Genomic DNA, 144,179 nt, shown 5'->3' with positions numbered 1-144,179 from the left:
GCTAAATCTACTCTGCCTGTGTTCTATAAATGGAACAAACAAATCTCAATAACAGCGTATCTGTTTACACCATGGTTTATGAGCTATTTTAAGCCCACTGTTGACATCTACTGCTAAGAAAAAAATATTTTTTCTCAAAATATTACTGCTCATTGACAATGTATCTGGGCACTTGAGAACTCTGAAAGAAATATACAAGGTGATTTATTTTGTTTCCATGCTTGCTAACACAATATTTATTCTGCAGCCCGTGGATCAAGGAATCATTTCAACTTTCAAGTCTTATTAGTTAAGAAATACATTTTGTGTGGCTATGACTGCCATAGATAGTGATTCTTCTGATGGATTTGGACCTGAGCAAAGTACATCGTAAACCTTTTGAAAAGAATTTACCATTCCAGATGCCACTAAGAACATTGTGACTCATGGGAGCAGATCAAAATATCAACATTAACAGGAGTTTGAAAGACGCTGATTCCAACTCAAATGGATTACTTTGAGGGGTTCAAGATTTTTCATGGAGGAAGTAACTGCAGATATGGTAGAAATAGCAAGAGAACTAGAATTAAAGATCATAATTAAAGACATGCTGCAAGTGTGAAGTGAAATTGAAGACTGAAGATGTGACTGAATTGCTGCAATCTCATGATAAAACTTAAGTGGACGAGGAGTTGCTTCCTATAAATGAGCAAAGAAAGTGATCTCTTGAAATGAAATCTGCTCCTGGTGAAGATGCTGTGAACACTGTTGAAATGACACCTCAAGATTTTTACCTGCACTTAATTGATAAAGCAGCCACAGGGCTTGAAAGAATTGACTCCAATTTTGAAAGAAGATCTGCTGTGAGTAAAATGTTTTTAAACATCATCACATGCTACAGAGAAATTTTTCATGAAAGGAAGAGTCACTTGATGCAGCAAACTTCATTGTTGTCTTAATTTAAGCAACTGCCACAGCCACCCCAGCCTTCAGCAACCACCACCCTTATCAGTCAACAGCTATCAACATCAAGACAAGACACTCCATTAGCAAAAAGATTATGACTCTCCGAAATCTCAGATGATCATTAGCATGTTTTAGCAATAAAATATTTGGTAATTAACAAAAGCACATATTTTTTAGACATAATGCTATCCACACTTAATAGACTACAAAATAGTGTAAACATAATGTTTAAATGTACTAGGAAATGAAAACATTTATGTAACTCACTTTATTGTGACATTTGCTTTATTGTGGTGGTGTGAAATTGAACCTGCAATATACTTCAAGTACGTCTTTAATGAAGGACAAATTAAACTACATGAAAACTAAGAATATCTGTTCAACAAAGGAAATGTTCAAAAAGGCAATAAAACAATAGCTATAATAATTTTGCGATACAAATAACCATCAAAGGGTAACTGCTATAGACTATATACTGAATTCCTACAAATGAATAAGAAAAAAGGCAAAAAGAAAAAAAAAGTAGAAGAATGGGAAAGATCGGAATATTTATTCTAAAAGTAAATGCATAGAACCAATATTAGAAATTAAAGAAATTTAAATTTAAGCTTAATGATCTACCATTTAATCGTTAGTATTAATTATATATTATTAGTGTGAGTATAAATTGGTACAACCACTTTGAAAACACATGTGGCATTATCCTGTAAATTTTAATATTTGCATATTCTCAACCTAGCAGTGCCTGTCCTACTAGGTTTATACCTAGGGAGACATATGTGCACCAGAAGACTGCAAGGATATTTATATCACCATATTAGTAAAACATTAAAACCTGGAAATAACCCAGATATCCATCATTAGAGCGGATAAATAAATTTTAGTATGTTTAGAATTAAATTTTTTCAGAAGTAAAAATGAATGAACTACAGCTATATCCATACATCCATTACTGTAATATTACACACAATATATTATTTAAACCTCAAAAAAATGGAAGGTTTAAAATATTTTATCATATATATGATAAAAACACTTTCTAAAAACAAAATAAATAACATTCGAGGTAGCGATTATTACTCTCGGAGGGGCCCAGTGGCTAAGGCCTGTAATCCCACACTTTGGGAGGCCAAGGCAGGAGGATTGCTTGAGCCCAGGATTTCAAGACCAGCCTGGGCAACACAGTGAGACCTCATCTCTACAAAAACATGTAAAAATTAGCTGAGCCCATGTAGTTATAAATTAGTGGTAACATCCTAGTTCTTAAATTGAGTGATAGGCCCCCATATAGTCATTATAGAATCTTAAACTTGTTAAGTAAAAAATGGATTCCTACATGGACCAATGATTATAATGTACTGTAAACTGAGGATTTGCCTAAATTTTATAAAGTTATAAAAGGAGTAGTTTGTTTAGTTAAAAGTGTTCTCATAATTTTGAAATAAACATATGAAAGACTTCTTTCCCTATTATGAGAGATGCCAAAACATAAAAGATATTCATCGCTGTTACTTAGAACATGACCTTTGATGCCATTAAATTCTGTAGGGAGGAGGCAAGGGGTGGAGAAACAGTTAAAAGCTTGGGCTCAGAAATTGGGCTTTCCGCATTTCAATTTCTGATGTCTGTCTCTACATGCTGTATGACTTTGGACACGTTATTCAGTTCTCTGTGAAATAAGAATGACAGTGATCATGGGGTTGTGTTAGGGCTTAAAATGTGTAAAGTGCACCAAAAAATGTTAATCACCAATATTAGTAGTGAAAGTGACTTGGAAGGGCCTAGCTGCCTGGCCAACAGCTGAATGCTGTCACCTCCTCCTTGCCACTCTTGGACTGGGCAGTCAGGACCCCCCATCCTGCTTTCCTGGTATCCAAATTGAGCATGTTAGGGAGTGTCCTGACGTCATTTTTGGGGTTCCTAGATGAGGGTGGTGTCTGAGGCCTCTGATCTAAGACTTCTGGTTATTAAGGGGAACAAAATGGCCTCCACTTAAAAGGTAATCTCTTCTCCAAAACTGAAGTCTCTTCATCTGTGGAAGGCAGCTTGGACTACCACTCTTCTCTTTTCAATCGTTAGTGTCAAAACACAAAAGGCTAAGCATCAACAAATACCCACAAATTATCATAGCACTTTATCAATGTAGGAATAAAAATAACCTGTTTGGGGCAAGAGGTACCAGGATGCAATGGCAACACATGACAACTAGGTCATGCCTCAGTCAATCTGAGACTTGACTTGTTGGGGTTCCTAGATGAGGGTTGTGTCTGACAAGTTAAGTCTCGACTCTTCTGAGACTCAGTGCCTTTTGCTGCAAGAAATTCTCCAAGAAGTCAGAATTGTTTTTCCAAGGTCCTTCTGAGCTCCAGAATTTTGAGTCTTTACAAGCAGTAGAAAGTCTTCCCCAGTGGGTATATTTTCACCACATACATAATCAATTAGCCTTGCGCATTTGCCATTGTCCTCACCAAAGGCTCTGGAAGAGTAATAGCTGGTGACAGGAGAGAGGGAGTTGAGTGGGTTTCACAGCTAGCCAACTGGAGAATATCTTCATTGCACCAGACTATAGCTGGGTTACCCAACAAGATTAGCTGTCCAAGTGTCCAGATTAAATTATTTATTTTTCCATTAGTTATCTGAATACAACTTAAGTTTCTGTGGGTGAATAAAATCACATGACATTAGTGAAGATATGACATTTTAAAAGAAGCTTAGGTACTTCCTTAATAAGCACCCTAAAAATAAACAGAAGAACAGAATGAAGGAAGTCACCCTAATACATTTATAAATATGTGGTATTTCTCATAGTGAGAGTGAAGAGTAAATTCTGTATCTACTTTGCACACAGCCAAATGTGCTATGAAATATTACTGATGTACTTGACAAATTCCCAAGTATAGCATCAGCCTTGCTAAAATACTTGCTGGCACGACATTGCACTTCCAAATTTAGCATTATGGCTGACAGCATTTTTCTTGGTCTCTCAAAAATGACCAGCCAAAATTGTACTGCATACATTTTGAAAGGATCTGATACTTAATTCTCTCTTTTTAGAAACTAAATTTCCTGAGTGTGAAACAGGTAAACCTTCAGATACAACTGTTAACCTTTTCAGGTTTAGGAGAGGAAAAATATGGCTATGGGAGTATTATCAAGTAAGGTATTAAAATAATCATGCCACTTGGAGGGATTAAGCTGAGATGAAGTTTAACTTCAGAAAAATCAAATATGGATATCAAGACTGTAACAGCAAATGAGAAATTAAAATATTTTCTTGAATTTTATGTAATAACAGCTACCATCCTCTTATCTAATAAAAGGTTTTACAATCTCTCCTGTTCTTAAGTGTTTTATGAAGAGGAAGGATGACTGGAGATAAGTACTTGAACAGCATAAAATAAAAGCTACTTTCAAGGATAAAATCATTAGGAGGCAACTGAAATTATAATAAAAGCACTTGTTAATATTCACTGTGATAGAAATTAAATTGATATCGCTTAATGTGATAGCAACCCAGACTTTAAAGTAAATCTTAAAATGCAAATAAATAAATAAACAAGCACATGAAAGATGAGTTAGGGGAATCCATTGACATTTGAATGTCAACCTCTTGGTTCTTCCAGTTGAATCCAAACTTTGTTTTGGCTCTACGTTTCCATTTCATTATCTACACTGTCATGCTCATCTTTAAAAATAGTAACATACTGCTGTGCCAAGAAGCAAGGGCCGTGCCAAACCTAGAAAAATCTATAAAATCAGGTTTAGGAAAGAACTGAATTGCTTATAAATGTCAAAAGCTCTGTAAGGAGTAGTAATTTTAAAAATAATCACAACAAAATCTTCTACTGCTTTGCTCATAAGGCCCAAAATACACTGAAGACAGTGTGGCCAAGAAATGGAAGGTTTATATCTGAAAACAAAACTTCCATCTTCACTCATATTTACAAGCAAATACTGCTCTGTGGTTTGAGGTAGTATTTTTGACCTAAGAATGATACTCGTGCCCCTGGTGTTTAACCAAGATGATATAAGGTATCATAATCAAAGACCCATCAAAATCACTTGCTCTGTGGTAACCACTGACTGGTACTTTTTTCTCAAGAAGACACCTGGGACTATGTGGGAAACGTGCCCTTTGCCTGTCTCTGTGCCTGAGGCAAGTTACTAAGCTCTTTGAGAGCTTTGGTTATCACCAGAGAGAAAAACATTGACATTGAATTATAACCCCAGTGCAGCCCAGGAAAATTTCTACTTGAAAGTAAGAAGAATACAGAACACTTAATGTACCATAGAAGTCTGACAGATGTCCACTTGCTAATGAAGTTAGTTCAATTTTGATATTTACATTGGCATAATAGAAATGATAATTCATAATATTAATTTCCATTTACTGAGTGTATAATGTATGTCAGGCACTGAACACTTAATATAAAGTACTTTATTTCAATCCTTAACTAACCCATAAAGAAGATCTGGGGTTCAAAATGGTTAAGCTGCTTGCCCAAGTCCTTATAGCTAATGAGTGGCAGAACTGGGATTTCAGACTAATCTATCTGGCTCTAAAAAAATACTGTAAAGTGTCTCCTGTTTTATTTGCCTATGGCATAAAATGAGATGTTTTCTGCTAAGTTTCAATTGGCTTATTTTATTAATTCAGTTAATCTACACAATTATTAGCTAGTATTAGTAATTTAATTGGACAATATGAGTGCTCTGTGCATATGACTGATTAATAGTTACTAATCAATATTTATCATTTGCTTTGGGTTGAATTCTGTCCCCCCAAAACCCATGTTTTGAAGCTCTAACCTTCAATGAAACTATTTGGAAATAGGGCCTTTTAAAACTTTCATTCTGTTTTTGAGATGGGGTCTTGCTTATTGCCCAGGCCAGTCTCAAATTCCTAGGCTTAAGCAATTTTTCTGCCTCAGTCTCTGGGATTATAGGTGTGCACCACCACAGCCAGGTTAGAGATAAGACCTTTAAAGAGATCATTAAGAGTAAATTAAGTCATAAGAATGGGACTCCGATCCAATAGGATTGATGTCCTTCTAAGAAAAAGAAGAGACACCAGATATCTCTCTTTCAGAGACCACAGAGACAAGAAGGCAGCCATCTGCAAGTCAAGAAGAGAGAGCTTACAAGAACCCCATTGTACTGACACCTTCATCCTGGACTTTTAGCTTCCTAAACTTTGAGAAAGTAAATTTCTGTCATTAAAGCCACCCATTTTGGGTGGCTTTTATTTTGTTATGGCAACCCCAGCTGATTACTACATCCCATCAAGCTAATGGGGACTTGATGACTTCTGAGGACAATGATGTTACATATGCAAAACCAGGAAAAGAAAGCATTGTGTTCATAGGGCAGAGCTTAGAGCCCTCTCAGATGACCTACATCTACCATGCAAATCTCTGATACATGACTGGAAAAGGCTAGTTTCTCTTTGGGATCAATTCAGACCTATTTCTTTCTGGCTTATTTCTCATTTGCTTTGCCTGAGGCTGTCAATAAGATATTTGTGATAAGAAAATATTTCTGGTAGACTCGTTCTTAGAATGGGGAACTGAGTCATAGAAAAACCAGCTGCTGAAAGACTCTGGCCAACAGTATATGCTCATGTTTTGTGCTTCTAGCTGTATGTTGCCTTCCATCTTCAACTCTAGCTCTTTACTTCATTGAGGGCTTGAAAAACTAGGATCCTACGGCAGCAGGTGGGCTGAGAGGAATGCACTATGGGTGAATGTCACTGGCCAGAGCTGTCTTAGCAGGACTCGGAGGACTCAGGCACAGGATTAACTTGGCTTCTTCGAGTAACTGTTTTCACCAGTGGAGTTTTTATGAGAGTCTGAGTATGTTTCGCTGGGACTGTAGTTGTGCTTGTTTCTCTATTTGTACCCTACAGTAATGCGAAGGTTCTTAAAAAGAGATGAAGCTGGGTGATTTGCATTTTGAAATATCAGGAGGTTTTTGTTACCTTCTGCACTTCTAAAACATTTGGGATCTCTAAAGTGACCACGTTATTGTTTCCGATGCATCACAAAGTGTGAGAGAAACATTTCTCTTTCCCCATCTTCCATTTCTGGACATCCATCCCTTCAACATCTCTACTTTCTGAAACATTTTTTTCCCTCTCTCTGCCAACTGTAGAAGTCAAGGATAGTACAAAAACATTCAGATTGGGAAGCAGCCAGTGGATTCTGCTGCTAGGGATGTTCTGCCACTTGGGCTGTTTATGGAGTATCACTGTGCCCAGGAGCTGTCACCCCCTTCAGAGGGTGGGGAGAATATTTTGTTATTGTTCACCCGCATGATTCTAATTGCACAAACATAGGGTTCCAAGGTCAGGGACCTTTTTTTCCCTCTGTTCTAATAGCAACAATAAAAAAGAATTTGTATGTTAGCATCCTGATCCTTTGTAGGGGAAAAAAATTGTGCTCTGTTTTGTCACTGATGTTTATCTTTAAAATTAATTTTGTATGCTATGGACCACACCTAATAATCAACTGCTACAGGGCTAATTCAATTTATAGAAATCTTATAGAAATCTTAGATAGATCGATGAATTTACATAAATTCTTCCTCAAAAATCCCATGCTTTACAAAACAGTGTACACAACAATCTTTCTAAAAAGAAATTGGTTTTTAGAATCACATCATGTAAATCCAGGTATAGCATGCCCCTTTGACTCATTTATTAATGCATGTTAATAGAAGATATTCAATAAATATTTGTTGATTACTAGGATAATTTTGAATGAATCCTGTGGCAAGGAAATCCCAGTGAAGTGTGGATATTTCCCAAGACACTACCCATCTGGCTTCAGTTTGAAATAAGCAGTGGTTAGCTTTATTGAAGGGACTAGACAGAGGTCACTAGAGGAGTCAGCCAGAATTTGGAAGTGGAATACTGCTGGCTCCCAGCCCTGTTTCTAGTAACTACTCCACCCTACTGTTCCCAAGAGAGCAAATGTGCACTTGATAGCTGAGCAGGTGGCATGGACCGCACTAATAAACAGCTCCTTTCCTGTAAGGGAGCACTGGACTAGGTTTATGGATCCATGAACTTTCCTGTGGGGAAGCCATTATGTCTAGTTAAAATTGTAACTGAAAACATCCGTCTCTATCAACTTCTCAGTAATTCTAATCTCGTTTAGTCCAAAGCCCCTCAACACTGCTCCCCTCATAGATTCAGTTGAGGGTATGTACAACCTGCTCCCGGGCTCAAAGATAGCATGAGAGACAACTGGAAATTATTCAGTTCATCTGTTTGTCATGAGGAGCGGCTGTGGATTTAGTCCACCTGCAAATTAATGCTGGGAAAAGGAAGCCACTCGGGGTTCAACAGGTCTCTTTCCTTTTTTTTTTTTTTTTTAAATGTGTGTACTTCCTCTGCTTCTCTCACGAACTCCATAGCTTAGGAATTCCAAGCCATTAAATGAAATTAAGACACAGGCTTATTATTTATTTAGAGCCAAAAGGTTACAATCAACTCCCCTCCAACAATCAACCAATATCCTTTTGTTTACTGGAAATATAACAGGAAAACACTACCTTATATCTAAATGACTTGGGTGGGGAGGGTGGCATTTTCATAAACGCTTGTTGAATTTTCCTAATTAATCAGAAGCCTTTGGCACAAATCGTCAAACTGTTGAGGCTTGAGACCCAGGGCTGGCAGAAAACTTGTCAGCAGAAACTGTCTTTTGTGCAATCTATGTGCTACCTGGCACAAAAAGTACTTAGTAAATCTTGATTATGATTACATTACAATGGTTAATTAGCAGAGCTTTTCTTTGTCCTTACAAACTTCTTTAGACTCTTTGTCATTAATGAATTGAGGAATGAGAGTTTCCCTGGGTTTGTAGGCAAGGGAAAAAAAAAGTGAGAGAGTGAGTTTTTGTTATTTTCCAAAGGATATCCCTTGTGCTGACAGTATTCCATGGCGTGAGCCCCACAGTCCCAAAGCCAACCACCCAAGCTGGCCAAAGAAAACGCTGACCCTACTGGACTTGAGTAGGTCAAGGAGTTTTATGGTGAATGGAGAGTGACTGTAAAGTTAATCTCTTATTTATGTTACACCGTGATAATCCTGCCTAAGAGTAACAACAGCCACAAAAGTCAGGAAGTTAAAAAGAATTAACAGCACAAAAAGAGTCTTAGGCCATCTTTTTGTTTTGACAGTTATTGGTGTAAACTTGACGGGAGCTTCAGTTGTTAAAAAAGCATTTTTAAAGTCTAATTAAATGCCTATATCTTATAATAGCATATATTCTATTTAAAACAATATCAAATACTCTGAACTATAAAACTGTAAAAAGAAAAATAAATTTGTATATGCAAAATTTTTAAAATTAAAGATAAAATGGGCACCTTATTTGGAAAGCATTCAGAGTATCTCAGAAATGATTTAAGACTTTTTTTTTTCCAAGACTGGAGTTGGATTAAAGAAAGTGGGCAAGGAGTAATTTTTTAAAATGGGTTTCCAGTTTACAGTTATTTTATAGACATTTTCAGCAAGGACATAGTAAAAGGAAACATTTAAGCATATTGTGAAGTACTGAGGTTAGATGAAAAATAATTTCCTGAAGGGATTTAGTCATTGGAATAAGTCACCAAAAGTAAGCTCTGAAATCTTTTTCTCTAGAGGTCTTTAAAAGCATGATGCATTTCATCTCTCAAGGACAGAGTTGTATGTGAAGATGGATAATCACACTAAATAATTTCAATGAGAATATGAATTTTTCTGACTATAAGTAAAGACGTTATTTCTTCAAAAATGCTTAAAATGGAAAAAATTATTAATTAGTTTCCAATAGAGTGACTGGGAAAAGGCAGTTTTATAGGAGCTTCCATTGCTTCACTCAAAAGAAATATCTCTCAGCATATGTGTTGTTGTTGTGGCCCCTATAAAATCATTAACTTCAATTTTGGCTCTCTTTCTATGTGGATATAACAGTCCATGAATTCATATTTGGAATCCCAAGCAGTTACATAACTTATTATATCTTGCCAAGATCAGTAATGTTTCTTATTGAGTAGTTTGTTTATAAGAAATAGCAATTGTATATCATAGGTGAAAAGAACCCAGAAAATAAGATTAGATATTAAAACTGTCATGGGATCATTTTTAGAATAATTTCACCCATGAGAAGATTGTTCACTAGTGAATGAAGACTGATTTAATTCCAGTGGTGTAATGTTATACTAATCTTAGAGATGCAATACAGCCTTCTGAGGGATTTATGTACCAATAGCTATGCCACTGTTTCCCAGTAAAATAGATGAAAGCAACTCACAAATACATGGCTCATTCCTCTATACATCTCTGAAATGAATGGATAAGTGTGGCAAAGAAGCTATTGTCAGAAAAATAAAAGAAGGAGAAAGAAAAAGGCTAAAAGCACACATGAGTGTAAGGGAAGCGAAAATAAGGAAATGCCAGGTGAACAGACAAAGAGGAGTGGTCCCAGCCACATAGGAAGAGACAAAATATCATGGTGCCACATGGACCCAGTGAGGAAAAGTTTCAATAAAAACAGGGGTGCACACCTGACTCAAGGGCTAAAAGAAGCCAAAGAGATGAGGACTAAGTATGACCATTTGACCTGACAGGACATTATCAAAAACGTTTGATGGTTAGACACTAAAGTGGGTAGAAGAGGAGAAGGAGGGATGCCAAGTGAGGAAGTAAATATAGAAGTTATCTAAGTATTTTGCTGGATTATCTATAATTGATTATGGACAGTGGAAGCATTCACAAGGAAGAGCGAAACCAGATGAATCAAGGACGTTAATCCCAAAAAGAAAACTCCAGCACTGCACAGTAAAAGTGTGCAAAGGGGCTTAGAACAAGTCCTCTTCCGTTTACTCTACCTGAGCTCCAGAGGGCACCGCATCTTCATGTTCCTCCTCCTGAAAGTGTTTATGATGTGATTTTTAAATAAAATTGATTTGCATGGTATGATATTTATATTATTTATTATTTTTCTGAATTGAACACAAAAGTTTATAAATTTCCTTATTATGCAACTTTTGCTAGATTATGCTGAGGTAAGAAATAGCCAATGGCTTCTAACAACAATAAAAGCCAATGGCTTCTAACAACCATGGTTTATTTCTTGTCTACATTGCATGTGATCTCCATGTGTGTTGTTAATTCAGGGATCCACAGTCATGAATGACCCCTTTCTGGACACACTGAGCTCATAGCAGTTAGAAGAGAAGCAAGAACAGAGCCTCAGGGTGGTTCTTGAGCTTTTACTCAGACATGGCAGAAATCACTTCACTCACAGTTGAGCAAAACAAGTCACCTACCTGAGAGATAGAGTGCAAAAGTATAATTATGTGACATGGAGGGCAGAGAACACATGGTAACAATACAATCTATCACAACTGTTAAAATTTTAGAAGCCATACCATGCATAGAGAAAAAAATTAAAATTTTTTGCATCTTTCTAATTAGTTTACTGATGAGATCATAATATGAATTTTCTTTTGATCCTGCTTTTTAATTAATACTACATTGTACATTTTCCTCTATGTCATTTGGTGTTCTTTAAAATGTGATTTTAAAGGCTGTACTTTATTCCATTGTCTGGAGGTATATAGGTAATGTGTTTGTATATATACACATACATTATTCCATTATCTGGATATGTATATTTACTTTCCCTTGACTTTTCTGCTTTGCTGTTGTTGTTGTTGTTGTTGTTGTTGTTGTTGTTGTTGTTGTTGTTAATATATTGTCATCCAGAAGATTAGGACACATTTTCTAAACTATTTTCTAATGCAAGCTTTGAGGAATGTTAATAACCTGAAACAACTGTGATCACACCTTTAATAATGGCTGCCTTATCTCTCCTCCTGAAGCATTAATACTCTATTTACAAAATAAGGTTTTTAATTTCGATTGAACATTTGCCTGGAAAGTGAAAGCAATGCTCAGAAGTGCTAATATATTTTTGGTGTTTCACTCCCATGATTTGATTTATTGTGAAATTCTTTGAGTGACCAATGATGCTTTCTTTAAGTCCTAAAACTCCTTTCCAATCATATAGCAAGAAAGTTAGCAGTTCAGGTACTGTCCATCTCAAAATATGTATTAAGAATATACATGAGAAGTTTTAATTTTGAGATTATATGTGTTCCCTATAACAATCTGCTGTCTAAAGAAATAAATCAAATATTTTAATGATGTAGTTGACACTTGTTTGCCTACCCATTATCAATTCCTCCCTTTCTTTTCCTAATAGAATCTTCCCACAGTCATCTGCGTGCTTCCGTGGAGACTGACCACACTCCCTGCTCTAAGAGCAGGAATGACTGTTCTAAGAATGACCCCGACCTCATTGCCAATGACTGATTCAGGAGTGGGCAGTTTGCTCCATTCTGCCAATGAGACAAGAAGAATATCTGACTCCTGAGAAACATTCTTTCTCTGTTAGAAGAGAGTCATATTAAAAGTCATTCCTTTCCTTCCTCCTGACATTTTCATGTGCATAAGTGATACCTGGAACAGATACAGACAGCTTCCCGGCACTTTAGGAGAAGCTAAAAGTGAGGGTGTCAGACACAAGCAGTGGAAAGAACTTGGGTCTTTAATGACCTTGGGGAGCACTGAATCAACCTGGAAAGGTGCCTGGCCTTTTGAAGTCCTGTTATATAAAAGTTAGTGCATTTCCTTATTGTTTAGCCAATTTAAGTGGACTTCAGGATACTTGAGGAGAAAGCATTCTGGCTGATGCAAGAATTCTAGCTGATGCAAGGCAGAGATGTGAGAATATGCTCAAAACTATCAGTCAATAAATCAAAAGCAACACTGGATATCTAAAACATAATTCCATCTGATACACTGACACTGACATGTACACACAACACAAATCTATATATATATTTTGTCTCCGACTTAGTTACTGAAAGGTCTGTCATGTTCGCATGTACTGTGATGAATAAAATAGGAGACAAATTGTATATGTAATCTTAAAATGAAGGAAGATGGACAGGATGATTTAATTCCGAAAGTGTAAATTCATGTACTTTAAAACAAATAAAATAAATTCTAGCTCAAACTCTTGCAAATGATATCCCAGAGGTGCCCACGATGCATTCACCACAGATCATAGCTTAAGTAACAAGGATGGTGCAGAGAACTTTAATGTATTTCCCACAGAGCAATTAAATAGAGCTACACATAACAGCCATACAATCAGTTGATATGATATACCAATAATTCCGCTGTGGCTCACGCCTGCAATCCCAGCACTCTGGGGAGCTGAGGCGGGCAGATCACTTGAGATCGGGAGTTTGAGACCAGCTTGGCCAATATGGCAAAACCCCGTCTCTACTAAAAATACGAAAATTAGCTGGGCATGGTGGCACACGTCTGTAGTCCCAGCTACTTGGGAGGCTGAGGCAGGAGAATCGCTTGAACCTGGGAGGCGAAAGTTGCAGAGAGCACTCCAGCCTGGGCAACAGAGTGAGACTCTGTCTTAAAAAAAAAAAAAAAAAAAAGAAAGAAAGAAAGAAAGAAATACAAAGAATTCTACATTATTTGTGAAGAAAAAGATGTATGTTGGACTTGGATTGGTGAAAGACACAAGTAATATAAAATCAGATTTCCATCACTGGCTTTCAAGTCTTACCTTCCAAGTCTTTCACCCAAGTTTATGATGGCAAAACTTACTGAATCATATTCAGTTTCATGTTTTTGCTTTCCATTCTGTAAATCTCATGGAGGTACAAATAAAAAGAACTGGCTAAAGTTAAATAAACAGATGTCTATAATTTAGATAACCAAATCCTATAGAATTAAGCCCTGACTAGAAAGATTTATACGCAAATATGAGCTCCCTCAATCGGTTATACAAACAGCCAAAATTTTCTGACTTTCTAACTCATTCAAGCTTTCCTTTTGGGATATGAAACACAAAGAATGCAATCCAGAATCTCATTTGCATGCACATTTCAATTTAAAAATATAAAGGTTTTTATTGTTGTTTTTACCTCTGAACATTACAATGTGGAAATCAGGAGCAGGAATTGAAGAATAAAAAGTATTTTTCCCCAAATCATGTAACTGTGTATTATTTTTCCTTTAAATTAAAAAAGATAGCTGTATCTGCATATAAAAGTAAATTATTCAGAGAATTAGATCAATTTTCAGGGTTTTATTGCTCCTATGGCTTAAGAGGAAAACATCCTCAGTAAGGCCTTACAAAAGTCCGACAAGTTAAGATCAAGAAAAATATAAGTTCAAAATGTTATCACTCAACTGTGGAAGAAAAAAAAAGATGGTATCATAGAACTACAAAGTAAAATAGAGGATACCAGAGGCTGGGAAGGGAATGAGGTAGGGGGATAGGGCGAGATTTGTTAAAGTATACAAAATTATAGCTAGATAGAAGGAATGCATTCTGGTGTTCTATAGCACTATAGGATGACCATAGTAAGCAGTAATATACAGTTTTTAAAAGCATGAAGGAGGTTGTTGAATATTCTGAACATGAGGAAATGATGTTTGAGATGAGAGATATGCTAATTACCCTGATCTGATCACTATATATGTATTCCAATATCATTATGCCCTGTATACACCACATCTATAATTACTATGTGTCAATTAAAAAATTTTAAAAATAGTATTACCAAGCATAAGTAAGTCATAAGAGCAACAACCAGAAGACCCTTAAAGACTGCAGATATTAACATAGTCAGATACAAAATATATAATATCTATGTATTCATTTTTATTGCTGCTGTGACTAACTACCACAAACAGTGGTTTGAAACAACACAAATTTATTATCTTAGAGTTATTGGGGTCACATATCTTAAAATCAGGGCCATGTTCCTTTCTAGAACTTAAGGAATGGGTCTGTTACCTTGCCTTTTCCAGCTTCTTGAGGACACATGTTCCTTGGATCTGACGCCCTTTATTGGTCTTCAAATCTAGCAATGCTGTATCTCCCTGACATGCCTTTTTGTTTTTTGGTCATATCTCTTTCTCTAACCCACTTCTTCTGTCTCCCTTTCCCACTTTTAATGATTCTTGTGATCATATTGGGGCCCACATGGAAAATCCAGGATAATCTTCTTATCTGCTGATTAAAATCATAATTCCATCTGCAAGCCTAATTCCCCTTTGCCATGTATGCCAACATATGCACAAGTTCTGGGAATTAGGACAGAGATGCCTTTGTGGAGAGCATTATTCTGCCTACTACAAGCTGTATCCTAAATGCTTAAGAAAATAAAATACAGAACCACAAATATGAATAAGTAATACACAACCGTTGGTAATGATCAGAAAGACTTTAAAATTGGATGGAATTTCTTGAAATAAGATATACAACTTTTGAAATAAAAAGTGTCCATAAATGAAGTAGATTTTTAGATATAGTTGAAGAAATAATTAGTGAACTGAATATGCATCTGATGAAATTGTCCAGAATATAATGCAGAGGGACAAAAATAAATAAATAGAAAATATAGAACAGAAGTTAAAACATGTAGAAGATAATGAGTAGTTCTAGGATATGTGTAGTTGAAAGCCAAAAGGAGAAAATAGAGATAATGGAAGGAAGAAAATATGTGAAAAGATAGTGACTGAAAAGTTAAAAAAAAAAAAAACTTGAATTCACAGATCCAGGAAGCATAATGAATCTTATGCAGTATAATTTTTTTTAAAATAAAGTCCACACTTGGATGTGTTTTGGTAAAATTGGAGAACACCAAAATCAAAGAGAATATTAAAAGCACCAAAAAAAAAAAAAAAAAACAAACCCACAAAAAACTATCACCTGATAAAGGCTAAAAATAAGACCAATTGAAGAATTATCAACAGCAAGTGCTGGGCTGATATAACTAAAATTGAACTTTTTTTAACCTGGAAAAATTATTTTTCAAAAGTCAGAGTGAAATGGAGTCATTTTCAGATAAACAAAAATGGAGTTTGCCACCAACAATTCTTTACTTCAAGAACTTCTAAAAGATGTATTTCAACAAGGTGGAAAATAATCACAGAAGTATAAACTGAGATACAAAATATAGTGAAAAACAAAATGGTAAATGTACATTTTAATCTAAACTAATATGTCTGCATAAAAAATTGTCTATAGTTTTATTTTAAAAGGCAACTCTAAAATACTGCGCAAAATAGGATGTAAGTCAGAAAGAGAGTTCTGTATTCTAATATTTAGGATACAGATACCTTTAGACATTATAAAGTCCAGATTATGATATAATAACCACTGAATGAAAAGTAATATAGTATAAATGTTAACCTCATAGAAGGAAAAAATGAAATAAACACACAAACCAATTAAATAAAATGTCAAAAAAAGAGAAAAGGAGCATCAAAAATAGACCAATTTTTAAAATAAGATGGTAGAGATAAATCAAAATATAACAATAATTTCAATAAACCAATAAAGTCCCCAATTAATAGATTATTGGATTACATGCTTACCTTAAAATAAGATCTATCTCTATTTATTGCTGTGTAACAGATTATTTCAAAACTTTGTCTTAAAACAAACATGCATTATGTTTATGAATTGACATAATGTGAACTGAAAATTTCATTATCTGTGAATCGGGAATTAGGAAGAGGCTTAATTGAATGATTCTGACTCAGGGTCTCGCAAGAGATGCCCATGATCTCAAGGCTTGACTGAAGAATCTGTCTACAGGCTTGGTATCCTCAGAACATGGCATCTGGCTTTCCTCAAAGCCAAAAAGCCAAGTTGTCTTATTACCTGAGCCCAAACCCCCGTACTGCCATTTATGCAAAGTTCTATTGATTAGGCAGTCAGCCCTATTCATTGTGGAAGAGGACTATGTAAGGATATGATCACCAGAAGTTGGGGATCACTGCGGGCCATCTTGAAGACTGGCTATGACAAAATACACCAAGGTAATACTATCAAAAGAAAGTTGGGGTAGCTAGGTTAATACCAGGCAAAATTTATTTTAAGACAAAATAATTGTTAAAGATTAGAAAAAAAATCATTAAATAATGATAATAGCTTGAATTCATTAAAAAAACTAACAAATCTAAACTCGGATCTCTGTGGAAAAAATTAGTCTTAAAATATAACAACCAAAAGTATATTGAATACAAAAGGGAAGAATTGACAATCCATGATCCATGGGAGAAATTTAAACATATTTTACTCAATTACTGGCATGTCAAACAACAAAAATTAAAAAAGATAAAGAAGATTTGAACAAGAGGATTAGTAAGTTTGGTTTCCATGTGCAACCATTAGAGAATATACAATGTCTAATGGATACATGAAGCGTTTATAAGAATTAACCAAATGTTAGGCCAACATCAGGTCTCAGGTAGTATAAAAATCATTTTCTGAGACCATGTTCTCCAAGTACTGTGCTATTAAAATGCAATAACAAAAACAACAACAATACATTTTGTAATCTTAAAACACAGTTTTAAATAATTTATGGGTTAAAAAGACAATAATGAGAATTTAAAAATGCTTAGAACTGAATAATTATACAAATACTACAAATTAAATCCTGTGAATTGCTGTGAAAGCAGTACTTTGGAGTATATCTGTATATAGCTGAAAAAGTCATATTCAGAAGAAAATAAAATTAATGAGTTAATTATCTAACATAATAACAGAAGAACAACAGAATAAAACCAAAGAATGTAGAAGTTAGGAGGTAATTTTTTTTTAATGACAGAAATAATTTACCTACAGAGGATCAACCAAGCCAAAAGACAAACCTCTGAAGAGAGTAAAGAAGAGAAGGCACCGCCAGCTATCAAATCATAGACATTAAAGACAACACAAAAATATAACTATAATAAAAAGAAATTTTAAAAATAACAAGATCTTTATGTTATTCACAATATATATAAAATCAGCAAATTCTTAGAAAAATCAGCACTTACAAAACTGATCCAAAAGAGAAGACATACACTAAATATAAACTAATAAGGGAATTAGTAGTTAAAATGTGCATATAATAAACATTAGGCCAAACTAGTTTCATAGAGAAATTGGACAAAATTTTCAAAGTACCAATTGTTTTGGTCTTGTATACCTTTTAAAGATAGTTAAAAAGGAGAAAATACTCCCCAACTCTTTCTTTGAGGTTAAGAAATCCTCAATACTAGAAGCCGACAAGGATTATACAAAAAAAGGAAAATTATAGTCCTGTCTCAGTCCTGAATAAACGCAATAGGCCCCAAATGAAAACACCAGCGAATTAAAAGCAAAATTAATGAATGACCAAGGGTTTATCCCAGGAATGCAAGAGTAGTTTAACATTTAAACAACTGTAAATGTCATTCACCACATTAAAAGATTAAGTACATGCAAAACAAGAATTTGATAAAATTCAGCACTGTCAATGATAAAATTTTTTAGCAAACAAGTAATAAAAGGAAACTCTTTTAACCTGATAAGGTTTTCACCAAAATTCTAAAGAAAACATCATTGTTAATAATAAAATATTAGAAAAATTCATTTTTAAATCGTGAGCACATTGACACATCATATGACTACTCCATTAAACATGGTACTGGAAATCCTAGCCAGCATAGTAAAGCAAGAAGAAGACACAAAAGTCACATAAACTGAGAAGAAAAAAACAAAATTGTCATTAGTCTCAAATGATGTAATTTGTTTACACACACACACACACACAAAAACTCCCATACAAATTTGCAGACTATTATAAGAATTTAGTGTTGTGGCTAGTGATATGATTAGCAATAAAATACTCTTTATTTTCTCTATATTAATCTCAGATATCTAATTTTTTAAAAACAGATTTTTAAAATGTTACTATTTATAATAAAAACAAAATATATTGTTCCCTAAGACTTATTCTAGCAAACGTTGTGGAAATCTTTCATGGAGAAAATTATAAAACTTTCTTGAGAGGTTTTAAAGTTGATCTACACAAGTGCGGGAGATAAATTTTATTGTATGGGAACATGGTATCACAGTTTTAATTCTCACTTAAATTTATCTATCCATTTAATGTAATTCTCATCAAAGTCCCTAGAGCTTTTTGTAGACTATAGCAAGTGATTATATAATTTAAGTGAAAAGCAAATAGCCAAGAAAACAAAAAAACATTCCTGAAAGAAGAATAAGGTGGGAGGACCTGCCTTGTAACTATTCTGTTTTACTTAAAGCTCTAGTAAGTTGGAAGCTGTGGGGTGGCACAGTGATAGATAAATTGGTCAGTGAAACAATAGATGACCCAGAATCAGATCCATGATTATTTGGACATGTATTATATGGGATAAGGATACTATTTAATAACTGGAAAGGGAGGCTATTCAGTAAACAGGGACAGTTGAGTGTCCATGTGGAAAAAATAAAATTGGATCCCTATCTCACCACACATGTGAAAATCATTTCCTGATAGATTAAGAATTTGTGAAAATCAAACTTAAAACTTTTAGAGAGAAAAAAAGAAGGAAAACATGGTCGTGGGAAAATCCAGTCTTCTCAGAGTAGTGAAGAATTTCTCAAGAACACAAAAAACCTTACTACAAAAGTAAAGACTGATAATCCACACTATTTTAATACTTTGTATTCACTGAAAGACAGCATAAGTGAAGTGAAAAAACAAGCTGCAATCCGTAAGAATTTATTTACAACACACTACCAATAAACAGTATACAGAATATACGAGTAATTTATAAATGTACTGATTTTCTATAAATCAGTAAAATGCAGATAATGCCATAGAAAAAAAATAGGAAGAAAATAACTACAGGCATTTCCCCAAAGAGGAAACAAGAATAGTGAAAAGGTATCTAACATCATTAATAATCAGGAAAATGCAAATTAATAGCAGAATGATATTTTATTTTATTTCCCTAGACAGACAAAAATCAAGAAGTTTAATAATACCAAGTATTGGTGGAGATATAAAAGCAACAGATTTAGGAAAAAAAAGAGAAGACTTCCCACTAAAATTGAAAGTGTTCAGGCCGGGCACAGTGGCTCACGCCAGTAATCCAGTACTTTGGGAGGCCGAGGCGGGTGGATTACTTGAGGTCAGCAGTTCAAGACCAGCCTGGTCAACAAGCTGGGTGTGGTGGCACAGGCCCGTAGTCCCAGCTACTCAGGAGGCTGAGGCAGGAGAATCGCTTGAACCCTGGCGGCAGAGGCCAGTGCAGTGAGCCGAAACCGCGCCACTCCACTCCAGCCTGGGTGACAGAGCCAGACGCTGTCTCAAAAAAAAAAAAAAAAAAAAAAAAGTGTTGATAAACTATAACTCCACAATTCTTCCAGGGACTTACTTTAGAGACAGTTTTGTATATGTGCATCAGAAATAAAAGAATATTCACATAATCAGTTCAAGTATCAAAAACCTGGGTGATCTCAAATATCTACCAGTAGCAGAATGGATAAATAAATTATGGTATATGCATACAACAAATCATTGTAAGTCAGTTACATACAACAACGATGACTCTCAAAGATATGATGTTGAGTGAAAAAGTAAATTCCAGAAGGCTGTGTAACAACATTTTTAAAGAATGGAAGAATACACAATATGGTATTCAGGGCTGTACACACATGTAATACAACTAAAATTGGTAGGGACGATGTCAAACATTCAGAATAATGGCTATACCTAGAAGGTGGGGCAGGGAAAACGGATAGGAACAGAGTGTAGAGTATTGGATATGTGCTGGTTCGTTTTGTCAATATGCCTTGTAAATCAAATCTATTTCACATGTATTTTTTGGACTTACAAAATATTGTGAAAATAATGGAAAAGAAGAAGGCTGGGCATGGTAGGTAGCTCATGCGTGTAATCCCAGTACTTTGGGAGGCCTAGGCTGGAAGATTGCTTGAGACTAGGAGTTTGAGACCAGCCTGGGCAACATAGAGAGATCCCATTTCTCCATTAAAAAAATTTAAAAATTAGCCAGGTGTGATGGGGCACACCTGTAGTCCTAGCTACTCAGGAGGCTGAGGTGAGGGGATTGCTCAAGGCTACGGGTTTGAGCCTAGTGAGCTGTGATCACACCACTGCACTCCACCTTGGGAAACAGGGCAAGACCCTATCTCAAAAAAGAAAGAAAGAAAAAAGTTAAAAGACGAAAGTGGTAAGAGCTGATTAAATGGAGCCTAAAGAATAATTTTAAACTGAGGGAATAAAAATAATGTTGAGTCACTATTTCTCTTTTTTGGGTTTCAAGAATATTTTATGGAATGACAGGGAAGGCAAATCAGATGTCATTATTTCTCCACATTACAACCCAGAATTCCAAAGATTAGATACTTTAAAGTTAAGTTGCATAAAAATTGTATTTATTGTTCATACTGATAACCGTTTTTCTTTACTATATTTATTTATTTATAAATATTAGAGGAAGGCTTTTTTGTGAAAAAATGCAAATAAAGAGTACCTACAAATTAAAAATCTACAAATGTGCATACACACACACACAAATTATAAAATATTTATACAAAATATTTTAGAAAACTTACCTCTTAATATTATTTTTTTTAAAGAGCTTATGTTTTTAAAGGTGATTTTAGTGTGGAAGATTTGAGGTTTAATTCTTAGATAACTTAGTCTGGGAGTTGATTCTACAGCTGCAGAATCAGTGAATCTTGGTGATCGCTTGTGCGGAGCTCAGGGCCAATTGTCATACCACGCCTCTCCTTCATCAGAAAATTGTTTGGGTTTCCGGAGTCTGATAGCTGACTTCTTTCTGTAGATGGATACAAATACCACCAAATCCTTTCCTCATTCTTGCTTTCCTTATGACCCATCCACCCTTTTCCTATATATACACAAAACCACCCAGTGAAGATCCTGAGAAGTATTTGCAAGCAATTTGCAGGATTTTTGGTGTTTTGTTGTTGTTGTCCCTGTACGTTGTGACTCCTGTGAAAAAAATGTTTTTCCAGTTTTATTGAAGTATAGTTGACAAATAAAAATGTGTATTTCAAGTGTACAGGGCCAGGTGTGGTGGCTCACGCCTGTAATCCCAGCACTTTGGGAGGCCAAGGCAGTTGAATCACTTGAGGTCAGGAGTTCTAGACCAGCCTGGCCAACATGGTGAAATCTCATCTCCACAAAAAATACAAAAATTAGCCGAGTGTGGTGGTTCACACCTGTAATCCCAGCTACTCTGGAGGCTGAAGCAAGAAAATCACTTGAATCCAGGAGACAGAGGTTGCAGTGAGCCAAGATCATGCCACTGCACTCCAGCCTGGGAGACAGAGTGACACTCTGTCTCAAAAATGAATAAATAAATAAATGTGTACGATGTAATGATTTGATCTCCATGTACATATATATATAGAGAGAAATGATTACCACAATATGTTTTATCACATTCATCACCTCACAGTTACCTGTTGCGTGTGTGAGAATGCTTAAGATCTACTCTCTTAGAAATTTCAAATAGGATAGTAAGTGTAGTCACCATGCTGTAAATTAGATTCCCAGAACTTGTATTTCTTATAACTGAAAGCTTAAGACAACTGTGTCACCTGCCCAATACTTCCTAAAGTATTTGTTCTGAGGGTCTGGGGCAGGTGGTCATTGCAGGATGCTTGCAATATTGCCCCCCTAAATTCCATGATGAACAGTCATTTATTCTGAATTTTCAAGGATATGGTCTATAAATTTTCTGATACAAAATGATACTAAGGATGATACAATTTAAGTTACCAGCCAGCATTTTTTCCATGCCACTTAAGAACCAGCTCAGAGAATGAGGCCTTTTGGCTTGAGATAGATCTAGAGGATGGGGGCCAGATGGAAGGGACAAGTCTAGGAATGGCACCAAGGTCAAGTTTCACCTATGTGGCAATTCTGTGAAAGTTCTCAGTGTTTTTATTCCAAGCTGAATTATTTCATCTCCTATTGTTATAACTGGAAAACAGAAAGGAGTGTATTCAAAAACTACCTCCAAAAGTTAGATTTGTAGATTAGGATGAAAAGTATAAGGTTTCTGAAAAAAAAAGTTCCAAGAATTTCATAGGAGGGTCTAGGAGTCTTAGAGGGAAAAGTACTAGAATCAGAATAATAGTACCTTGTTGAGAACTTCCCAAATCAATTAATTGGTTCTAATTACTTCTAAAAATTAGGGAGAACTCCTGCACTACCTTATCTTAACTACTGTGAAGAAAAACAATATAAATGTTTTAAAGGGCACAGTTATTTAAAATGTTTTCTTTCTGGTAACAAAAAATAATTGTGATAAGAGACCTAAGTTGTAAACTCAGAGGTTAAGGCCATTTATTTTTTTAATGCGTCAATATTCATTATTTTTATTTGTATTTTCTAAATGAATTCCTAAATATATATCTAAGTATATTAGGTGATCACAATCAGACTAAGGTTTTTTTCTTTTTCACTTTTATCTCCAGGAAAAGTCAAATTGTAATTTGAAATAACCATTCAACAGCTTGCTTTTTTTTTTTTTTTCAACTTTCTAGCTACAGTACTTGTTTCCAAGTACTAGTTGGTAAAGAGAGGAAAAATTGAAAAAATAAATAAATCCAAACAAGGGGTCTATGTAAAATGTCCTCTCTCTATATTTTGTTCTGATTTTAATGAGGCAATCATGAATCTGGGAACTTGAGGGGAATGCTGGGAACTTGCTGTAACAAACCAAGGTTAAGAAAATTCTGAGTAGCCAAATCAACATTATGATATAGGCAATTAGAATTTCTCAGCATGAAGTCTTAAAATACAAGACATGAATATGAATCAGAGGAGCAATGCATATTTTCAGAAAAATAGCAACTCCTCTGAAGGGGTAAGGAAATTATGGTAATAGTAAGAGAAAATAAAATGACCATTCATTCATTCACACATTTAACAAATACTAATGAACACATGTTGTTCCAGGCAGGAGATATAAAAATGTCTAAGGCATGACACTTGATTTTGATCTCTAATCTAATATGTGTGAAAATAGGATCAGATAAAATATATGTGGAAATAGTAGAACTAACAAATTGTGGGTGAAACCTGTGTGCCTTGTGTATGAATCTAAGTCCTTATGTATTCATGAGCAGTAAATATCCTTGCAAAGAATGTTACCAAGACAGGATATTTTTTTCTTCATGCTGAAAGTGTAAAATGATCAAAATTGCACATTTTATATTTCATAAAGGACAATATTACTCAACCAGAAAATATAAGCGGATCCTCCTAACCAAAACAAAGGGAGATGTTTAGCCCAAGTCCATCCTTTGATGAAATAATTGGTAATTGGGAATGGGGCAGTGAGTGGTGGCATACATCCCAGCTCTGAGGATTTAGAAACAGCTAGATCTCATGCAAGCTTCCTGGATCTGCCCTTATTTTTGATCATAGGCCAATAAGGTAGAGAAAACCAACTGTGAAAAAATGGCCCTCATGTGATCCAGGAACAGGAAATGTCCCTCTTCCACTCTTCTTTCTCCTCACCGCAACCTCAACCTCAGTTGAAAATAAAACTTACAATTTGAAAACGTTATTTATTCATCTATTAAACAAATATTCATGAAGCACTTAGCAATGGACCAGGAATAATTGTAAGCATTAGAAATATCACCGTGAACAAAATGGTCACAACACTTGCCTTCATGAAGATTACAGTCCAGTGTTGAATGTAATTTATCAAATATTTATTTAATTCTCTTGTGTTGTTTGTTATTTGGAGGTTCTGAAAGAAGCATGACACTGTCTCTGTCTTCCAGGAGTTGACAGTTTGCAGAGACATATACATCAAATTTTAAAATGTAAGGCAAATTAAAAAATATAAGTGACTAAAGGCAAAACTAAATAAAATTAGGTGCCTGAATGTACAATTATATAACAACTGAGCGTTTCTCAGTGATGGCTACTCTACTCAGCATGACACTCAGAGCACCAGCCAGGTAATGTCTTTTGTCAGACAGGTGGTGTCTTCCTCTGCCATCTGTCCCTGGAGTGCATATAACAGAGAGTCAGGGACCCTGGAACTTCCAAAGAGAAAGAAAAATCACACTAGTGTGGATAATTGCAAGAGAATCAGAAATTTCCATCTAGAAGCCAAAAGTAGTTCAACTGGCATTCAATCGGTAAGGAAATAGAATAACTTGCTCCATTTAAAACATCAGCCAACCAAACATTAAATAAACAAAAAAGACAAAATAATCATATGAAAACTAATTTGAGGACAACAACGCAACTGATCAATTTTCTCTCCTATCTTAGTCCTGATCGGGGCTTATTCTGAACTCAAACGGAAAGTAGGAAATGTTTTCTTCAGACCGCCACTGTGTGTGAGTTGTTCTCTTTTCTTTTTATATTATAGTACAGTTTCCCTGGGTTAGGCTTGTTCAGAGACCCCAGCCCAGGCACTGTCTCTCTGTGGAGAGCCCTTTCTTGCACCTGTCAAAATTATGTTAACCTACCCGTGTTCAAATCCAGTACTGTGATTTTGCCTATTGCCAATTAATTTGGAGCTGTTGATTAAGGATATTCTTTACTATGTGACTGCATAAAATGACTGGATCCTTTTTCTAGATTTTGTTTTTTAAATTTTTTGCTACTATCAGTTGATTTCCTTGCTCATGAGAACAGCTCTCTCCTCGTGGAGCAGGAAACATGGTCTGGAGCTCACTTAAGTGGTAGCAATGACAACACCACAACAACAAAGCTTTTCAGAAATAAGCAGTTACTTATTTCTGCTGCTGTCTACTTCATCCCATTTCCCCCCATGTCTAAGAAGCTTCTACTTCCTTCTGTCATTCCAATCAAAACAGGTTGTATACTGCCAATTACTGAGAGCTGGTTATCCTAATCCTTCACACCTTGACCGTTAAATAATTCTAATCATGTGATGAGCCTGAAGGGTGAGGACGATCATCACACTTCCAAGCAGCTGTGCTAACTGTTCTCTCCCGACCTGGCACAGTTAATGTCTTCCTTTCTTGATATTTATGTCTTGGGATTTGTTTACCTTCTTTTATTTATTGATATGCTTATTTTCCCCCAACGTGCTCAAAATAATAACTCAGTTATGTTTTCAAAAATAAAAGACAAATAAGAAAGAAAAAAAGAAGCTTATGAACATAAAGTCTGAAAGATATTGCATTATAGTTCTAATAAATACACTTTGGACTTAAAAAAAATTAGTCGTTTCCATTAACTAATCATCACACATAAATTAGTAGCTTTTCATGAGTTATCATATTACAAGGCTCATATTCAAATTTTAGTTGCCCCTACTCTGTGCAGCCTCAAAGACTGTATGCTGGACAGAGCATGCAAATTCTTGAATAAGGCATAACATGCACAATAAGAAATTAATTTTTTTATTGATAAATCTTTAGACAATGCTATATATTGTTTAAGATGTACCTTGCTGATTTTTAACAAGAAACAAATCACAGAAAAATCTAATGTTGGGTTTTAAAAAAAAGAAAAAAAATAATATTTTGAAACAAAACAAAATAAAAATGACTTTATCTTCCAAAGCCAGAGTGCAGCGCTAGCGGCTGAGTGGCTGACCCTAGTTTTCAGTATATTCTCTGTTCTAAGGACATTGACAGGAAACGGTCAGCCTGGAGATACAATGAAAGGAAACCCAGCAGTGAAGGTTTCACTGATAACATGTGATTTGAAGTCAGTGAACAGACCTAGCGGTCATTCACTTGCTTAGGCCAAAGTGTATAATAATCCAAAGGCTCCATTAAGATCTTGTCACAAAAGCGCACGGAAGATGGTATTTGACTCAGGGGGCAGGGCAGAACATTTTCCTACTAATAAGTGTGTTGCAATAGCTGCTATCAATATGAAGGCATTATTTTACAGCACTGTGTTAATCTAACATATGCTTGACCTAAAAATGCATATGTTGTACAATAAAAGAGGCCTAATTTTTCAAGGGAGCTCCTTTAATAATAAAGCCTTGACTAACCAGAGCAAAACCCTCTTCTTATCTGCTATTACCTCTCTCCATCTATCCCTATTTTCCCCTTTACCTTGGGAAAATAAGCTACTCTTAGTAAACAAAATTACTGAATTTCAATATTTTATTTTCACCACTTTGGATAGAACTCTTCCTATGATATAATGTCACTGTCCTGTTTTGTTAAATGAAGTATGTCCTATGATCAATCACTTAACTCTTTCTGACATCAATGACTATTCTGGGCTACATTCAAAAGCCCGCTTGTTCCTGAACTATGCACACTATGCAGGCCCCGACAGCTTAGATTTGTTGTTCTATCTTTCCATAGTATTTGTATTATCTTGTTATCAAGGTCGCCATCTAATAAAATGTGAAGGATTAAGAGTCTGAATCCTCAGATAGAAGTGTGCAAGCTATTGGTCACCTTTCTCAACATTTCTCGTTTCTTTCTTTGACTTTAGAAAGTTAATAAATGAATGTGTTAAATTATGGGTAGAAATAAGAGAAAATGAATGCTGTGGAGACTTGAGGACTTCCATTGAGTAAGTTTTCTTACTCAGATTCTTGTAACAGATTGCTGTTACTCAAATATCTCTTTGGCAGCTTTCCCAGTTTTCAATAGGTGAATGTGGTGTAAAACAAATTGTAACAAGGTAGGGGTTTTTCCATCTGAGTTAGACCAAAGAGCTGCATTACCCAATGGAAATATAATGTGAGTCAAATATTAACTGTAAATTTTCTCCCAGAAACAATAAAAAGGTCAAAAGAAACAGGCAGAATTAATCTTAATGATATACTTTATTTAACTCAATAAATCCAAAATAGGGCCGGGCGTCATGGCTCACACCTGTAATCCCAGCACTTTGGGAGGCCGAGGCGGGTGGATCACGAGGTCAGGAGATTGAGACCATCCTGGCTAACACGGTGAAACCCCATCTCTACTAAAAATACAAAAAAATTAGCCTGGTGTGGTGGCAGGCGCCTGTAGTCCCAGCTACTTGGGAGGCTGAGGCAGGAGAATGGCGTGAACCCAGGAGGCAGAGCTTGCAGCGAGCCGAGATCGCACCAGTGCACTCCAGCCTGGGTGATAGAGCGAGACTCCATCTCAAAAACAAAAAATAAAAAATAAAATATAAATCCAAAATAGTGTTATTTAAACATATATATTTTAAAATAATGAGACATTATTCATTTTTTTCATAATAAGTCTTTGAAATCTGGTGTATATCTTATAAGTACAGCATATCTCAGTTTGGACTAACAACCTTTCAACTGCCCAGCAGTCACAGGTGCTAGTGGCTATTGCATTGGACTGCACAGGTACACAGGATTTTTTCTTTTAATTTTTATGTCCCTATGGATCAAACCAATGGCATTTTAAAAAGTTATATAATGAGGGATTTAATGGAAAGGTCTATTTAAACCGAACTTGTTTGCCGAGAATTTTAGGTGGAAAAATGTGTTCTGTTCACTTGGGGCAATAGAGTGTTTATTTTGCTGTTAAATTATGATCTCCTGAGTTTAGATTTTTCTGTGTGATAGTATCGCAAGTGGCTCTTTAAATTAGCACTTCATGATAATGTCAAAAGTATTCATGTAGAATGGCTGAACTCACTCTTTTTGGATATTAATTATAATTAAAGTGCATTTTCACATACAATTTATCTAACGAATCTTTGTCATTCATTTCCTTTGTGGCAGGCTGAGATGAAGAGTTGCAAAAACAGACAGTTTTTGCCCTCAGGGAGAATCCATTCAAATAAATGAGAGCGGTATGAATCAAACAATCAGGTAAATAGATGTAAAATCACAACGGTGAGAAGTACTGCAAAAAACTACACTGTCTCAGGAACATAAAAAGGAGGTTTGACCTAGTAGGCAAGGTCAGGGAAAACTTCCTTGAGGAAATGGTGCTTGAGCTGAGATCTAAGGGATGAATAAGCCTAACCAGGCAGAGAGGAACTGGGAAGGATACACTGTGAAGTTTGATATTAATCTTTAGTTTTGTTTCATGAAGAAACTATGGTCAGGAGAAAACTTTTCACTGTGCCCAAGAGAATAGTTCTCGCCCAGATTGAATTCTTGGCATTTCTTCCTGAGAGTCTCTCATGAGCCCAGCACTGTCTTTTCCTGTAACGTTGGTGCCAAGTTACCCTTGTCTCTGCTTAGACATTGAGTCCACTCCAGGACTGGATATGCCTTCGATTTCTCCTTTAAAATGTAATGCGTGGAATAAACATGAATAGGAATTTCAATATAATTAATTCATCAGCTGGTGTAAAAGCTTTTGAAACATATTAAAAATATTTGAAGATAAAGAACTCTTACAAATCAGGGGGTTTTTTTGCTGTTTTTTTTTTTTTTTTTTTTTTTTTGAGACTGAGTCTCACTCTGTCACCAGGCTGGAGTGCAGTGGCGTGATCTCGGCTCACTGCAACATCTGCCTCCCTGGTTCAAGCGATTCTCCTGCCTCAGCCTCCTGAGCAGCTGGGACTACAGGTGGGCATCACCACACCTAGCTAAGTTTTGTGTTTTTAGTAGAGACGGGATTTCACCACGCTGACCAGGATGGTCTCGATCTCTTGACCTCGTGATCCATCCGCCGTGGAGTCCCAAAGTGTCGGGATTACAGGCATGAACAAATCAGTTTTTAAAAAAGCAATTCAATAAATAAAATGGGCAAAAGACAAAAACAGGCAATTCACAGAAGACGCACAAATGACAAGAGCACATGAAGCAGTTATCAAAGAAATAAACAATAAAGCTTAAATATTTGTTTAGCTTGACTTACTGACAAAGACAATAAAGAACATTGCATGTCTCTAAGGAAACAGTAACTCTAAGACACTGCTGGTAGAATAATTTGCAGCAACTTTACTGGAGGGCAATTAGTCAATACACATTTAAAAACTTAGAGTTTTAAATGTGACCTAGAAATTCCACTCTTGGAATTTGTCCTGAGAGACTAATAAGAGAAGTGAGAAAAAAATGTATAAATTTAGAGCTATGATAGCTATAAAGTGGAACCCACCTAAATATCCAATAAGAAGGGAATGGTTAAAAATTATAATATGTTAATAACAGTAAATATATTGCAAAATGTGACATACATGTGCATTTATTCATAGTGAAGTATATTCACAGTATTCTTGTAAGTGAAAAGCACAACAGAATAGAAAGCAACATGAAGAATATGATTCCATCTTTTATACAGACTCACACAATTTATGAGTATCCTTACATTAGAAAAATTTGGAAAATATAGCAGATTTTTAACATGCAATGGTGTAATTAATTATGTATAATTCATTTTATTTTTACTTACCTAAAATTTCTACTTTTTGTAGAAATGTTTTCTTATACTTAAGAAATACATTGTTTTTATAACAATTCTTCCTCTTAAGAAAAATTTTGAATAGAAGACTTTTAAAAAAGAAAAAAATATATATTACCTATTATGTTACCATCCAATGACAACTGCATTAATGGGAAGGATTTCCCTTCAGTATTTTTAAGGATAACCAATTTTTTAAAACATACTTAACTGGGGTTCTGAGACCAGTATTAAGCCTTGCCTGAGGGACAAGCTTTTACAGAGAATTTTCTAGTATCCAATTACAGGGTTTTTCCATAATAGGAGAATAACAGTTTATAATTAGATTGACACTTTAAGCTCTGTCCAGATACCCTTGTGAAAGGAGACACCATCTCTCCTCATTCTTGGCGTGCTCAATTCAATCAGATGTGGTTTTTCTAAGTCAATGATTCTCCTTAGGAATTTTGGCTGAATTGGGTAAAGTGCCCTATTAATAATTACACAAGACAGTCCTGTAAATACCCAGAAGACTTATGGCATAGTTAGCAATAAGAATATAGTTATTAGTAGTCCTATTAAAGAATCACTGTACCAGTGGCTAAGACTCTGGAGCCAGATTGCTTGGGTTCAAACCCTAGCTCTGACACTTTCTAGCTACGTAATATAAGGTTTTTTTTTTTCTTTTAACTTTCTCTGCCTTAATTTCCTCTTCGGTAAAATTGGAAAAATAAAAACATTTACTTCATAAATTCTTGGGAGAATTAATTGAGTTAATATAGGTAAAACACTTATAGTGGTGCTTGGCACAAAACAGAAATACCCAAGAAGTGTTAGTTTCTATTATGATTCAGAAATCATACCTACTTGGAAATGATGTTGGATGCGCAGTGGTTGAAGGGTGAGGAAATGTGATTTGTGATCTCAACAGTACAATTCATTGAACAAATGTGTGCCCTCCATGAATATAAGATGTTCTGTACATATTATCACACTAATCTTTACAATCACACTCTAAAGTAAATGCTATTTCCAGCCGAAGGCAGTGGCTCACGCCTGAAATCCCAGCACTTTAGGAGGCCGAGGTGGGTGGATCACCTGAGGTCAGGAGTTTGAGACCAGCCTGGCCAACATGGAGAAACCCCGTCTCTACTAAAAATATAAAAATTAGCCAGGCATGGTGGCAGGTGCCTGTAGTTCCAGCTACTCAGGAGGCTGAGACAGGAGGATTGCTTGAACCTGGGCGGCGGAGGTTTCAGTGAGCCGAGATCACGCCACTGCACTCCAGCCTGGGTGACATAGTGAGACTCCATCTCAAAAGAGAAAAAAAAAGTAAATGCTATTTCTGTCTTCAGGATTATAAAACCGGGGTTCCTACAGTTAAGTAACTTGTTGAAGTCACACATAGTTAAGAAAAAGTAGAACAGGAAAGAGGGGAGGCGTTCTCTTGGTTTGCACCTTTCATTTGTTAGAGGAATTTCTGAATTAGGAAAACTCCAAAGGCAGAAATAAAGATGCCATAATTTTTTTTCACAATTTACCCCTTCCTTCAATAACAGAGAGTTTCTTTTCATTAATTCAGCAATACCTATGGAGCACCTGCCACGGGTCAGGCACTGCTCTAAGACCTGGAGCTACTGTGTCCCTGAAGAGTCTATTTTCTAGCTAGAGACAGGCAATAAGTAAGGCTGTGCCAGTTAAGTTATTGCCTCTCACCTCCAAACCAGCCTTCTATACTCAGTTTTGCTGTGGTGGCTCTGGGACTCTGCAGACCACTGGATCCAGCACAGTTAAAAGTGAGAAAGCCCACTGTTGATGGTAACAATGAGCAGGAGGCCCCCATGGTGGGCAGTGTCTCATCCTGCCTGCAGCAGGCAGTGGCACATGTGGGAAAAGCCCCATAGGCCCTGTGGAGGGCTGGGAACATTCTCCCCCATCCCTACCAGTCTTGGGTACCTGTTCTGTGGGGCACCTTAGCCAAGGTGGCCCTTGCCCACTGAGCAAAGGATAGGCTCCTACTCAGCCCTGCGGAAGCAGGGAGCTCCCCGTCACCCCTAACCCACTCTTGATTTTCCAGAAGCCCTAGGAGCTGACGAAGGAGAAGGTAGGCATCCAGATGGGCCAAGCACAGCCTGAAAAGACCTGCTGTTAAGAGTGCAGGGAGGGGCCAGGAGTTTCTGCTGTGATAGCTGGTTCCCTGTTAGGCTCTGCCTAGAGGAGATGCTTCAGGGAGTGTTGAGCTCTACAGGAAAAGGGAGTGACTGAACTCCTTCCTTTGTGCTTTCTATCTACTTCTTACGTAGCATCCAGAGATGCTTCTTTCACCCTACAAATGGCAGCGCCCTGCCGGAGCAGTGGGTGGATGCAGTTTGCAGTTGTTCCCACGCTTAAGAGAACCAGCTTCAGCACACAACACCTCAGAAACATCAGCCTCAGCCAGGGGGCTGACTTTTCAGAGGTCTGGGCTACGGGTCCACAGGGATCCTCCACGAAGGTGCTAAGTTTCAACTTCAATCTCTTCCTTTTTCTCTCCCAGCTCCAGGAGCTCCCTGCAGTCTGTACCTCTGTGATACCTTGGAGTTCTCTTGTGACCTTTTCTTACATGTTCAGTTACTTGATTAGCAATACTGTTTTCAGTAAGTGAACATATCACCAGTTACCTAAGTTATTATCCTGTTGTTGAACAGCTAGCTATTTTAAATTTTTTACTTCTAAATCCTGCTGCTGTAAAGATTGTGCATCAAACCTTTTTTTCAGGATTTAGGATCCATCTTTTTCAAAAAGAGTTTCCCAGGAGTAGAATTACCAGGTTAGGGAATGTGGCTGCTTTATTACTTTTTCTATATATTTATATACCACACACATATGCCTAAAATGCATTATTTAGCTTTTCTAAATGTTTTTGCCACTCATTTTCTCCAAGTAGTATAAGGGAATGTTTATATGATTTTTCGCAACCAGTCGGTTCTTAATAAAACTGTATTTTAAATCCTATCTTGCTTTTGTTTAATTTACTAGCACTGAATTGCTAACGTGCTCTAGCACATTTTTATGTTTATAATGTAAATTTTGAGATTAGGAGTTAATTTGATTTTCAATAATTCACTGTTATTCTAATGTTTGATGTCAATAGTATAATGATTTTAGACTTTAAGTCATGTTCATGATGGGAATGTGTAAGACTCTGGATGTTTTCATTCCTTCTAGCTCTCAGAACCCCATAGAGCAATAGTCATAATTTAAGCATGCTTCCTTAACAGTCTCAAGATACTTACAGGAAGTGATTCCTGTAGAGGAATAACATAGATTTTTACTAAATTCTAGTTCATTTTTCACTGCTATTATATAGTCTCTGTCTGGGGTGGATACTTTTCGATTTTCAACTGTCACCTTCACTTTATCTTAATTTTGTTTTTTCTATTACATTTTTATTCAACCAAGGATACTCTTTAAACCATTAGTGGGACTTTTTAAAAAAATATGTGGGGTAATAGGTTGGAGGGTTCAATAGATTCTGTTCTTAAAAGTAGAGAAACCCTTTATGGAAGAGTGACAAAAACAGCAAGTTTTGTTGTCCAATCCATTCATCCTTTCTTCTTCAATAACAAATCCCCAGTCTCAGCCCTGCAATGATGAGCCATCCCGGAATCTACTGTTGCCCTGTCCCCTGGAACTAGGATGTCCAGTGAAATGTAGATAGAACAATTATTGGGTAGGACTTCTGAAAAAACCTTTTTGCTTTTCTTTCCTTTTCTTCTGCATCCTAATAGAAAATGATGCAGAAGATGGCTGGAGCTCTGAAAACTACCCTGGGCCCTGAAAATGGAAACCATGTGTGTGCTGGGAATGGCAGAGCAGAAAGGAACGTGTAGTTCCCTAAGAAATAGTATATACACAATATATATAATATATATAGCGTGGTTTCCTCAACCTGAGCTGCCTGCTTTCAGATTTCTTTAACATGAGACAAAGCTACATGTCTCTTGTTTAGGCTATAACTACTGGTAGCCAAATATATTTCTTAACAACATCTCTTCAATGATGAAAGAGTATTGTCACATGTTTAGACATAAACTAGATTTATTATCATTTTGTCACTCCACTTTAATTGGTTTACAAAAATACAATGGAATAAATTTACCATAAACAAATGTCTGACACTTCATGAAAAAGAACAATTAGATAGACTAAGTTTTTTGAATTTTTAGAGTTTACCGTAACATCTTTGGGTAACATCTGCAAAAGCAATCACCAAATGTTTGTGAAATGGGGGTAAGAGAAATACCTACTTTGCCAGATAATATTTATGTAAGCACTCAGTAAACCTGAGAGGAACATATAAGTATTGGCTCTGATCCAACCAGATGGATCACATGAAGCCAAACTTAAATCATAAGGGCTAAAAATAATTACATTAAAGATAAACCAGTGAAAGTCATTCTGAGATTAAAGAGTAAGTATATTCTTACATGTTTCGGCAGCATGGTATTTCAAACAAGTTGCCTTGTGCTGTATTTTTTTTACAACCCTGCTATTAGAAGTGGAGGATTTATTTTCTTCATCAGAGGCATATTTTGTAAAGATTACACTGTCAATACTGACCCATGTTAAGAAAAGTTTGTGTGAAAATAAAGCATATTCAGCCTCATAGAGCTGCATGCTGTGCTGTGAGAACAGCAGGGAAGTTTTACAAAAAGTAACTTCACTCACATTTCTGAATATATTTTAAAAAAAGGTTTGGTTTCACTAACGTCAACCTGTACTCCAGCTGTTTGTGCATATTTTTGTGTGTCTCTACATTTTCCTTGGAGATTAAGATGGCCTCAAAAGGAAATCACCCTTTCCAAAACAGGCAATTTGCTTTTCAATACGTTGCATAACGGATGCTCCAAAGGAAGAAAGGTAGAGAAGCCTGAGCTGGAGGAAAACACAGTCGTGCAATGTTTTAGGACCCCAGACCTGCAAGGGAGAAGCTGAAGGTAGGAAATGAACATGCATGCATTTATATTCAAATGTATTATTTGAAGCAAGACAGTAATTTCTATGTCGTAAAAAAAAAAAAAAATCCAGCCTTGTTTTGAGAATTATCAAAACCCTTCCCTTCAACTTAGCTTGAACCATTACACACATACACACACTCAAATGTCTATGGCTATCAGCCCAATTCATTGTATAGAACACCAAATTTGACATAATTGATAAATCTGGGTGTTCTGGGTGTTCATTCTTTGCATTGAATCTGAAGACTTGCATTTAGCTTTAAAATTTCCATTGATGTGTTGATAGAGTTGCTTCATATACTTTTTTCTGTGTCCAATTTTTAAACTAATTATAACAAACAATTTCAGTACCTACCCCATGCAAAGCCTTCTGTGGGGCACAAAGTAAGTCAAACCTTGACCTCCAGGCTGTTACAATTCACTAAGAGAAGGCACACACATCCAACCACTAGCTTGGCATGAGCAAAGCTCAAGCAATACAGTAGTTCAGAGTAAAGAAAAACAACCAGGCAGGCAGGCTCAATTGTTGCCCGGATTCCTGCTGCATCTTATTGTTCCATCAGACTACATCAATCTGTTCATTTCTACAAGTATACAGCTTTTACAGGGAGCAAAGAAATAGGTTTTGGACAGACAAAAAAGGGGACATATTATTCTATTTTGGAGGTAAGACAAGGGTTGATGGAAATTTTGTTAAACAATGATCCCCTTTAGACTTTTAATCTACTATGCAAAATATAAAATATACATCTCTATTTTATGATTTAGGCAACTTTTGTTTTCATGAATGCTTAAGTGATATTTTAGTATGTCTTATTCCCAAAGAATTTTCCAAAAGAATGAATATTCAATTTATTATAAACTTTGAAATAAAAACCTAGACTTTAACATATATATCGATTCACAGGCAACATTTTGAAAGCATAACTTTTGTGTTAAGATAGGCATATTTTCATCTTGTGTCTACATACAAAAGATCAGATTTTAAATGATCCACTTGATTTTTATAGTATCAAAGCCAAATTAGGTAATGAGAGACTTTGCAAAGATTTCTTTAAAAGATCACTAAAAACACAAGTCAAGTGAAAAACTGTTGAAAAACTGTCATAGGTAGAAATCCTCACTATTAAATGATTAAGGAAACCCTGAATGAATAGAGTTTACTTAAATAAGTCAATATTAGCTATACAGCCATGACTGAGGTGAAGAGGCAGGGACAGAATGTAGTCTAATGTATAATTATTTCATTTAAATTACTATACCAGCAGCATTGAAAATGGATAGGCAGAGACAAGAATGAATGAAGGGAGAGCAGGTAGTAGACTCCTGGATGTGTCCAGGTGAGTGTTGTCTAGGATGAGGGTTGTGTTAGTATATTCACTAATTCAAAAAATATTTGTTTAATTTCAAATATTTGCCAGGCACTGTTCTGTCACTGGAATTCCACCATGAGCAAAACAAATAAAAGTCTCTATCTTGTGGAACTCACATTCTACTGGAGAAGACATACAATAAGATCAATACACAAAATATATAGTATATTGGCCCAGTGCGGTGGCTCATGCCTGTAATCCCAGAACTTTGGTAGGCTGAGGTGAGCAGATTACCTGAGGCCAGGAGTTCGAGACCAGCCTGGCCAACATGGCAAAACCCCGTCTCTACTAAAAATACAAAAATTAGGGCAAGCACGGTGGCTCACACCTGTAATCCCAGCACTTTGGGAGGCCGAGGCGGGCGGATCACCTGAGGTCATGAGTTCAAGATGAGCCTGATGAATATGGTGAAACTCCATCTCTACTAAAAATACAAAAATTAGCCAGCCATGGTGGCGCGCACCTGTAGTCCCAGCTGCTCAGGAGGCTGAGACAGGAGAATCGCTTGAAACCAGGAGGTGGAGGTTGCAGTGACCTGAGATCACACCATCGCACTCCTGCCTGGGCAACAGAGCAAGACTCTTGTCTTAAAAAAAGAAAAAAAAAATATATATATATATATATATAAAATAAAATAAATATAAATATATGCATATATATAGTATATTATAGGGTGATAAGTACATATGGAAAAAAGAAAGCAGGGAAAAGGGAAATAAGATGCCACTGTGAGGTGAAACTGTAGGAGGAAAATCTAAGGAAGGCCTCGCTGAGAAAGTAATGATTGAATGGAAGGAAATGAGGGAGTGACCCTTGAAGATCTCAGGGAAGAGCGTTTCAGGCAGAATGAACACTGAGTGTGAAGGGTGTGAGATGAGAACATGCCTAGTGTGTTCAAGAAGGATCAAGGCGTCTCTATGGCAGGAGCAGGAGGAGTGAGATGAAATTGAGAGTGACAAGGGACTGGGTTATGTAGTAACTATAGATCACTACAGGATTTTAGCTTTTATTCTGGGTGAGATGGCGAGTCTGTGCCAGCTACTGACCTATTAGCTCTTGGTTCCAAAGCACCCTTCAGTACTCTTCTTTATGATGACTCTGTAAACTACATTTTCCCGTTAGTCAAATGATTTCCTGTTAAGTTTTGCCAATAGAAGGCAAGGAAAAGAGAGAAGGGACTTACACATTTCTGTTTTTCCTGTATTGGTCAGTAGCAGTTAAAAGCTTCAACCTTCCTTGACAGCTTCCAGGACCAGTTCTCTGGTGAGATGCCAGGTAGCAGCGATAGCCATTTAGGATCCGCTCTCAGAGGTCTGTGTACCAACTCCATGGTGCTTCTTTGTTAGCCCTCTGGGTTCTGTCCTTGGTCCTAAAGATGTAGAGATGCCAGCCTCTTTAGTTTTTAATATCCAGGTTACTGAAATATTCCATTTTTGTTCTTTAGCTCTCAAACACCTATGTTACCAATTCTCTGCTTAAATGCCCTTTGTTCCAAATCCTTAAGGTGGTTTCTATTTTCCTGATAGTTACAGTGTCAGGTACTGGAAATGATGCCAGAAAGCCCTCAAAGATGGGATTATGGAAATGTTTAAGATAAGTCCTTGACCTTGAACTTAATGCTAAGTTCTTTATCAGTAGAAAATGAGGATGCTGATATGGCATGCAATATTTAGTTAAATTATCACCTGGGATTGCTTGGGATAAAATGCTTACGTAAATGAGTATCTTGGTGGATAAAATGACTGCTGCAGGTGATGGTTATGGTGGTAATAATGACTGTGATGACTTTTGGGTAGAATGGCTATTTCTGACAGTGCTGGAGACTATACAAAAGGAAAATGACTCAAGAATTTAATAATCTCAAAGCTTCTCTTGTCATCCTAGAAGAATCTTTTATTTTGTACAAATGTATTTATTTTAGTTTGTATATAGCAGGGCAAATATGTGTGAAAACCAAATTCAACATTTAACTATTTAGGTCAGTTATGGAATTACAATGAAAGGGGCATTCACAGACTTTGCAAGTGTCCTAAGTGAAAATTAAGACTGACTGGAAAGAAATAGGGATATCTGATGGAATATAAAGTTGAAAACCTTGAATCCACTCTGAGCATTCCTTTCAACCAGATGCTTATTCTCCTCAAGACTTACCACCTCTACTGTGTCTAGGCCTATACCACTAAAGCAATCTAAGTAACAGGGCCAAGTGAAAAATCCAGTGTAAGAAGAAATAAGTTATACTCCAAAAGAACTGCTGTATTTTTCTAAATCATATTGACATGAACCTAGGGGATATATGTGATTATAGCATATGTATAATAATATCATGTTAGACCAAAAAGAATGGAATGTGACATTGTAGCACATAAAATTTCTCAACATAGGTGTACTTCTTTCAGATTTAATATGATAGGTTGAGCAGACTAAAATTGTTCTAACAATTGTTTAATTTATTGGATTCAATGGTGGCCTTCTTGCAGGAAGGTTGGAGGAGAATTTTCCTGGCCTGGTGTCAAAAATGGCTTAGGGATGTAGGAATGTTAGAGTGGACTTTACTTGTGAAACTTGCACACCAACCACCCCTCTCTATTTGTTTAGAGGGCCCAGAAGACATCCCTTTTTCTAGAGCGTGTGCCAGTATCTTTGTAAAGCTCAATGGCAGTCATCCTCTGAAGGGCAAAGATGTCAAGGGCTGATGCTATTATTGAAAAAGGATCCCTAATTTCAATGTATATCATGGGATCGCAGAGTAGTGAAGTCAAGAAGTAATACTCACTTCAATAAGTAAGAGTTATGTAATTTCTGTGAAGATAGCTAGGAAGAATTAGAAATCAGAATTGACCTGCAGAGACCTTTGTCTATGCTCACTTAATTCCTTAGAAATGAAATGACTTAGGAGGAAAATAGATAAGCAGATTTCTAAAGTGTTACTTAATCAGCATAATAAGAGAACTCTATGTTTGATGGGCAGAAATCGGACTTGAGTATTCACAATTTCTCATCTACTTCCCGAACCTAAAGGCATTCACAGACTTGGAGTTCTTTGATCAAAAGGAAGACTGGGTCCTTTTGAGAAAGTACTCTTCAACACTGCCACAACTGAATACTGTAAAAGTTTTCTAGATCTTCCTGAGACATGCCTGCCTGCATTTGATAGGTGACCGTACACTAGACCAAATCAATGCTTCTAGGGACTCAAAAATCATTTTGGATCACTGCTCAAAAAGTGGGTACCTATGGAATCAAGTAAAAATCCATGTCACAGTGGTCAATTGAAGGGTAAAATGTAGTGGAAAAAGGAAAGCTATGTATGTCTTCTTTCTTGATTATATATACATGTAGCATATTGCAAAATAGCAATCTTTGCAGTGCCTCCCTTCAAGAGGTGTAATCTATTTTTCAATGTCTTGAATTTGGATGCCTTTGTGATTCGCTTTAGCCAGTAGAATATAAGTGACATTGTGTGCGTTCTAAGCTTGCTTCTCAAGAGACTTTGTATCCTCCTCCTCTCTCTCTTGGAACCCTGAAACTTCCATGGAGAAAAGCCTGTGCCCACCATCTGGAGAAGGAAAAACCATGTGGAATAGAGACAAGCTGTTATAGCCAAGGCCCCAGGCACGTGAGAGGGTCCAAAGACCAGCACAGTCAGCCCAGCAGCTGACCATGGACTTACCAGTGAGTCTAAGTGAAACCATAGGAATCACGGATTTTTTTCATCCTTTATTTCATCCCTATTACTTCATGTAAGGATTGTTGGTGTGATTGCAACTGAATAAGAGGATTTATCACCACTCCCAGATGGGGCATAGTAAATGTTAGGACTTTGAGTCTCTTATATGTGGAAGAAAGTACGAATGACTTCATTTATATAAAAGAGAGTTGGATCCTGCTACGTGGAAGCATGAAGTTGTTAACTGTTGTTGCATGGAAGTTAAAATACATGGAGAGGAGTGATTAGGAGTGCTGAGAAACCAAAGAAGGTGACGTTGTGATGCTGGGAGGACTCTGAAAATTACATTTTCCAGTTACCCTTGCCAGCAGGCTTCCTTTTAGGTTCCATCTGCAGGATGCATAGAGAGAAGAGCAGAAGGAACTTCCTTCCTGTTTTTCCTGTCTTTGACGGCATTGCTAGATCCAGCCTCCCATGAGTTGTGGCATTTCCAGCACAGCGCTGTGGCACACTCTCGGAGGAATCAGCAGCTCTAGGGCAGTGGCTATTTTCCTAGAAGTATAGAACCAGCTCTGCAGAGCCAGTCTTCTAAGCTCCTAGATTCTGGTAACCCCACCCCTTCCCTTTTGTTTCAACAACCAGCAGTATCAGCTGTTGCCTGAGTTTTTAAATCTCTGTGTTACCCTTTTTCTCTTTCAGGCACCCAACATCTGTGGAAAACACCTCTTAGATTGAGATATCCAGTGTGGCTCCTATTTTCCTGGCTAGACTCTAACTGATACGAAGTCATGGAGGGTTTTGAGATCTCAAAAGATTTGTCTTGCATTCTGATAGCATCACCCTGGCTGTTGTGTCGGAATTGACTGAGGGATCGACCAGCTAGGAGGCTATTTCAATCAAAATAGATGGGGATAAAGAAGTGGTTACATTCTGTATATATTTTGAAGGTATTAATGATGGGATTTGTAGACATTCAGGTGTGAGTTTCAAGGAAAGAATAAAAAAGTATGAACTGTTATCTAGGAGAGTAGGAGACTGATTAGAAGACTCTAGTGTTCATGCTGGGAAACAATTAAGATCAGTGATTATGAATTTAAAAGTTAGACCAACTAGCAGCTGAGTGTGCATAGCTCTACAGTGATTTTGTTAAGGTAATGCTAGCTGCTGTGACAGATAAATCCTGAAATCTTGTAACCTAATACAACAGAAATTTCTATGCTAGTAACATAAAGCCTAATAGGTAATGGGACATAATGAGGATGAACTCCTAGATTATACAACTGAGTCTTTCAGTGATCTTGGCCAGTAAAACTCAACACGTGTTTTTCAAGTTTGTCCTGGGAATTGATACCCCGTTGGAAAATTGAGGATGGGAGAAAATGCAAGATTTCCATAAATTTTATTTATGCCAGTCCTAGAAGTAGTATGCATCATTTCTACTCACATTGTCTTGGCTAAAATTCAATGTCATGGCTGCACCTTAGGTGAACAGAACCCAGGAAACATCATTTAGCCTTGTACCAAAAAGGAAAGGAAAATACGTTTGGTGAACTGTTTTAGACAATCTCAGTGAAAAGGAGAGATAATCTGTGTTGATGCAAGCAGAGACTAGGCAAATAATTTAAAAAGGTTGTTGCTTTGCCAAAAGTACCACAAAAGTGAGAGAAAGCAAAGGGGTTCAGAGCAGGTTCAAAGAATAATTAGAAGGACTGCCATGAATTTAAGCTGGGTAAGGAGAAAGGAGAGGACATGAGGAGAGAAAAGAGTTATTAGGATTGATGTGCTGGGGCACCAGATTGGTGAAATAATTGTTAGAGTTCCATTCTAGTAAGCATTGGCAGGCAAAGAGGAGGTGTCAGTTGGAGAATGTGATGCTTGAAACTGAAAATTTGGAGGAACTTCAGGGCTGCCATTGACAAAGATGACAGCATGACCCTGAATGTTAGCATCTGGGATAGGGTACAAGAAAGATCACTGGGAGACAGACTGCCAAGGAATTTAGAGTCCAAGATATCGACAGATAATCTACACAGATATCACATGTTGAAAAGAGTGATAGTGTTTCAGGTGCTGAAATCTTTGAGGAATGAGGAAATGTGAAAATAAGAACAGTGAATGACTTAGAAAGCTGTTAGTGGGCAAAACAGCAAGACTTGGTGATTGGTTATTGGCAGTGAAGATGAAGGAAGTGACAAGAGTCAATCCCAGTTTTCTCACTTACGTGAATGGGTGGATAGTCTAGCCATTTGTAGGAGAGGAGCACTCTAGGGTGTCCATCTTTAGGAGAGGAATGATGAGTTTATTTTTGGATATATGGATTTTAAAATTTCTCTCTCTCAAATATCCAAATGGAGATTTTGAGAAGATACTTTGAAATCGAAAGGTCTAGGACTCAGAGAAAAAATTGGCAGTGGGATATATATATTTGAGGTTATTGGAAAATAAATAGTATATAAAACCAAGTATTGGTAATATTGTCTAGGGTGCTAACAGGAAGCAGGGCTGGACCTTAAGACATGTAGAAAGAAAGAAGTCACAAAGAGAACACTCTTATCTGTCCAACCTACCATATTAAATCTGGAATAAGTGCACCTGCGTTGATTAATTTGGCCTGATCCAATGTTGTGTTTTATGCTCCTTGGTTTAACACCCTACTAATTTATTCCCATGTAGCTCCCCTAGGTTTATGCCAATATAATTTAGAATAATATTGCTATCTTTGGAGTATAACCTGTTTCTTCCTAGCTTGGATTATTCACTTGTCTCTCTTGAAATGGACTCAGATTTCTCTAGCTATAGGTCTAGACACAATAAGGGTGATAGGAATAGGCCTTAAAGAAAATAAGCAGCCCATTGAAAGAATGCTTAAAGTAGATTCACAATTTTCACTTTTATGCATGTGTACCTAAGTATTTCTATCTCCTCATAACCAATGCCCTAATTTTCCACTTCGGAAACTTGGAAAGTCTGTGAATACCTCTTACACGGTAATTCTATACTAACCCAGATACTTAAATGTTGAGTTTAATTTTTAGCCATATCTACCCTGGTGCATACAAACAAAAATAAATTCGTATGTACAAAAGCAAGAGATTTTTTAGGATCACGGAGAGGCTTTCTATTTCAGTTGACATTATTAAACCCCTGAGCATATCATTTTCCTTTTGTATGTTCTCCAGTGCAGTCATAAATAGTCATTCTACCAAAATGAACAGAGTGTGAAGTTTGGGAAACTAAGAATAGAGTTATTCAAGAAGGAGGGAGTGTGTCAATAAAATTAAAGTGACATTATTGAGAATGTAGTAGGTATCAGGCTATGTTCAAAGAACTTCACAAATATTTATTGTATTCTTATGCCAGTCCTAGGAAAAGGTACTATTATTGCAGGTATTTCTCTTTGACGTGGAAGAAAACAGAGGAACAAAGAAATTTTAATTAATTGCTTGAGATCCTAGCTAGTACTTGGCAGATCCAGCAAGCCATCCCAGGCCGTCTGACTCCAGAGTCCAGTTTTAACTACTACTTTATATTAACTTCTAACCCAAAGGGATCAGCACTACTCAGAGAAAACCAGGCCAAGGAATAGAAAACTGCTTTTTGGATTGAGTGGCAGGGAGGTCATTGTTGATGGTAGTAAGAGATTTGTCAGTGGAGCATGTAAGTACATAGTACTTAAGTTCATAAGGCAGACTAGAGTCTGATGAGGAGAGAATGCGGGGTTAAAAAGAGGACAGATGCACTTTGGATACTCAAGAAATTTGACTGTCACAGTCAAGAAACAGAAGATGATAGGGGTAAAATTGGGTTCAAGGAAAGTTGTATTTTTATTGTTTTGTTTTAAAAATGAAAAGAAGTTTTTAAATGTTCACAGAAAGGAGCCATCTGAGAAAGAAGGGGATTAATTACACAGGAGAGAAAAGAGACAATGGACTTTGCATGCTCCCTGGGAGGGTGGGAGGGAATTGAATTTAGGGCAGTTGTGAAAGGACTGATCTTAAACAGGAGAGGGGACAATGTTTCTCCTCTTTGAACAAGAGAATAACAGGATGAGTGCAAATGCTATCCAATTAAGGGAATTAAGAGTATATCCATATGATACCTTCTATTTTTCTCTTTAGAAAGTGAATTCATCTGGGTCTGAAAAATGATGGGTCTGGCATGGTGTAAATTGAGAGTGAGAAAAAGTTAAGAAAAGTGTGAATAATTGAGGCTAGTGAGTGAGAAATATACTGGGCTATGCAGGCACTGCTAATGACCTAGACGATAATGATAAATTTATAGTGTTACTTTGTCCTACTATTATTTCCTTAAGTGTCATTCTAAAATGGATTCCTTTAGGATTTAGTTTGCTAAATAAAGGCAATGAAAAGGCAGAGGAAATTGGAGTTCAGAGGGAAGAAAAGAGTAATTGAAAAAAGGGACCGTGGAATCCAAGCTGAAGAGGAGGACAGTAAAGATAAGAAGCATTATGGTTATGGTTATGGTCATGGTTATGGTTATGGTTATGGTCATGGTTAAGGTTATGGTCATGGTTATCGTATTGGTTATGATCACGGATATGGTTATGGTTATAGTCAATCATGGTTATGGTCATGATTATGGCCATAGTCATGTACGTTTATTGCAGCACTATTTACAATAGCAAAGACTTGGAACCAAACCAAATGCCCATCAATGATAGGCTGGATAAAGAAAATGTGGCACATAGATTATATTAATACTATTTTTTTAAAAAGGAGGTCACTGAGACTTTGGATATTGGCTGGATTAAACAGGAATTACAGGCCTGAGAATTCAGGAATTTAGTCCTACCAGTAGTCTCTTTGAAGGAGGTGGGACTGAAGGACTGGAATGGCAGACAGCTTTTGGCTGACCCAACTTAAGATGATTTGATTTAGTCACAGAAGTTGCAGAGCAGAACACAAGGCTTTGAGTAGCATAATGGCCCTGTCTCTGTGGGCCAGCCTGTTTATTATTTGTCTAAATGTTTATTACTTTGGCTACAGTCTGTTATTACATGTATTGTTCTGCGCTGTATTTGTGTATTTATATATCTCCCCTACTAGACTCTGGGTTCCCAAAGCCAAAGCCTGGGTATCATTTTTTTAACCTTGGCACTTGTGTTAGTGCTTGCCCAATAAATATTTGGTCTAATGACTTTAAACACACTATTTCTATTCCATTGCACTGTCTACTATTTAACATAGCTTATCAATGCCGTGCATTGCTTTGTTAGTTCATGATTTCTTCCAAAAAATGTTAAAGTCTAGATATATAGAAAAGTTGGATACAAACAGGAGGAAGAATGTGGAAGCATTACTTACTGTGTACGGATCAGTGATAAGAGAGAGAGGAAACCAATTAGCATTCTTTTCATTATCAGTTGTTTTCAATTGTGTTATGATGACCTGGATAGAATTTCCCATAAGAACTAAGTAGTAAAAAAACAAATAAATAAAAGAAGAATAAGTTGATTGCTTTATTGCATTTGATACTTAAGTAATCAGTCTGAAAGAATGATTTCAAGAATAAACAGCTTAATGGATTCTAGTTGATTGTTTACAGTTAATGTTTTGCAATAAAACACCTTCTTCCCTCATTAGCCTCATCAGATAATATAGCCAAGCTTTCATAAAATGAGTCCAATTTCATTCGCTATGTCAAAATTGAATCAGACCTTCAATTTTTGAGCATCACTGGTTACAGTTTACATCTTTCCTATTGAATGAACTTTTTTCTCCTGTAATTTTTTTTTCTGTAATTCTGAGCTTTCTTTACACTAGTTGGATTGTGATTCCTGACCATGGGTTTTATAAGGGATGTTGTAAGTCAGTCGGTCATGTGTGGTTTCATCAAACACTATGAAACATATCTCTTGCCAAATTCCAGTGCTGGAAATTTGTAATAGTTTTATAGGTAGAAATGAATAACATTTTCACAAGATGAAGTTTAAGCCAGTCTCTAACACAATTACATACTTCTCTTTTTAACCATAGATTTCTCTGTTAAAGTTTATTAATACTAAAATAAACTCACTATAATTACCACTTATCAAGTGCCTACTCTGTATTGAATGCTTGACAGTATCTTATGAAATCTTAAAAACAATTCTAAAAAGTTTTATTTATAGGTCTCAATTATAGTTGATAAAACTTAGGTTCAGAACAGCTGAATTATTTGCAGTCATAGGTTTTTAAGAGAGAACTTAGAATCTGAGACTAACCCCCATCTCCATGCTCTTTGTACTGTATCACATTACCTCCATTTTATAGCATGTCTATCAGAGTTTCCTTAGGACATGGAGGCAGATGTCCATACACACACCTGTGCCTATAAGCACGGCCAGGACATAGAAGTTATCAGGCCCAGTTGAATGAGAACTAAGCAATGATTCAAGTGAAAAATGTAATATTTAAGACTAAAATTTAGCCTTCAGTTCCATGTTAAACTTTTTGATTTTTCATTTTAATGGGAAAACTGTATTTTGTATAAAGAGATCCATCATTTCATATAGTTTTGTGTTATGGGTATACATTTTAAAATGAAAATAAAAGTAAAAGGATGTTTCATTCAAGTCAAAGAAATGTTACTTTATCCTCATTGTAAGTCCACTGAAACTAAAAACTCTGTCTTCGTCTAGGATTAAATTTCCCCGCTCAAAGAATAATGCCATGAATTTAGTATGAGCCAAGATTCCTATACTTGACAACAGTTCCAGTTCATCACAAGCATGTATATAACCTTGGAACATGGCAAGCATGTTCTCTATTGAACCATTTTAATAATCAATGATAAATTGATTATTTAAAACAGGTCCACTTTTCCTTACTTGCAATTCCCAAATCCAAACTGAAGATTTGGGTAACTGTGGTATTAGAACTTATTTGGCTAAAAAACATCCTCTGAACTGACATGAGGCTATAAATAGTCTTAATTTAACTTACTTTGTATGAATTTTCATGTGTTTCACAACAAAAGTATTAATATATTAATTAAGGATTGCTACAGATGGGGTATAATACATGCACCACATTATTATTCTAAAATCCAAATAATTCTGAATACCAGAGCACATCTAGCCCCAAGAATTTTGGGAAATGAATTTTGGAATGTCTCTCTTTCATTTTCTGCTGTGTTGCAATTAAAGAAAAGCTGCCATGAGTGAATTTTCAGTATGATTCACTTTGAAACGATTGTGATAGTTCACTAAATTGATATATTTCAATTGGTTTGAAATAACAGTATATATTCCATAGTTGACCTATTACTGTAAAAATAAGTAGCCTTCCAGGGAAGGGGGGCATTCACCCTTTGTAGAGGTAAATACAATCTTTTCTCTTTTATACTGTGCAGTCATAAGAGTTGAATGATCAGGATACAGCACACCCCCATCACACCAAAAGCTTCTTGAAGCCTTTTTGCAGATAATCCCCTTTCCACCCTCAACATGGGAACCATTTCTGCCACTATGGAATGGAATCATGCACTGTGGATTTCTTTCAGTCTGGCTTCTTACACTCAGTACAATTTGGAGATTCATTCATCCTGTTGCTTGTATAGTAGTAATTTTTTTTATTGTTGAGTAGTACTTAGTTACGTGGTATTTCACAACTTATCATTTACCTAAGAGCATTTCAGCTGTTTCCAGGTTGAGTAAGTTTGCTATAAGCATTCATGTATAAATCTTGTTGTGAGTATATGTTTTCATATTTTCTTGAGTAAATACCTAGAAGTGAGCTACTGGGTCCATTTTTAAAAATACGTATTTAACTACAAGAAATTGCCTAACCTGTTTTCCAAAGTGGCTTACTATTTTACACCCCACTAATAGTGTATGAGAGTACTATTTGCTATATGTATTCAATACAGATGATGCTGTCAAGTTTTTACAAGTTTAGCTAGTCTAGTAGATATGTAGTAGTATCTTATGGTGGTTTTAATTTGCATTTCCCTGATGACTAATGAAGTTCAGCATCTGTTTCTAATCTTATTAGCTATTTGTATGTCTTTTTGTGAGGTATTTGTTCAAATATTTTTCTCTTTTTTTGCCTTTTTATTGTTGAATTATGAGATTTGTTTCTATATTCTAGATTCAATGCCTTTATCAAATATACTTATTGTGAATTATTTTTTCTATGACTTGACTTTTCATTTTCTTAGTAGTGCCTTTTGTAGAGCCAAACTTTTTACTTTTAATTAAGTCCAACTAAAACATTTTTTTATATGGTTTGTGCTTTCATTGTCCTAAGAAATCTTGGCTTATTCTAATGCATCAAAGATTTTCTTCAATTATAATTGTTTAAAAATGAAACCTACTCTCTCATAAAATATTCAGCTCTTTTTGTTTCTTTCTTTATTGAGAGACAAGTTAGGCCAAGTAAATGTTAAATTCCTTCTTAACTAGCATTTTAAAAATTAGTTCCTGAGATTTTCTATTAGAAAGCTGTACTGCTATTTTTCCAAATTTTATTATTTATCTGAGGTTGATATTCCTAGTTCTCAATGAACATACACTATACTAGAAAAAAAATGGAAGTATAGTTAGGGGGCAAATGTGTTAAGTGCCTACAAACCAATATAGCCTTATTTCCAAAGCTGTTCTGGGCATGGGAAGATTACTCCTGATTGGGCAAGAAAGGCTTTATGACAAAGGCAGCCCTCAAGCTGGGCTATGAATGATGGTAGAATTTTGATAGACAAGAATGAAGAGAAGGCATACCACATAGCATGTCACAAACAGGAGAAAAGAGGCAAATTTTTAAAATATAGTGTGTCAGGCAATAGTGGGCTGTGCCGTTTGGCTGGAGATCACTTCCATTTTAGGTGGCTAATGAGACCTAACCGTAGGAAAAGATCTGGAGGAAGGGTGGAAGGAGAGTTCGTATTGTATTAAGTGCTGACTAGATTTTTTTTCTGATACAGCCACCCATTGATTTCAAGTAGGAAAAGAGTAGAGTCACAGAGGTGCTCTAGAAAGGTTATTCATGAAGCCTTGATCAAAGTGGTTCAAGGGGCAAAGATATTAGCTCAAGAGACTCCAATTAAGACTCTGCTGGATGGCATCAGACTTCACTGTCAAGTATTGAATTTCTCCTTTTATTTTATTTTATGTGTGCACGTTTTATCTCTCCTTCATGATTGTGAGTCCTTTTTTTATTTTTATTTATTTTTATTTTTTTTGAGACAGAGTCTCGCCCTGCCGCGCAGGCTGGAGTGCAGTGTCGTGATCTCAGCTCACTGCAAGCTCCGCCTCCCTGGTTCATGCCATTCTCATGCGTCAGCCTCCCGAGTAGCTGGGACTACAGGCGCCTGCCACTAGGCCCGGCTAATTTTTTTTGTATTTTTAGTAGAGACGGGGTTTCACTGTGTTAGCCAGGATGTTCTTGATCTCCTGACCTCGTGATCCGCCCGCCTCGGCCTCCCAAAGTGCTGGGATTACAGGCGTGAGCCACCGCGCCTGGCCGATTGTGAGTCTTTTATAAAGGTAGGTGTTGGGTCTTATTCCTCTTCTCATAGTCTCCAGCCTCTAGTGTAAACCACACAGCAATGTTGATTGGTACACATGCCATCCAAAGAGAATGTACGAGGAGGCAGAGGGAGAGAACAGAAATTGCAAGTTCCAGGGACTTTAATTAATCCAAGGCTCATGATTAGAATTGGCTTTCAGAACATACAGCATGTTTTATCAGATTCTCGTTGATTAGAGACCAGTTTTATTTTTGACCCTGTGGATGTAGGCAAGTCGCATTGGCTCCAAGTTCTCTCAAGTTCACTTTCATTGGCTCTAAAATCAGAAGTTTAAATGAAATAATTCTAAGGTACTTTTCATTTTGAATTTCTATACCTTGTTACAGGATCAATATATTATTTCTTTCTTACATATCTTCTAATGTGAGATTGTTTATGTGGGAGTTTTAAAAGTGGTCATTTTAAAAGTGCTCCTAAGGCCAGGCTGTAATCCCAGCATTTTGGGAGGCCTAGACCAGAGGATCACCTGAGGTCAGGACTTTGAAACCAGCCTGACGAACATGGTGAAACCCCGTCTAGTAAAAATATTAAAAAATTAGCTGGGCATGGTGGCACATGTCTGTAATCCCAGCTACTCAGGAGGCTGAGGCAGGAGAATTGCTTGAACCCTGGATGCGGAGGTTGCAGTTAGCTGAGATCGTGCCACTGCACTCCAGCCTGGGGGACAAGAGCGAAATTCTGCCTCAAAAAATAAATGAATTAAAATTAAAATTAAATTTTAAAAAAAGTGCTCCTAAAAAAATGTTATCCCAAGATTAGCATTTAGAATGAGCAACATAAGTCATGAAATGTAGAATTTATAGGGTACTGATTCTCTCTTTGGTGGTGCAGCCCTCAGCTTTTGATTCCTGTAAGTGTTTCTCAGGCTCAATTATATGTTTGCTTCAATGATGTTATTTATTGATGTAATATAATATGGTGATATTGTGACATAGTTTCAAATTCTTTATTTTTCTTTTCCTTTAAGTGCTTAAATCCATGCATCTTGCTTGTGGGTTTAGAAGACAGGGCTTATCACCTATTACTTTTCCTCTGCAATCTCTTACCCACAGACATGAAGGAAGGAAGGGAAAAAGGGAAAGAAGAAGGAAAAAAAATAGACCACTGGTTCATAGGGTGTTTTGGGGTTAGAAGGAGAAATGACTAAAGAGAAGAAAACCTGAATGGGCCCTATGAAAATTAAAAGTGAACTGTGATTTCATTCACTGTCCTCAGTTTGGTTAATAAAATTAGTTTTCTAGAAATTTACATTTCATTTATGATATACATATATGGTGAGATAATTGAAATATAATATCTCATTTGCAAGTTTCTGAATACCATTTCCCAAGGAATTATATTGAAATGTATAAATTTAATGAAAAATCGACAATACATTATATAAAATAATAGGCAAACTAGTTGCTTAATGACTTTAAAAATTAACTTTTATCTTAAACTTGAAAAAATCCTAAACTTTCAATATTTCAAGCAGTTTACTTTGCATTTTAGGTAGCAATAGAAATAAGAGGTTCTTCAGAAAAAATTTTCGTGTAAGCAAAAATGTGCCCCAAAAAGGCTGTGAAACTCAATTGATATTGCTATCTGCTAAGACAGTAAATGAAATTATCATTTCATAAAGCCCAGAGAAAATCTGATGGTCTCAGGTAAAATGAGTGATCTTCGCAAAGGAAAAGTACTTCACAGAAGCCGGAAACTGGGATACCAAAGAGAGGAAACTGGTACTAGAATATTTCACTTAATGACTGCATGACAAGTCCATCAGAGGTCATTATTTATAGGTCATTTTCCTGTCAATTGTAGGAATCCTGGCCTTAATCATTTGTGTCAACACACACTTCCGTATAAAAACTTCCAACATGATACAGATAATTCTGAGAAACACGATATGCCTTCTGACAATTTTGTGCTTTCCTTTTGACTCTGAATTTGCCAAGATATTTCCTGTTAACTCCTTGGCATGAGTATTTTTAAGCGTCTGATATTGATGCCAGCACTGGGTGTCATGCTGGGAAAATCCAGTTTTCGTAAGGAAAATTACAAAGCATTGTGGTCAGCATTAAATTTAAAGGAACAATGTTACTTTTAAAACATTTCTACAGTTAGATATTTCATTATTTAACATAGGTTTTCTCCTTACTTTTTTTTTCCTTTGGTAGGATGCCTTTTCCCACTCTGCAATTATTTTATGAGTGAAAGTGATAAAATTATTGCACTGTTATGTGCCATGCACTTTCACTATAGGAAGAATAGAGATTTCTCTTTCTCAGCGCAAAAAAAATAATTCTGTATGATCAAAATTGTTAATATTCTAAAAAGTAAATGCATTCTCAGAAATTATTAGCTGTGATTGATATTCAAAAATACTCCTTAGCTGGTAATAAAGGAAATCCCTTTTTGAGGCATTGGTTTGCTCTACCTCAAAGTTACCTACTTTCAGACAAAACTTAGTCTACAAAGTGCACAAAATTTAATTTTTTAAAATTATGACCACTTGAATAAAAAATCCAATGGGGTAGTAACCTTTACCAGTGAAGCTTTTGGTTTTTATTTTAGATATATATAGGGAAGAAATTAAGAACTCTTTCTGGGCTGGGCGCGGTGGCTCACGCCTGTAATCCCAGCACTTTGGGAGACCAAGGTGGGCGGATCACGAGGTCAGGAGATGGAGACCATTTTGGCTAACACGGTGAAACCCCGTCTCTACTAAAAATAAAAAAATTAGCCGGGCGTGGTGGTGGGCGCCTGTAGTCCCAGCTACTCGGGGGGCTGATGCAGGAGAATGGCATGAACCCAGGAGGCAGAGCTTGCAGTGAGCCAAGATCGTGCCACTGCACTCCAGCCTAGGCGACAGAGGGAGACTCTGTCTCAAAAAAAAAAGAGAACTCTTTCTGGCCCCTGTTCTTTCTGAACAGGGACATTGAGGGATAGGAGTGGTGGTAGCTAAAGTTAGTAGTTCAGAGAAATTTACAATTCCACGATGAATTAGATTGAAACTCTCAGATCAAAATAATATTTTCTGAAGGAGATACTGATAACATTGTAAGTGATTACGTCGCTTAAAAGATTCTAGGGTTCAGATTAACATAATAGTTTACAGATAAAATAAGACATAAGTACATTATAGAGAAGAGCCAGCTACAAATCAAGACAGTTAAAATCCAGGCGGGAGAATCCTCACTTGGATGAGGCAAAAGAAAAAAATAGGGAGCAAAGATGTGAAAGAATAAGGGAAGGAATAGTTTCATAATTTAATTTGTTGACTTCTGAAGGCCAAAATGGAAAAAAGCCCTGAGAGGTCAACCAACAAAATAAAACATTAATCTTAATGTAACTTATTTCTAAAGGCTCTGTCATTAACATTCTAGAAAAAATAATTTTTAAATAAAACAATCAATGAAGATTTATCAAATAATTGGGAGATAAAAATTGGACACAGGATACAAGTGTGTAGTTTTTAATAGAGCCAAACAATTATTTATTGATCAGCAGTACCAAATGCTTTCATTGGCATCTGCATGGTAAAAATTCTACAATATTTGGCAAAGGATCTTAAAATTATAGATATTCAGCAAAAGATCCTAAAATCCCAGAATGAGAATTCAAATTTATTAAACACATATTGAGCATAAACTAAATCATTATCCCTGTGCTAAGTGTGAATCACATAAATGATTAAGGCATGATCCTAATCACAGAGGAATCAATGGTGTAGTTAAGGAACTAAATAAATGTAATACAATAGGAAACTGTCATAATGATAGTGAAGAGGAAAAATAAAGTATAAGAAGAATTTCCCAGGAAACGTAGACAAGTCTCAGTGCCTCTAAGTCAGCGTTTCTCAATCTTAAATCTCATGATCTGATTTCATTTCATTTGAAACGAAGCCATGCCTTACTCAAACTACACATATAATCCTTGAGATTTTTTCTATGCTTTCATTAGAATTATGCCTTCTGCTCAGAGTTACTACACTAGATTTAGACTAGATTTGAGTAGATACATTAAAAAATTTAAGATGTAAAGTATGCTTAAGCTTAAACTAAACTTACATGCTGAAGAGGATCTGTACTCCCTTGTGTCACTTTGCCTCAAAACCACAGTCTGAAGAGCTTTTCTTATGCCCAAATGTACAGAGTGAGCTTCAGGCAAATATTTAACTAGTGTCTTCACCCAAAATTGTGGTCAAGGTAATGTAGGTGTATTCATTTTCTATTGCTGTTGTAATAAATCATCACAATCCTTGTGGCTTTAACAACAAATTCATTCTCTTACCAGCTCTGGAGATAAGAAGGCCAAAATGAGTCCTATGGAGTATTTGCACAGCCAGTTTCTTCTGGAAGCTTCAAGAGAGAGTCTGTTCCTTGCCTTTTCTAGCTTCTAGAGGCAGCCGACACTCCTTGGCTCATGGCCACATAACTCTGACCTGTGTCTGTTGTCACATCACTGGCTCTTCTGACCTCCTACCAGGACCCTTGTGATTACATTGGGCCTGCTTGGATAACCCAGGATAACTTCTCCATCTTAAGGTTGTTAATCACATCTGCAGAATGCCTATTGCCATATAAGTTAACATATTCACAGGTTCTAGGAAGAAGGACATGGACATCTTCCAGGAAGCATTATTCTGTCTACCACAGCAGGTGAATGCATGTTGTCCCAAGTAGGCTATCTTGAGATAAAATTTAACCAGATACTTCTGTGTCTCAGAGAAGATTTTACCTTTGAGGGAGGGAGGAAGCAGATAAGCCATGCTGTGATTTGGTCCAGGTAACTTCAGTTCTCTTAAAGATAGTATCTCATTTTTCTTTAAAGAGATGGCTCACTATGCCCAAAGATCCCTAACCAAGGGCCCTGCAAGCTAATTTCCAAATTTATTTTTCTAATTATCTCTATTTCTGAATGTTCCTAAGAGATGTCATTTAACATCTAAATTGTAATTTTGTAAGAAGTCAAGCTTGACTCTTAACAAAACAAAAATAAAAGAGTTGTCAGGTTGGCTAGCTGAACATTTCATCAAATCCTTTTGTTTTTTAAAAAAATAATAAATGAATAAGTTCCCCTCCATAAAATGGCAGTGTCTGTAATTACCTAAAAGGTTACCTTGAAAATATTAGGTTTGAATACTTATGCACCTTACTGTAACAATAGACAAGGGTTTACTTTCTGAAGTGTTTTTGTTTGTACCATTGAGAAAGAGAACAATGACATCAGTATCCACAAAGAAAAGTCATCCAGTAGGCTCTGAATTATATATTAATGGCTAACTTCAATTTAGAAAGTCGCAATTATGTGTTTCAAATAAAAGGAAAAGTTCAAAAGAAGTCATTTAAACTTGTTAATAATAAGAACAAAACTTAAGTTCTGCCTTTCTTGGTATTATCAGAATTTAGATTAACCTCCCCAGAGGAAGTGGTGGAAACAGGTAGGATAAATGTTCCCAAAGAAACAATGACTCATTTGGAAGTTTGTAACTAAAATCTGGCTCAGGCAAATTAAATACTCTTACCAAAGTAAGCTGGAGAGTGGAATTTTTTTCAGGGTAATATACTATATACCCTAGTCATGTAATAACCATAGTTTTAAAAAATATGACAAATATACAGATTTTTCATTCATAATATTCTTAAGTGTGGTCTGTAGTTTGGGCTTATTCTTTAAAAGGAAAAGCAACAAAATCCACTGCAAATGATGGCAACAAATTCACTGAAGGCACTCATTGGGTAATCTTTAATAAACATTATATATGCATCATTCATTAATTCAATAAATAATTACTGAGGAATTAGCACATGGCAGGCATTATTCTTGGTGCTAGAGATATAAAGATAAACATGTAGCTTGCACTAAATGAGGGATTCTCACAGTAATACCTAAATAATATTTAATACCTAAATCACATGCTAATAATAAAATAACAATCTCATTAGAAATTGTTACTTGTACAATGAAAAAAAATAAAGCCAACTAATCAGTTAGGTTGTAGATGACATAGGGTATTTTAAATATAGTGTCTAGAAAGACCCCTCTGAGGAAGTGACATCTGGGCAGAGACATAAAGGAAGTGACACCACCAGCCGTGTGAAGATCAGGAGAAAGTGCATCCCAGACACAGAAGGGTAGAGCAAGCTCCTGATATGAAAGGAGTCTGGCATACTCATGAGAGTGAAGCCAATATGGCTGGCCCACGTGGGCATGAGGGAGAGTGGTAGGAGACGAGGTCTGTGGAGCAGCCTGGGGCCATAAAGTTCAAGTTGATTTTAAGGGCGATGGAAAACCATTGGGGGTGTTTTTAGCAGAAAAATAACATGATCTGACTTCTGTTGCTGACAGTTCCCTCTAGCTGTGATGTGGTGGATAATGGCGGGCCTATGAGACAAGACACTGTTTCAGGTGAAAGATGTTAGTGACTTGGAATAGCAGGTGGCATTGGAGCCTAAGGAGGGATTGAAGTTCTGAGAGCAGTTCCTCCATGATTCTGATGGAACTCTTTTCCTGAGGAAAACTGATAAAAGGAAAAGGATGGGACAAACTATAGCCCACATTACTGGTCTCAAGGCCACCACCAATACTCATTGTCTTCTTCAGTCCATTCCAGACACTGCTCACCCTCAACTCTCACTTCTGCTGTTCTGTGCAGTTTACCTGGTGGCATGACCTAGACTTTCTTTTTTTTTTTTTTTTTTATGAGATGGAGTCTTGCTCTGTCACCCAGGCTGGAGTGCAGTGGCACTATCTCAGCTCACTGCAAGTTCCGCCTCCCGGGTTCACGCCATTCTCTTGCCTCAGCCTCCTGAGTAGCTGGAACTATAGGCGCCCCCCACCACACCCAGTTAATTTTTAGTATTTTTAGTAGAGACGGGGTTTCACCGTGTTAGCCGGGATGGTCTTGATCTCCTGACCTCGTGATCTGCCCATCTCGGCCTCCCAAAGTGCTGGGATTACAGGCGTGAGCCACCGAGCCTGGCCGGCATGACCTAGACTTTCATCCCTGAGTTATGTGAACCTCTTGTCATCATATTCTTCTCAGGTGGCAGCACACATCCATTTGCCATCAAAATTGGGTAAGGGATGCCCAAATGGATCACCTGCTTGCCAAGCACATTCCTCCCTGCCCCTGTTGTGTGTCATCACCTGTGCCTCCCTCTGATGATCATGGTCAGTTATGTCTGCCATGATGGTAACTCTTCATCTTGCCTGCTGGCACCTTGGCCTGAGGATTCTGAAGTGTGTAGGTAGCAGTGTAGCTTTAGGTTCAGTGGGATGCATACTGGGCCACGTGCTAGAAACACTCCCTTTTTGGGAACCAAGACATTTAAATGCACAGAACCCCAAAGATTTGGGGAAGGGAAGCAAACTTTCTCCAAGGGACGAAAGAATGTTGGTTCTCAAGCCCATTCATTCTATCCACTAGGGGCACAACATCATAAAGCTATCAATTTAGAGAGTACGCAGCATCCTAAATGATTAGGTTGGTCAGCCCTGCAGCTTCTGGGGCTGTGGTATGGGACACTAGCCCTAGATTCCATGGACCTCTGCCCACTGCTTCATTTCCTTCGCTATAAAGTGAGTGTCCTTGATATTATAACAGGAATAAGTGGAGAAAGAGGCACTGGGGCATCAATGATAGGTATCAGGGGGTTTCTAAGATCTGGACTACCTGCAGCTTATTTGTGTGTCCCAGCCTTATGTGTGTCTGATTCTGGACACACATGTCCAGATTGTACATCTGTGGAGTGGATGTACCACCCACAGCCTTGTGATACCTGAGAGCTGTCAGTCGGCAAGCACTTCCAGTAATTAGGAAAACTAGTCCCTCATTCAAACAGGGGAACTGGGAAAAGCACATCATTCCCTACATGTTATAAAGATTTTAGATGCTAAGTAGAAGTTCCCTCATTGTTTCTGGCCCAAGGATTAATAAAATTATCCTCTTTCAGAGTAGGAAACTGAGATGCAGAAGAAAGCATCCCCTTTTATGGAATTGTCTAACACATCTCTTCTCTGTATTTTCACAAATGAAGCCACAGAACCCTACAGAATAATGAATCAGTTTTCCATCTGACAACTACTTACTCTAAATCCTTTCTCCATATTCAGTTCTTTCAACTGTATGTTTCCCAGACCGTTCATCCTTCCCTGCACAAAGTCAAGTTCATCAACGTTCTTACTAAAATGTGATGTTGTTTATCACGAATATATATAAAGCAAAGATTCTCTAATCCTGTACTTTGCATCTGGCATTTCAAAATGAAGTCTAAAAGTGTACAATTTCTACTCCTATGCAAGTTTCCTCTTCTTAGATTTGACCTCCTATTCTGGACTATGAAGGTATGTAAAAGTCTGTTTTTTTGTGATCCAACCTATTATTTAGCTGAATGGACTATTAAGAGCACTGTGCTAGTGTGAGAAATGCTTCTGGTCTTGACTTTTACCATTTATTAGCTCCTGTACAAGAGGAGCTGTATAATATTGTTCAATCACTGGAAATCTATTAGGATTATGGAATTAAAGTCTTTAGCAAACTTAAGTATCATGCTAATTTTAGTTTATGCATACCAAATGTTAGCAACTATCAACAATGCACTTCAGTTTTATTGAGTGACCTCCAATGATACAAGAACATAGAAGTGGTCCAAGAACATTCAGACCACCCACATGTAGGAATGAAGGAAAGGACTTGCATGTTAAGATCCATTTTGAGCCTCCACGGATGAGCCTCACAACTCACTGGTCAGCCTTGAAGTATGTTTTGGGAGATGTCACTTAGCATCTACTTCAATCTATTCATTTGCACGTTTTGAATCTGCTTGACTTGTCATGGAGTCCACGTTTTTTATTTCATTCAAAATGGTATCATAAGACTCTCCTTGCTTCCTTCCACTTCTCTAAGTGGAAAGGGTTGTTCTTAGTTCATGTATGTATCTGAAAGGCAACTGGAATTGTTGAAGAGAAAGAGAAGACCTAACCTGGGCACCCTAGGAACCTACTGACATCTATAACACCACTGTGTGCTCCCTGCCTGTCCGTCTTAGTAGATCCGATGAATGCCCTAAATTCTGAATATTTACTATCTCAACCACTATCTCTAAAAAATTATGGTAATGACTTACACAATAGACATTATTCCATAAATGTTTTAATGATGCCAAGTATCTGAACAGATTGTACAACAGCAGATTTCTGCTGCAGTCAATCAACTTACCTATCTCTCTACATGTATCTATGCCACCATTTCTCCATAAATCACAGTCTAGTCCATGTTACTTCCTAAATGACCATTGCCTCAACATAAGCCTTGGTTAGAATGCTTTTTATTGTTGGTCTTGGAGGTATATAGGTGAACCACTTATCCTGAGCCTACAAATTCATTTAATGACATTCGCTCGTTCTATAGATTTAAATAGGCTTGGAAATCTCAGGAAAATTAGTGGCCTCTATAAGCTAGGGTGGATTTTACTGTCCAGAGAACACATCTAAATATGGCAAGGGCTAGACTATGTGTGTGTGTGTGTGTGTGTGTGTGTGTGTGTGTGTGTATGTTTTGCACATGTGTGTACAGAAAAAGATATACATAAAATATTTCATACATATATAAAATATTTCAAAGTCCAGACTATTTTGTTGAGACTTCCTTATTTCAGAAGAGGAAATTGATACAAAGGAAAGCAAAAGAAAAAAGATTTTTCTTGGCCCCTTCACCGCTGATGATAAAATTCCATAAGGAAGGAGGGTGTCAAGGGTTCCCACTGCCCTCTTTTGCTTCCTTGCTCTTCCCTTGAAATAAATCTCAACATACCACCGTGATCTTTGCAATTAAATTACTTTACCCAAAGCAGATGTTCGCTAGGAGCATTTTCCTTCTGCAGCATGGAGAGTCATAGTTTCTCTGCTCATTTGTCTTGTTAACTCATATCTGAGAGAACACATGGAAGTGGCATGGTCAGAAAGAAATTGGATACACAGAGAGAAAGTTTAATTTTTGCTTGTAATACTATGCTAAATTATTAAACTGAAAGTCATATGAAATAGCTAAAAGACTAAAAATGACATAAATCAGCCATCACCTATGTATTTTATTTCATTACTTTTTTTTTGTTCTAGCATTTTCCCAGTTTGAATAATGAAACAAAATTAATTGGTTTCACTTTTAAAGCAATGTTATTATAGACATGTATTTAACGTTCTGAAAAAATATTTTATATATCAAAATATGTATTTTTAAGGCAGCTCTTAATTTAATCCAGGCAGTGAAATCTACTTTCCTGTACAGCTTAATGGTTTTAGTCCACTTTAACTTTCATTAAAATTCTCAGAAATCTTTCTATTAGGTTTTAAAAATGTTTTTCTTTTTAGATTTTAAGGAGCCAAATTGTGACCTAAAATATAATAATATTTTTAATTAAATATCAGTTTAGCATGAGAGTTCTATAGAAAAACCAATAATATACATAACCTTAACATATTGTCAAGTTTGGGATATCTGAAATTAATATACTTTGTTCTTAATATTTTGAGAGAAATATTGTTTGAATATGTAGATGCAAAAATATGCCTCAGTCATTTAGTTTTATGTAGAAATTTAAACTAAAGGCAATACATAATAAAAATATAAAAAAATTTAAGGACTTACATAAATTAAGGCCATCTTACATTCCTATGCAACTTCCATTAATTGAAGAGAGAGCAGCCTATATTTTGATTCAAACACCACTGAAAGTTTTATGAGTCCCTTGGACTTACTAATGGTGAAAATAGCTTTATTTTTCCTCTGAATCACTTCCAAGTTACTGTTAACTAATATATATATTTTAAAGTTATTGATTTTTATGACAAAGACTTTCTCCATCTGGAAAATAAACTATACATTACTGTCATATTCAAGGACAAACGTACAGGATTTGAGCTTTGCAAAGCAATAACATATGGGATTTTCAGAGGGCTTTGGCACAGGGGTTGGAAGAGAAAAGGAAGGAGTTTACCTAACTGTGGGAACAATGTACAAGGTCACACGTGATCCACTTTAAGATGGACTCCTGTGTCCAAACCAATTTTTAATACTACTCTATGCACATGATGCACTAGAGAAGAAAAAGAATCAACTGTCTAATGCCCCGTGAGTGTAGAGGAACCTCAACACACCTCAGAGAGAGGTTGGAACCGAATAGTCTATTCTTTGGAGAGCTTACTCTATAATTCTTTTCCTTACTTATTGACAAAAGTTTATTTGCTTTTTTTAAAATGTATCTAACATACCTCAGAGAGGGGTTGGAACCGAATAGTCTATTCTTCGGAGAGCTTACTCTATAATCCTTTCCCTTACTTATTGACAAAAGTTTATTTGCTTTTTTTAAAATGTATCTAACATTAGCCTTCAACTGATTTTTCCTTAGAAGTTTAAGGTTTTCATCAAAATACGTATGTTTTTCTGGACAGATGGAGACTCCATAGAGAGAAATTGAAGTAACTGAGAAAACAAAACATTGCCAGTTGCTGTGTTCTAAGCTAGACTCTCATTTAAGGCTGTATATGCATACTGGATAGTGGGATTTGAATGTGTATCAGTCAAAAGTGGAATGTTCTGCAATGATACCTATATTTTTACTACTACAGAAGATGTTGAATGGTATAATGCACACAGTGCTGGAATAGAGAGCAGGAGTCCTAGGGAGGAGTTTTAGCTTTGCCATTACCTAGATGTATAATCTTGTAAAAGTGATTGGACCTTTGCAGGCCTCAGTTCCCTCATTTATAAAATGAAGAACACAGACTAGATTATTTCTAATGTCTTTCCCAACTCCAAGAATTAAGGCCCCCTCATTCCACTGTGATTCTTTTTCTTAATTAATTAATTTATTTTTATTTTATTACAAGTACCAGGATACATGTGCAGAATATGCAGGTTTGTTACATAGGTATACATGCACCAAGGTGGTTTGCTGCACCTATCAACCTGTCATCTAGGTTTTAAACCTCACATGCATTAGGTATTTGTCCTAATGTTCTCTCTCCCCTGGCCCCCCACCTACCAACAGGCCCCGGTGTGTGATGTTCTACTCCCTGTCTCCCTGTGTTCTCATTGTTCAACTCCCACTTATGAGTGAGAACATGTGGTGTTTGGTTTTCTGTTCCTGTGTTAGTTTGCTGAGCTTCCAGCTTCACCCGTGTCCCTGCAAAAGACATGATCCTATTCTTTTTTCTGGCTGCATAGTATTCCATGGTGTATAAGTGCCACATTTGCTTTATCTAGTCGATCATTGATGGGCATTTGGGTTAGTTCTAAGTGTTTGCTATTGTGAATAGTGCTGCAATAAACATACGTGTGCATGTGTCTTTATAGTAGAATGACTTATAATCCTTTGAATATATACCCAGTAATGGGATTGCTGGGTCAGATGGTATTTCTGGTTCTAGATCCTTGAGGAAAGCCAAAATTGACAAATGGGATCCAAATAAACTAAAGAGCTTCTGCATAGCAAAAGAAACTAGCATCAGGGTAAACAGGCAACCTATAGAATGGGAGGAAATTTTTGCAATCTATCCACCTGACAAAGGGCTAATATCCAGAATCTACAATAAACTTAAAAAAAATTTACAAGAAAAAAACAAACAACCTCATCAAAAAGTGGGCAAAGGATATAAACAGACACATTTCAGAAGAAGACATTCATGTGGCCAATAAACATACGAAAAAAAAGTTCAGCATCACTAGTCATTAGAGAAATGCAAATCAAAACCATGAGATACCATCACACACCAGTTAGAATGGCGATTATTAATAAAAAGTCAGGAAACAACAGATGCTGGCGAGGCTGTGAAGAAATAGGAATGCTTTTACACTGTTGGTGGAGTGTAAATTAGTCCACTGTGATTCTTAAAGATAGGCTATAAAAATTGTTTTATAATCCATTACACAATGGTTTTGAAACAGGGAATGGATTGACCAGCAACTATCCTCATTTTTTATGTGGAAGCTTGTTTGATAATTACTTCCCAACTTTCTTTCTCAGATGATGCTCTCTTTATATGGTGAAAAATGAAATTATAGTACCTTAATACAGGAATTTATTTGGCTCATCCAACTATTTTTATGTTGCATATTTAAGAATCTATTAGATCATCAATACTCTGAATACTCTGAATTATTAAAGGAAACAGTATTTTTAGGGGAGAGTCTAATAAAGATTTTGAAGAGAGAGAAAAAAAGAGATTTGAAAAAGTATAGAAAATTGGAGAAAACATTTGATAAAGCACAAACCGTATTTGAGAAAACCAGGCCCACAAATAAGATCTGATTATCCTACCACCTGCTTCTATAATCCTCAGGGTAAAGACTTCACAGGGCTCCATGACTTTACTGGATGCCCTATGTCTTTATTTATCTTTTGCCTTACTACAAACTTACTATGGAAGATTGAAATTCATGAGACTAGTGGTACGAAGACAGGATTTATCCCAAGGCAAAGCAATTTTGGATGTATATGTTTGTTTGAACCCTGACACTTATTTGTATTGAAATCTTTTTGACTACGTTAAGATGGACTACTGTCTTTCTGAGCTTCGCCATAATCATTTGTTGGGCCTAGGTGATAGATGCTAATAAAACCTTCATAAGATCTCTATCTCCCAATTCGGTAAAAACAGTCTCACCTTGTTTATTTATGGTTTTGGCTGTCTAATAAAATTCAGTTTCCTGTCATGTATTGAAGCATAATTCTATAAAAAAATTATCTGCAATAAGATATGCTCGTACAAATGTATTACATACGATTTTTAAAAATTATTTATTCACTTGATTATATCAAAACTTCAGAGAGAGCTTAAGAACACATAATCGGTTATGAGAGCTCTTTGAATATGTTTCATCCTTTCATAATTTGTCTATTTTTCCCCTTTCAAAACTCAAAATGGAAGGGAGGATTTATCTGCAAGGTAAATAATAATACACTGTAGTATAGAAAGTTATACCTGTACAAAATGCATCAGAAGCATCCATGACTAACAGCTTTATTTCTTCTCTCTTTGTCTCAAGTATTTTTCTCAGGTATTCTTTCATGTTTTTGTCTTCGTGTGACCAAACACTACAAGTTTAGTTCAGGATTTGTAAATATTCCCCACCCCTGATAAACTCTGATAATTTGTTTTTCCCATACTATTTGAAACATACTTCTGCAATGCCAAATTTGTACAGAAAACCTTTTAACAATACAACAAAATCAATTGTAAGAGAGATAAATGAGATGTTTTAATGGGTTTATATTAAATCAGAATGAAATTTATTTTCACAAAAGGATCCCTATGTACAATTAGTTTCTTTCACAGTGTATTCCAGAGTCTTATGAAAACATATCAGCAATAAAAAACTTCTAAAAATTTCTATCAGGAATGTTTTTTCATGGACAATAAATATAACTTAAGGCACTTTACGTCATATGCTTTTCCAGAGGGTTTGGTTCAACACACACTTGAGAATTATATTCAAAATATTTTCATCCAGACATTGCCAGCCAGAATGTGCCCAATTAGAACTGATGGCCAGTGAAGGCGCCAGGCCCTCGTTCTTCAGTGAGTAGATCTTGGGAGGTGGGATAATGAGGGAGTGACTGAGCAGTGGGGGCAGGGCTGCTGGTGGTGGGGAGTTGTTTTCCAACTTCTTTTAAATTACAATAATTTAACAACTATTCGGCTAACAACAATGTAGCTGGACCATGCATTCTTCACCCTATACTAATTGAGTACCTTTCAATATTATTCATATAGTACACACAATGGAAATTTTTAAAGTTGGGTATTTTGTTTATTAATCCAACAAATATTTATTGAGACCTACTAGGTGCTAGGCACTACACCAGACCCAGAAGAAAAGAAGACTAACAGGGCAACCCTCTGCAGAAGGAATCGCACTCATAGGAGAACTCTTATATAGTGTATATTAGATAATTTTCTACCCAACTTTCTTCTGCTCATACTTTGTTTATATTACTCTGCATTTGATTGGAATAAAAAGAGGACTGATCCAACACAGTCAATCTTCTCTATTTAAAATAAAGCCAGTTAAACTCATTTGCATAACTAGAAAAATTGATTTTTCAAGTCTACTACATTGATTCCAGACAGATCTGCTGAGTTTTAGAAAGTGTGACCCATAGTCCTTAGATTCTTGTTCTGTTGTCTCTGTCCTATGGAAGGGCATTCTCCTTTAAAAAATTCAGCTTTTTTTGCTGATGCTCTGTAGGCTGCCTTCTAATGAGGATGGTGTGGGCTGGGGTCAGGTTGTAGGATAAGTTGCAGAAAGCCCTAATGATCCGTCCGGAGCAAATCTTAGCACCTTACGAAAAATGTGTGGCCCTTTAAATTTATGAAAAATTCTTCTCTGGGAGGGAGTGGGAGTGGGGAGGTGGAATAGAGTAGAGAAACAAAGATAGCCATCTACTTGGAGAAAGGAAGACATTTGAAGGAATCTGAATTGCAATCAATGAAAAAGAGTCTGAACTTATCTGAAATATACATTTTAAAATCATAAAGATAAATTACAGAGAGCTTAGGAAATAATTTTGTTTTAGAGAACTGTGTGACTGTGATGGTTAATATTGAGTGTCAACTTGATTGGACTGAAGGATGCAAAGTATTGTTCCTGAGTGTGCCTGTGAGGGTGTTGTCAAAGGAGATTAACATTTGAGTCAGTGGACTGGGAGAGGCAGACCCACCCTCAGTCTGGGTGGGCACCATCTAATCAGCTGCCAGGGCAGCTAGGATAAAAGCAGGCAGAGGAACATGGAAGGACTACACTGGCTAAGTCTTCTGGCCTCCATCTTTCTCCCGTGCTGGATGCTTCCTGCCCTGGAACATCAGACTCCAAGTTCTTCAGCTTTTGGACTATTGGACCTACACCAGTGACTTGCTAGGGGCTCTGGGGCCTTTGGCCACAAACTGAAAGCTGCACTATTGGCTTCCCTACTTTTGAGGTTCTGGGACTCAGACTGGCTTCCCAGCTCCTCAGCTTGCAGATGCCTATTGTGGGACTTCACATTGTGATCATGTGAGTCAATTCTCCTAATAAGTTCCCCTTTATATATTCATCTATTCTATTCGTTCTGTTCCTTTAGAGAACCCTGACTCATACAGCGGCTCAAAGGAATCTCAGTAAATCTGAGAAAGAAAAACCACCTCACCAGGCCCTCTATTTAAGGCTGGTAGCCACTGGTGAAAGTGATCATTAAACACTTGGAATGTAGCTGGTCCAAATAGAAATATGCTGTAAGTATATGAATTTCAAATATTTAGTACAAAAACATGTAAGATGTTACATGAATAAGTTTTATATTGATTACATGTTGAAATGATCATGCTTTGGATGTATTTGGATAAATAAATTATATTATTAAAATTAATTTCACCGGTGGGGGGTTGTTTTTCTGTTTTTTTCCCTTGTTTTCAATGTGGCTAGTAGAAAATCTAACATTATATGTGTAGTTCACATTTGTGGCTCACATTATACGTCAGTTAGACAACACCAATCTACATTATTAGCTCATTATGGCCCAGAAGGAGTTAACTAATTGAGAGCTTTTTACTGAAGAGTGAGTGGTAGTTAATACAATACCTACCAGACTATGTCAAGAGTTTCTAAACAGGCCATAATTTCTTTCTAAATAATAGAGACATTTGCTTTAAATCTTTAGAATTCACTCTGGCTTTTGACCAGACATCAGGGTTAAAAATCAGCACATCTAACTTCTACTAGTCTCTCAGGGCAATCTGAGCCGACAGGTCTGGATAGAGTTGATGGAAGAGATCAAAATCATTCTAACTACTATTCTCGTGAAGAACCAATGCTGATCCTTTAAGAATGAAGATTCCAAACTTAAACTGTATTTGAGAACAAGGGCAGAGAAAGCTAACATTTCAAGGGAATGAGGAGAGTAGAAGAGATGATTGGATTATAACCAGAATTGTCAAAGAGAAGCAACTCTTTCTCTAAAGGCTGCCAGCCTCACATGGAGGCGATCAGGGGAGGCTGAACTTGGTGAGTGGGGTGGGGCTTTGGGATTGGTTTAATACTAGGCCAGGAGTGGTTGCTAGTCCCACAACATTTTCATTCTCCATTTGCTCTCTGATTCCCATTCTGCATCCTTATGAAAGTTTCTTTATAATGGAAGAGAGATTCTTGGCTACTGGCCATAAAGCACAGAGACACATTGCCTCCTAGACTGGAAATAAATTGACTTAAGGGAGGAATTCAAGAATGATACTAAGTTCATGCTTCCTTTTTTTTTTTTTTTTTTGCATTGTTATAAAGAACAGTGACTTTTCCCTGACCCTGTCCACACTCTCCTCCAGTTGTTTTTAGTTAGCATCACCTGTACTCCTATTGTCAACTTCTACTGGAGTTGACAATAACCAGGGAGAATGAGGAAAGGAAGTTGAGGTTAGGAAAACTAATTGTTCCAAGCCCTTTCCCAACTTTCTGCATCCATGTTCTTCAATTGTGTTGCTTGCTCTAGCTCTCCCCTTTCCCATAGATGCCATGATTAGAAAACACTTGCAGGGACTTTGGACCTTTGGTCTTGCTCCATACTCTTCATGACTTCTCAGACTTTGTCATTTACCAGGCCATTGCAGCATGAGTGTTCTGATGCTTGCATTTGGTCTGCCCTGCTTTTCTTGGCCTGCCTCTTGACTTTTTCCCCTCAAATCATTGTGGCAGACACCACTACACGGTGAGATTAAATTGTTCAACTGATAAAAAATAGCCCCCTTTTCTATTCTGCTAACATAAAAATCAGCCTGCATGTTGAAAATTCAATTTTCACTTCTCCTTGTCAAATAGGTAACATAGATCTTCTACACACCTGTTGTATCTGTACAAACATGTAGCTTATTATTAATTATAGAGCTTAAGACTTTAGCTCATGCTCCAGGACTTCAAAACCAGGATTCCTGCTTCATCTGAAGTTATAAATATTTAAACGTTGGCAATGAATCTTAAAGAAAACATAGAATGATTTATTCTCTAAGAAGGGGCCACTGTTAAGAAGTTTGGCATGAAGCATTTTTCTTAGCATTTGTAAGACAAGCCAACTTTTCAGCTCATGCATATTACTGGGATGAATGACATAGGGCTATTGTGATTCTGCATAAAGATATTACTAACCTCATAGAACTTAGAGAAGCAGGCCTGTGATGGAGCAAAAGAACTGTACTAGCAACATCCAAAATTAAAGACAGAGCCTAGAGAAATGTTTCTGCCAACATGTCCTATGATTTATTACTGAAAATCATTTCAAAATCTGAAAAAAATATTTTAAATCTGCACTTGGAGTAAACGGAGGGCCTATTTAAATTGCATAGTTATCATAAGAGTAAATCCATGACATTTTCCTATTTTGAGACTACAGTTACAGTGTTACATATATACACTACCATAAAATACAGACTTAAAAATAAAAACATGGCAACAACGCCACATGGAGATGTGTGTGTGTGCGGTCTGTGAGCCTCACTAACTAGTGAAGTCATTAATGTTCTAGCTACCAGTCTCCCACCATGCTTGATCCAATACTTGACCCAGCACAATTATAAATTACTGTATTCCAAGGATCTTTAGAATGACTCACAAACAATGCTAAAATATTAACCGCACAATTAAAATTAACATAAAGATAATTTGGCCATTTTTGAAGAATTGCCTCAATATGGGACACAGAAGCAGGCAAAGACTTGGTGTGGGTCAGGATGGCAGAGAGTCATGTCATCCAGCGCTCTCATCATGTCTTACCAATATCCTTCATGATATCAGTTGAGACCAAGGACCAGGATCTTCTAAGCTAGGGATGTTAGAAGGTGGGCCCCAGGGCTTATCAGACAATGTTGAATTATTCATTGGTTCTTCTGTTATCATGAGGGCCATTTACTATATGCTCCTGAGTGACAGTCCAGTTAACTGTTGGAAATGGATGTCCTAGTAGGACCTTGAGAGACACATGGAACTCCTGATGGAGTTCTAGCAATTTCCAGAAATGGATAGAACACGAAAGTAGAAATTTAATTCACAGCAAATTTTCTGCAGAGTTTCAAAATTGCCAAAAAATATTCAACATATCCTGGTTAATTTTAAGTCTTAAGCTTCTATAATGGGGGGATGGGGAGGAAAGAGGTGACAAATTAAAATATCTAAGGGTCCAAAGTAAAACAATACAAGTTAAGGGAAACATGACACAGGAGAACTGAGATTATAAGAAAGCAGCCCCTCATCAGCTCCAAAGGATTATTGCCAAGGGTTGCTCAACCTCCTGAAATCCAGAGAGGTTGGAACTCTAGATATTTTTAATGCAAAATTCTCTATTATAAAAATATTTTGTTTTCAGCAAAACATATCTTTTATCTGTGCGTTATCTCAAGCCATATAGCCTCAAATTCCTGGTCTGGGGTCTAAAGATTCTTAGAATTACCAATCATCTACTGAGTTTCTCTCCTTAGTGTATTAAAGCATTGAAAAACAGCACTCTCTGAGTCACTGGGAACTCAGACCATGAACAATTGATTCATGAAGAAAACTCACTTTTATATTGTTCCACAAAGGTTACATGCACTCTCATCTGTAGCATTTAAACTTGCAAATTGTGTACTTGAGTGAGTTACAAAACAAGGGGTGGCAAAACCTCATTTAATTAAGAAGGTGTTAATGGAATACTTTCTGTGTGCCAGGCATGAAGCAAGTCTGTATGGAAATAGTAGAAAATGTAATTTGGCTTGCATCTTGAAGGAGCTCACAGTTCATAAAATCATGAAGGAGTTAAAATGTTAGCAGTGTTGTTGTGAAATACATACACTGTAATGCAATTTGTTAGAGAAACAGCCAGGTAAACACTGGGTGTTTCCCCACTGACTTGGCAAGCATCCTGACAATTTTATTGAATTTGTGCCTTTTTCCCTCTCAGTTGCCCATTTTCTGATAGACATTACACATGAACAGTGGAAAAACCCAAAACCTTTACTGAAAAGTTGAAGAGGAGAGTAAAAGCTTGGGAGAGGTCAGGGGACTGACTAAATACCTCATTTATACACAGAGACTCATTAAGGTCTCATTGCCTTTATTGAAAAATAAAAACAAAGATGTGATTCATTCAGATGTTAAATTTTGCTAATTATTACAGATTAGTATTCAGCACTGAAATAAGCGACTCTTCAACTCTATGCTTTGCTTTGAATAAAAGTACCTGCTTTCTTCATTACTTCTTCTGAATAACTCCTGGGAAAATACTGAAATCAAGTCCCTGTTAGCTAATATTTGTCCTAACTATTGGAAACAAAATCAAAGTTCATACTTAATGGACATTTAGCTCTTCAGCTAAATGATGTGTTCTCTGATTAAGACCTAATATAGAAGCTCCCAGATGACTGAGAAATTCATTCGACATTTGTCTAAAGTAACAAGGCACTCTCTGAAACATTTTCAGTGTGTTTAGGTATTTTCCTCATCTATCTCTAGTAGATACCTTAAAGGAATAAGACCTGCAGTGTTCCACAGCTCAACATGCTTGGTAATTATTTCCTATTATAATGATGATCATGTAGGGAACTGTTTGGCTTTGATTCAGACAGAGATTTCTAACGTATTCATTGCCTCATTAGCATTTCCCTTAAGAATTTTGACAAGAGGCTAAAGAGGTAAGAGGTACAAAGTTATCTTCTATCAAGACTGTATTCATCCTTCTATTGAAAGAAAATTTAAGTACAACAGTTAGTGGAATGCAAATTCTATGAGAATTTCAAAAAGAAAAAAACAATAAATTAAGTATAATTATTTCAAAGAAGCTACTCATTTAGTAAAAATAAGACTTTTCAGTTATTTGATATAGTAAAATCAATTGTTTTAGAACTAAAATTGGGGCATCAATGACAGAGAAAGTTTTCACGAAGACATACAGATATTCAATTTATTGCTTTTCCTTCAATGTTAAGACTGAAAGACCTTCATACCATGGGTCAAGTAGTTAGAGTGTTTCACACATCAGTTAGGGAGCAGGGGCAGGGAAGAGGGAAAGGAGGACCTTGGAACACCTGCCAGTGCTTCTAGTTGTCCCCAGGAGGGCACTCGGCTGGGAGTGGACTCAGGCACTGTGGCACGCAGAACAGGAGAGTGGCAAAGCAGCTCTCACTTAAAGAACGCTGGGCCGAATGATTAACCTGGTGACAGTTAACAAGATTTCCTCTGTGTCTACATAGTTCCAGTCTCCAGGCTTCTTTAACTAAAAAGCCCCATTAGAATTGTTGGCAGTTCCTGAAAAGGTTTCTAAAGCTGGGCCTCTTACACAAGTTTTGCTTGGCCAGAGTGGTTTTCCTCCTTTCTATCACTTGTCTACAGTGATATATGGAAGGACCTGGAGACCTTCTTAAGTTTCTTCTTAGTCCCCTCTGCAAAAGGAGATCAGGGAAAACAAGAGGGCTTAATAATGCCCCAAACTCTCAAATTTTGCCTTGAGAACTCTGTTTGAGGTGATAGCAACAAATTCCAAAATGAAGGTGAAAGAAATGTAAAATAATCTCCCACATTTTGATGTGATCATCCACAAATGTATGCTATAGACCAAGCCAATTTTCCTCCTCAAATTTTGGTTGCTGTCATTGAAGAACATCCTAATTATGCTCTTTAAAATATCAGTTTCCTCTTTTAAAGAGTAGTTGTCCTTTGACATAGAAATGCATGTAACCTGACAGGAACATGAGTCTGCTTTTTTGTTGACAGTCATATAGAGAGCATCCCACACTAAAGTGGTGGTCCTTCAACCTTGGTGTGGATAATATTCACTCATGAACTTGAAAAATGCTGATTATTAGGCCCATCCATAGAAATTGTGACTCAGTAGGTTTGGGCTGCACCTCAGGAATCTTTTTAACAGTGAAACCCAAGTTATTATAAAGTAGGTGGGCCATGGATCTTACAGAAACACTGGAGTAGAGAACATGTCTTCAGAGGAGAAATGAGCAATTGGAGATCTATCAGTGAATAGCCTTGAAAGATTTTATATGTGTGTGTGTATGCATATGTGTGTGTGTGTGTGTATATATATATATATATATAATGCACATTTATCTATTAAAAATGTGAGTGCTTTGCTTATAAGTCCTCCCAGAGTAACTCCAGTGAGCAAGGGATGGGACAAGAAATAATAATCTATTGGCAAGGTTAAGTTATTTACTCAAGGCAAGTTAACAAATCTGTTTGAACAGCTGTTGGAACTAGAGCTTCCAGCTTCTTGAGTCCTATACTCTCTGTATATGAGATATGCATTTTCACAGCTATGAAACACATGCTGCATTCCACACTATCAGTTCTTCTGAAATATTACATGATACTTCCACTGTATCTATTATATGGACATACATATCGCATGCCAAATATCTCAAATGATAGTAGAATTTGGAAATGTTCCTATTGTCCAGGCCATTGTCCATACTTGCTACAGTGGCTTCAACACCTACTACCTACTCTTCAACTCGCTAAAATTTACACTCTTTCCACCAGTCCATTAAACCTGCTATCGCCAAGGTCACTCACAATTTTCTCTTTGCAAAATCCAGAAGGTGCCATTTGGATCAAGGTTATGGAGCAAACATAATTTTGGATCTCACTTTCTGCAACATAATTCTTGAGATGATATAAAGATTTTTAATAAGGGATAAATCTACAACTTTACTAAGAAATGAGGAAGGCTAAAATCAATATAGCAGAAAATTTGAAAAATTACTAAAATATTAACAGCAAATTGATAGATTGAAAAAGAATAAGAATGGAGAAACTGGGGACCACAATACCACACAGAAGAAAACTACCAAAGTTTTCAGTGATACTTCAAAGTAAAGAATTAAAGATGTTCATAACAGTTTTGTCTCTGTTGCTACTCTCCACTCTCCCACTGAGCTGAAAAGCACTATTTTCAAATAGGTCAATAACCTTAAAATTGCTCTCTAAAAAGGGAGGTAATCCTCTTAGGGTAGTCTTCTTTTAAGAATGCTGAGCTCTGGCCGGGCGCCGTGGCTCACGCCTGTAATCCCTGCACTTTGGGAGGCAGAGGCTGGTGGATGATGAGGTCAAGAGATTGAGACCATCCTGGCCAACATGGTGAAACCGCATCTCTACCAAAAATACAAAAATCGGCTGGGTGCAGTGGTGCGTGGCTGTAGTCCCAGCTACTCAGGAGGCTGAGGCAGGAGAATCGCTTGAACCCTGGAGGCAGAGGTTGCAGTGAGCCGAGATTGTGCCATTGCACTCCAGCCTGGCAACAGAGTGAGACTCTGTCAAAAAAAAAAAAAAAGAAAAAAAAGAATGCTGAGTTGTAATTTATGCTATTATGAATATAAAAACATAGTTTACAAGCAGTACTAATACTTATAAAGCAGCTATTATGTGTTGGGCCCTGTTTCAAGCAGTTTCCAAGCACTGATTTATTTAATCTTCATGATAACCCTATAGTGTGGATTCTGCTACTTTCCCCATTTTAATGAGAAACACAGATGTCAAGTGACTTGCCCAAGGTCACACAGCTAATGCACAGTGTAGCTGCGATATATGCTCAGGGAGCTGTGTAGGTCTGTGTTTTTAGCCAGCACGCCACTTAGATGTCAATAGCAATCACAGAAAGATGGGGAAAAAAACACAACTGGACCCAGGAGGAAAGTGAATGAAATGCTGTACTGCCTGGACCTTTTTATTTTGGAAATTGGATGAGGTAGTGTTTAGTCCAGTCCTATATTCTGACAACTGGAAAAATCCATAGTCACTACCTGTCCCAGTCAGGCTAGCTTTTCATACAAAGGGACAACAGGTATTTGAGAAAAATCAATCCGGAAGGGGCAAAAACCAAGATTAACAAACAATATCTGATGATGAGAAAAATAAATTATATAAAGAACATAAGAGAACTTTTAAAATATTCTGAATAGTACCCTCAGGAATAGAAGAGAATATTTAATCCATAAAACAAGAAAAGTTTGCAATCAGAGTAGGAGAAAGAGTTCTCTGAAATGAAATGTATAATTACTGAAATAAAAACATCCAAAGATGGACCAAATTCTCGAAAGGACATAGTTGAGGATTAGATTGGTAATTTGGAAAATGAAATTAAGAAAGTCTTTTAAAACATAGAACAAAAACCACAAAAAGCTTGAAAAACTGAGACATGAAGTGTTAGCATAACTTCAACATCTGCGCAGGGCGCAGTGGCTCACACCTGCAATCTCAGCACTTTGCGAGGTTGAGGCAGGCGGTATGACTCGAGGTCAGGAGTTGAAGATCAGCCTCCCAACATGGTGAAACCCCTGTCTCTAACCAGAATACAAAATTAGCCGGGCACAGTGGCTCGTGCCTGTAGTCCTAGCTATTTGGAAAGCTGAGGCAAGAGAATTGCTTGAACCCGGGAGGCAGAGGTTGCAGTGAGCAGAGATCTTGCCACTGCACTCCAGCCCGGACCACAGAGTGAGACTCTGTCTCAGAAAAAAGAAAAACAAAAAAGGAATTTCAACATCTGTCTAAAAGAAATTTCCAAAAGAGAGAACCAAGACAAAAAAATAAGGAATAATAAAATAAAATTTCTCTAAATTGAAGAATGACACAAGGCTCAGATTGAAAGGATTCATTGAATTCTGAGCAGTGAAATAAATTCCGGTGATTGGGAAAGAAACAATAACTTTGAGGTACATAAGAATAAATCCACAAACTACTGTGCAAGATATAATAAAATAATATTGAAATATATAATAGAAGCCCCACATACATAGGAAATTCCACTATTTGAAGGTATTAAGTCTCCTAAAATTGATCTATAGTTCACTGAAATTCCAATAAAAATCTTAGTAAGAAATCTGTAAAACTTCAAAAGATGATGATAAAATTCATATGGAAGAATAAAGAACCAAGAATAATTAAGAGAGTGCTGAAGAAGAATAACTTACCTATAATATATTCAATCTTGTTATACAATCAGAGTAATTAACACCACGTGGTATTGGTACAGAAGGAGATGAACAGTGGAAAAGAATAGGGAACTCAGAAATTTGGAAATTTAGTACACAACAGGAGTGGAGGAAAATTAGTAGGAAAAGGATGAGCTAGTCAGTTTTGTTAGGACAAATGATTTTGCATGTTATTCATGATTCTTACCTCCCACAAAACAGAAAATTAATTTTAGATGGATTAAAACTCTAACTGTGCAAGGTTGACTTTGAAGCTTTTGGAAGACAACACACTGTAAGATCATGAGAGTAAAGCTGACCTGACAACGATAAGCTTTGACCAAGCAATTTCATTTTTAGGTAAAAAAAAAAACAAAAAACTAGAGGAATTTCCACCCTACATATACAAGAAGGTTTGTACCAAAAAGGCTCTTTTTACAATTTCTTGTGACAGTAAAAAACTAGGAAAAAAGCTAAAATAAAGAAATTGAGGTATATACGTACATATAGTGAAAAGAAAAATAAATAAAATTGAATTATATAAAATTATATACTGTACATATAAATGTTTTTAAAAGCATCATGGGGCCGTGTGTGGTGGTTCACGCCTGTAATCCCAACACTTTGGGAGGCCGACCGAGGCAGGCGGATCATGAGGTCAAGAGAACAATACCATCTGGCCAACATGGTGAAACCCTGTCTCTACTAAAAAATATACAAAAATTAGTTGGGTGTGGTGGCATGCACTTGTAACCCCAGCTACTCGGGAGGCTGAGGCAGAAGAATCGCTTGAACCCAGGAGGCGGAGATTGCAGTGAGCCGAGATCATGACACTGCACTCCAGCCTGGGCGACAGGGTGAGACTCTGTCTCAAAAAAAAAAAAAAAAAAAAACCATCATGGAAAAAGTGTGGACTGACACATGTTTTAAAAGTGCAGATTCCTCATATATGAAATTTCAAAGCATGCATCTTTTCATATTATTTATAGAAATACATGCATATAGTAAAAATACAAATTCATGCATAACAAAGAAACAGTCCAACTTTAGAGGAATGGCTCCTTCTGAGAGAGTGAGAAGTAAACAAGACCAAGAAGAGCTATCCAGGCCTTTCAATTAAATCTGAAATGCTTTATTGTATCTGTAACATTTTATTGTATCTGTAGCATAGTGGATGTTAGTTATATTATATTATCTGTGATTTTCTGTACGTTTTTAACACTTCATGAGAAATTTAGCTTGACAAAAGACACTGGACTTATTAAAGTGAGTAATGTGTTTTCTCATAGCAAATAAGTCAACTTCTCTAGCACCTGGGAATATCTCAGCAGGAAATGTCTAATAGTAATTGCTCACACAAACACTTTAATATGCCCTGAACAAGAATATAACCTCCTATAATGATTTTGAGTGCACACTTTATATTCCAAGGGCCTCTTGGGAGTAACAAAGGAAATTCAAGTGGAAAGCCCCATCCAACTGGCAGCTCCTGGTCCCCTGAGGCAATCTGCTACTCTAAGCAGTAGTGGAGGAACAATTCTCACACTCTCAGGAAGGATTTAGACCATCTTTGGTCCTGTATTTGGATTCATTATTGGGACTGCCTACTGGAAAGCCTACTCGAGGGACCAGGGATAATTGAAAAGAGTGGGAGTGGGAGAAGGCAGTGCACTTCTTCAAAATTTGAAACATTTCTCTTCTAATAAGAGTAAGTTTGAGGGGGTTGTTATCATCCACAGACACAGACAATAGTGAGAACACACACAACTAAGGTCCTATATGATGGGTGGACATCACAGGTGAGGTCCTAACACCTAGAAAAGCCCAGGACAGCCCAGGACTGAACCTTGACATCTAGTTACAGTGGTGGAGTTCTGTGCAGCCATGGAAAAAGAATCCCAAGGACCTCATGGTTAGTCATCTTCAGAGCTGACTTTCCCACAGAACAGCTCTGCTCTTGCCAAACAACGAATGATCACACTGTGGGTCCCAGAGAATGCTGAGCCTGGAACTCAGAGATACACTTCTATGGGAGGACATTGGCTGCTGTTCTTTTATATCAGTTTGGGATTAAAATAGGGCTTTGTTCTCTTAATATGTAAACTAGAACCCTTAACTTTTATAAAGCACTTTCAAATACACGATTCATTAGATGCTTACAACCTCCTAGTTTTGCTGATTTTGGATTGTTGGGGAAAGTCACAAAAGTTGAGAAGAGGCAGAAATGGGGCATCCTTAGCCTATTTTTGCTGCTGTAACAGAATACCTGAGACTGGGTAATTTAAAAGGAACAGAATTTCATTTTCTCATAGTTCTGGAGGCTGGGAAGTCCAAGATCAAAGTGCTAGCTCCTGGTATGGTTCTTCTTGCGCCCTCATAGGGTGGAAGGAGGAAGGGCAGGAGAGGATATGCTGCCTCCTCACATGGCAGAAGAGCAGAAGAGAGAGAAGTCATTCCTGTAAGCCCTTTCAATAACAGCATTAATTCATTCATGAAGGTGCTGTCCTCATGACCTAGACACTTCTCAAAAGGCTCCACCTCCCAACACTATTGCATTGCGGATTAAGTTTCCAACACATGAATTTTGGGGGACATATTTAGTCCATAGCAGAGGCTCTAGGATAAGGTAGAGAAACAGAATTTTTAGGGAATGGAAAGCTTCACAGGCACATTCCTTGGCTTCAGGTCAAGATCTCAGGCACTATCATTCTTTCCCCACAGTCATCCCAGAAAATGGCTTGTCTTGTTTCTTTGTCCACAACCAAGTGTTGCTTCAAAACTTAACTCAGGAACTAATTATTCATCTAGTACAGAAAAAACAGTCTCACAACTTTTTTCTAGCTCTCTAGTAAAGAAAAAGCACAAAACCAGCCCATTGAGGTTTTCTAATTGTTTCACATTGAAAGAGTGAGAAAAGGCTTCTATCTCAATTCCTATTCTCAATTCAGCTTATAGAGCAGTATCTTCCAGGACAGCAGAAGTGCTAGGCTGGCTGTCTCAGGATCATCTATGATGCTTGTTAAAATAAACATGGATGGGTCCTATTGCTAGGGATTTTTTTTTTTTTTTTTTTTGGAGACCAAGTTTCGCTCTTGTTGCCCAGGCTGGAGTACAATGGTGTGATCTCAGCTCACCGCAATCTCCGCCTCCCACGTTCACGTGATTCTCCTGCCTCAGCCTCCTGAGTAGCTGGGATTACAGGCGCACGCCACCACGCCAGGCTAATTTAGTATTTTCAGTAGAGACAGGGTTTTGCCACGTTGGTCAAGCTGGTCTGGAACTCCCTACCTCAGGTGATCCGCCTGCTTCGGCCTTCCAAAGTGTTGGAATTACAGGCATGAGCCACCGTGCCTGGCCGGGATTCTTATTTAATAGGTATGAGGTGGGCCCTAACATCTGCATTTTTTCCCAAAGTTTCATATGTAATTCTTAGGAATAGCTAATTTGAGAAATTATGACAGAAGGAAAAGACAAGATCATTGTGAATGCTTTAAGTAGAAGTTTAGGGTGCACGTAGGACTGAAGATTTATCTATATTTCAAAGAAGTTCTCATAAAATTTTAGCAAGGGCTTTCAAACGAAGGAACTTGAAAATAATGTAGCCTTCACATATTTTTATTTCGACATTCAATATTACATGATATAATAAGTAATGCACTGGTTCTGGCTTGTAGAGATTGGGAGAGCCAGTTGTTAAATTTTTGGAGATTTTGTCATTCAGTTGTTAAACTATTGGTAGCTTGAAATCAGCTAGGGTGAAAGTATTCACATTATGAAAATCAGGAAATGCTACAAAGTAGGGCATTAACGCCCTGGGGAGCTTGTTGTAAATTTACCATCCATCCCACTGGCTGTAGAGGATGTAAGGAACAGTGTATTATAAACATGAACATTTTACTTAGTACTATTCTGTCACTCCTTTAAATGTATTCAATTGAAACTAATACCAAAAATATTTGATATCCACCAACCATTATCCACTTGAAAAATGCAGAACAATCTCTTCTTTCATAGATCCAAAATTTACATTATCCCACTTTCTGAGTTCATATTTCCTTTTGACAATCCGTCATAGGATTTTATTCAGATATAACATTTTAAACTTAAAAGTCTGCTTTTGTTCATCTAATTACATTTCTCTGTAATAGAATAGGTACGAAAATTGAAATTAGAGAGTTTTAAAATTTTCTATGATCATAGTGGTCTAAGTTTAAAAAAAATTTTTCTGGACTGAGTTATTAGTACTGTTATTAGACAACTGATCAAACAACATAAATATATTAGTAAGGTAAAAATGATTATTGATTATAAAAAGCATGTTTTAGAAATGCATCTTTGAATACAACGAATGGCCTATTAAAATTAGTTATATATTCAAGGATAAATATTATCTATTGCTAGCAAGAGACAGGCCCTACTGAAAAAAAGTTGTTAATAAATAGAAATGAAAATAATTTAGTTATATGAATGTCCCTCAAATCTCGAAAGTCCTTCTTAGTTACAGGCCAAAAATCACATGGTGATTTGGATCTCAAAAATGGTCCTTGATGTGTGAAATGTGTGGAAGCTGCTGCAGATGAAAAACAGGACCTGGGGTCAAACACTCCAATTTTAATCACTCAGCATCCTGCCTCTGTGACCTTGGATCATTTATGAAGTTTCTGATTCTTTCACGTTACTTATCTGCTAGATAAGTGAATAATATCCCCATCATGTAGGGCTGATATGAGGATGAAATGAAGTAATAAAAAGAAAATGTCCTTGCCTCATTTCACATACCGTAACGTCCTCTAAGTTCATCTGTGCTGTCACAAATAGCAGGATTTCATTCATTTTTATGTCTGAATAATATTTCACTGTGTGTATGTACCACATGTGCTGTTGAGTCCATATCTTGGCTATTGCGAATAGTGCTGCAATAAACATGGACGTGCAGATATCTCTTTTAACAAATTGATTTCAACTTCCTTGGAGATAAACCCAATAGTGAGGTTGCTGAAACATTTGGTTGCTCGATTTTTAGTTTTTTGAGGAAACTCCATACTGGTTTTCACACAGGCTAATACTGCCTGACCTCCTGCATATGTGGAATCTACAAAAGCTGATCAAATGGAAGGAGAGAATTGAATGGTAGTTAGCAGGGGCTGAAATGATTACAGCTTAGGGAGGATGGGGAGACGTTGGTCAAAGGATACAAAACTACAGTTAGATGGGAGGAATAAATTTCAAGAGAAATTTATTTACAGCAAGGTAAAATTTACCTTACTTTACCTTACAGCAAGGTGACTATAGTTAATGATAATATAGTGCATTCTTGAAAAATTTAGAGTGGATGGTATGTACTCTCACCACAAAAATGATAACTATGTGAGGTAATTCATTTGCTAATTAGCTAGATTTAATGACTCCACAATGTACATGTACTTTAAAACATCATGTTGTATGTGATGAAAACATACAGTATTATTTCTCCATTTAAAATAAGTAAACTTAAAATTTTAATTTTTTTTAAGTGCAGTGAGAATGTGAGTGTTCAATACATGGTAGCTCTCATTTTTAAAAATTTAATTATTTTAGGAACTTTTTTATTTCATAATGTGAGATACACGAGTAGGCTATTCTTATAAAAGGTCATAAGGAAATATAAGATCTGGGTGGTAAAAAAAAAAAAAAAAAAAAAAAAAAGGAGGATTTTTAGAGGCTTCCAGGAGGCCCAGGAACTCCTTGGTAGGCCTAGGTATTTAGAATATAGGCTGCTTTTTTTAAAGGATCTTACATTCTTTTTGTGGAACTAAAGCCACAATGGTGAATTTTGGTGGAGAGGAACACATCAGGACTCTTACAGTCTCATGCAGTGGGATGTCTCTGCCAAATTCCTAGAGTATTTAATGGGAAATATTGATATGAATCTTTTTTCAGGTCCATGAGAACAGTTGGCATCCTAAAAGTCCTCGTCCTTAGGCAATGAGGAGTGGATCTGTTGTCAATTTAGGGTTGTGTAGTCAACTTTATAAACAGGAGTATATTAGAAAATGCTTATTCAGCAGAGTGCAGACTGGCTTTGGTAGAAAAACCTTTTAAGAAAACTTACAAGAGCCTTTGGGTCACTGCTCATCCCCTCCAAGTGACACAATGACTAAATGTTTGTGAACTTAATAACTTGAATCATACCAGACTAGGAAGAAACATGAAGTCCTAGTAAATCTTATTTCTTTTTTTCCCTGAAACCAGTGGAAAAAAAATATATTCACTAAACAGTATTTCTGAAAGTTTGGACCAGTCAAGACTTTAATTAAAAAGCCAAATATCTCTGTTGATGAATTTTAAGCCAATAGGAAATTGAAGATCAAACTTCAAACCTCTCAGGAAAACAGTTTTGAAAGGAAATGCTCACAGACCCACCGCTGGGTGCTGCTATGATAAACAGATGAACCCTTCCATATGTGCCTAAATTCCAGTTACACCCATTGGCCAGAGCCATTATTGGCCAAATCCTGCTGCTAAAACCGCTAGGCACTGATGAGAGATGTGCCAGAAATAATAAGCTGGAGCTTAGGCAAAACCCAAGAGGAAACACTTGATGTCAGATATGAGTTTGCCATTGTTTTGAGGGAACATGGATGGAGGAAAAAGTATATGCCTGTGTGTTTGAGAATCAATGTATATACCTTGACTATCAGAATGGATCTTATTTTCCTTGGCCGTTCAAAACTGACACGAGATCATCTTTTGCTGATATTTACTTTAATGGTGACATTCATTTCCAGGCTGCTATCCAGAGTTATTCTAAGATTAAGAATGCTTTTAAAAATAATAAATATATGAAATAATAAAACATCAAGCAGATGTTTATAAATGTTAGTCAAGTTCAATTAGTGTAATTGTGACACTATATCCACTCAGGGGGAACTGATTTTGCTAGAGGGGACAAATAATCTCCTAGGCCTCCCATGCTTATACTGAGTTTTTATCATTACTAGTATGTGGCAGGGAAGCTGCAATCGGGAAAATCTCACAAAACACATGCCTACTCTCTTTCCTTATATGCTCCTGTGGCTGTTTCTACCAAGATGCCCCAGAAAAACCATAACTGAATCCTAGATGGACAAACCAGTAGTTCCTTTAAACAACCAAAAGCCACATAGACTTTGAAAGCCGATAAATGTTAAGCTGACCCAGAATCGTGTAGTTTCTGGACTTGGCTCTCCTATTTAGCAAGCCACAAGGCAATTTAACTTGCCACTTAGGAGAGTTCAGCGAAGCCACTTCCATCTGAATTGTATAATAATGTTTATAATCCCCATAGTACCACTAAGAATCATAGAATTTTAGATCCAAAATGGACCTGGGAAATGATAATATCCAACAGATAAAATTCAATAACATCCAAAAGTTACTTAGTATATATTATGTGCCAGAATTGTATTGTATTATTGAATGTCTACTAAGTCCCAGATCTTGAAACTACAAAAGTTGACATAATTGGCCCCACCCTTAGAGAGCTCACAGTATAGAAGGAAGAAAAATTCATACAGAACAAAATTAAACTACAATATGACCAAGCTCACCAACAGAGATACAGACACAGGAGCATGAAGGAGTTAATAATTAATGTTTTAAAAGTTAGTGACAGTCTCCTGGAAAATGTAAATTTTTGTTCTGTTGGGAAGGAGAAGGTATATGTCATCCAGCAGAAAGGTGGGGGAGAATGATAGAGGGAAGAAGGCCAGAAGGTAAAGGTATTCCAAGAATAGAAACCAGCAAGAACAAAACAAACAAACAAGCACAGAAGTGTTAGCCTGTGTGCTGTATTTGTGTAACATGAGTAAAGTCTGGAGTGACTGAAGTGTAGGTGAGTGGCAGAAAAATGCTGTTTGACTGCTTTACTAAGAAGCCTAAGCTGATGTTAAATAGGGAGGAACCTCGGATGAGTTTTAGCAACTTAGGGTAGCATAAAGGATGATTGAAAGGAGAAGATTGAGGAAGAGGCTCTGAACATAGTCGGGGGCAAGCAAACTATGCTAGTACTGATGAGTTCTGAATTGGAGCACTGAATGAAATCAGTTAATGAGAGGCCAGTGAAGTCTTAAGTTTCCTTTTCCTTAATCCCAAGATTTTTGTTTTCTGTCTGATTCTACATACTGAGAAAACACTGGGTGAAAAGTTACCCGAGGTTCAAGTAAAAGTGCAGCACGACACCCTATTTAAGAGCAGAGGTTGCCTCCTCTGACATCCTGGCACTATAGTTATCTGCAGGGCTCGTGTTCAAAGCCTGGCGTCAATTGCAATGTGGGAGATTTAAGGGAAAAATCAGTCATAGAGAACCATAGGAAGATACGATCCTCAGCTGCCTGTGGAAAACTATCCTCAGCAGGACTTTGGTATTGTGAAATATTTTAATAATAATGCAGGCCTATGAATTTCTGGTATTAAACAATGTGCCAAATACCTGGCAGCCAGCACAGCTGGAGCAGCGGTGGGACTGGAGCCCCAGGGTTGCTCCCGCCCTGCTCTTGCGCTCTCTGCTTCCACTTGTGGGTCCCAGCAGAAATGTTCTTCACTGAGGCAAAGGATTGCTTTGCGGCTTAGGGACATCGAGGCAGTCTCCTTGTACCAGTCTTTCATAGTTTTGCTTAGCCACTGCTTGCCTGCCTGACTTCTGCATACTTCTGACCACATTTAACCAAGACCCCTGCTTTGCTCACATCTGGCTCTGTCATCTGTAATTTCTTAGCCAACACCCCAAATCTAGAGCTCTTCAGGGATCTGGTACAAATAACTAAAATGGCTCTGAGATAAAAAATATACTTGTACAAAGTAAATTTTTAATGGTACGATTTGAATTATGACCACTTAAAGAGAAATATGGTTGGCTTTTACCTTCTTTTTCCTACTCATACTTAGAAATGATTCCAGTTGTTTTGGAATGTTTTGCCAACTATTCTCTGCCTCTGTTTTAATGATATCTGCCTAGATTTTTTTTCTGTCTTTCAGCTTAATAAAATGAATGAAAAATATTTTCTGAAGTTAATAATAAATATAAAACTATTTAAAAATCTGATAGAATATTAGAATTAGGAGAATGGGGGCTATAAAATATGACCTGTCTCCCAATTTATGAACACCTTCTATGAAATCACGGACAATTTTCACCAGGACACTCTCACTGACAGCTAAACTATAAAAAAAAAAAAATGAACAAACAAAAAAAATTTTTTATCACCTTTTATCCATTTATCACCTTTGACATGTAGATAACCTCAGCTACAGTTGACCCTTGAACAATGCAGGAGTTAAGGGAACTGACTCCCTGCAATGTTAGAAATACAAGTATAACTTTTGACTCCCTAAAAACTTAACTACTTAATTGCCTTCTGTTAACTGGAAGCCTTGCGGTGACACAAACGGTCAATTAACACATATTCTGTAGATTGCATATATATTATATACTGTATTCTTACAATAAAGGAAGCTAGAGAAAATAAAATGAAGGCCATTATCTTCAGCAGACTAATGCAGGAACAGAAACTCAAATCTGTGGATTCTCACTTCTAAGTTGGAGACAAATGGTGAGAACACATGGACACAAAGAGGGGAACAACAGACACTGGGGCCTATCAGAGGGTGGAAGGAGGGAGAGGATCAGGAAAAATACTAATGGGTACCAGGTGATGAAATAATCTGTATAACAAACCCCCATGACACAAGTTCACCTAGATAACAAACCTGCACTTAAAAGTTAAATTTGTATGGCTGAACTTTAAAGTTAAATTTAAAAAATCATAAAGAAGAGAACATGTATTAATGAATATGTTCATTAAGTGAAAATGGATCATTGGAAAGATCTTCATCCTCTTTGTCTTCACACTGAGTAGGATGAGGAAGAGGAGGGGGAAGAAGTAGGTTGGTCTTGCTGTCTCAGGAGTGGCAGAGGCAGAAGCAAATCTGCATATAAGTGGACCCTCACAGTTAAACCCTTATTCAAAGGTCAACCGTATATAAAGTTGGAATCCGCTTACCTCTGTCTTCCAACCATTGGTCTTATTTTGCCTGTTGAGACCACATAAAGTAAATCTATGCTCTCATTCATAAGATAGAGAGAGATGAAGAAAGAAACTATAATCACCTAGATTTATATTTTTCTGAGCTCCGTATTCCCAGGTCTATCAATCATTACTTGTATGAGTTTTACAAATCCCTCACCCTTTTGGTCACCCCTCCTGTGGAAACTCATTATTTTGTCAAGGTTATTTTTCTATTTCCAGAGTATTGTCAGAACATCTGGAGATGATACTTCTGTTAATGCTATGTAAGATTCCATTTTTTTTCAACATCTGTGTCACTGTTGATTCATTTTAAGCTTAGAGCCAAATGAAATCCTTAGGTCAATTACTTACCAAACTATTTGCTTTTAAACCAAATGCTATTTCTTCTGCTAGCAAACCAATAGGGAAGGAGGTGTAAGGACTGAGAAGGAATTAGCTAGTCTAGGCAAGACTCAGAAAATTTTGGAGAAACACATTTCCGTTTGAAATTGTCTGCTTGTAAGGCAATTTTTTTTTCATTTGAAAATGTCATAAAGCTGAGTGATATGGTATTCTCTGGGGTAATTTGAATTCTGTCTGACATTACAGTATGTATGATAAATCAATTGCTAATAGTGCTAGAAATATTTACTTCCTAAATAATCTGTATCAATAATTTTTTAAAAAGTTACACAAATTTTTACTAAGAGAACTGAAATATATGTGAAGCACTTTGGTATCTTCCATTTACCAATTCAGTGTTTATTTTGCTTGGTTCAACACTGCTATACCAGGACCAGGGCCAAGAATGGACAAGTTGTTGAATAAATCTAAGAGAGTACTTTCTGTCTACTCTGTATTAAAATTCCTTTAGCAATTTCTAATTTCTTTCTTTCTTTTTTTTTTTTTTTTTTTTTGAGACGAAGTTTCACTCTGTCGGCCAGGCTGGAGTGCAATGGTGTGATCTTGGCTTGCTGCAACCTCCACCTCCCAGGTTCAAGCAATTTTTCTGCCTCAGCCTCCTGAGTAGCTGGGATTACAGGTGCATGCCACCTGTAATTTTTGTGTTTTTAGTAGAGATGAGGTTTCACCATGTTGGCCAGGCTGGTCTTGAACTCCTGACCTCGTGATCCGCCTGCCTCGGCCTCCCAAACTGCTGGGATTACAGGTGGGAGCCACCGCGCTCAGCCTCAATCTCTGATTTCTTTTCACTTCATTCCATGTTTGGAGAGTGTTCATTGTGGGGCAATCATACATTTTACCTGTGTTCTGTTTTTTAAATGCAAACACTTCGATAACATGCATGGGAAAAGAATCTTCTTTCTATAATTGGGCCAAAGTATTATCTTTTCACAAAGGAGATTTCATATTACACCTATAAACATAAAAGTATTAGCTCTAAAAGACAGTGCTGTGGTGTCGGAAAACGTCAGTTTTCCAATTTCAGTTTCAAAAATTGTATTGCGTCATTATACATGAAAGACCTGTAGCTACTAAGTGCTGTGGTCTCCATCACAGCAAAGTAACCCATAGTGAAGGACAGATATATATATATGTATATCTCCAATTCCCATAACATAGGTTTTTAAAAGATCCCTTAATTTAGGTGTTGGGAAAATATTAAGATTTACTATTTGGCTTCATAATCTTAGGCACTTTGGCCTGTTTTTGAAATAAAATTTCTTGAAAAATCTACTTGCTTTCTCCAGGAAAATAAAAAAAAAATCCCCTCCCAATATTACATTGCTTTTATTGAAAAAAGTCTTTCCTTTGAGAACTTGAGATCTCTGATGCTCTCATGCCCCTAGTAAGTTCCCTGTCCAATTACCTATCATCACCCAGCTGTGATTCACACCCTGCACTTAGATTTAATGGTTAAAAAAAAAATTTACATCCAGAACAGTTCACATGAAACAGGTCAAAGGGACATAGCATGGATAATTCTCAGCACACAGATGTTCAACAGAGACAATGCAGAGACCAGCATGGAAATATTACTGCATTTGTAATCCCAGTGTGCTGTGGCCATTAACAAAGAGAAGCAGTGCAACGATGAGTGTTCACCTGTCTACTCTGGCCTGCAACATTTCAGTTGACCATGTCATTGTTTTCCTAACTACACCACAGCTTCCCCAAATCATAACTGCTACAGGTTGCTTTTTAGACACTGAAGATTCAGTCTGGAAAGAAAGTCACTGAAGATTGAATAATAGAATATAATAGTGTTTCCTCTAATAAGTCCTAGTGGTCACTGCTAGCTTACTGTAACACTTTGTAAAAATATGAATGAAAAGACAATGGCCCTTGCAAAAAAAGTGATTTGCTTTAGAAGCCAAAGACTCATCACAGTGCTGTGAGTTTTAGAGGCAAAATGGCAAAAGGAGGAAGTAGAACAAAGTAAAGGAAATATTCAAGCTGGTCACAGTGGAAGGCCATGTCAAATGAGTATGAAGTCAGAGTTCACCAAAGCCACTTGTGGATAGAAATCAAAGGTAACCTTTCCAGGCTGAGGCCATGCATTGTATCTGAGCTCTGGCCACACAGTGGAGACTTTGGGAGACCTCCAACTGACGGTTACCTTTAGAATGTTCACCTCCACAGGAAGACAGACATTTCATGCATCCAGCCAGTATTTATTGTTTAAGCTACTATACTAGGTGCTCTGAGGAATGCCCAAATCAGCCAGGCTTCTGTTCTGAATTCTACCCTCAAAGTGTCTAGAAAAGGATAAGCCAGGTACACAAATAACGGTAATACAGGGTAGAATTTGACAAGAACTATGAGAGTGGCATAAACTGCCATGGGATTGAGAAAAGGAAACAGATCCCGGCAGGAGGCCCAGGGGAGGGAATTCTGGAAGGGTGGGCAGTGGCTTCATGGAGGAGATGGCACTTTTTAAACTGGGTAATTCACTAATTGACCTATTCATAAACCTTTTCACTTTCCTTTCCAGGTCCTTCTGGAGGTTTCCTCATGGAAAGATGGATGAAAACAGAATGTGGCCTCCATCAATATAGTGCAATGTTAGGTAACAGAATCAACGCTACTTGATAGGGGTTGAGTTATGCTTAAGCAGGAAAGCACATGAATCCTTCCTAATCATCTACCGGTGATGTCCAATATGGCAGCCACTAGCAGCATATGGCTACTTCTATTCAAAGTAATTAAAATGAAAATAAGTTAAAAATTCAGTGTTTCAGTTGCATTAGCTAAATTTCAAGTGCTCAATAGCCATATATGGCCAATGGCTACCATACTGGACAGAGCAGGTATAGAACATTTATGTCATTGCAGAAAGTTCTACAGGCCAGCACCAAAGGAATTAATATCAAAATTAAGAAGACTGTACTTTGCCACTGTGATTTCCAGGTACTTCCAAGTGAGTAATTGTGAACTGTCATAAATTATATTGAAATTAGATATAAATGCCACTGAGAAGATGACAGAGGACTAGAAAAATCTATAATGTGATGCTGATCACATTATAGATAAAATTTTAAATGGTTAAAAATGAAATTATTTGAATTAAAAAATGCCTTAGGGTGTTTACCTTTGAAAACATTTGGAGAGAGGAAAATCAATTAAACACAGCATTAGTCAAGAAGGAGGAGATACGAGAAGAGATCAGAAATGCTGGAGGCCAGGCACAGTGACTCACGCCTGTAATCCCAGCACTTTGGGAGGCTGAGGCAGGCGGATCTCCTGAGGTCAGGAGTTCACCGGAGGTCAGGAGTTCCAGACCAGCTTGGCCAACATGGTGAAACTTCGTCTCTACTAAAAATACAAAAAAATTAACCGGGTGAGGTGGCTGGCACCTGTAATCCCAGCTACTCGAGAGGCTGAGGCAGGAGAATCGCTTGAACCTGGGGGTCGGAGATTGCAGTGAGCAATCAAAATTTCACTCAAAGGAATTTTGCTCCACTGCACTCCAGCCTGGGTGACAAAGCAAGATTTCATAGATTTCATTTCAAAAAAAAAAAAAAGAATGGAAAAAACAAAATGGTTAAGATGTGTAATCTGATTTAGAAATTAGAAGAAAAGAGGCGATGAAAAAATACACTTTAGTCAAGCATCAGGAGTGAATTTTTTTTAAAGTGAAAATGATAGAAAAGGAGAAATACTCTGGGGATATAGAAGACATCTTTTCTGAAGCCATTATCCACATAATCTAATTCTCTGGATTTATCTAAATCATCTACAAGAAGCCCACTTCCCTTACCTAATTTCTTGTATGACAAAGTGCATGTTATAAAGTTGTCTACTTTTTTTAATTAAAAGAACATTTATGCGTAATTTTAATGCCTTATTTGAAATTAGTCTTTCAACCTCAACATTATAAATCAAGTTATAAAGCCCCAGGAGATTAAAATATTGTGTCACAGATCAGTGGAAATTTTCTTAATGATTCACAGTGAAATACAACTGCCTGAAACTGAGCAAAAGTTTCCTACTGAGAATTCAAAGAAGACATAATAGTTTGCCTCATTTATATCTCTATCATAATTAAAATAAACTTTGAAGGAACAATCTAAGATTTATATATATGTTAGGTAAACAATACTTACATTTTGCATTTTGACATTTGTGGCACTGAGGAATGTATACTTAAGTATCTTAAGGAAACCAGCAAAATATCTTTCTAAAAAAATGAACTAACTTTCTTCTTATTGTGAAATTGGGATTAAAGAAGAAATGTGTGCATTTAGAAAAGGTAAACCAGCACACAAAAACTCTAATGATGTAGTTAATGTTTTTTAATTAATGGAAGTGAGCCTCTTTAATAACCCAAGTTTATGAAGAAGATCACAATTTCTAAGCTGCTTGAGTGGAAAGCAAAAACATATTTGACGTAAGCCATCATAAGTAATGAAGAAATTTTATGGCTTTAAATATTATTTAAGGTCATTTGTTACTTAATGTATCTTCTTATTAACAGGATGTTTTTACATGTTAAAGTAGCACCATATGAATAGTCAATCAAAAAATAGTGTTTCATGAGAAATTGGAGGTTGGGGAATGCAAAAACCCAACTATTAACACTATTACCAGTTTTATATTTGAATAGTGTTTTCAAGTTGCTTTTAATCCTTACAACAGTAATATCTGAGAAGCATGATTAACTTCTTCCTACAGGTGGAGGAACAGGGCTTAGAGAATCCACATAGACTAGAGGTGTTAAGCCACTTTCAAATCAAAGCAAAACTTTCCCAGTGGGGAGCCAAGTGGATTGAGAGCTAAGAAGTGGAAAATTTGGTATTATGACCTAGTGTTCCAGGTTTTCTGTTCATAATTCAATTGTGGCAGACATTCGTGCCACTAATGGCTATCTCCTTCAGGGACATGGAAAGTTTATACTTCCCATCGCTTTCAAAGCTTGGCATGGCCACGTAACTTGTTTCAGCAACTATATGTCCATGGAAATGATGTCACATCTTAGCAAAAGCGTTTAATTAATGGCGCAAGACTCTCTAGCCTTCCCTTCTCCAGCATATGTTGATATGCATCTGTCCTGGACCCACAGAAAGAACTAAATGTTTGTTTTCTTGAGTCTCTGAGACATTGTAATTGCATATTACGAAGCCAGATCTAACCTATCGTGGCCAAAACATTTTGCACAGTCATGCTGCATAAAGACTTTTCAGTCAATGACAGACCACATATATGACAGTGGTCCCAAAAGCTTATAATACTGTATTTTTACTGTACCTTTTCTGTTTGTAGATATGTTTAGATACACAGCTTCTTATTATTGTGTTACAATTGCCTACAGTATTCAGTATAGTAACATGCTGAACAGGTTTGCAGCTTAGGAGCACTAGGCTATACCAATTAGCGCAGGTGTGTATTACTTACGCAAACCCATCTAGGTTTGTGTAAGTACGCTCTATGATGTTTGCATGATGAAACTGTCTAATGCAACGCAGTTCTCAGAAAGTATCCCCATCGTTAAGGGATGCATGACTGTATTTTAAACCTAACTGGGTCCCATTTCTATCACACACTTAAAATGCAGCCTTTTCTTTTAATTACTATAATATCAAAAATGTTTGATGGGTGCTTTGGTGCACTCAAAACAAATTCCCTGAATCCTTCTCTAATTACATTCCCTGCTACTTTTTATAACAAATCCATTTACCTCCATTTATTTTTAAAAGCCTTCCTCCTAGCACCAAATCTCAAAATAGCAATCTTTTGTCTTTGTGCTGGCAGTCAATGACTGTTCCTGAATTTTCATTCTTTCTCTCTTGCTATAATCTTTCTTCTCTTCTCCAGAACTTACACTTGGCTGTTCTGTAGCTACCAGATACTAACATTAAAAAGTTGCCGCTGCCACTATTCTGTCTAATAGTAGGTATTTTTTAAAGAGAGTACAACTGCAGCTGAGATCATACTGGTCCTTTATGCATCAGGATTCAAACTCAAACTCAAACTCATTTAGACCAAGGGAGGGACTTTACTGGATCACTGAGTTCAAGAAAGAGCTAAAGAATGAGAAGGCGTTTCACCATGTTGGCCAGGCTGGTCTCAAATTCCTGACCTCAAGTGATCTGCCCACCTCAACCTTCCAAAGTGCTGGGATTACAGGCATGAGCCACTGCACCCCAGAGGCGGAGGTTGCAGTGAGCCAAGATTGTGCCACTGCACTCCAGCCTGGATGACAGAGTGAAACCCCGTCTCAAAAAAAAAAAAAAAAAAAAAAAAAAAAGAATAAGAAAGTGGCATGGACGGAGGGACAACTGTTCATCAGAAAACCTGGAACCAGTGAGAAAATCCTGTTTTATCCTCCTTCCAGTTTGATTCTATTTCTTTCTGTGTTCTAGCTTCATTCTTGAGACCTATAGACAATTGCTGTCACATGACAGTGGCAGCTCACACATTTCATATCTCATAGTCTCTCCGCATGATAGATACTAATTCTTTTTCAATTACAGTATGAGGAATCCCAAAGGAGGTCTCAGATTGGCTCAGTTTGGGTCAGATGTCTGTACTTCAACCAACCAATTAGGACAGAAAGGAGGACATCTTGCTGGCACTTGGGGCAGGACTTCCTCTAGCCTCCAGGTGGCAGGGCTGGTCCCACAGATGGAAGGACAGCAAGGTGAATAGACAAACCTATAGATGCCCACTATAGACCTACCCCAAAATACTGATATAGTTTAATCTGGTTTTAGTTCTTATAATTAAGATGTTGAGTATAGTAACTGTAGTATAATTTAATCAAGTAAGTTAGATTACAGTGGGTTTTATACAGCTATACTTCTGCTGTAACTGAAAATCTACTTTTTAAAATTATTATTATTTTTAGAGATAGGGTCTCTTTCTCTGTTGCCCAGGATGGAGTGAAGTGGCATGATTATAGTTCACTGTAACGTCAAACTACTGCTCAAGCGATTCTCTCACCTCAGCCTCCCAAGTAGCTAGGACGGCAGGATCATGCCACAACACCCAAGTGTGTTTTATGTTTTTTTGTTTGTTTTGTTTTGTTTTTAGTTTTTAGTTTTGAAGAGACAGGGCTTCACTATGGTGCCCAGGTTGGTCTTGATCTCCTGGCCTAAAGCAATCCTTATGCCTTGGCCTCCCAAAGCACTGGGATTACAGGCATGAACCATGCTCGACCTTCTACTTTTATTTGAAGGTAAAACTGGCTTACAATTGCTTTTAAACTAAAAACTAACAGTGAAATCTGGAAACCATGATCCCAACTTTGCATGAAGAGTAAATGAAAAAAGCATAGATCTGAGACAAAAATGCTACTGATCCCACCTGCAGGTCAGCTCTATAGTCAGAGTGCTCTTAATCTCACCTCTTCTTCTGATCATCCTACCTCTTCTTCTGATCATCCTTCCTCTTCTACTTTAATCACTTCTGTATTTCAGTAGGTTGAAATGACCTCGTATTGCACATTGAAAATCACATTTTCAAGATGCTCCTCAATTCATATATGGATAAAAAAGGTATAGAAAAGGGAAATTCACTTGTCCTGCTCTTGTAGAAAAAAAAATAAGCATTCTCATTGAAATAATTTGAGAATAAAATATGAGAACACAAGAATTTCCTTGGTAGAGTCTTTATTTCATAAATTAGTTCCTAAAACTGTAGAAGTGTCTGGGTGAGCTTCTCTAGGGTACTGGGGATGATTTTCATTTGGTGGGAAGAGTTTCAAAAAGCAAATTTCTACATCTTTTAAAATCCTAACCCGTTTTTGGTACGCTACCATTTAAAAATATTATGCCTACCTGAAAATCAAAAGGTATCTATATATGTAAAAATAGGATGATCTTAGAATTTGTTGCCTAAGCTTGAACACTTTTGAGATTGAAAGGGGGGCATTATTAAAAATATGGCTGGACAGCAGAGTAAATTGAAACAGTTCTTCCCAAATCAAATCTTAAAATCACTCTACTTAGAAACAACAGTTGATCAATTTGGCTTCCCATTATGCTCCATTTCCTACTCATATTGTAAAAGAAAAAAAAATCCTTTGCTTTTTTGAAAAATGGGGAACGCTACAATTGACTTATTTCCCATGAAACATTCATGTGTAACTGGCAAATTTTAAAAATGAAAGCTGATTATGTATACTGTCTTAAGTCACAGAGATGCCATTTAGAATCTATAGTTTCCTAGCCCAGCTAGAGTCAGTAAGTCAGGCCGTAACACACTGTTACCATTTGGACTTGGCCAAAAGAAAACGAGGCCTTGAAAATCCTCAACTGTGGTGGACCACAGCCTCGCCCCTCTCCCATGGCTCTGGAGATTTCCAATGGGCTGAGGCCTCTCTGTCCAACAGCAGAGATGAAGCCATAAATCAGACTTTCCTTGGAATCATGGGGAGAGGACTGGGGCAGTTACTGGCTATGTTTGTTCTCCACAAAGGCCATTCTATCCCGACTTGTTCAGAGCAGTTACTTTCAGATTAAAACTGAAAGGAATGAATCGATTGAGTACTGCACACACTTAAAGTGTAAAAAGAAAAAAGCAGAAATTATTTTGAAGTAATTCTGTTTGCCAGAATTACTTAGGCTTTGAGCTTTTCTTTCAACCCATTTCCAATTTCTAGCATTATGTTGTCATTATTCAGTTATGATATAAAACAATATAGATATTGATACAAGGCATTACTACAATGCACATTCTGACTGCTGTGTTCTGCCCATTAATTCCTGTACTTCTCTTACTCTCCAAAAACTATGAAATCTCTTAGTATTGGTCATCATTTAAATCCCTCATCAATATTGGAAAGTCTCTCCTCTTTTTAAGTGTGCTTTCGTTCTGTGTTTCTCTCATAAGGTTTTCCCACTGCCTATTCATGGAAATACACATTTCATTTACACAACTATAAAGCACATTTTTTTAACTCCATGGCCTGCTTCCCATAATTCTAAGGCACTCAAATAGATATGTCAGATAGACATCTCATTCTCTTCCTAAATGGAAGGTAAGGAAAAGCAGGTGACATTCCAAGAGCCACATTAAAAAAAAAAGTCTCTGGTGACTGTGTTGAGATATTAAGGCCAATGGTCCAATTATACACTATTAAATTACATGAGTGAGTAGGGATTAGTTCCTTTATTTACAAGGACCACCACAGTGCTGGATGAAGCCACTTAAAAGTGAATTCTGTCAACTTGTGAAGAGCAATTCTCTAGTACCATAAGTCTTTCAAAGTATGATTTATTGCTTCCAATAACACTTAAATATAGGCTGAAATCATTCAATCATTTTTTCACAGATTCAAATAAATTTGTCAGAAAGTTATAAATCATAGCCCAAGGGTAGAGAGGGAAGCCTATAATATTCTGCACAGTATCCATTTGGGGTATGAATCAATCAATTGTGCTCATGATAAATTGAACAACTTACGTGCCTCACACTATTAAAAATAATTTTAGTGAATGAGTCACATAATTTTCTTAGTGGTATGCAATAGTCTTTTTTAAGCTTGTGAAATACGTTAAATATTAAAAGAAGGAAAGGAACACATACCCACATGTATATATAGATATATATGTATAAATCTTTATGTGTGGATACATGCATAAGCTACACATACATGTGTTCACACATATAAATCATGATAGAGAGATAGAGGGGGAGAATAGATATATGTGTATAGAATGAATTAATCACAGACAACAAACAGAGATGTTTAGAGTTAAAATAGTTATTTACCAATGTGGTGTAGTGTTTGGTGCATGCCAACTGAGTAAATGATCCTTTCTCTCCCACGAGCGCACATCTCCACAGTGCTAAGTTTACGAATTCAGTTTTCTACAGTTGTAAAGACTAAATAGGATATTTCCAGTTCATCATTATGAGCTCCTAATTTTATGAAATGTAAAAGACTCATAGATAACCAAGGTATGCAATGGAAGTCATCTCTTCAAAAATAACAGGCATTAGGATTTAATTTTAGTTTTAAGGCCTTAGGGTTTTTAAGTGTTTAGAAAACTATTCAAATGATAATAAAACTGACAGCACAGCTGCTTTTGACAGTTTATGTTTCTTCTAAGCATCACGACTAACTGTGACTAATCCCTCCAAATTAACTTAATTTTGTAGAATGAAGCATATCAAAATATTGAACAAAATCCTTCTTGCCAAGATGAGCCAGATTTGCACATTCACCCTTCTTGACTGTTGCAAAGTCACCTGGGGACACTTAACATTCCATAGTTCAACAACCCTGGCCATTTTTTACTTCTAGGGAGTAGTAAACTTTTACTTTCTTATTGGAATATTTTATACCTGAATATAGTTTATGTCCCAGTTTTTACTTTCTTATCTTACTAATAACTCACTTTTAGACAGAAATAAAGGAAGGGGACTTCAGTTGACAATAAGAAAAATGACTTAAGTGAACAACAAAGAAATAGATGCCAAAAAAGCCCTCTTCTTATTTTTGTTTTAAGTATTTATAATTTTTTCATTCTAATAATACCTTTGTAGAATTTGGCGTGTTGGCTAGATGATTTTAAAATGGATGATAATTTATATTCTGAAGCATCCCATGCCCACATAGCAATGGGATTGGAAAATACTTTTGGGCCACTCTCAGCAATGATTGTGATTCTCTGATTCTCAACAATTTACTCTGAGCAGGTAAAATAAATTCTGAGTAGCAAAGAAGAAGGTCATAAATTTTCCATAATGTAATTATTATAATTGGGTTACCTACCTATGGAAAAATGCAAGTTCAAATGAACAACGTTCCAGATGCTGGATTGATAAAAGCCTGAAAATTAGTTTTTAATAAAAACTGTTTGTAATCTAGCCCAAGGTATGTCAACGAACCAAATGTGCATGACTGAAATTTGCAGGAAAATCTCTTGGAAAAGAATAACTCAATTTTTCTAAGTACTTTGCAAACATTTTATCTAAAAGTTTTATAATTTGACTCATTACAGAGGCCCCTCAACTGCCCCCCCGCAAAATTATAGCCAAAACCCAAGAACAAAAGTTAACTTTTTTTAGTTGCCAATGTTGAAATTACTTTTTCTGTTCCAACCTCCTCGTTATCTAAGTGGCTCCTGAGACCAACGTCTGAATGAATGCAGGGAAGTTTCCTTTGAATGTGAGATTACACTGGCCCAAAATAAAAACTTAATTTTTCCCTAGATCTTTTCCTAGGAATCATATTATTTCTTTGTATAATATGTTCAAACTCTGATGGTGTCTATTTCCGCAATCACATCATGGTATCCTAACCCCTTACTTCCCTGAGGTTCACAGTTAAGCTGCCCAGCAATTTGAGAATAGAGCCCATCTATAATCCACTGGATAACGAGCAACCCTCTGCTGAACACTGTGAAACTCCCACCAGTAATGAAATGCATGTTTTGCTAGCAAGTACTATCCAGCTTTAGAGAACATTTTCTTTTTTCAGTTTCCCATGCCATAAAAAACCAGGAGAAAAATATTTCTTTTTTTCTTTATTTTCCCCTTAGCTCAGAAACGTAAATAGTGTTTCTAGATCTCTTGGATGTGCAGAGGAAATTTGGCCCCACTATTTAAAGATGGTGATCATGGTGTACTTAGGACTTTATTATTCAAATTATTTTATTTCTTGGCAGAACATTAGGTCAAAAAATAACCAGAGGCTTTAAAGAATAGGAACAAACAGCTGTTTAGGACTGTTTTCTGGTTTTTAACATCCTTACAAACATATCAAAAACCCTATATGGATCTTATAGAAATAAGTAAGAGTATTTTGAGTAAGCCTTTAAAGAACAATACGCTACAGACTGTTCTGTAAAGCAAAGGGGAAAAAAGTGTGAATGTTTTTGCATGTGTTTATTAAGAAGGCTGGGCAAATGTACTCATTCAATTAGGAGTCCCAGACATCCAAAAGCCTAGGAATCAAGGCACATCAGGATGGGTTAACAAGCACCATGGTTGAACATCCCCAGTTTTGGGTTTAGCATACCTGTAGTCATGACTGGGGGTACGTAAAGGGCACAAAAAATAAAAGCTGATAGGAGAATTATTCTGAAAGAGAATTATCTTTTAGAAGCAAATCAACTTGACCGCTGACTTTGGTTGTAAAAAGAAAACACTCAGCACATTGGTAGGGTAGTTGACAATTGAGAAATTAATTAAATTTTATATCCTAACATAAATCTGGGTTTCCAACAGCGGCCCAAGAGGGAAGGTATTACGAGCAGGAATAGAGAGGACAGAGGGGTGCAGAGGAGGAAAGTTGGGGAGAAGCCAGCCCAGACAGAGCACAAGGGCAGGGGCCTGGGACCTGAGAAAAAAGAACATTAAGAGAGCAGTGCCTGGAAGAAGGAATGACTGGTGGAATCTTAGGAACCAAATGGTTAGTATTTAGTGTAAGATTTTTTAAAATAAGTTTTTTTTTTCTTCTTAATGTTGGGCTAGGCTGTACGACTTAAACATCTAAGGAGATGATAACTGTTCTTCAATGTAGCTCCCCCAACCTTGTTGAATGAGCTACAGATCATTCTTAATAAACCTATCACTAAAGTATATGAGTGGCATTTGAGGAAATAAAAAAGTGGCTGGATTCCATTGACCTGGAGAAGAACGGAGTCCCCAGTTGGTAGTGGAAAGGCTCAAGAAAAGTAGAAACTTGAATGGAAAAAGGAATTTAGAAGAAAAAGTGACCAGGAGAAAGTGCCACATATTTTGTGAGGACACGTTGGAACTTCAAGCCATTTTTATTTAAAGATCAAAGGACCATATGCCCTCCACAGGCTGAGACTAGAAGTCCAGGCAGTTGGCAGAGGGTCTACATATAAAGTAATCAGCATGGGTGGTGAGTCTGGTTAGCATTCAGTAAAGTCAAAGGAGAGCCTAGAGTGGGTGCATGGAGCCATTTTTCTGGAGCTACTTTAGTAATGTTCACCTTAAGAGTACAGTCACGTGTCACTTAATGGCGGTGATACTTTTCTGTAAATGTGTTGTTAGGTGATTTCATCATAGAGTGCACATGCACAAACCTAGATGGTATAGCTTACTACACACTCAGGCTGTACGGTATAGCCTATTGCTCCCAGGCTACAAACCTGTGCTGCATGGTACTGTTTTGAATACTATGGATAACTGTAACACAATGGTATTTGTGTACCTAAATACATCTAAACATAGAAAAGGCACAGTGAAAATGTAGTGAAACTCCACCTCTACTAAAAATACAAACAAATTAGCCAGGCGTGGTGGCAGGCACCTGTAATCCCAGCTACTTGGGAGTCTGAGGCAGGAGAATCGCTTGAACCCAGAAGGCAGAGGTTGCAGTGAGCCGAGATTGTGCCACTGCACTACGGCCTGGGCAACAAGAGCGACACTCCATCTCAAAAAATGTATACATAGTATAAAAGATAAAAAATGCTACGCCTATATAGGGCACTAACCATGAACAGAGCTTGCAGGACTGGAAGTTGCTCTGGGTGAGTCAGTGAGTGAGTGATGAGTGAATGTGAAGGCCTAGGACATTGCTGTATACTACTGCAGACTTCATAAACTCTACACACTTAGGCTACACTAAATTTATTTTTAAAAACTTATCTTACCTCATTAATAAATTAACCGTAGCTTACCATAAACTTTTTACTTTATAAGCTTTTTAATTTCTTAAAATTTTTGCCTCTTTTGTAATACCATTTAGCTTAAAATACAAACACATTGTAGCTGTACAAAAATAATTTTTTTACATTCTTATTCTATAAGCTTTCTTCCTATTTTTAATTTTCTAATTTTTTTTACTTTTTAAATGTGCTTTGTTAAAAACAAAGACACAAATGCACACATTAGCCTAGGCCTACACAGGGTGAGAATCATCAATATCACTGTCTTCCACCTCCACTTCTTCTCCCATTGGAAGGTCTTTAGGGACAATAACATGCATGGTGCTATCATCTCCTATGATAATGATGCCTTCTTCTGGAATACTTCCTGAAGGACCTGAGGCTGTTTTACAGTTAATTTTTTTAAATTTTATTATTATTATATTTTAAGTTTTAGGGTACATGTGCACAACATGCAGGTTTGTTGCATATGTATACATGTGCCATGTTGGTGTGCTGCACCCATTAACTCATCATTTAGCATTAGGTATATCTCCTAATGCTATCCCTCGCCCCTACCCCCACCCCACAGCAGGCCCCGGTGTGTGATGTTCTCCTTCCTGTGTCCACGTGTTCTCACTGTTCAATTCCCACCTATGAGTGAGAACATGTGGTGTTTGGTTTTTTGTCCTTGCAATGGTTTGCTGAGAATGATGGTTTCCAGCTTCATCCATGTCCCTACAAAGGACATGAACTCATCATTTTTTATGGCTGCATAGTATTCCATGGTGTATATGTGCCACAATTTCTTAATCCAGTCTATCATTGTTGGACATTTGGGTTGGTTCCAAGTCTTTGCTATTGTGAATAGTGCCTATAAGTAGGCCTATATGACTGGCAGGGTAGTAGGTTTGTTTACACCAGTGTCACCACAAACGCATGAGTAATAAGTTGCACTAAGATACAACAATGGCTTTGCTGTCATTAGGTGACAGGAATTTTTCAGCTCCCTTATAATAGATGGGACCACTGTTGTATATGTGCTCTGTTGTTGACTGAAATGTCATTATGCAGGGCGTGACTGTATACAGCTACCTCTTCTCTCAGCCCACTTCCAGATAAAAATAAACTGTAAAAGAGCAGCAGGGTCGTCTCTAGGAAAACAGAAAATGAATGACCATCTAGGACCCCCACACCCCATAATCACCTAATTTTGACAAATAATCTAGAAGGCAACATCTCTAAAATCCTTCAGGATACTAGACTGATAATAAACCAGACCCGTCAGTTAATTAATAGAGAAGCAATGTTTCTGGCTTATATTTTTAAAAATTGGATATAGCAAAATATGTTATTTACTACAGATATACACCCTCTGCCTACAAGAACTTGAAAGTGACAGAAATAATAATGTCTTATGGACAATAAGTGTTGAGTTTAAACCATCATGATTTAAAGTGAAAATAGTGTAAAAATCATATTTAAATGCAATAACATATCTAAAGAAAGAAAATAGTAGCCATAATGCAAAAAAAGAAAAAAAGAGAGATTTTGAAAAACAAAAATAGTGAATACTTACTGAAGCATTATGCAATGGAATGCTGCATTTCCTTAAGGTCTCAACCTGTTGAGTCAATAGGCATGAGGTGCATTTGGTTGAGGTGCCCTTAGTTGAGATCTTGAAATACTCAAATCATGAGCCTCACTCCACCATTGCTCACCAAGCAAACTCCTTTTCATGTAGCTTACCTATAAGGAGATAAATACTGATCAGATGTGAACAATACATTGTACATTTGATGTTTTTATGTGCTGCTGTAGGTTAACAAATCGGCCATTCTGATTTACATATCAGGGTTTTGAGCTTGCAGTTTAAATCTTTTTCTAAGAGGAAAAAACACTTTTAGGGTGTTAGAAAACCAGGCCACTGAGTCTAGAAGGCTGGAGGTCAAGGTCTGGATCATTACAAATTACCCAGGTAACCCCACCCCACAAGGCATCTATGGAATAGTCAGAGTGGCTTTTTTGGTGCTACCCTGACTGTGCAAAGGTCTACCTTGAAATTCAACAGAAAAATATCTCACTAATGTTCATTATTCTCTTAATATATAATGACTCAAACTACTACTATCAAATACACTTGGCCTAAAATAAAGAATAGGAAAATAATGAACCAACTGTATTGAGTTTCACTCAATAAGTATGTTATTAAAGACAACCGAAACTGAGTAGCTAGATTAAGAACTAAAATATACTTTAAAAGAATAAAACACCCTGCAACTCTTAATTTACCACTTTAGTCTGAAAACTTATATATCTACATCTGTTATTAAGGTAGAATTTGGCTAATTGTAATCTAATATAGTAACTTTAGGTTCTCTCTTTTTTTAAAAAATATGTTATGCTCAAAGATCTAGGTGGCATCATTGCGATTTTTTTTTTATTACTTTCCATGTACAGAAAAACTTTGCTATCTGGGAATAACATTATTTTTGGCTTGGACCTTATGTGGAGAATTGTAATGAGACATGCAGCTGTTGAAATGTAAATGAGAAATAGGTTAACCACATATGGAAACTACACTTTTTATTCCACCTCTCTGCTCCTTTCTCTTAGTTTAATAAGCCATACTCAACTTCTGCTTAACAGAGAACACTACTAAGTACTGTCTAGAAATTTAGCTTAATTTTTTAGATTTCATATTAATTATACCATTTTCACAGAGACAGAATTTGAAAATATCAAATAATTAAGCTAAAATGTACATTAAATGTATATTAAATGAAAAGATCAAATAATTAAGCTAAAATGTATATTAACTGATAGTCCTTTGAAGCACATCTAAAACATCTTTTATTTCCCTGTCTGGAGAAGTAAAGGGTTTTCTGTGTGTAAAGTGACGTGATGTGTATTCATAAGTAGAGCCCATGTTACATACTGACTCGCAGAATCGAGACAATAGTGATGTGGCTTTGAGACCAGAACCCACAGAATCTAGCATATCAAAGTAAAAAGCAGCTTACAAAGTTTTCTTTTTTAATTTTGAAAGCATTTATTAATTCACCTGTTTAATAAATATGTATTGAACATCTTCAGTGTGTTAGGCCTTATTTTGGTGCTGCGATACATAAACTCTGTGTTGCCGTAGATTACGTTCTAGTGTGAGAGATAGACCCTCAACAAGATCAGTTAAAATGAGTTGTCTATTAGACAGTGATAAATGCTAAGGGTGGGGGGGAGAAAAAAACAAAAAACATAAAAACAAAGCAGGGAAGAGCTGTTTTGCTGGTGGATTTTGCAATTTTAGATAGTGCAGCCAAGAAAAACTTTACTTGACTCAAAGCCTGAAGGACATTGGTTAAAAACCAGCAAAGAAGTGGAGAAGAAACCACATGGATTTGGGGAACATCACTGTCACAGAGAACAAGGCCAGAGGTGCTGAGTGAGGAGGAAGCATGTTAAGGATGACGCACGCCAGGTGCAATGGCTCACGCCTATAATCCCAGCACTTTGGGAGGCTGAGATGGGTGGATCACGAGGTCAGGAATTTGAGACCAGACAAGCCTGGCCAATGTGGTGAAACCCCGTCTCCACTAAAAAAAAAAATACAAAAATTAGCCGAGTGTGGTGGTGCGCGCCTATAGTTCCAGCTACGTGGGAGGCTGAGGCAGAAGAATCTCTTGAACCCGGGAGGCAGAGCTTTCAGTGAGCCAAGATCGCGCCACTGCACTCCAGCCTGGGTGACAGAGCGAGACTCCATCTCAAAAAAAAAAAAAAGCGTGACACACAAGTACATGTGGCTGGAGCAGGGTGGAGAAAGGGAGATTAGGAAGAGTTGTGGTGAGAGAGGAAACAGGCCAGGGTGGGAAGAAGGTTCTGTAGGGCCTTGTGGGTCATAAAAAGGACTTTCGGCTTTTACTCTGAGTGACATGAGAGCCATTGATGACTTTTGAGCGTAGGCATGCCACGATCTGAATCACTTTTTAAGAGGATTACTCTGAGGCTGGGCGTGATGGCTCACGCCTGTAATCCCAGCACTTTGGGAGGCCGAGGCGGGCGGATCACGAGGTCAGGAGATGGAGACCATCCTGGCTAACATGGTGAAACTCCGTCTCCACTAAAAATACAAAAAATTAGCCTGGCATGGTGGCGGGTGCCTGTAGTCCCAGCTACCTGGGAGGCTGAGGCAGGAGAACGGCGTGAACCCGGGAGGCGGAGCTTGCAGTGAGCCGAGATCGCGCCACTGCACTCCAGCCTGGGCGACAGAGTGAGACTCCGTCTCAAAAAAAAAAAAAAAAAAAAAAAAAAAAAAAAGAGGATTACTCTGGCTGCTGTGTCAGGAAGAAAACGAAGAATCAAGAGAGTCACTGATTGAAAAATGCTGCTATTTGGAAAGCAGCTCATAAAATAGCTGTTAACCAATTGAAGAAAAAGAATTGTTTTTGAGTACCAAGAAGTTTCAATGACAAACAAACAAAAAAAAGATAATCAAACATTTCTCTCTCATACGCATGCCGCATATAGAGCAAACAAGGATTCTTAATCTGCATTTTAATGATTGTATCCAATTTAAATACCTACTTTCATGCACATATAGTAGTACTTTGTCTTTCAGAACATGCCGTGACCTTATGAGATAAAATAATATTTAAAATGTTTATTATGCCTTCTTTCCAAGTATGATATTATCACTAATTCTGAGAATGATTTCATAAACCTTTTGGCTAGAATGTAAGTTGTATGTGGTTTTAATATAAGAACTAAAAATTTGAATCTATCTTGAGTCTTCATTTTGGTGACAATACTCTTTTTTTGTTACTTTTTTTCTCATTATGAAAACAACTGATTTGTCAGATTTTACTGCGTAATTATGAGAACAACATAAAACCTTCTATGGTTTCCTTTCACTATTTGAAAAAGTTCTGTAACACACAACACACTAAGGACAAGGTTCAAATGGCCCACGGGGCTAATAAAATTTGGTTTTTAAACGTTCATCAGCCTGTCTCTGACTCAAGCTTTTGCTTTCTGATTATTCTCATAAATTCATCATACTTACATTTCCACTTGTCCCTGTAGCAAAATATTCATATTGCATAATCAAACTGAAATCTTCTTTATTCTTAGTACTTAAAAAACTATTTTGTATTTAGCATTTGTACTAATATTTTACTATTATTTTAATGTTTTGATGAACTGTATTTTGAGTCCTTGATACACTTTGTGAATTTGGAATATATACAGCCCTATTATCACAGCAACAACAAAGATAGAATTACCAGTAAGCAAAAACAATAATACAGAAATATGTGAACATAAGTTATTTAGACAAATTAATAAGAGCTTGTAGCACATATACAATCCTTGAAAACATAATTATTCAGAACATAAAGACATTTCTGCAAAAAATCATTATTATTCTTATACTTCAAATTTAAGAAATGTATGTGAGAAAACATTTCAGTCTAAAATGACTAAAACACCTATGAACCACCCATAGATCATCAGGGGCCACGAGTGTTCCATGGACTATGCTTTGAGAAACTGCTCTAGGGGGTAACCGCCCTAGGGGGTTATTGCCCTAGGTTATTGCCAGAGCTTAGGCATGGAGAAGCTCTCAGAACAGTAAGACATCTCACTTCAACAAGGGTATTTGGCTTTCATCTAATTTACATATTGGGCTTCTGAGGAAAATTTTTACTTCAAAAAATGTTTCTGCCGATTTGAAAAAAAGAAACTTTAAGAAGCATAACCACTAAGTTGGTCTAGAAGCAGAAATGTAAAACAATCAAAGACAAGTTATTTGAAGAGAACAATATCATACCAGCAGCTAGAGGCACAGCTAGAATAAGAACCTAAGGTCCCCTAACATAAGACAGTGGTTTTTTCACGGTATCATGTTCTCCTCTTTATACAAAAGGAAGGAACTCAGGATAGGAGCCTCTTAAAGCAAAAAACTATTAAAACTGTGCAAAGAAGGCCTAAAGGAAATGCCTAAAGTAAATAACGTGTCCAGTAAAACTTCTGGCATAGGCAAGATAAAGAGAAGAGAAATATACAGAATAATCTTTATGCTACTTCATGCTCTAAGAAAAAAAAAGAAAACGAACATTAACAAAGTTTCTCATGTTATACTGTTTCAGGACTTAAAACCAAAAACGGATCGGCAGATTTTGGCATACCAAATTGATTGTTCAGTAAATTTAGTGGATCTACCATCTCGTCTGCCCAAATTTTTTGCTATTATTGAAGTTCTTTCTGTGGAAGACTTAGAATTCACTTGTCAGAGTCCCATTCTCTGATCATACCATTTCCCAGCCAGAACTACACTAAAAAACAAGCATCAACTGCTGACCTTTCAAATTCATCACTCTTTGAAACTCCAATCACAGAAAAATACTTAGGAAAATGTGCCTCTTTCATCTCTGTGTGGTGGATACTGAGTTCTTCCTACAGAAGCTGGCAACCCCGGTTCCTTTTCTCACTTGTGAGAAATGCTTTGAAAAAACCATGTCCAGCCAAAGTTCTCAGCCTTCTATTTCCTTCTTTACTTAAAATGAGGAAATGATTTGTAGAAAGGGGAAAAAAAACAATAATAGGATTCATTTATTGTCTACTTAGCTGGTCTGAATTATCTCCTAATCCACATCTTTGCTGACTCTAGGAACTCAAGTCCGTTCTCAGCACTTGAAAAAGGCACCTATTTTGCAAAATTTTGTTCTCATACCCAACCTGGGAGTTGATAAAACATAAATGCTAAACCTTCTTCAACATACACTGGATGCCTAGGTTAAAGTTACTATATATATAATAGAGGGCCAAGGAATAGACAAAAATCAACATTCTGTATGTGTGCACACACGTGGGTAAGCTCAAATATATACATTCAAGACTTCGCAATGCTTCGTATTATTTGTTTTCACATCAAATTACTTCTGTATGCATAGTTATTTGAGCTAACACTGAAGTGCCTTTGCACTCCCCAAGTAACCACAGATTAGTAAAAGCTAACATTTATCGAGCACTCACTAGGTACCAGTGGTTTTGGTGGGCATTTCATGTGCCTTGTCTCATTTAATCCTCACCTCATATGAGGTGGACACACTTTACAAATGCTCAACCTGGGACTTCGTAAGTTAAATTAATTTCCTGAGGTCACATAGCCAGTGATGAAAGTACAGAGCCTGTTCAAATCTAGGCCTAACTAGGTAGCTCCTAAACTGGACCACACTCTCTCCATAAAATGTAAGGCTGCTACAAGGATATTACTCATTATATCGCAGTTTCCCCTTGATGAGGACTCCTGGGAGAGGCCACTGTGAGTTTCAGTACCAAGAATAATTGGGCTTCTCCTGAGCAAATGATTCCTTTTACCCTTATATTGCTTATTAAAAGTGTAAATGAAATTCATGACCCCCTTTCAGCAGGGAAGAAACCTTATGCATTTACCTAGCAGCATATTCCTAACTTCATGATTTTGTTCCTATTCTCATTCTGTGAGCCCATTTTCTTTATTCATGTAATTTGGTTTTCATTTAATCTTGTCTTATTTTCTGTATCCATATAAGCCATCTTAACGGTTCTCTAGCGCTAAAAGGAGATAAATGTACGAAAGAATAAGCAAAACTGGATGATAAGAGTTTAGAAATGTAAAAGATATTCCAGAAAAGACATCACCCTATGGTGAAAAATTGTTTCAGATAACTCGCATGGTGGTTAAATCACAAGTGTCAAAGTGATAACTTATTCCGAGAGACTGACCTATGACATTGCTGATGTGATGCTTTTCTCAGACAGTAGGATTTTGGTTTTTCACTAAAGAGCTTCATCATATCAGCAACAAGTTGGAAATATCGACTTTAACTTTTCTTCTAAAGTTGTCTGGAAAGCATAAAAATAGAGATCGGTGGTGGGGATTTGGGTAGCTGATAAGAGAACATGTTACTGCTACTATTTTCTGATTTTTTTCTTTCAGTTCATAAAACAGATAAATAATGTATGTTTCTTTTTTCTCTTCTAAAACTTTATATTAGAGTGTATTTTTTAGCTAGACATGTAGTTGAATACATGCATTACCTTTCTCTTTAAAAAAATTGCAGAAAACCCCAGAATAAAGATGAAAGAAGCTCTATTTTCTTTCCTTTTTCCTTCAGTAGTCCCTGGCAAATGAGAAGACAGAAGGATTTCTCCTGTGTAAAAACAACTGATGTACTGGTGTATTCAATAAAAATATATATAATCATTTGATATTTTAAATATTCAATATAATATGAACTCACTTTAATTGTCAATATTCATATTACAACAAGACAACACAAATTACCAATGATTACAGGCTTGTCTTCCATATACACCACAGTACTATTATTAAAATCGTGACAGGATAATACATCTGTATGAACCAGTACAGAAATAAACTCCATAATTTACCAGATTTTTCCCTCTTTACTATATTTATTATATTTCTAAAAATAGGTGAAATCACAAAATTGTAATGTTCCATCTTTTTGACAATCACAACTAATATCTTCTCTGTAATTTTAATTTATAAAAAGTTGGCATTTTAATGTAGTTGAACAATATATTGTGTCCATCACAACAGTGGGGTTTCTCACTCTGTATCCCCTATAAAGAACTCATCCTACTTGTGTTAAAGAATATGAAAGTAATTTTTATTTTTTTAATTATAAATTTTTCTGTGGTTGGATTATGACATGCCCATGGAAAACTTTATAGTTAAAATGCATTTACAAGAACAATAAAAGAGTCCTGAGGTGTGCTATCAGCCTTTGGTTCAGTACAGTGCTTTCTTGGGGTAGTTTGTATCTGGATTCTCCACCTTAATTCCCATCAAATTAAATGTTTTAGCTGAGGCTATTTTGAGAAAATGTAAAACAAAGAAAACATGTGTAAGGATTCCCTGACAGTTTAATTATCCAAGTTCTCCCAAATCCTTGAAATGAAAGTTAATTGCCATAGACCTTACCATCATTTCACTTTTTCTATCAGGACTAATCGATCCTAAGATCCCTGTAAAAAGGAGAAAACTTAGACGGCCCAGATTAAATTGGTCCACTGGAGTACATATTGAAGAGCCATGTCGAAATTCAGCCTCTTAAAACACACCCTCTTGAAACCCGCTCTGTAGTCATTCATTTCTAAACTCCCCTTTCTTAAAGATTGACTTACTTTCTTTACTGGGGATCTTGGATGAGAAACTTCTCTGGAGAGAATTCAAGTCTGGGCAGTATAGCTGGCATGGGCCTGCGGAGAGATTACTTCAGTGACCCCTGAAACAAACACCACCTGTGAGTTAGCACACGGCAGTTGTTTAATGAAGCACAGCATCACATGCAGAGCAATTTCTGATGGGAAATGAAGATCCCACTGGAAATTGCTAGGGGCATTAGACAAGCAAAATGTAATTATCTGAACTGAAATCCAGCTGACATCTCTGACAACAAATACCAGGGGATCTTTAAGGATCAGATGCTCCATTTTAAGTCAGTGCCTCTGGCTTCAGTGTTCTCTGCTCCCGCTTCGTCCCCCCAAGGAGGAGAGAACACCTCACACTGAGTCACCAGCATGTACTTTGTCTGCCAATTCTTTCTGCTAGCAGAGAGGAGGTTGAGCTTACACTAACAGAGTAATTGAGACACGTATCCAAATATTTTAGGGCAAATGAATTTTGATTCTTTCCAAATTAAGAGAATCATATAATATTTACAGAAACTAGAATTCTGCCTTGCCCACTTTCCTATACCAGACAGAGCCAGTTTCCCTTGCCTTTTTAAAGTAGACACTTGGAGATAGGGTATCTTGGATTGGCCCTCTGTGGTGCCCAATGAAGACGTTCATTTAAATTGTGTCTTTTGTAAATGAAACTTTTAGGAAAGAACTCTTGGACCTTTCAGCCATGGACTTTGTTGTTGTTGTTGTTGTTGTTGTTTTTAAGACAGAAACTAAGTGAACAGATTAAAACCAGGATATGATCTGAGCTGTGCCAATGTTTGGTCTTGGGATTTTAAGTATCTCAAGTGAGATGAGAGACCACAATCACAAAGAAGGGCTTTTTACCTTAAGAAAAAAAAAATGAAAACTTTGAAAGTTTTCAAGAATATTAAGAATTAGAGCTAGAAAAGATGTCTTTGTTCAATTATCTTTTAATGGTGAAGGTGTAGTTCTTCTAGTATATGTATCATGGATGTTCTCCATTTTAATTTTTAATATTTCAGTTCACATTAGCTGAAGTGCTTTCCCTTGAGAGGATTTTTATAATCTGTCTTAGCTGTTAGAAAATTGTTGCTGGTACTTTACTTAGCTCAATTTTTCCTCTGTTTAGGTTCATGCTATTAGTCTTAATTACATTCTACTGGACTTCTCTAAATAGTTCTTTCCTTTCCTCCTTGATTTATTTACCCCATCATAGGAAAAATACTGTTTACCTCCTGAACAAATGTATCGTTGTCTTTGTCATCATTTTATTTGCTTTGAGTCCTCTCCTCATTGCCCCTTTAAAAAGAGTGAGTTTTGGTCCTGTTTTGTGCCATTATCTGGCATAATGATTAACACCAGTGAACTGGTTTGAATGATGATGTATATAGTTACCATAAGTGTAAAACACTGATGGGGTTGGTAACTTCCTTTAAAAAAAATTACAATCTCAGATAATGTACATGAGGAACTCACTCTCACCATTATGTAGGAAGGTTGTGAAACTGAATGTAGGGATTGCCTTTTTCATGCTCTACTTCTCCACGTGCTAACATATTCAGTCTTAATTGTGTAATTATTTGTTTAATATCTTCTCTCCTCTTTAGACTGAAGCTTCATGAGAGCAGGGCCATATTTCTCTACTTTTTCTCAGAATCGTTCAAACCCTGCACAGTGACTGTTACATCATAACATGATTACCAAGTATTTGTTGAGCAAAGAAATAAACGAAGTTGGATCTCAGAAACTCACAGAGCCTTGTGTAGCCTGTCATCTCCTTTATCTTCTCTATATTACTCCAGTCCTTTCACCACCTCTACCTTTTAGTTTGGTTTTATAAGATTATTTGTTCTCTGACTCATATTTATGGAAATATAGCTGATTACCAACAAATACTATTTCTACTTCCCTGAGCTCCTGAAATTAAACACAAAGGAATTTGTGGTTTTGGATTAATATTTGTCAACTATTCAAAATAATGAACTCATCTAAAAAACCTAGGTCCTCTTAGCAAAATTGACCTTATTTAAGATGATTAAGCCACCCATTCACATTACAGAATTCTAGATTTTATTCTTTGCCAAATTCCAAAAGGCCTTGCACTTACATTTTTATTTTTATTTTTTAGTTAGAGTCTTGCTCTGTCACCCAGCCCAGGGTGCGATTTCAGCTCACTGCAACGTCCAACTCCTAGGTTCAAGTGATTCTCATACCTCAGCCTCTGGAGTAGCTGGGACTACAGGCCTGTACCACCACACCCGGCTAATTTTTTGTATTTCTAGTAGAGATGGGGTTTCACCATGTTGGCTAGGATAGTCTTGAACTCCTGACCTCAAGTGATCCAACCACCTCAGCTTTCCAAAGTGTAGGGATTACAGGCATGAGCCACTGCGCCCAGCCATACATTTATCCACCTCTAATAGCACCTCTGAATACTTTTCATGACCCTCTACTGCATCCACCCCAACCTGAGAAGTGTGATGCTACTGTCTTCTCTCGGTACCATGTGCCTTCTCTCCTTTCATTGCCAGGATCTTTGAATAGGTACCCTAACTTTTTTAAATATATTTTTTATTTCAATAGCTTTTGAGGTACAAGTAGTTTTTGATTACAAGGATGAATTGTTTATTGGTGAAGTCGGAGATTTTAGTATGCCCATCACCTGAGTAGTGTACATTGGACCCAATATGTAGTTTTTCATCCGTCACTCCCACTGCCCACCGTCTGAGTCTACAAAGTCCATTATATTGCTCTGTCTGCCTCCACATACCCCTAACTTAGCTCCCACTTATAAGTGAGAACATATGGTATTTGGTTTTCCATTCCTGAGTTACTTCACTTAGAATAATGGCCTCCAGTTCCACCCAAGTTACTGAAAAGGACATTATTTCATTCTTTTTTAATGGCTGAGTAGAATTCCATGTAGTATATATTACCACATTTTCTTCAGCTACTTGTTGGTTGATGGGTACTTAGATTGGTTCCATATCTTTGAAATTGTGCTGCAATAAACAGATGCATGTAGGTGTCTTTTTGATATAATGACTTATTTCCCTTTGGGTAGATATCCACTAGTGGGGTTGCTGGATTGAATAGTAGATCTACTTTTAGTTCTTTAAGAAATCTCATGCTGTTTTCCATAGAGGTTAAACTAATTTGCATTTCCACCAGCAGTGTATAAGCGTTCCCTTTTCACCACATAACAGGACTAACTTTTAATTGGAAATTTCCCCAGGAATTGCTACCACCAGCTTATGCCAATCGTATCCGTGCTCATGCTCAATATTCTGGTTGCCTTCCTAGCTTTCTTCTCTTGGTTAGTGGTACCATGACAGAATTCTCCCAATCACTAAGACTTGAGACTTTAGGATAATCTTTGGATTAGCCCTCTCCTTCATCCTCTAGGTCCAACTTTCCAAGCCCTTCATTCTTTTTCTGAATAGTTTCTGATCCATCACTTTGTCTTCATTCTTACTGATGGCACCCCAGGCCTGACCTTCATCATCTGACATCTGGATACTATGTCATGAGAGTTCCCTAAGAGAAGCCTCACAGACTTTAGTCCAATGTCTCTTCATCATATACAATGCATCATTTTCTGCTTCAATTTCTGTTCCTAGCCTTATTTTTCCTTTTCTTTCTCAGCTGCCCCAGGCTGCCTCTTTGAACTCCTTTCCTCCACACTCCTAGCCTCGTGCCCCATTCCAGTCATTCTGATGGAATCCTACCTTGGCGCTTGCGGACTTCCTTTTCCCTCTGCTTGGAATGCACATCCCTTCATCTTCTCTAGCTCACTCCTACAACTTTCAGGTTTCTGCTCACTTAATTAAAAAGACCTCTGTCCTGTCCCGTCCTTCATCACTATCCCCTGACACTGCACGTACTACTTGCCTATGACGTAGTTATTTATTTTCTGTTACTCTCTTGCTAGAATGTAAACTCTGTGAAAAATAGATTTTCTTTCTTTTATTTTTCTTTTCCAGAGCATCTCCAGGAACTACAACAGATAGGAGCTCAATAAATATTTGCTGAATGAATAGCTAAATTACGTTTCATTTTTGTTATTCTGTATCATATATAATATCTAAAAATAAATTAGACCGGGCGTGGTGGCTCACGCCTATAATGCCAGCACTTTGGGAGCCAAGGCGGGTGGATCACCTGAGATCAGGAGTTCAAGACCAGCCTGGCCAACATGGTGAAACCTGGTCGCTACAAAAATACAAAAATTAGCCGAGCATAATGGCGGGTTCCTGTAATCCCAGCTACTCGCGAGGCTGATGCGGGAGAATATCTTGAACCCAGAAGGTGGAGGTTGCACTGAGCTGAGATGGCGCCATTGCACTCCAGCCTGGGTGACAGAGGAGACTCCATTTCAAAATAATAGTAATAATAATAATAATATCAATGATAAATTATAATATTCACATGTTCTCCAGTATTCTGGAATTATCATTTTCTTTCCCTCACTGCAGTAGAAATATGAGTATCAATGGGTATTTTAATAAAATCCAAAAGGTGAAGGAATGTAAGGAGGAAGGAATTACTTGGCCTCTTTTGTGTTGTTTCTTCGTCTTACACGAACCTGCTGCTCCAGGCTTTCCTTCAGTAATGCCTGCCTACCCTATAGGCCACGGCTCCTGGGCATTCTCATTCTCTGAAATCTGCTTCCTCACCAAAGGTGGACTAGCATCATAGATTTCCTTTGCACGAACAAATTAATATGGCACCCAAATTAGCAAATGAATCTTGCTACCATCTCTGTATATTTTGTGTGTGTGTTTTCTTGTTGTTGTTTTAGAGACAGGGTCTTGTTCTCTCCGTCACGTTGGAGTGCAGTGAAGCAGCCATGGCACACTATAACGTCAAACTCCAGGGTTCAAGCGATCCTCTTGCCTCAGCCTCCAGAGTAGCTAGGATGACGGTGTAGGCCATCACACCCGGTCACCCGGTTAATTTTTTGTTTTTGTAGGGACTGAGTCCTGCTATGTTGTCCAGAGTGGTCTCAAACTCTTGGCCTCAAGTGATCCCCTCACCTTGTCCTCCCAAAATGCTGGGATTACAGGCGTGAGCCACCACGCACAGACCCTGTACATTGTTAAAGTCTAGCATTTTTTCTTTCTGCTACAGTAAGTTATTAAAAACTATTAAATCATAATAGTGATTAACATGAATTATTTACTAATTTCCCAACATGCATTCAATCCTCACAATCACTCAATGAAGTCAGTATTGTTATTAAAATCTCCATTAACAGATGAGGAAAATTTGGCCTAGAAATATAACCAACTAGCTTAATGTCATGAAACAAGTTTGTGAGTCAGGAATCAAGTCCAGGTCTGTCTGACTCCAACGCCCACCATCCTTTACCACTTCCAGCGTAAAGTACATTAAATCTCCTTTGGAACCAGGTGGAAAAGTGAATGAATGAACAGATGAATGATTAATTGCACCCATTTTTTTCATCTTATTAATGGTGTTTAATAACCTAATTTCAAACTAACTCAAAGAAGGGCTGGTTTTTGTCCAGGGAGAGCATTCTGCAAATAGGGGCCATTAAGCAGACAGCCTGAAGGACCACCTGCCAAAGATTGAGCAGAGGATGTTTCTGAGCTGCGTGGGAGGCAGAACTCCATAACCTCCAAGGTCTCTTCAAGGTCAAGTGATGCATTCTATGACTCCAAGAGGTTTTTAAAACATGGAAAATTTAGAATATATATGGTCTATTTAAATAGAAATAAAATTAATCTAACTTCATCTTTCTTTTACGCTTTTCCAAAAAAGAAACAATTATTTTAGGGTGAATCCAGGAGACAATAATCAGAATATCAACATTTTGAACTCTATCAGCTTTAATTCATTTTTCCTTTCGAGTTTATACTTTTGTAGCACTGACTTTTCTCTAGAGTCAAAGAAAATAACAATGGTAAATAACGAGCTCTTCGTGTTCCTGGAACAAACTACTCAGTGCTAGAAATGTCGGCTTCAGCATGTGCTGAGAAAGCATCCAGATGTTAGCCAGCTGAAACAATATATCCTAGTGCATCTAAATAAAAAATTCATCTTCCTTTAAAAATTGGAAGTCAAAATGGGGTTTAGGATTCCCAATAAGGGTCAAGAAACGGCAAGTATTTATGAATCTCTGAACCTGCCTATTGCCAGAAGGTATCTATACAGTTCTTAGAACACTGAGAATTAAAAAGTAAATAAAATGCTAGATATAATAGCTAACCTTTCTGACTACCGTAAATTGAGCTAATAATAGCAAAAGTGCCTAGTGTTTATTTGGTTATTACTTGTGAGTTTCACATACCATGGTCATGGGTTGCTCAGAAGAATGAGCTGTAGGAAATGCAAGAGAGAGGAGAGGTGACAGAGGAATTGGAAGTTGTGCAGATCATTGGGAGATCTAGGGACAGGGAGGGGCATTCTCCACCCACTCTCCCTAAACTCTTTAAAAGGGCAAATGAGTAAAACTGTCAAGCAAACAGAACAAAAGGCTAAGGAACCTTGAAAACTTTAGAAATAAACATTGCTTTTCAGAGTCACAGAAGAAGAAAGGTTCATTCCTATAGAAATGAAATTGAAGAAAAAATGAATTAGAAATTAAGACATAAAACATGGATGCTTTGATTTTTCCTCAGCACTCCTCCCATCAGTTGAGCCAGGATGGACTAAAGTATGTTTCCCAAAGTGCGACCCATCGCCACCCAGCATTAGACTCATGGAGTTGATTTAAAAAAAAAACCCAGAGTGAAAAAAAAGAAAGCAATTTCTGAGCCTCACATTAGACTCAATGAATAAATATTCCTGGATAGTGGGCTCAAACAATTCACATTGTATAATAACACCCAAGTGATTCTCATTTACAACATAGTTTGAAATCTTTGGGATGTGAATAGCATTTTGTGGTAACTAATATTTTAGAGAAATGTGAAGTGCAAGGCCATGATTAATTTTGAGCACAGGAATAAAGGAAGAATCAGCTTAACTTTTAGAAAACAGAAGGCAAATTTAGCAAACAAACAAACAAGAACTGTTGAAAAATAAGGAAGCTAAAACGAAGTTTCTCTTTTCTAATGTCCCTTTCTTCATTCTATCTTAGAACAAAAAGGAGAGACAGGAAGTAAAAGAGGTTGACTCGTTTGTTAACAGAGCATTATCTCAGTTTACCAAGATTCTTCCACAGCCAAAGTCACTTTGCTTATCTGTTCTTTTTCATGTTGGGGCAGCTTTAAAACTAACAATAACCCAGAGCTACTCTTAAACAAAAGTGTGAAATAACAAGCTTTCCTAAATAAGTAGTGGAGAGGTTGCGTTAGTGTCCTGTGCCTGCCATAACAAATCACCACAAACTGGGTGGCTTAAGACAACAGAACTTCATCATCTCGCAGTTCTGAGGCCAGGAGTCCAAAATCACGATGTCGACAGGGCGGTGCCCTCTCCAGAGGCTCTGGGGAAGAATACATTCCATGGCTCTCGCTAGTTCCTGCTGGTTGCCAGTCATCGCTGGTGTTCTCTGGCTTGAGGATGCACCACTCAATCTCTGCCTCCCTCTTCATGTGGCACTCTCCCGGGTGTGTCTCATCTTCACATGTTGTCCTCCTCTCTCTGTCCAAATTTCCTCCTTCTTATAAGAACATTAGTCACTGGGCCAGGCACAGTGGTGCACAGTTGTAATCCCAGCTATTCAGGAGGCTGAGGTGGGAGGATCACTTGAACCCTGGAGGTGGAGGTTGCAGTGAGCCAAGTCTGAGCCACTGCACTCCAGCTTGGATGACAGAGCAAGACTCTGTCTCAAAAAAAAAAAAAAAAAAAAAAAAAAAAGGAACATTAGTCATTGGATTAAGGCCTACCCCAATGCAGTATGACCTCATCTTAACTTGATGACATCTGTAAAAATCCTATCCTACTTCCACATAAGCATAATGTCACATTTACAGGGACTAGGAGTTAGGAATTAAACACGTCTTTTTGGAGTATCCAATTCTACCCAGTACACTGAGTAAATGTTAAACGGATGCTGGGATACAGAACTGAAGCTGTGTTGTTTTTATTTCATATTGCCTTCTACTCTGTGTGTCTATACCGTTTCCTATTCTGTCTCTTACAAGGACACTTGTCATGGGATTTAGGCCCACCCAGATAACCTGGAATAATGACCTCATCTGGAGGTCCTTAATAAGTTTATCTGAAAAGGTTCTTTTTTCAAGTAAGGTAATAGTAACACATTTCAGGGATTAGAACGTGGACATATCCTTTTGAGGGCCACCATTTAACCCACTACAAGGTGATAAAAACTTTTATTTTTTTATTTTTGTAGAGATGAGGTCTCCCTATGCTGCACAGGCTCATCTCAAACTTCTGGCCTCAGATAATCCTACTGCCTTGGCCTCCCAATTTGCTGGAATTAAGAGGTGATGGAATTTAAAAACAGACTGTATCTTCACCTTTTCTGAAAGGGTTTGAGTATATTCTTGCCTAGAGCAGATAAAATTACTCTGCAAGGTCATTCCTAACTTATTTAATTCTCTAATTTTATAATCTTATGAGAATTTGGGTTATCAAGACCTTAGTTAAAGCAGAGAAAAAAAATTCTAGGCAAATCTATTATGAGTAAGCCAGACACACAGTATTCTATTTTCAATAAGTTTAAATTCACAAAAATGATTTCTTCAGAAGGAAATGCATGTTCATACTTAACTCTGAACAAGGAAGATTTTTTTTTAACATTTAGGAACTTATAAAATGATGTAAATCTGAAAGACAGGCCAAGTTATAGCTTGAATAGATATTTATTCAGCATTAATCTCTCAAATCATTTGTGACACATGGGTCAGACCTGGGCAGTGAGAAGATTTAAAAGACACAATATGTGCTAAAACCAAGTCTCGGGGGGGATATTTTGTCCTTTCTATGTCTGTACAAACTCCCTCCCTTATCCCTAACCCAAAATTTGAAAACTTCTCACGTGTTCCAAATGACTTAATTCTAGTGAAGATTTAAGGAAAAATAGAAGATGATTGTGATGAAATATATCAATTCCCATCATCATTGTTTTTAAATCTTGAATTTACTCAGGCATTCTAGGCTTTATATTTTAAGTAGAACATAACCTGGAAGGTAAGCTGTGGTTCCAAAATACTCTAATAGCAGCCAACTGATTGAAGGACTCAACAGTAGTGAGTTTCAAAAGGGAAATGCCTATGAGAAGAGGGCTGATGACATGAAAGAGAATGAAGTCAATTCCTTCAGACTTCTTAGGACCCAGGCTTAGAACTTGCTTTCTAATATTTGGAGTATTCAGAAATATTTCTGAGGGTGAGATACTCAAAATTTTCCTATACAATTCTCAATTTCAGGATTAAAATCAGGAAAACCAAGAAAAAAAGCACAAATTCATGTAGATTCCCACATAGAGTCATGTCCTGTATTGGCAAGTCTTTGAAGGCTAATTCCATGAAGTAACCACACTGAGCCCAGGAACCAAGTCAGCCCATCAAAATCTATAATTTTCCTGCCAAAGCAAAGCAAATTTACCATGTTGCCAAAATCCACAAGTAGATAGCGTCTATTTCTCTTCTTATTTCGTAGTTGTTCAAATCAGTGGTGTCTAAAACAGAGTATGCATGATCATCTACAAGGGTGAGAAAGAACATCTGCTTATATTTATTTTTAATCTTAAAACATAAGAAAGAAATCAAGCTTTACTTATATTTAAAATATGTCTTTCTATAATTCATAAATTTTAAAATGATTATATTGAGATACATGGCCATAATGTTTTTACTCATTTAGATATGTCATATTTTTACTTACATAGATACATGATTAAAATGAATTGGAGGCTCCTGATTTAACCAAATTGTAAATAATTTAGTCACTTTTTTCTTTCCCTGTAAAGCATGGATCTTCATCGTCTTTTGGATTTCTGAATTTTATGAGGATATAAATTATATAATATAAATTATACTCATTTCAATATAAGTATAAATTATATGTAAGGTCTTGAAAATGTTTTTGCGTCATTGTAGGCTAAACTGGTCCACATGCTTGTACAAACAGTTCAGTAGGATAACATTTACATAAAAGCATCCAACATATTACATCTCTAGGAAAATCTCTTCTAAAAATATGAAGAAGAACATTCAGAAATTATACCACAGTCATTCTTGTAGTTTAGATAGTATAGAGAAAACAAAAAACAAATGAGGTAAAGTTAGTGATTTCTTCAGTCTTCATAAAAAAATCAGTATTTACTAAAGCTATATTTCTGAGGGTGAGATTTCCTGCAATTTAAATGTTGCAGTCTAAATCTCAGGGATTTTTGGATTCCATTTACTATCTAAATTCTTTTTCCCTCCCTGACATTTTTAAGTCACCGAAGAAGCATATGAACTACTAGAGATTTGTTCTAAGAATTGACCAATGACCTTTATGGGCAGGGACTGTCTTGCCCTTGTTTTAAAGCTCACTAAAATAACTATGCCCGGCTGTCATGTCAAGACAAACTGATATGCCATGGTCACTTACGAGAGGTGCCATGAAGATTTTATTTCTAACAGTAGTTCGAGTAAAAAATTGAAGAAATAATCTGTGCTTTCTGCCTGCCACCATCCCTCCCTGCTCTTCTAGTACAAAATCCTTTTCATCTTGTAAACTCCTCCTGTTTTTTTGAGTCTGCTGTCAATAAAAGGACTTTCCTCCGCCCCTACAGGGGTGGGCATGTGATGTGCTACTTCGGACCCCTAGGCACATTCATCAGTCCAAGGGTGAGAAATTGGCTACACTAGGTCAATTAGAGTCACTTTCAGTATTAAACTAAATGCTGTGATCGGGGGAGTGGGAGGAACTTCTTTTCCTTTTAGATCATTGGTACCAAAGACTGTACAAGCCTGGTGCTACCAGAGACATTTTTTGCCACCAAGTGGAAAAAGCATACTTGAGAATAAAACCAACATGGAGGAAAGAAGAGTTGACAGAGGAAGGGAAATAGAAGGTACTCAGTTTTACGTCTGTGCTTTTCTATTAGGTTGATGCAAAAGTAATTGCGGTTTTTCCATTTTGATGGGAAAACCGCAATTACTTTTGCACCGACTTAATATTATATGGGGGCAATAAAGTTTCTCTTGGCATTAGGTTTCTACCAGGTGCAACGGAGAAAAGTCCTCTTACCACAGGGATGATATGCTAGAATACATCCAGGCTACTATTATAATAAAGTCACTCTTACTTTCTAGATATATTTTCTTGAGTGGGCTAAAGGTAAATCTCCAAATAGCCTAAAATCATGGCTGTGGCTATAGTCACTGAGTGTGTCAAACATGTGAACAATACATATTACATGTCTCTTAATTCACACATACATATACGTGCACACACACACAACCTCTGAATATTGCCCTAACATAGCTAACAGAGTACTATGCAGAGTTGTTTATTCCACAAGCATAACTGATTAACAACAACATAATGTTTGAATTTTCTCTAGTAATACCTATCAACCAAATAACCTATTTATTTCTGTTTTGGTAGCATTCTTTTATTTTCTTGCCTTCTAATTTCTTATTGTCTCATATAGTTTCTTTTAGGCCACACAATGTTAAAAAAAAAAAAGCAAGTCCGGATTTTTATAATATTTTATGACTTGATAGTTTTTACGTGCTGAAGATCATGGAATGGAAATTATCATTGACACCCCCCTGCCCCCACCAAAAAAATTAAACATTTATTCAAGACCTTAGTCAATTTAAAATATTTTGCTAAGTCAACTAAATAAGCACTATTCTTTGAAGAAGGCTAATAAATGATATCACCTTTTCTTAGATTATTATTACTTGTATTTCTTAAAGAATAGGGCCCAAGGGGAGAACTCCTTTAAAAGAGAAATAGAAGGAGTAAAATCACTTTCAGATCTTTCTCACTAGGAGAAGTTGATTCTTCTACTAGCTTCTTTCTCTGCTATGATGTATTATTAAAAATGGGAAGACAGTGTTGATGGCATGTGTTGTATAATAGCTTTGTGGGGTACCATTTATTTTACTTTAAGGAGAGTTTATTTCATCTTGGGCCAACTCGGAAAGCTTTTCAGAGGTCATCAGCACACTGGCTTTCTTCATATTAGATAAAAGCAAGGACATTGCTCATACATTGATCTGAAGTTATTCAAAGCCTGAATTGGGGAAGAGAGAATTTCCTTCCTTGGTACAGAGTAGCTTTCACATTATATCGATGCATTCAAAATCTGAAAACTCTTTTTAAATTGAGAATGTCAGAGGAAAATTTTCACCTTTTTTGAAGTGTAAACTGAAAATGCGGAAATTTTATTAGATCAAAAAAGGAATAAAATTAAAATAAAGTTTAATATCAACTTTAAACGTCAATGTATTCTAAAAGAGTAAATAGTGAAAAACTGGATTTAAACCATACCAGTTATCTGGATATCTTAAATTACTGATTTGTGATTCATAAGTTGTAGGTTATCATAAGCTGTTTGCTTGTAGAGTGCTGAGCACATGGCTCCCAGAAAATATTTTTCTGGCAAACTTTTTTTTGAATTGCCAGAAAATAAATGTTTTAGGCTCTGTGGGGTATCTAGTCTCTCCTAAACTCTGCCTTTGTAGCATGAAAGCATCCATAAATGTTACATAAATAAATGTGCATGTTCTGATATAACTTTATTGACAAAATCAAGTGGAGGGTTGGGTTTGGCCTGCTGTGACAGTTTGTCAACCTCTGCTCTATGCCTAACTCTGAATTATCACTTGAGCTGCTAAGAATGGGATGGTGTATGCATTTAATAAATGGAACATTTTCCTGAAAATCAAAGGATGAGTTCTCTTTCTAAATTTACCAATACCATGTTAATCAATTCATTCTAAAGGTGTTCCCTAAGGCCTAGCTTTGTTAGGTGAAGGAGAGAGATTTTTGGAAAAGAAAATGAGGGGGATTGTCAGTGAGGGAGGCTTTAGGCTCATGCTCTGATTGGAGGCGGGCCAACTTTGCATTTGTCTACTTTATAAGTTTGAGCTGTACAAAATCTCATTGAAAAACTATTCAGCTTGGAAGGATTGGGTAACTTCTGTAAGTTATTTCCATAAGTCACATCTAGCCCTAGTTGTCAATTAAGATCCAATTACAGAAAGGGATGCCTCAAATGTAACATGAATCTTGTGTATAGGAAATTCAAGGAGAAAAAATATATATTTTAAATGAAATCAATGTCTTTGTAGAGAATTCTAGAGAGCTGAGGAATGACAACTGGATACAGATATTAGCAATGTCAAGACAAGAACACAGTTACACCAGTGCTTGCAATCGCTGGCTTGTGGGGAGCATCCCACCTTGAGGTTTTCAGAAGCTGCTCCCCACTGACACAGACTTAATAGGCGTCATGAAGAAAAGGATGCAGCTTTTCAGCAGTGCTCAGATCACATGTGACAGCCATAATTGAGTAAGCAAACGGGGTGCTGAGAAGAGGGTAATGGGCCATGCAGACAGAAGAAGAGCTGAGCAGATCCTTAGAGGTGATTCTCATTGACAGCAATGTGAAACTGGTAGGTGTACATTGAGCTCCAAACATTCTCCCAATGCAGAGATGAAAGTTATTATCATCTTGACAGGTCTGCAAACCATGGCCACTGTCCAAATGCCATAACACACAAAGAAATACAAATTAGGTTATAAATTTCCCCTTTTAGGCACACCAAAGGAATTGGAATAGTTGGTAGAACTGGGAGCAAACAAGATACTTTAATTAGATGACAACATGTGAAATTGTTAACTCACTGCCCAGCCCTAGGACTCAGAAATTTTGGAAAATAATTACAAAATTGATACTCTGAGTAAACACAATTTTGTGATCTCCCTAAATTTCATCCTCTAAGCTCTCTCTTCATCTTGGGTTTTTAGCCCATTAACTTAACTCTTGTCTACTTCACAGAGGCAATAAAGACACGAGATCCCAAGGCAGAGTAGCCCTCAATGGGGCTTACTGAAAACAGGGCATTCTATTCAAATGGGCAAATTTAAGCTTCTTTTAATCTCAAGAACTGGGTGAGAAAATCAGAGGAATGCAGATATGGTCTCACTTCTGAGCCATGATGCTGAGAAATGCTCTACAACGAAAGCACTGGATATAGTATGTACTTTGGCTAAGCTGCCACCAGGTGAATGGTATTACTTATTTAAATTCTTATAATCTAATCAGAATGACTTCCTATAAACATAATTTATAGATTCAAGGAAAATACAGTCTAATATCCCAAATTACCAATAATGTTTCTATAAAACTATGTATTAGAATAAATACATAAATATTAATTACCACTAACAAAATTTGTTTGCCTACACACACATACACACACAGAGTAAAAGCAAAAGTTCCCAACTTTTTGGTCTATGGTACTCTTATTGTTTCAGTAATTTTTTCACAGCACTCCTAGACCCAAAGAAATGTCTAATAATTATATTTATTAACTAGTTAGAAATCACCAAAAACTCAGCTTTATAAAGACACAATATCAGCAAAAAGAACGTAGCATGATCAGTGAGGAAACTGTGAACTATCTCAAGCTTCATTATGACCAAAAGGTATCGAGGGTTGCTGTCTTTCGCTGGAAAATGTAAAACGTCCCGCAGCCCTCCTGTGAGTTTGCTGCAGCACCCCGGGGTGCCTTGGCACACTGTTCAGAAACAGACAAATCTGGGAACTATTCTGTGTCTACTCTCCCATCCCAGTTAAGTTACAGAATAGCTAGTATTTTAATGTTTTCATTCTTGGCTCAGTCTAAAATTGATCGTTCTCTTAACTTTAATGAACAAAACAAAACTTGAAATTGATTTTACTTTGAGGCTTCAAAGAGAATCAATGGTTCTCAGTACTATCTGTTTAAGCCTCTTTCTTCTTCAGCGGGAAGGTCTCAATGGCCTTCACACAACTTATCTAGGAAAATGCGCACTTGTCCTTTGTAAGGTCACAATTAATAGTCTTCATTTTTCCCCAGAAGCAAAACTGAAAAAAAACAGATGCAGAATATTTCCTACATTCTGACTAGATTTCTTGACTGAAAAAATCTCATTGACCATCCTTGATTAATCAGGATATTTCTAAATTAATAATCTCTTTCCACACAAGAAGCTTGTCATTCACCTGTAGTTTCATCATAGGTTTTAACACATGCTGTAAGATTTCAACTCTCACTTATAGGCAGAGATAATGGTTTCTTGATAGCCTTATGTTCTTCATCAAGTTAGGCCCTTGAAAAAATAATTTAATTAGAATATTTTTATAGGACTATGGTTCTTCACAAACATACAAGAAGTGTCATCTAACTAGAGAAGAATCTTGGATGCCTCGGAAGAATGGCTAAGAGTGTGTGTGTGTGTATGTTTGTGTGTGCCTGCATGTCTGTCTCTATCATGCACTCATGACAGAGAGAGAGATAAAGAGGAGAAAGATAAAGATTCACATTCCTTAAAGGTATGTGAACATGAACATGTGACAATGTGAATTTGACAGAATGAGTGTAGACAGGCAGGGAGGAAGTGAGTAGGAGTCTACACTGAAAGGGTGGGCTAACCAACTGTGGTAGGCTATAGGGTTTTCTCAGATCACTGGCAGTTTTCAGATAGATCTAAAGCGATTCTATCAAAACATGTTAAACACCAACGATAACCAAGGACAAATTGCCGCATTCCAAAAGCAATCAGAGTTGGCCTGCATTATCCTTCCTCCCCACATTCTTTGGAGGCTTATCACAACAGCAACCACATGCATTATAAACAGTGTTAGCCTTCAACTAGGCAACTGGCTTCTTCCCCTGCAGTAGTTTAAAACCACCCTCTGCTCCCACAGTCGGTAAGATGTTCTGCATTAACTTTGCACTGATCTCCTCTGAAGGCAAAAACAAGATCCTTTTGCATTAATGATTAGCAAAAATGCCAAAGGCAACAACTTTGACAAGGACCATACTAGAAGCATAAGTTTGTGTTGACAGTTTCTCTTCAATGTAGTCACGAGGGCTCTGCCATCATCTATGAAACCTATCAGTGCACATAGACCACCAAATCATGCAACAAATCCTAAGAGTTTATTGGAAATGAATTGCTGGATTATGTTTATTTAACCACAAACTTTAAAATCTGAAAAAAAAACCTGGGTAAAACTGTTAAATATGGTATTCATTACATGCAGAAAGATGTTTAAAATTGATGTGAAAACATGACTACATTGCAATTTAAACTTAAATTTCAATAAGTACCTAAATTTAAAAGCCCATAATAATTATAGGATGTGTAGCCTTAAATTAAACAAGACTACTCTTGAATTAAGTAAATGCTAATGTTGTACTATCCGCTAAGTAAATACTAATTAGTTGTCACAGCAATTTTTCTGAACCTTCTCACAGTATAGTAAGATATGTGTAATGTATATTATGTGAAGTCACCAAGGGTGGGGTCTGGAAGATGTAACAAGCAAAAATAAAGCCAGATGTCAGTAAAATGCTCCCTGTTACTATGTTTTGGAGCTCCATATGGGAGGGAATAATTACACTTTGGCAGTAAGAACCACCCAAAAAAACATATTTCTAAGTTTTTATCATAATACATTTGGAACTTTCTAGAAATAGTAGCAGAACTATTATAATAAATCCCAGAAGTTTTAACATGTAAGTAGTCATGGCAATCCCCTTTTCCCTCTGGTGAATCTGAAAGATGACTTGAAGACTGGTGATATATCAAAACTTTCTTTAAAATTTTTTTTTCAAGGAATTATCTAACCAGAGGATTGCAGACTTTAAAACAGTCATTATTGGTAAATATTTCTTTCCTAACTTCTCTGTTTCAATTGTTTCTCTGTAAAATGGACATAATAATAGTGCCAACCTCATAAGGTCCTCGCAAAGGCTAAATGAGTTAGTACACAGCTACAAACTCACATAGACAGAAGTGTCTCAGAATGTGAAGTTATTTCTCTTTTAGAGAGATAATACAGTACATCACCATATTATGTCCATTAAGGATAGTTTTTCTACCAAGTGAGTTCAGGTCATGTCTGGTCTTGCTGCTAATTGAGCTTAAAACAAACTTTTCTTGAATTTTAGAATCATGGATGAGGAATTCTAGTCCTGTATATGTAGAACACTGAGCACTACATCTGGAATACAGTAAGAATTAAGCTTGCAATTTCTTTCTTTTTTTCTTTCTTTTTTTTTTTTTTTTTTTTTTGAGATGGAGTCTCACTCTGTTGCCCAGGCCAGAATGCAGTGGTGTGATCTCGACTTACTGCAACCTCCGCCTGCCAGGTTCAAGCGATTCTCCTGCCTCAGCCTCCCTAGTAGCTGGGATTACAGGCATGAGCCACCACGTCTGGCTAATTTTTGTATTGTTTAATAGAGACAGGGTTTCACTATGTTAGTGAGGCTGGTCATGCACTCCTGACCTCAAGTGATCCACCCGCCTAGGCCTCCCAAACCACCGAGATTATAGATGTGAGCCACCACACCTGGCCAGCGTGTATTTTCGATCATTATATTACAGTATTATTATTACCCAATTTGAAATTTGAGAAGATAATATTTTTCTTCCTTCCTTCCTTCCTTCCTTCCTTCCTTCCTTCCTGTCTTCCTCCTGCCCTTCCTCCCTCCCTTCCTTCCTCCCTTCTCTTTCTTTCAACAAATAACTAACAAGAGCATTTTATTTATAAAACACAATTCTATGTGACAAGATAATTTGGGTAGCGCTCACGTAAAATACAATCCCTTTTCCTGGTCAAAGGATCAGTAAGATTTCTAAAATTATAACTTTTTTGTTGCTACATAAATTGTTTATCACCCCAAGCAAAAATTATAGCCATACTTTCTATAGCCATACTTAGCAGCTATCACACGTATGTTTAAAAAGGCAATAATTGAATTAAATTAGCAAGTAAATGTCAGCCAGTCTAATTGTGTCACTATAATTGTGGCCATAACTGTGACTACCAAGGTTTTCTCTTATTACCACTTATAATAGGAAAAATGAAAAAACTTTAACAAATCTTTCATAAACCACTCTTAAAATGAATAACTAAACAATACACAGTTAAATCTCACTTCGACATTTTCCAAGGATCCCCTCCCCAAGAAAATGAGATTTCCAATGTAATTTCTAATTTAATACAAGGACTGATAAAAGAAAAAAATGAACTGGGGTAATACCCTATCCTTATTCAAAGAGTATTGATCAAAGCCAAATTCTTGTTAAATAATGTTTTACACTAAAGAGATGAAACTCTTCAAAGCATTCCCCATGAATTCCCTGAGAAAGTAACTTATGTTTGGTCCAAATCTTACAGGGGGAAAAAAAAAGCTCTTGGAGCAAAATGCTGAGTATTCCTTTCAACATAATGACAATCAATCATATCCCAGGGTCTCTTTAAATCCAATTCTAATGTCTAAATAGGACAGACTCTTCTACTGAAGGTGTTTTCACCATTTTCCCAGTTGTTCAACTGCTGTATCTACATTCTTAGAATCTAACTAAAAGATGAAACTGAGGCTTTTATGCATTTATAACTAACTTTGCCTACTTTGAATATAATACCATAGAAAGCAGAGATAATATCTCTTACCTCCTAGAGTTATTGTATGAGTCAAATTTAATTTCAACAAACATTTACTTTCAACTTACTACTTGCCCAATAAAGATATGTGAAAGGTTGTTGAACCTATGAAACAACATAAAATTATAACATTATTTACTCTTAATCTATTGCAAATCAAGAGAGAAAACAAGAAGTTGATCTAGAGAATCACATTTATGCATTTCCTTTAAGTAGTGAACTTTGGTGGATTCATCTTTAAATTCTTTAATGAAAAACTTACAAGAGCCATTTATTAGTCATATTCTAAGAAGCCAGATACAGGCTATTTTGCATGCAATATATATATATTGGCCCTTATGGGATTTACATTATATTCTCTGTGATGGTTAAACCAATGAGACTTTGCTCTTTTCCTTAACCATCTGGGGGAGGCAGGAACAAAGGAGAATATTGATAAACCTGGAAATAGGGCCGGATAGTATCAGAGAAGGAAGCCTTTGGGAAGGTGAAGATGTGGTAGCCAGTACTCATGTTGTAAAAGGATACAACTCCAGCCTCAGAGTCCAGAAACACTCCCACAACCAAGGGCTGCTCACACAGATGAAGGGAAGTTAAGGGAGATGTAAGGGCTACATAGCCTTTCTTTTGGCATAGTCCGAGGGTCCAGAATCCAGACTGAGGCTCTTGCTTCATGTCAGTGCACCTCTGCATATTGCCATACAAACTCCTAAATCCCACCTGGTTCGTTTTCCAGCATCCATTTTGAAGGAGCATCTTCCTGAGAGGTGAAGCCCTCACAACCCAGGACACAGGGGAAGGCACTAAATCTCCTGGAAGAAGTGCTGTGATGGTCCTGGGGATATCCACAAGTCACTTTTCTCCAATCCTCATACAGAATTAGTTCACTATGAGCTGTATCTGGATCCAGAGTCACATTGACTGTAATCTCAGTACTGTAGGAGGCTAAGGCAGGTGGATCACTTGAGTGCAAGAGTTTGAAACCAGCCTGGGCAACATGGCAAAACCCCATCTCTTGATGGCTCCTTAACATTTTCTTCACATTACAGGAAATAAAGCTCAAAAATGTTGCACATAGTATGAAGCTCCAAGGAGAAGGCCTCTGATGTTTCCAGCTTCACAGCCCAACTCCTGCCCACAGTATCATTCACATCCTGCAGCAATTTTTGGGCTGAGCCCCGACATTTTTCCTCCAGTTCCAGCATGTGGCTCTTGAATTCAGCCCCAGACCGGTCCCATGGTCCCTCAGTCTATTCAGAGTCTATCGTTCTTCCTTCTCCTGTCTCCAGGGATAAGATTTCTTCTCCTCATGTAGGAAACTCTGGAGATTCTTAAAGTCAAACGATTTTTTTGTCTCTGAATTTGTGTCTTCTCATGAGGAGATATAAAATTGCAATTTCCATTATTGCTGTCTAAATTCATGCAGTGAGAGTGTATAATCTGGGCAACTTAAATCTTTGCTTTTGAGTTGCAGTCCTCAAACTTGGCCCAAATAAACTCTGTACTTATTGTCCATTTAGTTATGTGCATTGCTGTGAACACCTTCTGCTCTGTGCACTTCTCTTCAAGTTGCCTCAATTTTGTCACAGCTTTCTGGAGCTTTTCCTTGTAGCCCTGGCATACGTCTTCAACAAGAGCTGTGGTGTGCCCTTTGTGCTGTGGTGCCCGCTCACAGTGCCAGCAGATGAGCTGCCCCTCGTCTTCACAGAACAGGTGGAGCTCTTCCTGGTATCCCAAGGTATCACTGAAGCAAGTCGCTGTGTTTAGTTCATTACTGAGTTGAATCAGATTTTGTCCTTGGGTTAGACTAGAATCATCCACTCCACTTGGTCTTCCAACTGCACTATTACTGCAACACATTCATACAATGGCATACTATGCTGCAATAGAAATGCACAAAACAAAACAACATGATATGGCACATGTGATAAATCCAACAAAAAATGTTAAACAAAATGGCAAGTTGTAAAATACATTCAGTATATTACATATATGTAGTTTAAAATATGCAGAATAAAGTCTTATGTTTTATATAGAAATACACATGTAGAGTAAAAGTAAAAATATATAAATAGGAATGATCAAGAGCGAATTCAGCAAGGTTACATCTCTGGAAAGGGAGAGAGATAAATGACATTAGGGAAGAGACACAGAAGGTTTTAACCAAATCTAAAATAGTTTATTTCTTTAACATGAACAACTGATATGATTATGACAGAATGCTAAGAATTGTTCAAGCTATGTGTGGATGATCATAGACATATATTGTTTTAATTGTTATACTTTATGTTTGAATATTTCATAATTTTAATGCCAAAAAAAAAAACAAATAGATGTGTGCCTGATAGGTGGAAAAAAGACAAAGAAGAGACCATGCAATATAAGGCTTTTCTCTTGGAAACTGTTCATGTACTACACACCACTCTGATCTTTTGGCAATCTCTCTAGCAGCAAAACAATGCCAAAATTATCTGAAGACTAAAAAAAAATTGTATAACACTGAACACTCAATATGACTCACAGTCTATGCTCTAATGCTCTCTTTTAATCATTTCTAAAATATTGTGTAAAATTACTGCCATTTTACAGGTAAGGAAATCCAGATGCAAAGTAATCTGCACATGATCATGCAGCTGTGACAGAGCTGAGACTTAAATCTATACAGGTGTGGACCCAAAGCCCATTCTCTTTTGTCAATACTGTATTGGGAAACCATAAAAACCAGACAGAAGAGGAAGGAAGCCACGCGAAGTTCTGTCAGAGAAGCAGTTAGGGACATAGCTGAGGTAGAGTCTGCTAGAAGCCATTATAGGTAGAGAAATTCTTTTAAAATATGAGATCTGAGCCACGCTTCAAATAATATCTTATTACTGACTTAAAAGCAGAAAGTGGAACATGGGTGAGGAAAGTTTAAAAAGGAGTGCGAAATCATGGCAGAAAAGGTCCATTTTCTTGGAGCATGAATGGAGAGTGAGAATTATAAAAAAGAGAAAACAGACAAAAGAGAGAATAGTCCTCATGGAAAATTAAAGGAAAGAGATCCAAATCAGAAATTAAGTGATAGAAAACAGATGAAGACTATTACAATACAAAAATAAGGAAAGCAGAAGAATCAAGCATTAGCTTCTGAAATTCAAATTATTCCAAACTGTTAAGGCAGAAAGAGGAGCTGAATCATCTGATTTCAAAGGTAGGAAAACTGGAACAAATGATTAAATTGAGGGAGAAATGGGGAGCAGAATTGTGGTTTGTTTATTTTTGGAGGTTAAATGGAAGCCTCTTTTGAAATGTTTTAAAAGCGTCTGATTCCACATAAGGAACTTTGAAAAGTGGAACAGGGAAAAGAATTCTGCTTCTGTTTTCCCTGAGCCTTCTGCAAGTACTTAGGTGGGTGTGTTTGGGTGGAAACATGAGCTTTTTGTTGAACACCCTCTGATTCTCCCCCTCCCACCTGAAATCCTAAAGCTGTGTTTATGACAACACAATCATTTCTACAGTAACTAAAAAGCTGTCGGCAAAAGAGGATTATTGCTTAAGTTGAGAAATAAGCAACTAAAAAACTCTTAAACCACAAAGCACAGGCTCCCATGCCAATATTCAAGTGACAAAGCCAAAGTAATGCAAATACGGAAAATGTTATGTGCTGGACAACCCCAACTGACCTTCTGGAAACTGGTCTTTAAACTTCATGGAAAGATTTCAACAGAGTAACCCAATAGTGTCAGACTTTGATATATTTTGCTGACTCCTCGAACACTAATTTATCAGTGGGTATCTAAACTCAATATATGGCCTCTGGTTTGTAAACCATTCCCACCCCTGTGCCATATTCAGAATTCAGACTGAGCAATTTGGATTCTGTGATAAGAATTATGAATTCCTGGTTGGGCATGGTGGCTCATGCCTGTAATCCCAGCACTTTGGGAGGCCGAGGTGGGTGGATCACCTGATGTCGGGAGTTCAAGACCAGCCTGGCCAATGTGATGAAACCCTGTGTCTACTAAAAATATAAAAATTAGCTGGGTGTGGTGGCACGTGAGTGTAATCCTAGCTATTCGGGAGGCTAAGGCACCTCCCGGGTTCATTCGCTTGAACCCGGGAGGTGGAGGGTGCAGTGATCCGAGATCATGCCACTGCACTCCAACCTGGGCACAACAGAGTGAGACTCCGTCTCAAAAAAAAGAAAAGAAAACAAAAAAATTACAAATTGCTTGTGAAGGTTTGAAATGGCCCAACTCCATCAAAAAATACATCTTTATTTTTTGAAAAGTGAACTATCCGTTCAATGAATGTTGCCTAAGAGCTCCAGAAAAAACCATCATGTACTGCCATTGTAGGAAACATATGAGACCATCTACCAGTGCAGCAGTAGAAAGGCTACCACATGGTCTTCTGCAGTGAGCTCACTTTCCTTCTCTTTGCTAATTTAATTTCAGAGTGCTTCACCCTTCTCTTTTTCCCATGTGTTGCTACCAACAGAGAAGAGTTTTAATATTGTTGACAACAAATTATTTATATGCTTAACAGGTTATAGTATAAGAAAAATATCTTTTCAGTAAGTATGCTAGTACATGTTAAGGAAAAACGTAATTGGAAAAGAAATGTTATCTACCTTAAGCAAATATTCATTCTAAATAAAAGGAAACTATACATTTCCTCCTTTACATTTTTTGCTGCTAAAGCATGTCTTAGACCCTGTATTTCAATCAGCCAGAGAGCAAGTCATAAGTTGATATGGAACAGGACTGGTATCATGAAAGGAACTTACTTTCAACAACTATGTTTCTGGAGAATTAAAATTGTCAAGGAACTTTTAAAAGAATTCTTGTGTCATTATTTACATAATTATAAAATAAATATGAAATTTAGGATTTTTCTAATGCTGAATAGATGCAATCATAGTAAAACCTGCAAAATGTTGGCATTTCCCGTTCTTCAAGTTTTGGTAACTTAGAGAACTTTAAGTCTGTTGAGCCACTAGTGTGCATTTCATGATGGAGAAGGCTCCTTACTCGTATTAATGAGTTAAGGGGCTTCTTTTGATGCTTCCTTTGAAAGTAGCTACAGAAAGAGGTAGTGTGATTGTTTTAAGAAAAGCTAGAATCTGTTCTAACCCTAGCTATTTTTACAAGCCAGGTGACCTTGGCTAAATGAATCAGTCCTCAGAGTCTTCATCAGCAAAGCAGGAACAACTGTGGAAATCCAATGAAAGCCTCAGGCATACCTATCTGCATATGTGTGTATACCTCGCCTCCAAAGCATTGGTGTGTATATGTGTGTGTGGAAAATAAATCTAGAAATTGTGACAATGTGACAGTGCCAAGACAGAAAAAGTCAGAAGGTCGGCACGTGGAAATTTATGCTAAAATGTATGCAAAGCAATGGCTAGAAGGGACAAACAGTAAGATGGTAAGATTCCAAGAAACCAAAGCCAAGACAGAAACAGGAAAAATTGTAGGATTTGTGGTATCTATAAAAACAAATCACTTACTAAACGGAGACCCAATATTTTCTGATTCTGAAATTTCAGAGAAGTTTCTCTAATGGGAGCTCAAAAAAGTGTACTCTGTGTAAGTAAAAATTACAATGTCCTTCCAACTATTTCTTTACATCCGTAACACAATGAATTACACATGGCTGTTTATTGTCATGAATCTGACTATCATCTTACATAAGGATTACAATGCCAAGTCATAGGTTGACAGAAGCAACTTTTTGGTGTATCAGAAAAAAAATGGCTGGGCACGGTGGCTCACGCCTGTAATCCCAGCACTTTGGGAGGCTGAGGTGGGTGGATCACAAGGTCAGGAGTTCGAGACCAGCCTGGCCAATATGGTGAAACCTGGTCTGTACTAAAAATACAAAAATTATCTGGGCTTCGTGGTGCATGCCTGTAATCCAGCTGCTCAGGAGGCTGAGGCAGAAGAATCGCTTGAACCCGGGAGGCAAGGTTGCAGTGAACCGAGATCATGCCACTGGGCAACAGAGTGAGACTCAAAAAAAAAAAAAGAAAAGGAAAGAAAAAGACACAAAACACTGGCGCGGTGGCTTACGCCTGTAATCCCAGCACTTTGGGAGGCTGAGGCGGGTGTATCACAAGGTCAAGAGATGGAGACCAGCCTGGCGAACATGGTGAAACCCCGTCTCTACTAAAAATACAAAAATTAGCTGGGCGTGGTGGCAGGCGCCTGTAGTCCCAGCTACTCGGGAGGCTGAGGCAGGAGAATCGCTTGAACCCGGGAGGCAGAAGTTGCAGTGCGCCAAGATCGCACCACTGCACTCCAGCCTGGCGACAGAGTGACACTCTGTCTCAAAAAAAATAAAAAAAAAATTAAGTGTCAGATATACAGCTCGCTACTGGCTGCAGTGGGCTTATTATAAAGGTGTTTATCTAGAGCAGCAGTTCCCACATGTTTTAGTCTCTGGATCCCTTCACAATCTTAAGACTTACTGTAGACCCAACGGGCCTTTCTCTAGCTGGAATCTGGGTCCCCTTGACCACATTGTCCCAATTTATGCTACTGGGACCAGTCAGCTGTACCAGTGTACCAGTTAGCTGTACCAGTGTACCAGTATGCAACTGTACACCAGGCAGCTTTAAGGTTCAATGCAAGTCTTCTTTTTTTTTTTTTTTTTTTTTTGAGACAAAGTGTCGCTCTGTCACCCAGGTTGGAGGGCAGTAGAGCAATTTTGGCTCACTACAACCTCTGCCTCCCGGGTTCAAGTGATTATCCTGTCTCAGCCTCCTGAGTAGCTGGGATTTCAGGTGTGTGCCACCACGCCTGGCTAATTTTTTGTATTTTTAGTAGAGACGGGGTTTCACCATGTTGGCCAGACTGGTCTTGAACTCCTGATCTCAAGTGATCCACCCCCCTCAGCCTCCCAAAGTGCTAGGATTACAGGCATGAGCCAGCACGCCAGCCCAGGTCTTCTTACTCAAAGTTATTATTCATAATTTTTCCAGGGTAATAAGAATTTTGTAATAAGTCTGAATTTGATTGGAACCTGAGTGGCTGCTTTCAAATTTGTATTTCCTAAGACAAAACCAGCAGCCGTCATGTTATCAATCATTAGCAAAATGAGCTCTACACTTGCCAAATCCAAAGTTGATAATACTATATTGGTTTAAATCTGAGAGCAAGTCTTTGATAAAAAGTCAAGAGAGACTATTTTTGCCAAACATTGGAGAGAGAGTTCTGAGCTATCCTCACATAGCAATAGATTGCCATTGGGATTCAACTCACCTTTCTTAAGATTCATTCTTTTCAACCCGTAGTATTAGCAAATTTACAGAAGTTATTATAGTTAAGTTATAAATAATTTTTTAACAAAATAAATGTTCATTGGTTATATTAATAGATAATAAAAAACTTAGAGTATACAAAAATCAAAATTCTACTGTTTACCTTCAACATTTGGTGTACAGTTGAACCTTGAACAACACAGGTTAGAACTGCTTGGGTCCACTTATACATGGAGTGGTTTAAATAAAAGTTACACTGAGTGTGCCTGCCTCTCCTGCCTCCCCTTCCACCTCCTCCACCTCTTCCTCCTCTGCCACCCCTGAGACAGCAAGAGCAGCACCTCCTCTCCCTCGTCTTAATCTGCTCAATTTAAAGACCACAAGGATGAAGACCTTTATGATGATCCACTTCCACTTAATGAATAGTAAATATATTTTCTTTTCCTTATAATCTTCTTAAGCTTTTCTCTAGCTTAAGTTATTGAAAGAATACAGTATCTAGTATATACCACATACAGAATATATGTTAATTGACTGTTTAAGTCATTGCTAAGGCTTCTGGTCAACAGGAGGCTATTAGTAGTTAAGTTTCTGGGAAGTCAAAAGTTATGTGTGGATTTTTTACTGTACTGGGGCCAGTGATCCTGACCCCTGCGTTATACAAGGGTCACCTATATAACTTTCTAGACTATATAGATGTATTTGACGTATTTATAGGTAGAGAAATAGATATACATATAAAAACTAAAACAAGATAGTAATAGATATATATACATATATATAATTAGCATCATGCTGCATTTAGAGTTCTGTACTTGTTTTTAATCATAATTTTATGAAAAGCATTTTTTGATCAATTAACATTATTTGAAAATATTTAACTTCATGCATCATAATTTTAAAACTTTTCCCTTGTCGTTAGCTATTTGTGTTATTTGACAATGCTTTGAAAACCATATATTAGGTACAAGTATAGAAATAGAAATTATCACGATAACCACTGTAACAGTAACAGGCAGATTATAATGCAACTTGGATATCATCCTTTGCTCTAAAAAGATGGCCATATTTTACATTGACATATGAGTAAGTTTCACTAAGTGGAGAGAATAATTTATTTAAAAATAAATGCTTTGACACTTAACAAGTCAGTTGTTTTCTTAAAAGCCTGCTATGGAATAACAGAAAGATTGTAGAATAATTATTCGTTTCTTTTCTTACTCAGTGTTATTTCCTAATGAATTTTTCTAAGTGATTTGCCCTGTCTAATTTTATCAGTCTAATAAGAATCCATGCTTCAACTTTCTCACTGCTCTAGGCAGAAATTCCTGTGAACATGTCAAATCCATGGGTGAATGGACAAATTGGCATAGTGGGAGAGCACACACACAAAAGTGAGATGATGGCTGACCGATTTCCCTAATTACTGGAGTTTTAATAAGACAATAAAGCCCTTGCTGAGGATTTCCTAAGTTTTATTGGAAGTCAAGACTCTCCATTTGCAAAATAAGAGGAGCCCAAAGTGATTCACAAAAGGGCAGTGTTACATTCCGTTTACAGTTGAGGGTCACTGTTAGTGCCAAATGAAGCTATAATGCCCAGCATTGCTGAACATGCAAACAAAGCAAAGCTAAACAAAACAAAAAAAAAATTTTTAAAGGGGAAGTGATCTCAGATGGTAAGCATGGCAAAATAGTGAGGCCAATATGATTGAATCTCACGCGTCCTTTAAAACTGTAGCCCCAAGTCTCCACTCCTCTGGGCATCTGGACCCATAAAAACAATTGAATCATGTCAATTCTCTTCTTACTCTGCACAGCCCATCTTTCCAACGGTGCATCTTTCCGAGATGCACAGCCCATCTTAAGCAAAGATCTTAAGACTATGTTCTTTTCTCACCTAAACTACTAGGGCTTTACTTAAATTAATCCTGCAGCATGCACTGTTCATCATGCCCATCCTCCACCCTTCTTATTAGTTACTTGAATGTCTACATGTTATCTCTAAACCCTAATTCCTATTATTTCTTTTTTGAAGGTTGCTCTTAGAGAGTTTCACAACCGTGAATAGGTTTCAACTTTTTCTGACATTCTCTATTTTTTTTTCGGATCAATGAAACAAGAACAAAGAGGAGAATCAGGAAGTCAGCAGTATGTCTCCTTTATTCCCCCATGCTTTAGAATAAGTCTTTCTTTGGTAACCCGGGGTATTTACTAGCTTCTTATTAGGTTCAAAAGCCATACAGCAAGGGATTGCAGTCTGCCCTGCACACAAAGTGTAGACAAATGTACCAGCTTAAGAAAAGTCCATAGCTCCAGCCTTGTGTGACTAGAATTTATGATCCTTAGTTTCTGTTGCTTTTATCTACATTTGACAATCAGACCCTAGAAGGAAGGGTCATTTGACATGAAGATGTAGTAAGTGGTTTATATAGTCATTATGCCCAAGGAAAGGAATCATTATCTTTATCTTCCTAATAAAAAAAAAATACACAAAGATTGATTATTCATTTTATTGGATAAATTATTTTTTAAACTTTTACAAGGACATGGTAATTTCCTGTACTTTATAAAAGGTTTAAAGCTTGCCAATACAGATAATATGGTATTTACTGTATCTAATTTTAAAAAGGTATGAAATGCATATTTTACTTTCTAGAACTAACTACCAAAGTATATTGATGTCCATATGCTGACTGGTAGGGTAGGCTCACTCAATGAGTGTTCTTTGTTTCAGAAAAAAAATCTTTGGAAGTGGCATTGGTGGTCATGTTTGTTCAGATAGCACTAATTAGTCCCCAGAGCTGTAGAAAATTAAGACAGGTGTAAATACCTGACCTCGGTTTGATCACTTAGATTCTTTTCCATAGGAGTTTGGAATTGAAATTAAGGGAAAATAATTTCCTTAGCTTATACTGCAACTGAATCTTTAAACTTGGATGATATGGGACAACCATGTTTTCAGAGAAAATCATGCTACAGGGAGAGAGAGAGTTTGAAGCACATATATAGATGAAAACAGAGACGCAAAGCCCTGTGGTCAGAGTTAGAGGGGCTGAGAGAATAGCTACCTTAACTTCTGTTTTCTTGCTCTTGATTCCAAGGACTTAGTGTTATGAATAACCTCTAAATTTTCATATTTACTTTTCACTTCTATGCTTACTTAAAAGGGATTATGTAATTGTTTATTTATAACCAAAGGGACACCAAGGTTTACAGCTGCAGAAGTGATAGTATTTTTCATTTTGTATTTTGTATTTTTCAATTCAAGGATTTCCGTTTGGTTCTTTTATATGGTTTCCTTTTCTCTGCTGAGATTACCTTTTTGTTCCCTTATTATATTTGTGTTGCCTTTAATTCTTCGAACATATTTACAATAGCTATTCTCTAGTCCTTGTGTGCTAAATCCATCATTTCCATAATGCTGAATCTCTGTTTTTTTACTACTTTTTCTCCTGGCTGTGGACCACATTTTTTTTTCTTTTTCTTCCTCCTCTTCTTCACATATCTAGTAATTTCTATTGTGTGCTGGACATTATGAGTACTGCCTTTTTGCATGTCTGAATTTTGTTGTCTTCCTTAAAACTTTTGTTTTGTTCTGGTAGGCAGTTCATTCATGTGTAGCTCTGCTCAATCCTTTCAAGGCTTGTTTTCAAACATTGTTAGCATGGTCTAGAGTTGCCTTTACTCTAGGGATACGTTAGCCCTATTCCTAAGTGATGGCTGCCTGAAACTTCTACTGAAATCCCAAGTGTCTCCTGATATTCCTCCATCCAGTTAGTTGAAATTAAAGCTTGCAATAGCTTCCAGCCCTTTGCAAGCTATTGAAGTTGCTGTGTTCTTAGCTCCCTGGTAGGTTTTCTATCTATTTATTTATTTATTTATTTATTTATTTATTGCCTATTCCTGTGGAGTCTTGCCCTGAGAATGTGTAATTTAGATTTCAGGAATTCCTTCTTTTTGCAGTGTTCTCCTCTCTGGTAACTTTCTTCATACATCCCAGCTGTTTCACTAGCCCAAACTCTGATCTCTGCACTTCAACTCAGCAAACACTCTGTGCTTTATTTGAGTTCTGCATGCTTGCACAGTAGATTAGAAAGGATCTCCAAACAGAAAGTCAGGGACACCATACAGCTTGCCTCGTATACTGCCCACCACTGGGAATCACTCTCTTACACCTTTAATCACAAGGCTGAAAGCAATAATTTTATATATTTTGTCCTATTTTATAGTCATTTAAGCTGGGTGGCTAGTTTAAGACCAGCTGGCCTATTGCAGAGAGCATCTAAATATACATATTATAAACTTGCTTCTTAAAATTAATTTTATCTACAATGAGTTTATGTGCTTACTACATAATTTGTTTACTACCTTGCTTATTAGTTAAGTTTCTTCATGAATTTTAGAATTCTGTTTATGGGCTTAGTTTGGATCAGAGAATTTCTATAACTTTGATCTTATATGTGTTTCATCTATGCTTCTTCCACCCAACCCAAGGGATGTCTTTCTAGTAGCAGGTCTTGTAGTGGTATTTTGGGTCACCTATCCTACAGCCATTTGTGAGATCTGGACACAGAGCATGTGGGCATCTTTGTTTATTCATGATCACAGGGTCTCTGTGGGTCCTATAAGTCTACGGCTTACTAAAATCTGTAGCCATAGAAGCTATCAGAAACCGTGATCATTTTCAAAGGCTTCTTTCATGCATGTAGAGCCCTCCTATTTGCAGAATTCAAATAGCATATAGAGTCCTCATTCCTGTTCACTTTACCCTGTGGGAACAGAGTTCAAAAATACTCCTACAGGTTTGTGTATCCAAAGCCCAATAGGTCAGCCCTCCTATCATTGGTCAATAATAAGATTTATCTGTTTAGTTTTGGGTTAACTCTTTTTAAATTTATCTATCATTGCTATGTGTTTAGAGCAATGCATGAAATTACTGAGCTGTCTTGACCAGAATACATCTCTAACTACAAATCAGATTTCTTTCCCTGAAGTTTCCACAATTTGAATATAAGACAGACCAAATAGTTCTGATTTTATGGAGTAAAAGCATTGTATAAGGATGTCAGAAAAAATAATAAAGTGTCAGATAGCATACCCTCATCAGAACAGAATCATCATATGAATTGTAACTAAAATGTTTTTAAAACTCCAACTTGTCTCCTTTTATTATGTACAGATAATGAACTAATATCAGGTTTAAAATAAAGTGTTAGAATTACTGTTATATTACATATGCTTCAGACATGATTAGCCACAAATTTTTAAATCCCTCCTTGGTTATATATTCCTATGGTATAAAATACTAGAATTTAAGTAGGTACTCTGTAATGTTCCTTCCATCTCTCTTTTATTCTCTATGTAAACTTATTGTCTTAATAGAAAATGGACACAATATTATAGCCTCTTAGTTTATTACTATTAGACAAACTATTCGAGAAAGATTCACTGAACAAGTTAAGACACTCAAATCACAAAGCTTATTGAATCAACTTAAAGCACTTAGGACATCGTGCAAGTGGAATATAATGGCCACACTACCTGAGTCCTTGGTCAGGCAATGTTTATGTATCCTGTCTTCTTTCTTTTTCTCTCTCTGTTCCTGACCTCTTGCCTCCCTGCAACCTCAGCACGCAGCCAGTGTGATTATAAAGGCCATAATTGAGATTGAACAAGTTGGCTTAGCAGATAAGAGGTGCCTGGAGTAAACACTCTGTTTCTATTCAAAAGACACAAGAGCAAGTATACTTGCCATAGCTCAAACTCACCAATAACTAGCTGAGCAGCCATAACTTTGATCCATTTGTTTTGGGAAAGTATATATGGGGCCAGAATGGATGCCACCAACAGGTGCACAAAGTGATAAAACCTGAAAATCATAAATATTCAGTGACTTTATTGGTTCTTCCCTTCTTTGTACCTATCTTCAACACATATGCTCTCTTTACTAATTCCATTCGTTTAATCTATGTCTAGCATGCCTCAGAGTCTATTTTAACTTACAATCAATCCTGAGTATTTTAGTCCATTTGAGCTGCTATAACAGAATACCATAGATTAGGTGGCCTATGAAAAAGAGAAATTTATTTTCCACAGTTCTGTATGATGGGAAGTCTAAGATCAAGTCACCAGCAGATTTGGCTCCTGGTGAGGGACCTCTTCCTAGTACATAGAAGGCCACGTCCTCACTATAACCTCACATGGCACACGGGGTGATTGAGCTCCCGCATGCCTCCTTTATAAGGTCCCTGTTCCCATTCATGAGGACTCTGTCCTAATCACCCATGACCTAATCGCCTCCAAAGACCTGACCTTCTAACAGCATCACTTTACTGTTAGGACTTCAACACATGAATTTGGAGGAGGATGAAAATATTCAAATCAAATCACTAAATTTTATTTATCTGTTTATCTTATTGTTTACAGCAAATTTGAATTTTTTAAATATTCATTAAACATATGTCTTCTAAAGTTGTAACGATATCTAGTAATTTTCTCATACTGATTATGTCAGGCACTTGACTACTTTATCACATACCAATAGAAACCCTTTGTTGCCTGTCTGAGAAGCCAACTTCTTCCATAGAAACAGAAGGTGTTTTGAGTATTGGCCCACCATGTACCTTCTGGTGCAGGACTCTGCTCCAGTTATGGGGACAGTATCGTGACTAGTTCCAGCTCATTGAGATAATCTCATTCCCCTTGCCAGGGATTGGCATTTGACACAGTCCTGGACAATGAGACCAGTGGGGACATCCGTTGTGGGGATTCTGGGGAAGGTTTTCCTCACTGATAATAGGAGCTTAGTAAGAAACACTTCCTTTTCAGGACATATTTCACCTTCATATGCATCTCAGATCTGCAGTAAGCTCTTGGTGACAGTCAGTTTTTGAAGAAAAAAAAAAAAGCCAAAACAATGAGAATGGCAGAGGAGAAAGAGGGAAAGAAGCAGAGGATTTGGTGACGCAGTGAAGCCGCTGAATTAACTCTGGAATGACCCTATGTCCAATATTCTTGTTATGTAAGAGTTTCCTTTGGTTAAAAAAACTTGACTGATACAGGAAAAGACTGAATTTTAATCATCTCAATACCCCTAGCATATGAAATTGTAAGTTGTAGAGCTGTGATTCAAATATAGCTTTGTCTGACTCCAACGCCCATTAAAATATCATACTAAATGAGTGGTTAATGATACATTCATACGTACAGTTAAAATGTTTTCATCTTCCTTGATTTCTATAAAAGGGTTCCTTGACAAGCCCTGGGAGGCCATGCTCTCACCTTTATTTGTGTTTCCCACCATCCCAACGTCTTGACCCAGCTCAGGATCTTGTCACCCTTTTTTCCTTTATCTGCCTTTTGTGCCTTGGAATTTTTTTATATTAATGACAGTAGGTAAAATCAGTTAAACTGATAAGTTATACAATATACAACCATTCTCTATTTTTCCTTATTCACTAATATTTTTCATTTCTTTTTGTCTTAGACAAACCACATCACTGATCCTTAATGACCTCATTAACTAGTAGTTACTGGAACAGCTGCAGCTTTTTATTCAACTAGAACTTTCTTATATGCTAAACATAGCCCAGAAAAAAAAAATGTCTCCATAGGAAGGCACTCCCTTAGGAGAAAGCGTCTGTGACATTCTTTGCATTGGCACTAGAATCTTTTCTAAGTGACCTTGAGTTTCACTATTTTCTTTTTCTGGGTAAAGCTATCTCATGATAGCTATTCTTTTTTTTTTTTTTTTTTTTTTTTTTTTTTTTTTTTTTTTTTTGAGACTTACATAAAATTTCTTCAACTTTAAATGTGAGACTCATGACTTTTATCCAGAAGATGAACAATGTTTTTTGTGAACAGTTAGTTGAGCCATGTTGAGATGTCATGTGAACTTCTGGAAGCCCCAGCATGTTTCATGGGGCTCAGAACCCTTGCTCGCTGAGAAACACTAATCTTCAAGATTTCACCAAGACTGTCAGAATGAATTAGCATTAAATGCTATATTCATTATCTCTTCAACTTTAGAGAGGTGAGAGGGAAGGTTCAGTTTCTACGCCAAAGATTCCTCTTTTTATGCAGTGAAATCAACAGAGTAGTCATGTATAGGCCTAAGAGGATATATTTGGTAAATATTACAGCAACACTACATTTATCTGGATATCCCAATCACCTAAGACATAACAAACAATAGATAAATAACCAAGAAGTTCCCTGAACAAAAGCACCAAGTATCACAATATCAATTTGCTAAAAGTGACATACACCCTTTTTAGAGCAGGCCTTCAAGTTCTTCTCAGAACCCATATACTCATATTTTAGGCATTATTGTAATAAATTTGACTACCTTGTTCCTAGAAAAGTCTGTTCAGAAATGTCTGTGAATAATATATTATTCATATTGACTGAACATGAACAAGTTTATTATTCATCTGGCTGCATAGCAGAAGGACATTCTTAGGTTTCACAAAGCTTTGAAAAATGTATTAAACAAGTAACTTATACAAAAATTTTGAATATGCACTCAAGAGAATTAACAATTGAATTTAAGAAAAAAAACACATGTGAAGATAGTACTATTGAAAAGATGTATAATGATCGTTGAATTGATATCAAGCCTTTGCAGAGATGAGAAAACAGACATCAAGAGGAAAATATCATTGTTAATAGATACAATTATCGAAGTTTTTTGCTAAAATGAAGTCATAAAAGAACGGCTGCAGAATATTAAATTACATTTATATATACAAGAAGAAAAGTCAGGGATAAAATAAATAAATAAAAGAGGAAAAGCCAAATAAAGTACATAATTTCTTATTTTCTATACAGGGTGGGTATTCCTTATCCAAAATGCTTAGGATCAGAAGTGTTTCAGATTTTTAAATTTTTTCAGATTTTGAAATATTTACATATAGATAATGAGATATCTTGGGGAAGAGGCCCAAGTCTAAACACTAAATTCATTTGTTTCATACATACCTTATACATATAGCCTGAAAATAATTTTATACAATACTTTAAATTAATTGTATGCATGAAACATAGTTTATGTACATCGAACGATCAGAAAGCAAAAATGTCTCTATCAGCCACCCGTGTGGACAATCTGTGGTTGTTTGGCATCATCATCATTCCTGAGTCTGAATTTTTATATGCTATTTTTATGTATGTTTTTATATGCTATTTTTATGTATGTAAAAAAAGCAAGCATTTTTTTACACATATTCACACATAAGCACTTAACAGTAAAAGAAATTGACATACTATTAATTCAGAGAAAAAATTATGTGTTCAGGTTAACTAAACAGCACAGTATTATCACCAGAATGCCTGTCAGCTATTAATCATAAGAATAATAAAATATATGATGCAAAAACAAACAAGGGCAGGCTTCCAGTCTCTATCTACAATGCTGTATTTTGATTAAAAGGTTACCGTACACTGTATTTTATTTTATTTTTAGATGAGAAGAAATATCAGAATCTGGAACCAGGAAGTGAGTCCTCTAGGGATGAGGAGGTATTCAGCTGGATGGCTTTTTAAAACATTTCCTCCAGAGTCTTCTGCCTGATTAAAAACAGTTTTTGTCCTAGAAGCCTCTCTTTGATTTTATAAACTGACATGATCTCTGTTATACATGCATGCTGCTCTAGTCCTTCAATAAGCCCATCTCACATTTTCACCATGTCATATGTAGGTACTTTTTCTGCCGTGTTAACAACATCTTCTTTGTCTTCATTAATATGATTACCTTGATTCAGAGCCATTTTGGCTACTTCACTATCCATCAATGAATGAGTAACTAGAACCTCATTTCTTCCAGTTTACTGACAGACTCTCAAGGGATATTTTTTGCACTTGTAAGGAGGTCAAACATTTTTTTTCTCACTTGACTTAAGGAATTCTTCAAAGTCATTACCTTGTGCCTCCTCATCTCTGAACACAGTTACAATCACTCTGTGCCAAGCATTGGCAAAAGCATGTGTGGCATCCTTCATGCTAAACTTCTCTTGAAAACCTTACACACCCAGGCCTCTGTTCACTGCTGCTACCATGCTGGTCAAGAAAGTGTTTTATATTTACCCTTTCTTATTCTAAGAATATTCTGGTCACATGGCTGAGTTAATGAAGTCACATTTGGGGGAAAGTACATGGCACAAACATTATTTTTTATGATGTTTCAGCTGGAAGATGAGCAGAATATTTGTCAAGGATTAACAGAATCTTGCAGTTGGCATCCGGTCCAGCTTCCCTGCAGTGAGCATGTACCACTGGTACAAAATGTTTATGAAACCAATCAGAAAAGATATCTCTGGTGATCTATACCTTTTTGTTAGCATAATAATGAACTGGTAAAAAAAATTCACTCC

The 144,179-nt window shown here is 36.9% G+C and overlaps 2 long non-coding RNA genes and 1 pseudogene across 2 annotated transcripts; 1 reads left to right on the top strand and 2 right to left on the bottom strand.

Annotated features, from left to right (window-relative positions):
- Positions 1-29,960: 29,960 nt before the first annotated feature.
- Positions 29,961-108,051, bottom strand: LOC130541470 (uncharacterized). Its single transcript, XR_008955530.2, has 6 exons — positions 107,937-108,051; positions 106,824-106,906; positions 100,327-100,496; positions 59,572-59,657; positions 37,727-37,912; positions 29,961-31,483 (listed from the first exon to the last, which is right to left on the bottom strand). It is a non-coding gene; the product is annotated as an uncharacterized LOC130541470 (long non-coding RNA).
- Positions 48,769-62,083, top strand: LOC130541469 (uncharacterized). The gene is made up of 4 exons (XR_008955529.2): positions 48,769-49,697; positions 54,020-54,384; positions 57,842-58,072; positions 61,178-62,083. It is a non-coding gene; the product is annotated as an uncharacterized LOC130541469 (long non-coding RNA).
- Positions 108,052-126,960: 18,909 nt separating the features above from the next.
- Positions 126,961-128,424, bottom strand: LOC100968502 (E3 ubiquitin-protein ligase TRIM38-like; annotated as a pseudogene).
- Between the last annotated feature and the right edge of the window lie 15,755 nt (positions 128,425-144,179).

The sequence above is a fragment of the Pan paniscus genome, chromosome 3 (assembly GCF_029289425.2).
Source record: "Pan paniscus chromosome 3, NHGRI_mPanPan1-v2.0_pri, whole genome shotgun sequence".
In the NCBI taxonomy this organism is placed as follows: Eukaryota; Metazoa; Chordata; class Mammalia; order Primates; family Hominidae; genus Pan; species Pan paniscus.
The sequence above is the reverse complement of the archived record's forward strand: the minus strand, read 5'-3'. Positions and strand labels throughout refer to the sequence as shown.